The 116265-nt window shown below is 44.2% G+C and overlaps 1 protein-coding gene and 2 non-coding genes across 3 annotated transcripts; 1 reads left to right on the forward strand and 2 right to left on the reverse strand.

The window, feature by feature from the left end:
• Positions 1-5206: 5206 nt before the first annotated feature.
• On the forward strand, positions 5207-115868 carry GARNL3 (GTPase activating Rap/RanGAP domain like 3). The gene is given in 30 exon segments (XM_036854452.1): positions 5207-5432; positions 31536-31610; positions 43762-43861; positions 45506-45624; positions 57072-57136; positions 59531-59594; positions 61416-61442; positions 67492-67567; positions 68244-68342; positions 69400-69503; positions 76029-76137; positions 78229-78261; positions 79291-79410; positions 80491-80501; positions 80503-80523; positions 80525-80608; positions 82485-82589; positions 84202-84276; positions 87401-87512; positions 92000-92098; positions 92463-92579; positions 93136-93311; positions 96113-96271; positions 102522-102588; positions 107347-107454; positions 108841-108959; positions 111244-111382; positions 112136-112351; positions 113599-113725; positions 115404-115868. Coding segments are annotated over 30 exon segments (3048 nt in total). The 5' UTR covers positions 5207-5288; the 3' UTR covers positions 115582-115868.
• On the reverse strand, positions 10823-10895 carry TRNAG-UCC. The gene has a single exon. It is a non-coding gene; the product is annotated as a tRNA-Gly (tRNA).
• Positions 25407-25513, reverse strand: LOC118897633. Its single transcript, XR_005020519.1, has one exon. It is a non-coding gene; the product is annotated as a U6 spliceosomal RNA (small nuclear RNA).
• Positions 115869-116265: the final 397 nt, after the last annotated feature.

Below are 116265 nucleotides of genomic sequence, written 5' to 3' on the forward strand. Positions count from 1 at the left end.
TTCTCTCTGCTGATCCAGGAAGTGTCCCGTTCTTCCATTGGCTTTAACTCTTCCAGCAGGGCCGGAGTTGACTGAGGCCTGGAATAGTGGGGTCTGGCCAGTTGTTAGGGTCAGTCACTAATCTCTGGGCCACTTGAGTAAGGACCTGTATCTCTGAGTTTCAGCTTCCTTTTTTTCCCCTTTTTCAGTTTCCATAACTTCGACTCTTTGGAGGGGGTTGTCCTGCTTTCCGGGCCCCTGACTTACATAATGGTAATTTTTCTAGCCTCTGTGTGGAGCTGGAAATCTTTGCTCTCATCCCAGGCCTTCTTTAGAGATTTAACATGATGGTCCTCAGCTCTGTTCATACTCGCAAAGCATGATCCAGCATCCTCTCACATTAATTTACTAAAACAGAAAGAGTTTCTATTTAGAGCCTAGACCCCAGTACCTGTGAGGAACTTGAACCCTCTGATTCTTTTCTGCACCTGCCTTGTTCTGGTGGCATGCTCTTGGGTCCCAAGTATTTTCTAGGTGAGGTCGCACTGCCAACACTTTTAGGGAGGGGATGTCGTGCTGAGCTGTGATGCTGCCCTTAGCCCCAGGTCTCCCTTTCCACCACAGGGGGAAAAAAGGCATCTTACATTTGGTAGTATATATAAGTCCATGCCACTCTCTCACTTTGTCCCAGCTTACCCTTCCCCCTCCCCATGTCCTCAAGTCCATTCTCTATGTCTGCATCTTTATTCCTGTCCTGCCCCTAGGTTCTTCATAACCATTTTTTTTTGGATAGGGAGGGTGGGAGGAAGATGCAAGAGGGAGGAGATATGGGGATATATGTATATGTATAGCTGATTCACTTTGTTATAAAGCAGAAACTAACACACCATTGTAAAGCAATTATACTCCAATAAGGATGTTAAAAAAAAAAAAGGCATCTTATTTAAAATTCTTTAAAAAGTTGGTAATCATGTATGCTGCACGCCCCTTCCCAGGGCTCTCTCTAACAACCGGAGAAGAATTCATACTAATAAAAAGAGGGATAATAATAGCTAACATTTATTGAGTAGTTTTCATGTAATAGACATTATGCTTAGAATAAATTTTTATCTGCTCTTTTTAGTTTATTCTTTATAACCCTATTAAGTAGGTGATACTATCAACCACATTTTATACATGTGGGAACTAATGCCCAGGGAGGTTAAGAACCCACGTCTGTGACTGAAGCACTTGCCCTTAGGGACTGTATGACACCTCCTCCCATTCATGGAAAACTTGATCAAGGCCTTGTCCTTCCTTATAAAAGTGCCGCAGAATGGCTAACAGGTTTCCCAGGGATTCCAGAGTCATCTGGAAGAGCAGTATTTTTTAAAACATTGTCTGTGAACCCCCTGCATCAGACTTCCCACCACTGCTTATTAAAATCGCAGTCAGGCTGAATCACAACCTCTGGGAATAGGGCCAGGGAATCTGCATTTTTAGAAAGCTTCCCACTGCCCCCCCACCGCCGGGGATTCTGATGGACTCTAATAAACACTGCTATTTTCATTGGCATACTAATCACAGCTTATGGGTAGGCCTGAAACCAGCAAAAGGGATTGGTGAGGCTGTAGGGCAGGGGTTGGACAATCTTTCTATAAAGGGCCAGAGAGTAGATAGTTTGGGCTTTGCAGGCCCTACAGGTCTCTGTTGCAACTCCTCGACTCTGCCATTGAAACACAAAAGCAGCCACAGACAGCCTATCACCAAAGGGCGTGGCTGTATCCCAATAAAACTTAGTATTCAAAAACAGGCAGCGAGAGGCCACAGCTTGCTGACCCCGATAGTCATCCTGGCCCACCAGCCCTCTGACAACCCCTTTTTTGTGGGGCTTATTCTTACACTACTTTCTGTTACCTACGGAGAGCTGTACCCATGAAATTAAAATCACCTGTTGTAACAGGTAAACCTTGAATCTTAGTGGCTTCAAGCAATAAAAGTTCTTTCTCATCTCACAGTCCAGTGAGGGTGTGCCTACTTAGGATATTCTGTGTGGCCATTTAGGGACCAGGACTCCTTCGTGGTGCGGCTTCACCCCTCTTGGTCCTCACAGCCATCCTCACAGCCAGCGGATGAGGAAAGAGAGCAAGGATTATTCATGGGAAATTTGTATGGGCGTCGTCTGGAAGAGGTACCCATCATTTCTACCCACATTTCACTGGCCAGAATTCTTATTGTTTGGGGTCCAGAAACAGTGATTTCTCAAGCCTGTGAGGCCCTTGGTCTCGAGACTCTCTCTAGTCCCTTCTGTCTTTGCTTGAAATCCATCCAGTTCTAGCCCGGGCTCATCTCTTCCTTGAAAAAACCTTGCTAAGGTCAGCCAGTAGGAGCCAGCCCACGGGCTCACTCTGACCTGTCCAGCCACGTTCCTTAGAGCTGCAGGCTCAGAAGGCACAGGTCCACCTCCTCAGTTACTGTAGGTGCAAGTTTTATCACCAGTTTGCTACTCTACAACCTAGATCTCTGTCTCTCCAGCCTCTGAGATGCATTTCCTCCCTGGCTGCTGCCTGCCTGTGAAGCCTGTGCCACATATTTTAGGTTGTTGCCATGGTAGTAGCACCCCACTGCAAGATACCGACTTCTGCGCTAGTTCAGGTAGCACAGCGGCTTTCACAGGTAAACCCAAACTCTACGTGATTAACACAACTAAATGTTTATTTCTTGCTCACAGCATATTCTAATACAGATGTTCTTAAAGGTATGACCTTCCACTTGTTTTTTTCCTTCTTGAAGCTCTGCCTTCCTCTGGGTCCTTATGGCCCTCTCCACCCTGCTGGCCGCAGGGAAGGAGGGCAGGCGCTTCCCATGGGATCCCACAGGCACATCACCTTGGTCTGTATTCTCTTGGCCAGAAATCAGTCATATGTTCACAGTCACTGCAAGAAGGGCTAGGAAATGTAGTGTAGGGACAAGCCCCAGAGGAACAGGAAATAGGTTTTGGTGTGCACGTAGGCATATCTGCCTCTTGGGCCAGGGCTGTCTGGACTGATGGAGTACCGTCCGGGAGCTTATCAGGAAGAAGGTCAACAGGTGGCCTGCCTTGGTGCTCACGGGAGACGTTATCAGGCAGCAGCTAGTGAGATCTGAAAGATGTGCAAATATCTTCACAAACGCAACAAACATTTACTGCATGTCCAGCCTGTGGCCAGCAGTGGTCCAGACTCTGGGGACCTGGAGGAGAACAAAACTCCCCTTGGAGCTCGGGGTGATCCCCCTAAACACAACCCTTGTGCTGCTGGGTGCCAAGGGGCCAGAGAGCCTGGGGACAGAGGAGGGGAGTGGGGCAGGTTTTTTAACATGGCTGGTTTGAGTGCCTCCTGCTGCCCTAGAAATGCATCCTGTGTAGTTCAGCCTGCCAGCCACCATTAGCAAGCGCTGTCTCTGCAGTGTATCGGATGAAATGTAATTAGAGGGGAAAAGGGCAACCGATAGCTGATGTTCTGTTTCTCTCTCTCTTGGTTGTTTTCCTAGGACATTGTTTTCCCTCTTGAGGCTTCTAAGGAGGTGGTTGCTCCAGGATGGAGGGTCGTCACCTTTTTTGTGTGTTTGTTTCTGGCTGTTGGCAAAGTTAGGGAGCTGGCACTGTGTCTTGGACCCCCCTCTGTGGTGCTGAGGGTGGCACAGGGAGGGACCCAGAGCCCGGCCTCCTTGCTCTTTTCATGTTGTTGGCCATTTGGGTTAGAAGCCGCTGCTGCTGCGGTTGTGACTGCGTCATGGGCCTGGCTTAACTGATGAGGTGGGCTGAGGTCTGGGCAGACAGCGCTCAGTCAACAGCCCTTGAGCTTCAGCTCTGTGCCCGACCTCTGTCCAAGCCCGTGGACACTTCCCTCCCCAGAGCCCACTCCCTCTCGGTAACTCAGGGCGCCGGGGAAGGATCTTGAAACTGTTATGTAAGGCAATGGCAGTATTCTCCAGGAGCGTTTTCAGAAAGGGCTAAGAAAATGGGCATAGAGGACATAGCTAACACTGGAGCAGGCCACAGAGGGAAGTTTTTACATCTCTTTCAGAGATTTTTCGGTAGAAAATCATGTCACTAGAAGCAGGAAGGTAGACTGGGTAAATATCTAGGACATCCTTCCAGGCTGCATTCGTTAATTTGTCACATGGTTTCAGCTAAGGCAGTGAGGACAACAAAAGGTTAAATCTCTCCTATATGATGAACTCAGCCATCCCTGTGAAATGGAGGAAGCGGAATACCATTAGACTCTCTAATCTCATTTCTCTCTTGCTGTCCTTCTTGGAGCCTATTGAATAGTGACCTGGCAGAGAGTCAGTTCTGTGGACGCGAAACATCAGAGTCAGTCTCTTTCTGAACGTGCCAACAGGGCTGTAATTTAGAAAATGTAGCCTACCTTTTAAGGAAGGATGAAAAGGTACTAAATGCACATTTCTTTGCATGTTAGATCCCAAATATTTGGGATATATTAAACACGTAATTCCTGGGGAATTTTATTTTCTGTTTTATTAGAGTATTTGCATGACATATTAGGGCCAACTTATTAAAACTGTTTGTATTTGTGGATCTCCGGTGGTTTCATGAGTACTGCTTGAGGTCCTATATATGCCAACTATTCAATAAGATGTGTCTTTTGAGTGTGTAACTATGCATTCAAGATGCAAATGCAGTAACAATTTTGCCCTTGTTTTAATTACTCTTCCTCAACAACGCATGTGATTTTTCTTATCTGATGTAAGCCTTTTTTGAGAGGAGGGGGTAGGAAAGTATTAGCTACTGTCATGTAAAAAAAACTAAATATACTTGGAAGTTGGAATTTTACATTTTTCTGTTAGTCCTAGTCTTTTTCCATATTGTCATGTTGTCATAAATTAAAGGGGAGGGCGTGGGGCCTACCAGGATTTTGAAGTTTTTTTTTCCTCCTATTTAAAGTTTATGTCTCCTGTATAGCATCCCATAATGCTGGTTATTTTTATGCTGAATATTTGGGACAAAGAGCCTCTCTTAAACGAAAGATAATTGCAAGCTTTGTCCCTTGCCTCAAGTTTACTGCAGGGTTTCTCTCCTCGTTGGTTATACAAAATGAAATTATAAACCACCAGTAGCCTGGGAGATGTCAATCGATTCCAAATGACTAAATATTTAATTCAATCATTGCCTATACTTCCAGGGATGACTCGGGTGTTTTTCTTCTTACTGAGGGCTCCATGAATGCCCGGCTCTGCAATGGCTGCTGAGGACTGTGTCTGTTGCAAGGAGGCTCCCCTGCAGTGAGGAGCTGGGCAAGCCTGTTCCATAGCAGCCCTTTTTGCAAATGGTAGTGGATTTTTGCAGAAGGTTTGTGGCCAGATCGCTATGTATAATACTGATGAAGCATTTTTGTTCCAGCTCTGTCTCGGAAGACCTAGGCTGTAGACGTGGGGATTTCAGTAGGAAACATTATGGATCTGTGGAGCTGGTAAGTTTACACTGTCTGTTCAGTGGTAGAACATTGATTTTGATTTAGAGAGGATCGCCAAGCTCTTCAGATCTTTTGTTGTATATTTACTGTTAGACCATGTGAGTACAGTATAAGGACTGGATGGGAATGAATGACTGTTGAAGGGCTATAATAATTTGATCATCTTTATCTGTCTGTTTTTACTGTTACGTACTTTTAATCTGTGTCTTTCAGTGTGTTAAAACGTGGCTTGGTATTTTTCTCTGTTAATGGTGTTATATAATTAAATAAAATCATTTATGAATTAAGAAAGGTAGCATTTGTTTTTATGTTATCTTGTTCCTAAAAGTTTCTAAATCTAGTTTTTGAGGTTTAAATATTATTGTAATACATATTCTGATTTTTCTGTACCTTTGCTCTCTGGGTATGTGATAGGAGTTAGAATATTTATGAGCTCTTTTTTTTTTCCTGTTAAAAGTATATGTGTTGGGCTAGATAAATGACTGTGATAGGTAATAGATATCTGGAATGAAAATATCCATATTTTCCTTAATGAGAGAGATTGGGGATTGTGTTATGATTTTTTTTTTAATTGTATGCTTTCATTTTAAAAGAGGCATAATGAAGGCATATCATAGCCTCAGTTTTTTAAAAGACAGAATTGTGAGTTCTTTTCCCACAAGAAAAGAACAAATTGCATGGAAATTTGAACAAATATTCAGGAAAGTGTGCTCATAAGATTCTCTTGGTTATTGAAACATTAAATTTATTATTTCTATCTATTTACAAAAACTGAGTTGATGGGATCCATTTGTATAGTACCCAGTTATCCCCGATTAATGTAAGCTGCATTCTTGCAGGGTTTAAAAAGTAAAAAAAAAATTATGCCAGAATCATGTACCAGTAACATTCTACTTGAACTCAAGCATACATTACAGGTTTGACTGTGTACCTGCCCCAGGTATATTCCTGAAAATATGTGTTAAGTAAAAGATTTGGTCCTTGTTCTTAAAGCGCTTACTGTCCTCCAGCTGAGCAGATAAGATATACATAATATATCTAAAGAATGAATTGGTCACATAAAAGATGCACTGGTTGATTCAATCAATGCCTGTTCTGTGTGAGTCACTGGTGACACCATGCCAACTCAGACCACCGCCTCTCCTGAAAGAGCGTGTGCATAACTATAATTCAGAGTGGGAATTGGTAAATATTGTGAGAAGCACACAGACAGGGCCTGGTGGGGGTTGGGAGAAGGAGGGAGCAACCCATTCTAGCCAGGCATCTCGGGGAAGCAGCCTGGAAGGCCTTATGGGGGCTGTGGGATGTGGGTTGGTGGCAAGGAAGACAGACAGTAGGTATTTGCACACAGCAAGATTCTTGGCAGTGATGATTCGAAGGGCAGCAAGCAAATGGTCCTGCCCAGCAGAGAGTGTAGGGCAGCAGAGCATTGTGGTTACACAACAGCTAGGCTTTGGACTCAGACAGGCCTGCGTTCACATACCAGTTCCATCACTTATTATCTTTGTAAACATCTCTGAACCCCAGGGGTGCCTAAGAGCTTGTGCTCTGAAGTCATTCTTGTTTCATCATTTACTAGTTGTATGATCTGGAACTTCTTTGAGCCTCAGTTTTCTCATCTATGAAATGGGGTTTATTAATATTATCTACCTTATAGGGTTGTCAGGAGGATTAAATGAGATGATGCACGTAAGCATAGTCCCTGTTAACTAGCTATAGCAGCAAAGATGAAATTTGGTAGCAAAAGTAGGACCTTGACTCTTAGGTAAAGACTTTGAACGTGATCTAATGAGTATGGAGCTCTGTAAACAATGAGAGTGGTGTCTGGGGGAGACAACGTAGGTGTGTAAGATGGACCCTTTATAGACTTGTGGAAATCACAGAATATCAGACTGGGAACGTACTTCAGAGCAGCAGTTTCAAGCTTGAACAGGCATCAGAATCACCTGGAGAGTTTATTAAAACAAATTGCTGGATCCCACCCCCAGAGTTTCAAGTTCAGGGTTAACCCAGATTTTGTACTTCTAACAAGCTCCCAGATGATGTTGATGCCGCTGGTGCCAGGACCACCCTTGAAGAAACCCTGCCTCACTGAATCCTAGACTAGGCATCAGTTATCCCCAGCCTGATGAGGCAGCTCATTGAGCAAAAGTTCTTCAATCCATCTGTTCAGGTTTTACTCTAGAGCCATGATTGTGTGTGTGTGTGTGTGTGTGTGTGTGTATGTGTGTGTTTATAACTTTTTAAATATTATAAAGTAACTTTTAAATACATTTTAAAATTCCATGTGTAATTTCACCACCTTGCAGCAAGTATTTTCATCTCCTTTGGTACCTTCCAATTTTTATAGCTCCAAAGCCATTTCTACATGGCTGTAATCAAATTATACATTTACTTTCGCATTCCTCTTTTTTCATTTAACTGTATTTTGTAACTATCTTCTTGTTATGTAGTCTTTGAAGTTACCGTTTTAATCGGTGTATGATAGCCCAACAAGGTGATAAACAATTATCTGTGGAACAGTTTCCCTCCTTTTGTAAAATCAGGTTGTTTCTAGTTTTCCCACGTTAGAAATGACATGCGCTAGAGGCTGCAATGGTTGGGAAAGATGCAATGAGCAAGTTCCAGTTTTGCCATCTGAGGATCTCTTGAAATTCTGACTCCAGTGTTTTAAGGGAGGAGACATTTTCTCTCACCTATGAATGGCACAGTATTATTAAATTAAAAACCATTTTATGTGTCCTAAGTTCATGAGAAAGCGAGTTTAATTTTTCTTACACCTGGTTTGATGAATATTGTTGGGAACCCAATCGATCTTGGGCATCCTGGAACTCAAACTTTGTAGAGAGGTCCTTAGGATTCTGTAAAATTGAAATTTTAGCATAAACTTCTTCTGACTTTCAGCAAATTAGGTAGAAGTCCTTGTGAAGAAGGATATCGGCCATTCAAATCAGCAATGAAGGCAGATATAGGGGCTTGGTTCCTAGGTTTCAATTGGGTATACATGTGGTGAGAGACTGTGGAGCTCAGATCTCTACAGACTCACAGGAGAGTTTCTCAGCCCTGATTCAACAGCTGTGTGTTGAAGTCTCCCGCCATGGGGCAGGCACAGTGCCGGGCACTGAGGGAGAAGGAGAAAAACAGTTGTTCTGCTTTCCTGGAGCTGGAGATAGTCTAGCTTTAGAAACCAACGGCCTCAAACTTTGAGTCTCCAGGCCGTGTGTGTCTTAGCTGCCCCCAGCTGTGTTCCCTGCCTTAATCAGGGATGGTTTCCTCGCAAAGAACGGAGGTCTACTGGGTCCAGCTCAAGTATAAAGTAATGCATGGAAAGGGTGTGGGTGAATCTCCCCAGAATGCAGTGCAGGAAGCACAGCTGGGCCCCATGTGACTGGGAAGCCATCAAGCAGCTATTCTCGTTTCTCTCCAGTCCCTGTGATTTCTCAGCTTCACTCTTCTCTGCGTGTCGATACCAATCTCCTCTCTGCACGCCAGCTTCCCCGAAAGCACAGTTGCCTCTCTGCAGTCCATTTTTTCCCAGCAGCGGTGGGTTTTTTTTAATACTTCTTTTTATCATGGTGAAATATACACAACATAAAATTTACCATTTTTAAGTGTACAATTCAGGGCCATTATGTACATCCACAGGGTTATGCAACCATCACCACTATCCACTTTCAGAACATTTTTCATCATCCCAGATAGACACCGTACCCATTAAACAATGACTCCCCATTCCCCCCTCTCCCCAGCCCCTCGCAACCTCTGTTCTATCTTCTGTGTCTGTGAATTTGCCTATTCTACGTATACATATAAGTGGAATTATACAATTTTTGTCCTTTTGTGTATGATTTATTTCACTTGGCATAATATTTTCAAGGTTCATCCATGTTGTAGCATGTATCAGAATTTCATTCCTTTTTATGGCTGAATAATATTTCATCATGTGTATATACCGCATTTTGTTATTCACCTATTGATGGATGCTTGGGTTGTTTCTACTTTTTAGCTATTGTGGATAATGTTACTATGAACATTGTTATACAGGTATGTGCTTGAGTCCCTGATTTTAATTCTTTTGGGTATATTAACTAGGAGTGGAATTGCTGGATCTTATGGTAATTCTATTTTTAACTTTTTGAGGCACTCTCAAACTAGTCTCAAAGTGGCTGCACCATTTTACATCATTCCCACAGCAGTGCTCCAGGGCTTCAGTTCCTCCACGTTCTCACCAACACTTGTTATTTTCCTTTTTTTTTTTTTTAATAACCATCCTAACAGGTATGAAGTAGTATCTCATTGTTGTTTTGATTTGCCTTTCACTAATGATTAATAATGTTGAGCATCTTTTCATGTGCTTATTGGCCATTTGTATATCTTCTTTGGAGAAATGGTATTCAAGTCCTTTGCCCATTTTTAAATTGGGTTGTTTGTTTTGTTGTTGTTGAGCTTTAGGAGTTCTTAATATAGTCTGGATATTAATCCTTTATCAGATATATATGATTTGCAAATATTTTCACGTATTATGTGGGTTGTACTTTTATTCTGTTGACAATGCCCTTTGATGCACAAAAGTTTTTAAATTTTCATGAAGTCCAGTTTATCTATTTTTTTCTCTTGTGGCCTGTGCTTTTGGTGTTTGTATCCAAGAAATCATTGCCAAACCCAGTGTCATGAAGATTTCCCCCTATGTTTTCTTCTAAGAGTTTTATAGTTGCAGCTTTTACATTTATGTCTTTGATCCACTTTGAGTTAATTTTTGTATATGGTATAAGGTAAGGGTCCAACTTCATTCTTTTGCCTGTGGATGTTCAGTTTTCCTGGCATTATTTGTTGAAAGGACTGTCCTTTTCCCATTGAATGGTCTTGGCATCCTTGTCGAAAATCAACTGATCATGTATACAAGGGTTAATTTCTAGGATTTCTCTTCTGTTTCATTGGTTTATATGTCTGTCCTTATGCCAGAGTGATGTTTTAAAATGTTGACAACACAATGTCTTTTCTTTCTTAAATCCCTTCTGTGGCCCATTGCACTGCAAGCCCAGACCTTTTACGAAGCCCTACAAGATCCTGTGTGATCCCTGTTCTGCCTTCCTCTCCCACCTTCTCTCATGCTACTCACCCTCACCGTGCTTCAGTGGCCTGATTTTGGTCTCTAGAACAATTTGAGTTCCTCCCTGTCCTTTGCACTTACTATTCTCTCTTCGAGCTGTTCTCTAACTCAGCATCCTCTTTATTTTCTTAATGGTGTTTATCACAATTGATTTTTTTTTATTATTTATTTGGCTGTACCGGGTCTCAGTTGCACCACGCGGGATCTTCGTTGCGACATGTGGGATTTTTTTTAGTTGCGGCATGCAGGATCTTTAGTTGCTGCATGCGAGATCTAGTTCCCTGACCAGGGATCGAACCTGGGCCCCCTGCATTGGAAGAGCGGAGTCTTAACCACTGGACCACCAGGGAATTCCCACAATTTATATTTATTTGTTTACTAACTACTCTCTCATCCACTAGAGGTGAGGGTGGGAACCACGTCTACCTTGTTCATTGTTGGATTTCTAGGCCCTGGCAAGGCCCTGGCACATACAAAGTTCTCATTCACTGTTTTTTATTACTAAATTGATTTCTAGTCCCCCAATACCCTGGTCTTGCAGCTCCTTCGCCCCTCATAGTCATAGGGCGAAGGGTTCATTCTTGGACCCTAATTTCTTGGATTCAGGTATCTATCCCTGATTCAAACAGTTGAGTTCAGGGTACTGGGATCATGTGGTATAAATGTGGCCTCCTAGACCCACATCCTCAGCAAAGTTTGTGGATAGGGCAGATTCTCTCTGAAAAGGATATAGAGAAAAGTCAGTTTCAAAGAGCCTGAGCTGGGAAGGAGGCCTCACATGTGTCTGCAATATTTCCTCTTATAGTAGATGATTTAAAAGCTCAAACTAAAAGCACCTGGCTAAAATGTCATCCTCTGCCAGTGGACTCTTATCCCTGACACTTTTTTTAATCCCATAAACAATGGTATGGATTATAAACTCTCTAAAAATAGGAATCATGGCTCTTTATTTACCACTGTATCCCTCATACTAACCACAATGCTTAGCATTAGTAACTTAGTAAATATTAATTGAATGAATGAATGGTTCAATTTGGTTGGAATTAGAGAGTAGCCTAACCCATCAAAAATAAAGAAGGAAAAACGAGCTTCTTTGATTCCCCCCTCCCCAGTATAGACTCATCAACTTGCAGTGCATTCCATCTGAAACATGCCGTTTTTCTTCTTGATGAATTGAAAGTCTGGTCTGTCGTGGCAGCATTCTAAGCAAGGCACAGCTATTACCCCATCGACCATTCTTCATCACTTTATATCGAAATCTGTCAGGATAAGATTGTTTGTAGTTTTTACTGATCTTTCCTTGGCCTTTGACTCAATGGGTAAGAAACTGATGTGTTACAAATGATAAATGGTGTGGGCGCCATATGGACCTCTCCCCTGCCCAGCCCAGCTGCTAATCCTCATATAATCCCACATCTGGATACTTCTGGGGAAGCCACAATCTGCAGGTAATCTCAAGTCTGGATAAAACAGGGTGGTATATTGTCCATTCCTTTGAAAACTTGTACCCTAATGACTCAAGCCTGCATTTGGATCAGCTGCATGTTCCCCTGGTATATCAGAGAGACACATATAAATGCGACTCTGTGAGGATAGCATGGGTTTGTTGTTATGAACTCAGGGTGGCCCCAAAGGACGTCTGGCTGTACTGAGCACAACCAAAAGAGAGGTTTATCATGAACTTGGTTGGCATCTGCAGATTTTAACATTTGAGGTTTTGACTATGTGAAGATTTTTGAAGTCTGATATGTAGTAATTTGTATTTTTGCTCAGGCACAAACTTGAATCACGCCTGTGGGACTATTGTGCAGAAACACGACTCTTGGCTAATGAGTGATTTAGCTAGCTGCCTGCCCAGCATCCCTAATACTCTACAGGGTTGAGTAGGCTTTTTGTTTTCAGAGGCATTTTATGGGAGAATTGCATTCTATGTAGTATCACTAAATTGAGAGATGAGTGAAGGTACCAGCATATTTCCCTTAGGAACATCAAAACATCAAGACTTCTACATTCTACAGCTAGAATCATAATTTTGGCAGATGTTCTCTGATATTTAACTGGCTTATATTTAAGGCTTTGATAGCTGGTTGACTCATGTAGGTACTGCAAGGTATGACATTCATCTGGAGTTATCAGTGAGTTAACGTGGTTAAAAACTCTGATGCTCTTTTTAATATTTTTGATGGCTTTGTGGATGATCAGTAATGCCGACATGGAACATTTTCCAAGCTAAAATTATTGCAACCATTTTCAATAATGTAGAACTTTAAGACCTTACTCAGATAATTATTTATGCATGAGAATGGAACCAGAAATCTTTTATTATGATTATTATTTTATTATTATTATTAGTTTTGCTGTTTACTGAATGCTTACTATGTACCAGTGACTGAGCTAAATACTTTAGACGCATTTACCTATTTAATCCTCCCAAACGACTATAGGCAGTAGATGTTATTTGATTCCACCACACACTGTGGATGCTCAGAAGACATTTGTGGACATTGAATGGATTCCCGTTTATCAGATGATCTCAGAGAGATCCCACGGCTAGTGAGTGTAGAGGTGACACTTAAGCCCAGGTCTGTCTGACTCCAAGAGCCCCTGTGCTTAATCTCTCAGTCTACGAGCCTGTGCTCTCATAGCCCTGCCACTTATAGGCTGTTTCCTAAGGCAATTGGATTGATTGTTAGAGCAAACATCTCTGCCCTTAATCAACAGCATAGAGTAGCTCTGCTTGAGGTTTTAGCTCAAATATATAATTTCGAACTCTCTTAGGTCCAAATCTTAACAAAAGCTTGATTTTAAGAAGAATGTTCATAAAGAATTACCTAAGAGATGTCCATGCCATAAATGGTTTAAATTTAATTTCTGGATTAGGCCCAACCATAAGGTAGCTGCAAACACTTGGCCTGCCTTTCTTGGCCCCTCTTAGTCTTGCTTTTCTTGGTCTGTGCCTTGGTGTTACGCCTTTAACTTGCACTGATGGACAGCGCAGGAAAGAGCCATATGGATCTGGATGGTGCGTCTCTTGCAGGAAGGTCTTGAGGATTTTTCTCAGTCTGTCACACAGTGTCTCCTTTAAGAGGGCTTATGAGAAAAGTTTCACCGGGACCAAAAAGCAGCTTTGTTGTTAACCTTATAGGCAGTAGGAATCCTCTAAATGGCTGACTGGGTTTTTTCCTCTTTGCATTGGCCTCTAGGAAGCTCAGGACCCTATTTATGGCTTGCTTCTAACAGCCTTAAAGGACTTTATAAGATGCAGCCTAAACTTATTCTCTTGTTTTCAGGTTATTTACCCACACCTAATTTTCCCTTGTTCTGAATTTGTTCTGTGGCTAATTTTCTCCTTTGAGTGAGATACATTTCAGTAAGCTGCTTTAAATCTCTTCTGAAAAATAAGGTAGAGCATAAATTAAAAAAAAAAAAAAATCTGTATTCAGTTTCTAGCCCTTAACAACATATCCTCTGTCCCCCATTGATGGTAGCTTAGTTTATAGAATGGTTTTGACCCTTGTCTCCTCCCTACCCTACTTTTTGATTAGTGCTTTCATGAACTATTTTCCTAGGATCAACAACACCTGGGGAGAATTAGCATCACCTGCCCAGCCGTTTGGTGACCACCTTGAGCACTGAGCCCTGTGTTAATGGTCTGGATAATTGGGGTCCAAAAGTCTTCCAAATCAACTAGCTAAACACACACTGTAATCAGAATACCAGGCAAGTCCTCCAACTTTTCCAGGCAAAATCAACCCTGGAAACAGCCATTTCAATGATATTTGGCACCAGCATGCTCTCTAGTTTCAAAACTAGGACTGCAGACGCTCCACTCCCTCCTGGGTAGCGGCGGGCCTGGGCAGCTCACATTGGGTTCCTCGTGGCCGCACAAGTCTCCCGTTCCTGTGCGGCCCCACGTCCTCCTCCGGGTGACTCTCTCTGCTACCGCAGCGCCCTCAGCTCAGCTCATAACCTCTGGCTCCTACACCTGCTGCTGGAACCCTGGGGTCTTTGTTCTGTGACTCCAGTGGTCTTCAGCTGGTGGGATATAGTACTCTGATGGACTATAAAAATACTTTCAAATTTTGATCAGTGTACAACAGTTTATATTTTGTGACCCAGAGCTACAAACAGTTAACATATTGTTTATTGGTTAATTCTTCACAACAAACCTAGTTTTCTACCTTGATTGTGGTCTCTTGTATACTCTGGAGGTAAAATTCTCAAGTGTGTCTCAAACACCCAGTCTTTCTTAGTGTCTGCTTGATAATATCCGTTGCATCTCACAACTTACTTGTGCCAAAGTGACCTCTGCCCTACACCAGGTCCTCTCACGTGCCCAGCTCAACTTTTAGTAAGACAGACCAGGCTCAGCGGTATGTATCGTCAGTTGTAGCAAAAATAAATTTTAAGCTTGATCAAAAATATATAACGTTGGGACTTCCCTAGTGGTGCAGTGGTTAAGAATCCGCCTGCCAATGCAGGGTACATGGGTTCGAGCCCTCGTCCGGGAAGATCCCTCGTGCCGTGGAGCAACTAAGCCTGTGCGCCACAACTACTGAGCCTGCATGCCACAACTACCAAAGCCCGCGTGTCTAGAGCCCATGCTCTGCAACAAGAGAAGCCACCACAATGACAAGCCCGCACACCGTGACGAAGAGTAGCCCCTGCTCGCCACAACTAGAGAAAACCTGCGTACAGCAACAAAGACCCAATGCAGCCATAAATAAATAAATAAATTTATTTTAAAAATATATGTAGGGCTTCCCTGGTGGCGCAGTGGTTGAGAATCTGCCTGCTAATGCGGGGGACACGGGTTCGAGCCCTGGTGTGGGAAGATCCCACATGCCACAGAGCAACTAGGCCCGTGAGCCACAGCAATTGAGCCTGCGCGTCTAGAGCCTGTGCTCCGCAACAAGAGAGGCCGCGATAGTGAGAGGCCTGCGTACCGCGATGAAGAGTGGCCCCCGCTTGCCACAACTAGAGAAAGCCCTTGCACAGAAACGAAGACCCAACACAGCCAAAACTGAATAAATAAATTAAAAAAAAAAAAAAAAGGAGTCACGGGCTGGTGATCCTGCACTCCAGCAATATTTACCATAGACAAAAAAAAAAAATATATATATATATATATGTATAATGTTGTATACCTTTATATACTGCTCTTATGAATACAAAATATTTTCAGTTTTCTGAAAGGTATTTTTAAGGACCTGTGTTTACTTCTGAATTCAGGCAGGCCTACCATCAAAAATGTAGTACTTGACAGCCATGAACACAGACCCAAGAATTTGAAAAACACCCTTTTACTTCTTTTAGTGCTGTTACCTTGAAAAGGAATCTTATTTTTTTGCCAACCTTTCACCATGTGGGCTCTGAACAGTCATAGCTCTTTGTTAGACCCTCAGAACCAAGTCTAATGCTTTTAACTTATTAGCTGCCCCCTGGTAGGCAACTTGGGACAGATTTCCCCGGGGGTGTGGGACCCAGAGCATTTGAGGCTTCTTTCGGGTCTCTCTCAGCACCCGCAAGCTGAGACCCTTGTCTTCGGCTTTCTCCTGTCTCGGGGCAAGTCCCTATTTTGTTGGGGTATACATCCATTCCGTGGGTTGGAGCAGCTTCACCCTCTTTGTAGGAGAGGAGAATATCTGTGGTTTTAAAATTTGCTCGCCTTTTTTCCCCCACTGGGTGAAATTTAGGGAAAGTCATGCCCAAATCCAGTGTAGCCTGCCGTGACTGACTTACCAAAAAGGGCTCCCAGTTTCATGCCACAACGAATATTCTTATTTTTATATTGAACTATTTTGCATATTTAATTAAAGCAGTTACTTTGGGCTCCTTTATGTGTAAGAAAAGGATTGTATGCTTTTTGGCCTCAGCTTTTTAATTGGTCTTTTGCGGTTTTCACTGTGTTGCAGTCTTTTCAAATATAATCTCAGGCTGTGTTTGCTTAATAGATGTGAAGACTTTTTAATTACTTTGGGAGTACATTTCAGCCACTCTGAATTCTCCTTTTGATCCCCGCGATAGTTCCACAAATTCCCTTGAGAATTCGCCTTTGGATGCTTCCCCTTCTTGTTCCCACTGAGCCTGCGATTGCCAAAGTCACCAGAGACCTTTCTGCTACCAAATCCAGGTGACGCGTTTAGCCTTTAGCTCACGGGCCCACTCTGCACATGCACCCTGTTAAAACTTTCCCCTCCCTTGGCGTATACGCCTCTGCTCTCTCGTACTTCTCTTTCTACCTCCCTGCTGCACCTTCTCAGCTTCTTTTAGGGAGCTCTTCTCTTCTGCCTGGCCCTTGAATTTGGGTGCTCAGGGTTCTCTTCTCACTCTGTCTGCTCTCCCTCGTCATCTTTCCTATCCCCATGGCTTCAGGTACTGTCTTTAGGCTGGTGACTCACAGATCCATATATTCTTCCCAGGTGTCTGTCCACAGCATATAGGACCACCTGCCCAAATGTCCACTGGACATTGCCATGGGCAATTGAACCTTAAAACGCCCACCACTGAACTCACCCTCGTTGCTCTTTGCCCACCCACACCACTGGGTAAATGGCTCTACCTCTCCTTCCGTTGCTAATTTCAGAAACCAGGAGCTCATCCATAGCCCACATCCAATCTCTTACCAAATCCTGTTGGTTATATGTTCTCAACAGATTTCATGGGTAAGTTGCTCTTATTCACATGGATGTGCACTCCCAATGCCAGACAGTCTTATATATGTATGCATGGAAATATGTATTATGTATATGTACTAATATAAATTTCACAACTACCTGATGGGGTATAGATACTTTTGTTACCCTCATTTTATAAATGAGGTAACTGAAGTTCAAAGAGATTAACTTGTCCAAAGTCACACAACTAGTAAGTTGCAGAGCTTGTCCCCCTGTCTTATGCACAGTAGGTTGTATTTATTTAAAAGTTCTGTGATCTCCCCATTGTTACAGGCTGTGCTGCAATGCCCCTCATACCTTACTGCACATACAAATCACCTGAGGAATTTGTTTAAGATTCAGGCTCTGATTTGTCACGTCTGGAGTAAACCAAATAGTGTGCATTTTTTTACAAGCTTCCATTGTGAAAATGACTTTTAGTTCCTTATATGTTTCTCATTTGATCTCTTAAGGAGATAGGAATAGGAAAAGGACAGGTGTGTTTGCTTCTATGAACTCCCTTTTTGGAGTGACATTTGGGTCATTTCCTCCTTCTCTGAGCTTCCGGCAGTTTTTCTTGGTCTCCCTGACTTCTCAAAGATTCCATTCAACAAGTTTTGATAAGAACATCCAGTTTGTCAGAATCCTCAGCTGTAGTTAACCTGATTCTGGGGGATGATTTCCTTAATGCTACAGAGAGTACTTTCCCAAATGTCCCACTCTGTCAGCATCATACTTATGCTTTCAAACAAATAACAACAACAACAAAACAACAACAAAAAGCCTTCACATCTCTCCTTTGCTTATGGAATAGAGCTTTTAGCTTTCCACAAATGGCTCCAACCAATCTTTGGAGGCTTCACGCCTCTGGCCCATGATCCAGCCAAATAGGCCTTTACTCACCGTCACCCAGGCCTCTGGGGCTTTTTTATGCCTCTCCGTCCTTCTAAAATGCCTTCTTGAAATACGCCTCTACCAGGGCTATTTTCCATGCAGCCTTACCTGATTCCCCTATGGGAAAATCATCTTTCACTCTTTAGAACCCTGCAATTCTTTGCATTTCTCTATGGCACCTGTCATATTTTACACTGAAATTATTTGTGTGCATTTCTTATACCTTTTCAGTGGGCAGAACTCATGGTTCTTTCTTGTTGTATCCCCAGTGGCATCTAGCTCACTGCCAAATGTCTATGTATTAGCTAAAAGATCAATTTTGCTAAAAATCTGGTGTCTGATCAATTTTTTTCTTTTCTTAAATTTTTATATTACTTTCCAGTCTCTCTGTGTGTATGTGCACATGCATGCCGATATACTTTTAAACATACTTTTCTGATTATAAAAGGAATACATGCTCATTATAGAAAATTTGAAATATAGTGAAAAAGCTGGAAAATTAAATTAGTCTGTAATCCTACCACCTATGGATAATCACTATTAAGATTTAGTGTGTGGGGGCTTCCCTCGTGGCGCAGTGGTTAAGAATCTGCCTGCCAATGCAGGGGACACGGGTTCGAGCCCTGGTCTGGGAAGATCCCACATGCCGCGGAGCAGCTAAGCCCGCGAGCCACAACTACTGAGCCTGCGCGTCTGGAGCCTGTGCTCCGCAACAAGAGAGGCCGCGACAGTGAGAGGCCTGCGCACCGCGATGAAGAGTGGCCCCCACTCGCCGCAACTGGAGAAAGCCCTCGCACAGAAACAAAGACCCAACACAGCCATAAATAAATAAATAAATAAATTAAAAAAAAAAAAGATTTAGTGTGTCCCTTTAGTAATTAAATTTATATACAAAATGGTTTTATATATTTTTTTGTGCTTCTTTACTTAAAAACAAAGTAGTCTCTTTTTGAAGACATAGATACTCTTCCGCAAACAACTTTGTCTTCTTCCATCCAAATCTCTTATTTCTTCTGTATGTCTGATTGGCTACGCACTGGCTAGGACTCCAGAACCATAGTAAATATCATGGTTGCAGGCATCCTTATCCTGCAATTCCAAGTAAGTTTTTTAGGCAGTATGTGAGGGTTATCTTTTCTCAGTCATTGTGTGTCTGAGAACGTCTTGAGCTATGCCTTCCATAAGAACAGCTTGGTTGGTTTTAAAATTTCTGAGTCATCACCTTTCTCTCTTAAAAATGTTGGGGACTTCCCTGGTGGCACAGTGGTTACGAATTCGCCTGCCAATGCAGGGGACACAGGTTTGATCCCTGGTCCGGGAAGATCCCACATGCCGTGGAGCAACTAAGCCCATGCACCACAGTTACTGAGCCTGTGCTGTAGAGCCTGAAAGCCACAACTACTGAGCCCGCGTGCCACAACTACTGAAGCCCATGGGCCTAGAGTCCGTGCCCTGCAACAAGAGAAGCCACCACAATGAGAAGCCCGCTCATGGCAACAAAGAGTAGCCCCCACTCGCCGCAACTGGAGCAAGCCCGTGCGCAGCAACAAAGACCCAACGCAGCTGAAAATAAATATATAAATAAATTTATTTTTCAAAAAAATTCACAAAATTTGATCTGTTACTGTATTGTTTTCCTAGGCCTGCCGTAACAAATTACCACAAACTGAATGGCTTAAAACAACAGAAATTTATTCTCTCGTAGTTCTGGAGGCTAGAAGTCTGAAGTCAAGATGTTGGCAGGGCCACACTCCCTCTGAAGGTTCGAGGGAGAAATCCTCCCTTGCCTCTTCCAGCTTCCATGGTTGCCAGCAATCCCTGACATCATTTGGCTTGTAGCTGCATCACTCCAATCTCTGCTTCACGTGGCCTCCTGACCTGCATTTCTGTATCTGCGTCTCCCTCTTTTCTCTTATAAAGACACCAGCCATTGGACTTAGGTCCCACCCTAATTCAGTGACCTCATCTTAACTTATTTAATTACATCTACAAAGGCCCTCTTTGCAAATAAGAGCACATTCTGAGGTTCCAGGTGGATGTAAAGTGGCGGCAGGGGGCGGGGAACACCATTCAAGCCAGTACAGTTACTTTCTGCCCTATAGTGTTCAGAAAGAAGCCTGAGACAGTTCAGTTTATTTTCTTTCTTGGAAACCTTTCCTGCCTGGATCTTTCTCAAACCTTCTTCTTTATTCTTTTATTTTAAAAATGTTTCCCATAGTTTCTCTGTGTCTTTCTCTTCTCATCAATTTTTCCTAAAATATTGCATCTTTGCAAATCTTGGACCCAGGTCTTACGTCACGGATGAATATTTTCTTCAGATATATCTTTGATTATTGCTCATTTTTTCCCCTTGAAACAATAAGGAAGATCTTTTTGCTGTCCTCTGTAGCTGTCTTTTCTTTCTCATTATTTTCATTTTGTTTTGTTCCTTTTCATTTTGGAAAGGCATCTCAAATGATAAACATACTACTGTCTCTGTTTTCTACAATAAACGTTTTGCTTTCCTCCTCCAATGAGGATTTTAATCCTACATTTGCATATTTTGTCCTCTTTTATCTTGCCCGCTTCCACAAGCTTTATACACTTGTTGCAAAAGTTGTCTTCTGTCTTATTGAGGACAACAACTGCTTTTCTAAACTTTTATTTTGGTTTCATAGTAAAAAGTGATGAGCTTCCTTTTTTAGTTTTCATGATCATATGGAGCATTTTTTTTTCTCATAACTCCCATGTTGGTGATTTTTTTTTTTTCCTTTTTACAAAATCTTCAAACAAAAACAAAGAGCTATTCAGACCTTGTATTTTCAACAGACAGAATGTACAATGGCCTGAGCCCTCATTGTCCTTTTGGGTACTGCAGCTTCTCTGAACCAAACGTCTGGATGGCCAGTGGTTGTGCAAAGCTCCCTGATCAATATCCAGAATCTAGCTGGCATTTATCTTGTAAAGCTCTGCTGGAATGAGATAGGTTTGCTGCTCTGAACGAGTAGCTCTAGAATTTATACATATAGCCAGGACTTAGGGGGCTCCAGGTAGCAGTCTGGTTGGAAGAGGAGTATTAAAGTAATGTTTGCTTAGCTCTTTACATAAGCTTGAGAAAATACCATCTGTGTAGATTAAAGAACGGGATGGAGATTAAGAAAGTTATATCTCCCCCCATCCCAGCCACAATTTGGTGCCCCCAGCAGCTTGGCATATTGACAAAACCATGTTCCCCAGGGTGCTCTGCTACCAGGACCCTTCCTGTCTGTCTCCTTACCTATGGCACGTTGCTTATGAAGCCTGCATTTTCTAACATGGACTTTGTCTCCCTTCCTCCCCACATCTTGCCCAATGTGTTCTTGGAGAGAAAAAGAGGTGCTGGAATGGCTGGGGCTACCTTAAAATGCAGTACCTGTGCAGTAAAAGGATGACTCCCAATGTTTTATTGTTACTCTTCATATAGACCCAGTGTTTCTTAGCCCAAAGGAGGTGGTGAAGAGAAAAATTAATTGCCATCCAGCTTTCTGTAATGACCACAAATTTGCTCTGTTTTGGGCAACAAAGTCAGTGACCAAATATGTTTCCCAGTTCTTCTCCATTGGCCATACAGTAAGTAGAAAATGTCCTGATATTTTGGCCATAGGGTGGACAGTCAGTCTTCAGACTCATGAATTGTCATCTTTTGTGCTGAATCTTCACAAATATTTTACTGGGAATTTGAGTATCAGGGACTGCTAGTCAGATATTATTTTAATGAAGAAACCAAGATGGATAACGTTTGAGATGAAGGGTTAGATGACAGTACTCATCCTGACTTGCCTCAGATTTCTCAATAGAATAGGTGGAGAGGTCATTGCTTAGAAGAAGAGGTGTTTCTGGAGTGGCGATTTGGTGATTGACAAGTCAGGGCCAAGATGGGAGATGTAATGGGAAGTGAAAAAGGAATGGATAAAAGAACTGGGGAGTGGTAGTGAAGATCTAGCCATGGTCAAGAAGCACGAGCTTGTCGTAGGCCTAGTCATATGGAAACATGTTTCTTTGAACACAGAAGGGAAGTATGAGAGTTTACTTGGTAGGAGGTGATTGAAAACTGGGACTTGACTTGGTGGGCTTAAGTAGAACTCAGCAGTACAAAGGTCTATGTGTTAGTAAATTCAGTGTTGATGTGATTAACCACAGATCCCCAGCTAGAATGTGTACCAGAAAGAGCCAGCATGGGTTATAAGTCAGGTACTGTGATGACAAGTCTATACCAGTGTGGGTGAGAGCAGGTTTGGGGTCTTAGTAGTGGATGGCAAAGCCATGAAGTTAAGTGAGGTCATTGGATTTGAGACAGCTGAAGGACGTGAGCTCAAGACATCAGATAAATCATTGTGATGGACGTTGAGTTTGCTGAGGATGGTGGCCAGAGATGTGGATGATAAGTCTGAGCCCAGATCCGAGGCCTTGGTTGTTCTTTAGCCAACAATTATCTTCCTAGCTGGGGAATCTTCTAACCAGTTCAGGTTCTCTGACATGTGCCCTGGTGCTCAGCTCTCCAGCTGGCCAACCTCCCAAATCTTTTCTCCACCCCATGGCACAGGCAGAATAGGATGGAGGTGAAGAGTGGGAGGAAGAAAACATTTCCTCTGGTCCCCATCTCCACTCCCTTGCCTCTCGCTGCAGACAGCGGAAGTGAACCAGACTGACCAGGAGAAGTGAACCAGGGGCCCAGGAGCAGCACTTGCCAGTCAGGGGATGGCTTATTCCACCCATGTTCAGGCCTTATCTCCCCACCTTTTTTTGATGGAAACATTTGAACTTTCTTTCTTCCCTTCTGAGCCATACTTTCTAAATCAGGGGTATGGATGTGTGTCAGTGTGTCTACATGTCTGATTTGCATATGCAAATGGTCTCCTTGACCAGTATTTGTAGTTTTTAAAATCTACTTATGTTGGAAATCATTTCTCAAAGGTCCTGTACATCTTCCAGAATAAATTGCATTATAGTGACAAAACCTGCAGGTCCCCAAGGCAGAGCTATCCCTCCAGCCTCTGACCGCCCCCAGTGCCCCATCCTTACTTCTGTGCTGTGGCATTTAACCAGGTTATGTGTGATTTATCTGTTTACATGTGTGTGTCTCTCTCTCCCAGTAGGCTCTGTGCTCCTCCAGGGTAGGGATCATGTTGCATTTGTCTTTATAATTCCAGCAGTTAGTACAGGCCCTGAGAAATTAGTTCTCAATAATATCGGAAGAGTGACAAATGTTTAAACAGACCTTCCAAGAGTGTAAATGCAGCACTGAAATGGTTTAATCATACTAACAATAATCAGGGCATTTTATATTAATCATTATCCTATTATTATTAAAATGCATATTGTTATAACATGATTGAGCACTTCCTATGTGCAGAAACGATTCTAGGCTCATTCCATGTTTTATATTATTGAATCCTCTCCACAAGCCTAAAAGCGGCTGCAATCATTGTCCTCATTTTAGAGATAAGGAAAATGGAATTTAGAGAGGAAAAATTAAGTGATTTGCCCAAGGTCACACAGCTAGTAAGTGTGGAACTGAGATTTGAACCTGATCAGTTGGGTGCCAAAACCCACACATGTAACCACTCATTTTAAAGAGAGGAGATAGGGGCGGGGGATGGAAATCTGAAATATTATTTTTAAACATATAATTTACACAAATTTTAAAAGATTTTTTCCCTAGGTTAAAATACTGTTTCTGTGACTTATATATACCTGAATGCCAAGTACCCAGTGCATGATAAGCAGAGACCACAGGGATCCTAGCGCTGCTTAAAGTATGGAAACAGACACCAGCCCAAAGAAACAAAGCAATTCAGTAGAGAGGAAAGAGCCTTTTGTTTTTGAAAATTTATGTATTTGTATTAATTTAGGAAATATTCTCATCTAATTGCCTCTAATATTAAACTAATAATACTTTTATTTACAGTAGTTAATGAATAACACTTTATTCTTCCTTTTTTAATTTTTTCTTTTACATTAATTTGTTAAATCATACAGATGGATATTATTGCTTGGATATTACTTTTTTCCAGAAATAAAACATCTAAGACATTGAACACTGTTTAGTGTTAAATGAATCAGTTACACTTTGGCTGAAATTAGAAAGCCTCTACTCCAGATATTAAATTACATGAATTTCCACCGTTTTTAGTGTATTTAACTAACTGAAGGTGTTTCAGCCTGAGAAACTGAATTGATCTTGGTCACCCAGAGTTGCATCAAGGTCCAGCATGTCACAGTCCTGTCCAGGGGAACTTTCCGTGACTGTGGAAATTTGTCATTTGCTCTGTCCAGGGTAGCCATCACCTGTGGCTACTGAACACTTAAAATACGGACAGCGCAACAGAGGAACTGAGTGTTTTTTATTTTATCTCAATTAATTTAAAATTAGATTTAACTGGGGCTAGTGGCTCCAGTATTGACCAATGCAGGAACTCTAAAGGAATCCCTCACAGGACCAGGCAGATCCTAACCAAGTGATGATTTGATTTGCTTTTTCCCTTTCCTCTCTTGGGCGCAGTCCTCCTCAGTACCGATCCTTTGGTGTATGACCAGGTTAGAAACGTTAGACAAAATAAAATAACGTAAAAATCATGTCTTTTTTTCTTAGCATTACTCATGTTAAATATATGTTAATTCCCTTTCCCTGAACTTCTGCACCAAAACAAACTCAAAAGAATGCTGCTATTTGTATCTTCTGTAGGGAAACTCTCCCCTGCGTTCCGGTGAGTGAGGGTGTGGCTGGCAGGTGGAAATGGGGCCCTTCCCCTCCTTGAAGACCCTCTGAGCCAGGACTGCCTCTGTGGGGTGGTGTTCTGACAACCTCTCCAGTTCTACAGTTATTGGTGTATTCAGGTTTCTTCCCCTCCTTAAAAGAATCTTCATTATGTATATTTTCCTAGAAAATTTCCATTTCACTGAAGTTTTTGGTAATAGTCGCATAGTCTCACATGGTATTCTCTCACACTTTAAAAAATCTCTTTTCTTCTTAGCAATTATATTTTCTTTATTATCACTCTGTGTATTTGTGTTTGCCTTTGATTTTTATTTATTTCTTTATTTTATTGAAATATAGTTGATTTACATTATTGTGTTAGTTTCAGGTGTACAGCAAAGTGATTCAGTTATATATATGTGTATATATACACATTTATGTATATACAGGTATATATATATTTTTTCAGATTCTTTTTCATTTTAGGTTATTACAAGATATTGAATATAGTTCCCTGTGCTATACAGTAAGTCCTTGTTGTTTATTTATTTTATACATAGTAGTGTGTATCTGTTAATCCCAAACTCCTAATTTATAAAAATACGGAATGCTTCACAAATTTGCATGTCATCCTTGCTCAGGGACCATGCTAATCTTCTCTGAATCGTTCTAATTTTAGTATACATGCTGCCGAAGTGAGCACTCTTTGCTTTTTAGAATCAGACTTGCTGGCCATCTCTTGGATGTGTTTATCAGTTCTACTGCCTTTCTAAATCTGTAATTTCTGCTCTGATCTTTTATTGATTCCTCCCCCCTGCTTTCCTTGGGTGTATTTCATTGTTCTTTTTGTACCTTCTAGCAGTTAATGCTTTAGTTCATTGTTTTTATTCTTTCTTATTTAATGATGAAATGATTTAAGTATCTGAATTTTCCTGTAAATACAGCATCTACTGCATTATCTGTTTTGATAGGTACTGTTCTCGTTGATGTCTGGATAGTGTCCAATTTTAGTTTTCCTACTTGACCCAAGAGTTTTTTCAGATGTATATTTTTAAATTTCCCACTTTTTTATCCTTTTGACGCTAACTTCTCATTCAGTTGCACTATACTAAAAAAATCATCTGTATAGTTTCTGTTTTGCAGAATTTATTCATGCTTGCTTTTATCCAATATTTGATCAGCTTTTAAAACTTTAATAGATTTTCTTTAAAGGTATGTATTCTCTGTTTGTACCTTGATAAATTCAGTATATGTCTATTAAATCATGCTTATTAATTTTATTATTTGATTTCTCTGTAATTCCTTACTATTTCTTGCCTTGACCTATCAGAGAGAAATATACTAAAATCCCCCATTTTAATTATAATTTTAGAAACTCCATCTATTTATAAGAGTTTTGTTTAATAATGAGTGTCTATAATTATTATATTTGGGGAGTGAGTAGCTCTATCTATCCATGTACCATAACTTTTTTTTTTAACTTATTTATTTTATTTATGGCTGTGTTGGGTCTTCATTTCTGTGCGAGGGTTTTCTCTAGTTGTGGCAAGCGGGGGCCACTCTTCATCGTGGGACGTGGGCCTCTCACTATCACGGCCTCTCTTGTTGCGGAGCACAGGCTCCAGACGCGCAGGCTCAGTAATTGTGGCTCACGGGCCCAGTTGCTCTGTGGCATGTGAGATCCTCCCAGACCAGGGCTCGAACCCGTGTCCCCTGCACTGGCAGGCAGACTCTCAACCACTGCGCCACCAGGGAAGCCCCATAACTTTTTTAATGATATTTTTTTCCTAAGTTCTGCCATCTGATTTTATTATTCCCTCACCATTTTCTCCCCAACTTACCATGAATATTTTTTATGTTGCCTTTCTTTTTCAGGATTATCTTATTGTATTTACTGTATTGTTTTATTTTATTATCTCTTGCAGCTAGTTGGATTTCATTTGTATTTCCAATCCTTGAGTCTTTCTTCCTTTAATAGAGGAGTGTAGCCCATTGATATTTATTGTAATGTCTGTGCTGTTTTCTCCAATGACCTCTAGGAGGTGTTCCAGACTCCCCGTTATCCACTTCCTCATTTTACCCCTCTCCCTCACTCCATCCTTTAGGAGTGCAGATCTGGACTGATCAGATTAAAAAATATCTTATTGGTCACTGAACTCCTGGGTAGACAGACCACTTGCAAAGGTCAGAGCACATGTGGGAATGTCCTTTTTGGACATTTCTCCTGAAGAATAACAAAGGGCCAGGTATACTCCTGTGTGAGGAGACTGCCTGACTCCCTCCTCTCTGCTGGCTTTAGAGGGGTGAGATCTCAGATTGCCTTGCTCTCTACTTTGTTTCTAAACCTTTCGGGCTGGTCTGCAGTAAATAAAGGCATTCTCTAGTTGTGGTCTAGCTCATTAGTAGGGGACCTTACCAGAGGGTAGTTGGTCTACAGAATGATTTGGTTGGCCTTGGGTTCTCTGCCCAAAGACCATCTTAATAACACCCCAGTCCATTATTCCTTGTATTTTTCTCTCAGGTATGTTCTCTGTGTTTTTGATAATCATTTTCCTCTATTTATCTCAAACTGATATTCTAATCTACTCTTTTGGGGTATTTTCTTCTCAGTATCTAATTTTGAATTCACTATGGTCACTGTGAAATGTGGTCTACATTTCAAAATTCAGAAACCATGCTTTTACATCAGAAAGCTGATCACAGATTGTTCCATATTCATAGATCAAGTATCCTCCCAAATTATTACAATTAGTGATGGCCTAAAATTTCCTTGTGCTTTTTGTAGTAAATTATATTTCCTAGAACATTTGCTCATATACCTCAAGTCAGTTTCCACATTTTAAATTATGGACTTGTCATAGGTTTCATGATTTTTTTCTTTGTTCTTCCTTGTAGGGTATGTTATAGGGTATATAGTTGGCTTAGAATATCAAAATGCAGTTAAAAACAAGTGTATTTCTCTATCACATCCAGCCAAGCATTTTAAGTTGTTGGGTGGCTGTGCCCCACACATTCAGGCTTGGGATGAACCCACTGTCTTCAATATGGACTTCGAGGTCTCTCTGGTCATTGAGGTTTAACCAGTGGAGGGAAAGAGCACGTGTGGGGGCACCTCCCCTCTCTAAGAGGCTGGGATCCCTGAATGCCACTGGGACTTTGACCCACCTGCAAGTGGGGAGATGAAGTCAAATGGCCACCTTGAGGGAACTGTGGTCTAGCCATGTGTCCGGCTACAATTCCATTACTGTGGAAGATGGTGAGAACGGATTTTGGTGGCAACCAGAACTTGTACCACGTGGAAAGAGTCAGAGGAGAGGGCTTCTTGGTTGTGCAGTACTGGACATTTAGATGAGTTCTAGTAGACATTGTGTCATTCCTGAGTCAAATCTCCTTCCAACAAAGGGAAGAGTTTATAGATTTTTAATAGTTTTAATTGGCCAGATCAAAGGCTTATGAGGAATAATAGAAAGAAAACTACTGATAGAAACAGCTTCTCTGCTGTGTTAAAAGGATATTTTTTTCCTGGAATGTTATTTTTTTCAACCCCTCGTTCACTGGAGCACTGTCCCCTTTCACGTCAGGTGGTGTACCAGTCCTCATCAGCACCAGCCTCCACGACACCCTCTGGTTTACTTAACCAGCTGCCCGAGCCAGCTGGGGGTTGGGGGTGCGGGGCAGGGGAGCTCTGGGGCTGCCATTCCACTTGCCAGCGAGAGTCACTTCCCCAGTGTGACTGGTAGGTCGCCTTCCCACCTACTGCCCGAACACCCACCCTCACCTCAGACAGGCCCTGCCAGCATGAGCTCAGCAGTGTTAGTTTGACCTTAGCTGGACTAAGTTACTACTCAGGCTGCCTTTCCCTTGCAAATGGTGATTCAAGTGATTTCGTCTGTCCTTCACCTTGGTCTTTCTTTCATCATAGACCTGGTAGAATCCCTTTGAAATTTCTTGGGTGAGTAATGAACCTTCTTGGTTTCTGGGGCTAGAGTAGATCTTACCCCCAGTCTTATATCCCTTTGGTCATTTCCACAGGGATTTGGCATCCATCTGTTCATGGATTTCTTGTGTAATAAATATTTAGTGAGTATCAATACTGTGTCAGGCAATGAGCATAGCTCTGGGGATGCAGTGGTGAGAAAACCATAGTCTTCCTGGAGCTTCTCAGTGGGAGTGGAGGGGGTGCATGAGGAGAGACAGGCATGAATCAGGTGATGGCACAAAGGAATGGCAATCAGAACCCTGAGGCCCTCTCTGAGACTTGCAATGGGAGCCTTTCCCAGGCAGTGAGGTCAAGGAAGGTGTCTGAGCAACGGGGGCTGTGGTGAAATTGAATGATAAGGAGTTCATGAGGGGAAGCGGGGAGAGGAAGCCCTTCCAGGTGAGGGGGTCCCGTGCGTGCACATCCTCTGGTGGGAAGGGGGGGGGATGCCAGGATAGAGATGGGATCGTGGGACAATCAGATTCGCAGTTGCCAAAATCCGCTGCGCTTTGATGTGAGGAGTGGTTTGGAGAGAAGCGATGGTGGGTGGATGCACAGGCCAGTTAGGAGATGGTTGCAGTCACCCAGGGGAGAGATGACAGTGACCTGATGGAGATGGTGGTGGTGGCGATGGTGACGGTGATAGAGTTAAACATGTTAGACTAAGGCAGGAGTTCAGGGTCTTCACGGATTTTGTGATTATAGTTCAGAGGGAGCTAAATTCTTTCTAACCATCAACTCATTAAACATGTCCTTCCTTTCTTCTTCTTAAACCTTTCAATCAAGATAAGCGATAAGCTTCTTGTTCTAATCTCAGCAAAGGAAAAGGGCATCATAGCCTGTGCCCAGCAGTGTCTGGAATATAGTCCACCACTATTTATACCTGTTATGTGAATGAATGACTGAATCAGTGAATGACGGTCAGGTCTTCTCCCAAGCCTTTGAGTCCTGGATGAGACTTGCTATAGTGAGGACTATATCTACCAACCTCTAATACAGGGATGTGTGTGTCACCCTCTCTCTTTATACGCCTATGGCAGACATTAGTAATTGATTGCGGCTCCTGTCAACAATGTGTGACAGTACACATGGAGTATTACCAACCAGGGAAACCCTTCTCAGTCTTGGTGTCCAGAGGTAGATCTGATACCATGTGACCCAAAGCGCCCACCGTACTCTGCCATGTGGCTCAAAGTCCCCAAGCAAACAGACACTCATGCAGGACATTCCCAGGGCTTAGAGATCACCTTGCAGGAGCTGAGAGCAAAGGTCAGACCTCTCTTTGGGCAAATTAAATTCTTTTCTACATAGCCTCTATTGCCCATCTTCAGTCTATCAACAGTGTAATGATCTGATGATATAAAAGCTAAACATATACATAAAAATCTTCTTCATAATTGTTTTTAGAAATTATTTTGCAGGATATAGGTTAGGTATACATATAAGTTAGGACCTTATCATGGACATTCCATGGAGGAGGGTTAAGTAGGGTAGTGGTCAGATGAGGGTAACAGGCTTCTGGAATCTGACTGCCTGTGTTCACATCCCAGGCCTACCACTGACTTAGATGTAACCTTGCCTAGTTATTTTAACCTTTCTCTGCCTCAGTTTCCTCATTCATAAATGAGAATAATGATAATACCTACTTTGTGTTGTTTTTATCAGAATTAAATGAGATAATACATGTTAAGGCCAGAGGAGTACATGGCACGTAGAAGCTCTCAATAAATATTAGATACTATTATTTTTGTATTTATCACGGGAAAAGTTTATCGATCTTTTTCAAACAATTTTCCTTGGGAAAAGTTGTAGAGTTTTTCCCTGAAATTTTTCCATTTATTTTCACACTTTCATATCTCTGAAAGACGAGTAAAAATATGAGATAATCATTCTTAAGAAATTGTGTATCATTTTACTGGGTAAGACTTGAGAAGTGCCCCTCTGGGCAAGTGTGTTCTAATGGGATTTCTGGGATATGGAAATCGTTGGCAGATCTCTGCTGCAAATTTGTGGGCAGATTTAAAAGGTTAAAAAAAGACATGTCATTTTCCTAAGTTGTTCCTAAGTTGCTACTGAGAAATCTAGAAGATTTAGGAGAAAGTAAGTTAAATCTTGAGTCAGTGATTTTAGGACTGATGCACCAAGCACTGATTTCTTTTTAACTCATCTCTTTTTAGCACCGAGCTCCTTGAATGGAGACTGCCTATTTGCAAGCGTCGCATTGCTGGAGCTAAAATACAGTCTGCCAGCCTTGGAAGGGACTAATTGGCCTTTTGGAAACTGTTTGAAACTGAATGAAGCTCAAGAGCTTTCTGTGATGTTAGTAGAGCCTTGAGTTTCTGCCAGCCATTAATTGTTTTTTAGGCTTTCCTGTGAAGGCAGCTGAACTTGAGACTTGGCTTTCGGTTTTGCCGTCTGTGAGCTACGCTTGTCCGCGTGTGACGTGTGTTAAGGTTGTAGGGAGCATCACCTCGAAGCTTCAGTATTGGAATATGTTCAGATTTAGATTTGATGCTCTTGTTTTCCACTCTTTTGGGTTAGGTGTTCCTCACTCTTCAGCTTCCTAAAGACTGGGGCCCACCTGTATGAGGGCGTGGCTGATAGAGCTTCCAAGAGGCTGTTAGCTCTAGGCTGGGCCCTCCAGCTCTCTCTGGATTTGACTTACTCATAGGAAGAAAAGGACAGATGGAAGGGGCATTGCAAATGGTGACCCAGCTTCCTAACTGAGTGCTCTTTTGTCCCCCAGCTTATTTCTAGTGATGCCGATGGAGCCATCCAAAGGGCCGGAAGGTTCAGAGTGGAAAACGGCTCTTCAGATGAGGTAAGGAAGTCTGTATCATCAACAGCAGACAATCATGGTGCCTGTGATACAGCCGTGAGCAGCTTGTGATCCTCTTTTCCACAGAAGACCTGCCTAAATGGAGCCCAGGAAGGGGTCAGTAGGGCTCTTCAGAGTTTTGCTTGAAGCAAACAGGAAGGGAAAGTGCCATCATTCTTTGTATGGAAGGTGCTATTAATAGAGTGACACGTACCCTTTGAAAGATCTGTAATAAAGCCAGGTAGACACATGAAGGTGGTCTGCCAACAATGGGGCCAAAGACAAATTCACAGCCACAGCACCCTTTGTGAATGGCCCCTGGAACCCTAGCTCTTACCCTCTGCCAGGCTTGTAGGCTTGGAACTGCCGTGTGAGCAATGTCAGGGTCCAGGAGAGAGATGCAAAAAATTACTGTGATTATAAAATGTCGTCTTTATTCAGAGAAGACACCAAGAAAGGAGGCCATTCCTGTCTGCCACTGCTTGGGCCCAAGCCCTCTTTCTGGGCTCTGCTGGTCATCCTCACCATAGGCCACAGGGACTCGCCTTGCTGGCCTTTCTTTGTTAAAACTTCCACTGCCCGCTCCATCCCTTGGAGTCTACCCCCAGAACTGCTGAGTGCTATCTAAGCCCCCCAGTTTTTTCTTCTTTGCTGCTTCTCTGAGAGGCAGACCATTGCAGTGCTTCAGCACCCCCAGCTTTGGCATCAGGCAAGCCTGGGTTCAAGTTCCAGCTCCCCCACCTCCTAGTTGTGTGACCCTAGGCAAGTAATCAGCCTTTCTGAAGCCCGGATTCTTCATCTGTAAGGAGGAAACGGTCTTGGGATTATTGAGAGGATTCAGTGAGCTAAGCTTATAAAGCTATTAGCTCTCTGCCCAGTGTATAGTGAGAGTTCAGTGAGTGAGAGCTGTAATAGTAATAATGGTTGTTGTTGTTCCCATAAGTGGTGCTGTATGGCCAGCCTTGCCCTCCTGACCACTTCCTTAATCACGTCTTGGTGATGGGCTATGGATTTAACTTGAAAGCCACAGCATTCAGGAAGTTGTTGCTCATCTTCACCTTTGCCTTAACTTAGCAAAGCCCTTCACCCAGACGTGGTACCCTCACCATTGCTGTGAGGCAAAGGGGGCAGTCCCACCTTGGGCTGGACCCCTAAATAGGTGCCCACATACTTCTTATCCAGAATGATGTCAACTGACCTGCATAGAAGAAAGAACTCCCAGGGAAATTTGCTTCTGAAGCTTGGTAACAGCCCTCCCCAAATGGTCCTGCTCCTGAGACAAGACAGTTTTATCCTCACAGACTCAAGCAGCCAAGGGTGTCCCAGGAGCTAAGCCAGGAACAGAAGCATTGAGTCCTCATTCTCCAGTGTTCAGAAAGCTAGCAGCCGCCAGGCCGAGTATCTACTTTGAGCACCTAAGTACCGGAGATACCAGAGGTTGCTGTACCTCAACACATCTTTCTGCTACCAAAATTTTACAGAACTTCAGCCCAGCCCGAAATGAACAAACTGTACTGGCTTTCCGCGCCCCACATAAGCACAACTCTGGCCTCTGCCTAGACCAGCGTCTAGAGGAAATCCACAACTCCCCAGAAAAACGTAAATGGAGCCTTCATGCAGTCCTAGGATCACTGCACACTTTGGTTATCAAACACTCCTGCCTGGCCCTGTCACCTGGCCATGCCACATGCCAGAGGACAAGGTCAGGGACTGGAAATCACCTATGGTGGGTCATGGGCCACAGTGGCTCCAGAGTCAGGCTGCTGGGGTTCAAATCATGGCCCCACAACTCACCAACAGTGTGGCCATGGGCAGTTCACTTAACACCTTTGGAACCGTTTGGTGGAGTTACTGATTTAACAAACCCTTGTGGTCTGGTACATTCAAAACACAGTCCTGTCTCAGATTGCTTCTGTGGGCTCAAATACTGTTTTAAATTTTGGTCCACCAAAGCCACCGAGCATGAGTGCTCCATTGGAGCACCTTGGCTGGGTTTTATATCCATGGTCTTCAGTTAAAAGCTCTGGCCAGTGCTAGCGCCCAGCCTGGTGAAAGACCGTGGAGGAACGTGAGACTCAGAGGGAAAAAAACCTGGCTTGCTCTGAGTTTGTTAAAGCAGTTAGTGCATTAGAAGGCTCAACACGCTGCTTGAAGTTTTTCAAACCCATGAACAAATTGCAAAGCAATTTCATTACTGAGTTATTTTTCCTTTTATCGTTGCATCGATACAGTATGGATACTAGACCCTTATCAGATATATGATTTGCCAAAATTTTCTCCCACTCCTTAGGCTGTGTTCTCACTTTCTTGATTGTGTCCCTTGAAGCATAAAAGTTTCTTAATTTGCTAATATCTAGTTCATCTATTTTGTCTTCTGTTGCTTGTGCTTCTCCTATCGTACCTAAGAAACCATTGCCTAATCCAGGGTTGCTTGGTCACTTTTTAGAGTTTACTCTTCCCTTTGGATAATGTCAAATTTGTCTTTTATTTCTTTAAACATAGTCAGTATAATGGTTTTATTATCTGTGACTGATAATTCCAATATGTGAGGGTTTTTGTGGCCCTCTGTCTGTTAGATTTTTCTCCTGGCATATTCTCATGGTGTACTGTGCTCCTCTGTGTGTGGAGCTGCCTGATTGTGGCTGTTTGGCTGCCTGATTGTGTGCTGTTTGTTGTTCTTGAAGATGATTTTTTAGGAATAATATAAGGCTTAGGATGCATTGCCTTTTGGTACAGAGTGTGATCCTGTGATTTATTATAAGAAATATATATTTGGTCTTCGTACCTCTTCCTGGCACAGAGCTCCTAAAACCCTTGGAATTTTCTAAGTAATGAGAGTGATCGTGGTATCTTTTGTTATGTTAATAAGTGACTTCTGGAAAGCCCCTAAGTTTCCTAAAGATGGGGGCTGGTCACCAGAGGAACCAATCACGTGATTAGAGGGTTAGCACTTCAGTCCAACCCCAGCCTCCTGGGAGGGGAGAGGGGCTGGAGAGTGAGTTCAATTCCCAACGGCCAATGATTTAATCAGTCCTGCCTATGGGATGCAGCCTCCATAAGAACTTGAGAGGGCAGCATTTAGAGAGCTTCCAGGTGGGTGAACACCTGGAGATTCCAGAAGAGTGGCCGGCTCGGAGAGCATGGGCACTCCACACCCCCTCCCACGTCCACATACCTTGCCCCATGCATCTCTTCCATCTGGCTGTTCCTGAGTTATATCCTTTTATAATAAACTAGTAATCTAAGTAGTCAAGCGTTTCTCTGAGGTCTGTGCTCTAGCAAATTAATCACACCCAAGGAGAGGGTCATGGGAACCTTCAGTCTATAGCCAGTTGATCAGAAGCACAGGTGACCACCAGGACTTGCAGTTTGCATCGGAAGTTGCAGACGTCAGAAGCAGTCTTGTAGGACTGAGCCCTTAACCTGTGGGATCCGACACTGTCTCCAGGTAGACAGTGTCAGAATTGAGTTGGATTACAGGACACCCAGCTGGTGTCGGAGAATTGCTTGGTGGTGTGGGGGGAAACCACGTATTGGAATTGGTGTCAGAATCAGAGGGAGGGTTTGCATTTGCTTTTGCCAGACACCTTTAAACTAAAGTCCCAGCTTGAAACTTTTTAAACCCTTTAAGCCAAGATACAGGATGGAGCTGCAAATTTACATAAAGGCTGGCTTGTGGTCATAGCACCTCAGAGACACTCCTCCACTCAGCACTGTGGCAGGCTTCCTTGGAGTCTTTGGGGTAGAGGTGGTCTCTTCCGATTCACTCTTTTCTTGAATGTGTAACCCTTTGGGGTCCCAGCTTAGTGTGGGGTGGGTCTCCTATAGACTTACCTACTTCAGTGGATCCTGGGGGTTTGATTCTTTGCCCTCTTGCCTCTTGAGGTCACCAAAACCCAAGAGTAATTTTACCAGGATCGATAGATATCTTCAAGCTAAAGAGAATTTCCATGCTCCGCTTACCTCTCCGGGTTCCCACTTGCCTTTGTTTTGACTGGTAATTCCTTACTATCTTGTAAGCTCCCCAGTGCTTTTAAGGAGATGACTTTAATATTTGTCTAATGCTTTTAGTTTCTTCAGTGGGAGGTTTGGTCGAATAACCTAGCTCACCATTACCAAAAACATAAGTTATATCAGGAGCGCTATTCATATAATACATCAAGTCATTCATTCAACCCACACGCAGCATCACTTCTCAGTGCCAGACAGGCTGAGCGCTGGTGATGCGGGAATGAATAAGACTGCTGACTGCTAAGGTCCCTGCCCCCGTGGGCTCACAGACAGGCAGGAGAGCGGTCAGTAAATAACACAGATACATAGGATGATTGCAAATTTTGGTAACTCCTGTGGAGAAAACACACAGGGGGCGTGTCATAAGGACGTCACGGTGAGGCCCAGGCTCCGAGCAGTGCTTCTCAGACTGTGTGTGGTGAAGGGCCTGCTTTTTTATTTCCACTCTGTTGCAGGACTCTCTGTGGTCCTACTACGTATGACCGGTTTGCAGCACCCCCTCATACAACTCACCACCAAATTCAGTAACACCCAGATTGGTCTGGGTTCTGTTTAAGGAAGCTAATCCCCTAAGACTTGCTCTCCACTGCTGTCTACTTCATCACAGACTGTTGGCGGATCAGCACCCATCTGTGGACCACACCTTCCTGCCGTAGAGTTCATCTAGGCCCGTCCTCCACCCAAGGCATGAACCCCTGCAACAACTTTGCCAACAGTTAGCTCATCTGTCCCTGCCTGAATATATCTCCAGTGATGGGAAACTTGCTCCCCCCTTGATAGGTTTTTTCCTCTGGACACCAAGCAGTTCCATCACCAACTAGGTCTCCCACAATTCAGTTCAATTCTGACCATAACTACCTGGAGCTAGCGTCAGGCTCCACTGGTTTCAGGCTCAGTTCCACACACTGCCCTCACTTCAGATACTGGTGGCAAGTATCAGGTCCCCAGGGTACCCACACATCCGTCTAACTTGGCTACAAAGTCAGGGGTTCCCATAACCCCCCCTGCTCGGGTTCTGTAATTCACTGAAATGACTCACAGAACTCAGGAAAGCACTTTACTTACCATACCCATTTATTACAAAGGATACAACTTGGGAACAGCCAAATGGAAGAGATGCAGAGGGCAAGGGATGGGGAATGGGGGCACAGAGCTCCCCTGCCCTCTTTGGGTGCACCACCCTCCCAGCACCTTGATATAGTCACCAACCCAGAAGCTCACATGGGTATGGTTGATTAATTCCTTCAATCTCCAGCCCCTCTCCCCTCCCGAAAGGTTGCAAGGTGGGGCTGAAAGTGCCAAGCTTCTAATCAAGTTTGGTCTTTCTAGCTACCGGCCCCATCCTGAAGCTAGCTAGGGGCCCACCAAGAGTTGCCTCATTGGAGCAAAAGATGCTCCTGTCACCCTTATGTCTCAGGAAATGCCAAGGGTTCTAGGAGTTCTGTGCCAGGAGCCAGAGACAAAGGCCAAAATATAAATTTCCCATTATACCACAACCCTAAAGTTACTTCCATTTTTCGGCATCTCTCATTGCTAGAAAGTTCTTTTTATTGAACAGCATTCATCTGTCTATATTTTCCACTCAGAGTTTCTATTTATGGTTTCTGGAGCCCAGAGTGTAAGGCTGAGCCTTCTTCAGCGTGATAGGCCTTCAAGCATTCCAAGACATCTGCTGTTTTTCTCCTAAGACATGGACTCAGTTCCACTTGTCATCACACTCCCTGCTGCTCCTTGGACACATGAGGTGGTTACTGGACCTTTTAGGTGGAAGTGCTCGGAAATGAGCACCTGGCTCCAGGTGCGCCTCACGGCCACAGAGTGAGGCCGGCTCATCCCCTTCCTTGCTGTGCACACGTTCCTCTTTTCACGAAGCCCGAGGACTCATTACGAACCTACAATATGCCACCCCCAGCTCCAGTCTTTTTCACGTGTGCTGTTATTTAGCTGTGAGGCAACATCATGGTATAGTGGAGACAATTTTGGAGACAAGCAAACCTGGGTTCAGACCTCAGCTCTACCACTTACCAGTTTATGACTCAATGTCAGGGAGCCTCAATCTCCTACTGGGTAAAAAAGAGAGAGAATTCCTACTTTGTAGCACCTGGCCTTCTCCACCCTTTACTTGTACAATTTTTATTTGTACAAATACAAATTTGTACATTTAGATGTAGGATTTTGCATTGTCCACACTGAATTTAATCTCATTAGTGTGTCCTGTAATTGCTAATTGTCAAGAGTTTTTTTTGACATCTTGATTCTGTCACCTGTCCTATTAGCTAACCCAGTGAGAATCTTTATATTACCTTCAGATGTGCTTATCCTGCCATCTGTGTGCTCATTCAGATTATTAATTAAAATGACTGTGACCCTCGGGTAGATCCCTGGAAACCTCCCTTACAGCTCACTTGTATGTATCAATTAGTATATGGTGGAGCAGAGGGGACAATCTTTCAGCTTTTTATAGATCTCTTCCTTAGCATGGGGAGGATTCTCTTACACTCTGTTGGGGGACATGTAAATGAGTACAGTCTTTGGGGAAGGCAATTAGCAATCATTAAAAATGTGTATACCATTTGGCCAGCAGTTCTACTACTGGGATGTGTATTGTAGCATTATTTTAAAATAAAAAAAATAAAAAATAAAAACACTTGGAAATAACATCAGTTTCCATCAGTAGAGGAATGATTTTGAAAATTATGATTTAGACACTGGAATGCTTAGTAGCTGTTAGAAAGAATGAGGTACAGGTAAATGTAATAATACCATAGAAAAACATTTACCATACAGTTCTAGACATAAAAGCAAGTTCCAGAATGATTCGTATGATATCATCCCATTTCCTTAAAAACAACAAAAAAGATAAACTTGCTTGTCAATATTCAAGAAAATTTCCAAAAGGATACCTAAGAATTTAATAGTAATTGCTTCTGGAGTGGAAATGGGAGGTCAGGAAAGAAGTTAGAGGACCTTAACTTTCTACCCTTTTATGTTTACATATTTTACACATCTATACTCAACTGAAGTGTTTAATTTTTTAAAAAAACTATGTAGTTGTTAAAAGGAACAAGGTAGATCTGTATGTACTAACAGAAATATTTCTAAGCTTTCTTTTTTTAGTGAAAAAATAAGTTTCAGTGTAATACCTATAATACTATCCCATTTATGAAAACAGATTATGTGTGTATATATACATATGTATGTAAATATATGTATATGTATGTGAATGTGTATACGTATGTGTAGACACATTTTTGTAAATGCATAAAAAGACCTGGGACTATCCAAACCAATCTGGTAACATGATTATTATATGGCAAGGAAGTAGATTAGGACATGGGGGTTGGGGGGAAAAAAAGCATTTTAATTTTTGTATGATTTAACTTTTTTCAACCAGCTTATATTTATATTTGCAATTCAAAATTTTTTAGTTTATTTTTTTTTAAATCCATCTTCTTTATTGTCAGTGTTCTTTCAGCAATTTAACCTAGAAAGTGAAGGAAAGTCAGTTTAAAAGCATTCATTCATTAATTAAACTCACTCTGGAAGAGACTCTGAAAAATCACAGGCATTATATAAAACTATGGATCTCATTTGTAGCCTGAGTGCTTGTGTTGTGTGGACTCCCTGCTTAAAGTCAAATATTAGAGAACATTCAGATAAAATGGGGGTGTTATACATGGATTTTGATTAAATTCTCTTCACAATATCCTGGCCATATACAGTCTTCATCCTTCACATCCCGCAAGTATAAATGTGGTTAAACAAAACAAAACAAGGAAAGCAACAAGGAGCTTCTGTGGGCTTTGGAATTTGATGCAGAAATGATTCAGGATTTCTCAGTCTCAAGATTCATTCAACCCTGTGGGCATGTTCAAGCACATCTGCAGCATAGAAGAATTTGAGTTCATTACTGCATAATACCTTTTAGCAAATGATTATCTAAAAGGGATAAAATTAGTATGGGTGTTTGCAGTGTTAAACTTTGTCTGGAAAATGTGATCTTCAGAATATTTCCTCCTAACATTCTTGTTGATGTCAAGTAAATACTGTGTTCCTGTGTAACTGTCACCTTAAAATGCTATAGGAAGTTTCTGTATCTTTGAAATCCTCTATAAAATAGGCCATACTTAAAATAGTTAGGATCTATTGCAAAATTAAAAACACAATTGGATACTATTACACCCACTCCAGAAATGCTAAAATTAAAAGGACTGAAACGCTAAGAGTTGGTCAGAGGATGTGGAGCAACCAGAACTCTTCCATGAATTGCTAATCGTGTAAAATTGGTGCATTCCCTTTGGGAGACTGTTGGCAGTATTTACTAAAACTGAACGTCTGCATCCTCTGGGTCCCAGGATGTACACCCAACAGAAATGGGTACTTATGTCCACCAAAAAACAGACACAAAAGTGTTCATTGTGGCTTTATTCCTAATAACCAAAAACTGGAAACAATTCATATGTCCATCAACTGAAGAGTGAATACATAAATTTTGGAGTGCATACATGGACCGCTACATGGCAGTGGGACAGAGTGGACTACTGCTTCACCAATAACGGGGATGAATGTCACAGACAGAACGTCAAAGAACAAAGAGCCTGACTCAAACGAATACACATGATGTGATTTGATTTCTATGAAGTTCAAGAGTAGGTAAAACTAATCCATGGTGATAGAAGTCAGGATAGTGGTTACCTGTGTGATTGAGTGTTGACTGGGAAAATGCATGAACGAGCCTTCGGGGGTACTGAAAAGCTTTTCTGTCTTGATCAGGTGGTTACAAGGGTGTATACATATTTTTAAATCATTTCAGTGTACACTTAAGACTTGTGCCCTTTACTGTCTACTGCTACTACATATCATCAGGAATTGGAACTCATTTTCAGAGTCTTTCTTCTGGGGTCCTGAACAGAGGGATTTTATTTTTTCTCTTAGTCTCCATTTCTTTTGTCGGTTCCTGCGTGTATTCTTGTCTTTACACCTCATCATATGTGCTTTTAACAAAGGACAGGAAGTATCTTGCTCTGTGAGACTCACAACTTTTCTGGTGTTGGGTTTTTTCCCCATTAAGTATTCAGTGAAGATGAAAGTTAAATAGGTATCTTTTTGATCATTAAAAAAAGGACTCATAATTGACAGTTTGTACTCAATAGAGGTTTGGGACATGACACTGGCCAGAGTCCCTTCTCTCACTCCAAGACGCGGTGCTGCATCTTGCCCCTCCCTCTATTATTCATTCTGCTGGTCCAACATTCCGAGGGGAGCCGGCAGACTCAAGGGCTTCAGAAGGTCAGGAGTATGGGGGTCATTTTCTATGCCTTTGAACACCCTTCTCAGAATAATGTTTTTTTTAATGCTTTAAACAAAATACATAGAATTACAAAGGAAAACAGATGTATTGAAATAGTTATCAAAATGATTTTAAAAGCTAATCTATGATACTGTAATATACATGCTTTTTAATTAATACATTAAATAACAAATCTAGCAGCAGATCTCATAACTGTTGTAATTTTGAGCAGGGAAGGGTATAAACAGTATTTTGAGATATCTGCAATCACTATAATGGGTTCTGAAAGTATGTGTCCTGGTGACTTAAGAGTTTCCTCTCCAGGCTCTGCTGATGCTTTCCAGGATCCAGGGCCTTGGGACCATGACACCATCCACTGTGGGTCTGACTTTGTAAGGCTAGCTGCCTAGGCTGGACCCCACTGAGGTCTGGTCAGATGATGCCTGAGGCTGGCTGCTGGACCCCAGGTAATGTCATAGCTGAGTGCTACACGGTGGCACAGTGGAAAGAACTGTGGACCAGGAGTACTGCCTGAGGTTTATGGTTATAAAATGAATAGCTGTTGACCATGAATCAGCCAGAAATTCTACAAGGAACAAAATCCAATTATACGCTCTTCTTGAATCACACCAGAAGGTCAAAACTAAGAGGCAACATTTTGAACAGGTGATCAACATTAATATCACCAATGAGGAACAGATGGACATCTTGAAATATGATCCGCTGAGAAGGACATGCTCACTTATGTCATATTCCGACCAAGCACGCATAACCTGAATCTAATCATGCAGAAACATCAGACAAACCCCAAATGAGGAGTGCTTTATTTAAAAAAAAAGGGGGGGGGGCATGCTGCATTCTTCAGAAATGTCAGTGTCATAAAAGACAAAGAAAACCTGTGGCATGTTCCAGATTAAAGGAGTCTAAAGAGACATGACAACTAAATGATCCTGTACTGAAGGGGGAAAATGTTTCAAGCAACATTGTTGAGTCAATTGACAAAATTGGAATACAGGTGGTAGATTAAATTATTGTATCAAAGCTAAATTTACAAAAGTTGATAAAGCTGTATTGTGGTTATATAAGAAGATACTCCTATTCTTGGGAAATACACATTGAAGTATTTAGGAATAAAGGGCTATTATTTATGCAATTTAGTCTTAAATGATTTGGGAAAAAGTGTGTGTGTGTGTGTGTAGAGGGATAGAGAGTAGTGAACAAGTGAATAATGGGATAAAATGTTAGCAGTAGGTGAATCTGGTAAAGGGCATACAGATGCTTTTTGCACTCTTCTTATTCTTGGAACTTTTATGTAATTTTAAAATCACTGCCAAATAAAAATTTATATATATGGGTGTGGGTATGGGGGGATATATATATATATATATATCACTGATTTTTTTAAAGTCAAGAAAATTCAATAAAGGCACAATAATACTAAGAATTTTAACCTACTTTTTACCCCTTGATAGATTAAAAAGGCATAACATTAAATAAAAGACTCAGAAGATGATGTAATGGTTAAGATTTAAAAGAAGAAAAAAAACACTCTGACATTAGAACTGATTTGTTTTAGCTCCACTGCTTATTATTTCTGAAACCTTAGGCAACATACTTAAATTATCTAAGCATCAATTTCCTCATCTGAAAGTAAGGGGATAAAATCGACTCTATCTCATGAGTTGGTGGAGATACTATGGAGATAATTCATGTAAAGTGTGTGGCCTAATACTTGGCATTTAGAGCTCTTTCCGTGAACGTCATTATTTCCAGAGCAATGAGAAAGACAGAAAACATCCTAATTCACTTTATAAAGTAATATAACCCTGAAAGCATGACAGAAATATATACTGAAAAGAAACCTATAGATTCATCTCACCAACAAATATGATGCATAAGTCATTTTTTTAAATCCAGCAATACAGTATATCAACAGAATACCTATGAGGGTGTCTTCCAGAAATCTAAGAATCATTCAGTATAAGAAGAGCCAATGGTATAATTTATTACATGACTATGATTTTCCCCATTTAACCTATTCACTAAATAGTTGCCAAAAAAAAAAAAAGCTTTCAGTAAAATTCAATATTCATTTCTGAGAAAACCGCTTTATAAACTTGGAATTGAAGGGAACTTCTTCAACATGATAAAGAAACTGACCACAGTCATCCAGTAAATCACTAGAGCCATGTCAGAATGAGAAAAGAATGTTCCAGCAGTCTGTCCTACACACAGGGCACAATGTAGATGTCAATGGAGTTTCAAACTGTATATTCAGTATGATTCCATTTTGGTAAGAAAAGTACATATGTACATGTAGGGGAAAATTTTGAGGAAACCATATCAAATCATTAATAATGATTATATCTTTGGATAGAGGATTCAGATTATTCGTTATGTTTATCCATATTTTCCACATTAATTGAGTTACAGTAAATTTTTAAAATTCTACAAAGAATATGAACTCAGGATGCTGCCGAGATGTGTTCCAGGTGAAATGTGCCTGTTAACAGGGTAACAAACAGAAGGGCATGCCTCTGCGGGCACCAACTCCCAAATGTTGTGGAAGCTTCGGCCCAGAAAGGAGAAAAACTTTAAACTCGAGTACACTCAAGTTAGAAATCGCTTAACTCACTGGTTCACCTGGTGGTTTTTCCTACCCCCCCCAAGGACCTTCAGAACGTTTCTATGATGTGGATTTAGACCAGTGTCTTTTCTAATGAGAACATGTGGTTACAGCCCTGTTTGTACACTTTTAACAGTGACTTTTCTGGTTCTTTGGCATCTGGTTCATTACTACCTTGTTTACTTTCTAAATAAGCCTCTTAATGGCATAACTTTGTTCCATTACAGAATGCAACTGCTCTGCCAGGCACTTGGCGAAGGACAGACGTGCACTTAGAGAACCCAGAATACCACACCAGATGGTATTTCAAGTATTTTTTAGGACAAGGTAATTATGTCATTACAGTGGTTGGGAAGAAAGGATATTCAGAATGAAAATTAGTGTCGGTATAATTTCTGGTACCCTATATGTGTGAAAGTTATCAGTTTAGGGACACTGAGGTCAGGGCATTTCATTTCAAGGTCAGTTGTAAGCTTTGTAGATTTGTAAGCTTTGAAGATTCAGCCCTAGCAGGTTTTCCTCGGTTTTAAATTTGTTATTTATATTTTATTTTTTATCTTATATTTTTATCTTTAAATTTTTTATTTAGTTAGTTTTTGCCAGTTGTTTTTGTCCCTGGGGAGTTAAAGAGGATTAGATAGTATGAATGAGTGATTTGCGAGATGAGAAGAATTTGCAGGGCACAAAACAATTTTAGACTTAACAAGGCACGTACCCAGTCTATAGTGGGCCTTGAACAGTTAGTTCAAGGCAGTGAGGGGGAGAAACGATTCCCTGAGCTCCAGGGCCAATGCAGAGCAGAGAGGCATTACGCTGTAGGCTCTGGTGACCAGGATTTGTTTATCACTTACCAAGTGCCAGGCAATGTGCTTTTGCAAAGGCAGCTGTGATCCCTGCCCTCGTGGAGACTGTAGACTGTTTGAATCCTGGTTCTGCCGTTATCAACATAGGACCTTAACACTAGTTACTCCCACTTCTCTGAGTCTTAATTCCTTATCTGTAAGGTGGGGGTATTACTAGTACATACCTAGGAGGTTTGAACAGAAGTGTCAGTGAGGCACACTAAGTCTGGTGCCTGGCACATACCAAGAGCTCTGTCATGAATAGTGATGTACACTTGAAGCGAAGGGCTCATGTGAACATATATGGAAAGGTGGGAAACAGGAGCGTGGTTAGCAACAGAAGGCAATGGGAATGGAAGAATAATCACTATGGCAGGATTAGAAATGGGTTAGATAAATTGCTTATCAGGCTAATGCATTTATTTATTTGTAGAAGATGTGATACTTGAGCTATAAAATGAGAGTGAGCAGACCCAAATGATGTCTTTTTAAAAATCGGATACTGTATTATTCCAAGAAGTTCACTTATTTGGCAAGACATATCTCTTTATAAAGAAAGAAATTGGGGGAAAGTTGCTATCTTCCCAAATGCTTGAAAGCATAGTGCCTGGAGTAGTGATGACTTCAGAGAAAAGTGGTGCCGTCAGTTTGGATGCCTTCAGCTGCCTCAACGGTCTTAAACAATAAGGGAGACAAGAGACCCAGAGGTAGGGCAGGCTCCGGGGTTGGTGGAGTCAGAGGCTCGGTGATGTCATCCATGCTGGCCTTCCTCAGGGTCACAAGATGGTTGCAGCAATTCCAGGCATCATTTCTAGACACCACTGCGTCCAGGGGAAAAGAAGGCCATCTTCAGGAGTGAGGAAGCCCTTCCAGAAACCCCTTGACACACTTTTCCTCCTGTCTCATTGGCCAGAATTGGGTCACGTGTTCATTCCTGAGCCCATCCCTGGCAAGGGGAACAGGAGAGCATGATTAGGATAGAGTCACCAGGTTCTGTCCCGAGCTGGGCTGGAGATTACTGTTCCCTGATCCTGTGGGAAGGGCTGGCTGCCACCTGCTGTGCCCACTGCTCCCAGTGCCTGGAGGAGCCGGCTGCATCTTCACTGTTCTGAACCTGCCTCTTTTCCAGTCCATCAGAACTACATCGGAAATGACGCGGAGAAGAGCCCCTTCTTCCTGTCGGTGACCCTCTCTGACCAAAACAATCAGCGTGTCCCTCAATACCGTGCAATCCTTTGGAGGAAAACAGTGAGTATCAGACCTGCACCTGGAGTTTCAGCACCACTCCAGAGTTTAATCAGTGTCATTGCCAGCCTTTTTCTACTAGGGTTTTTGAGTTTGGCTACTGAGGATTATCCTGTTCACAGGGGAGACCTTCACACTCTGAGTTTAACAACAACTTTTCCTACATAAGCCACTAAGTAGACGTGTTCATTCCCCTCAATCTCTGCCCTCTCGGAATACACGACTATATTATTATCGCTATTACTGATACTGAAAGTGATGAGCTGGCACATCTTCAACTAAAAGAAACAAGATTTAGTGGACGAATATCATACTGTTACGTGGGCACAGCCCCTGGGGGGCTCCTGTTTCCATAAGTCAGTTGGTCAACTGCTGAAGCAGCTGTGCTTCTAGGATTTCTTTGAGGCTTACCTCCTTTCATCAATTTCATGGTGTAGAAAAGCAACCCTAGATCTAACAAGTACCTCCTGCCCATGGTGGGCTCTGGCCACTGAGCTGGGGACAGCGGGCTGAAAGCAAGCCCTTTCAACTCGAGGACATGGGTCTTTCTTTAGCTCAGAAAAGTTTTTTTATGTTCATTGGTGTTGCTTCTTTTCCTGTTCTGAATTTTTTCTAGTAATTCTTACATTTGACCTCTGTCTTTCATCTTTTACCTTTTCTCATTATCTTCTTCTCTTGTTTTTTTTTTCTTTGCTTCTCAGAGAATTTTTTAGAGACCATATCAACACTAGAAAGAGCAAAGGGTTTGGAGTTCAGAAAACTAGGGTCAAATCACCTCAATAACAAGCTCATTTTGTGTGAATTTGAGAAAATTGCTCATGCCCTCTGAGCCTCCATTTTCTTCTTTGTAAAATGGGGAAAGTTCTGGGCTATGGCTCACAGCGTGATGAGCACTAACAAGACTACCTGAAGTGAGATCTTGCTTGAAAATTTACCCAGTGTCCCAAATTGTCAAATCTTAAAACTGATTAGGTGCCTAAAGGATAAAACATCTTATTCTTGAATTGGTGAGTACGGTGTATAATTTAAAAAGCAATAAAATAAACCACACTTAGAAAATGTTATTTCTATTATTTGGTGGTCCCACTTGATGGGTACATTTGTTGAAATCCAGTATTTAAATAATTGCATGCTGATTTTTTTTTTATATACAGTAGGTTCTTATTAGTCATCAATTTTATACACATCAGTGTATACATATCAATCCCAATCGCCCAATTCATCACATCACCACCACCACCACCCCGCCACTTTCCCCCCTTGGTGTCCATACATTTGTTCTCTACATCTGTGTCTCAATTTCTGCCCTGCAAACCGGTTCATCTGTACCATTTTTCTAGGTTCCACATATATGCGTTAACATACGATATTTGTTTTTCTCTTTCTGACTTACTTCACTCTGTATGACAGCCTCTAGATCCATCCACGTCTCAACAAATGACCCAATTTTGTTCCTTTTTATGGCTGAGTAATATTCCATTGTATATATGTACCACATCTTCTTTATCCATTCATCTGTCGATGGGCATTTAGGTTGCTTCCGTGACCTGGCTATTGTAAATAGTGCTGCAATGAACATTGTGGTACATGACTCTTTTTGAATTATGGTTTTCTCAGGGTATATGCCCAGTAGTGGGATTGCTGGGTCATATGGTAATTCTATTTTTAGTTTTTTAAGGAACCTCCATACTGTTCTCCATAGTGGCTATATCAATTTACATTCCCACCAACAGTGCAAGACGGTTCTCTTTTCTCCACACCCTCTCCAGCATTTGTTGTTTGTAGATTTTCTGATGATGCCCATTCTAACTGGTGTGAGGTGATACCTCATTGTAGTTTTGATTTGCATTTCTCTAATAATTAGTGATGTTGAACAGCTTTTCATGTGCTTCTTGGCCATCTGTATGTCTTCTTTGGAGAAATGTCTGTTTAGGTCTTCTGCCCATTTTTGGACTGGGTTGTTTGTTTTTTTAATATTGAGCTGCATGAGCTGTTTATATATTTTGGAGATTAATCCTTTGTCCATTGATTCGTTTGCAAATATTTTCTCCCATTCTGAGGGTTGTCTTTTCCTCTTGTTTATGGTTTCCTTTGCTGTGCAAAAGCTTTGAAGTTTCATTAGGTCCCATTTGTTTATTTTTGTTTTTATTTCCATTACTCTAGGAGGTGGATCAAAAAAGATCTTGCTGTGATTTATGTCAAAGAGTGTTCTTCCTATGTTTTCCTCTAAGAGTTTTATAGTGTCTGGTCTTACATTTAGGTCTCTAATCCATTTTGAGTTTATTTTTGTGTATGGTGTTAGGGAGTGTTCTAATTTCGTTCTTTTACATGTAGCTGTCCAGTTTTCCCAGCACCACTTATTGAAGAGACTGTCTTTTCTCCATTGTATATCCTTGCCTCCTTTGTCATAGATTAGTTGATAATAGGTGCGTGAGTTAATCTCTGGGCTTTCTATCTTGTTCCATTGATCTATATTTCTCTTTTTATGCCAGTACCATATTGTCTTGATTACTGTAGCTCTGTAGTATAGTCTGAAGTCAGGGAGTCTGATTCCTCCAGCTCTGTTTTTTTCCCTCAAGACTGCTTTGGCTATTCGGGGTCTTTTGTGTCTCCATACAAATTTTAAGATTTTCTGTTCTAGTTCCAGAAAAAATGCCATTGGTAATTTGATAGGGATTGCACTGAATCTGTAGATTGCTTTGGGTAATATAGTCATTTTCACAATATTGATTCTTCCAATCCAAGAACATGGTATATCTCTCCATCTGTTGGTATCATCTTTAATTTCTTTCCTCAGTGTCTTATAGTTTTCTGCATACAGGTCTGTTGTCTCCCTAGGTAGGTTTATTCCTAGGTATTTTATTCTTTTTGTTGCAATGGTAAATGGGAGTGTTTCCTTAATTTCTCTTTCAGATTTTTCATCATTAGTGTATAGGAATGCAAGAGATTTCTGTGCATTAATTTTGTATCCTGCAACTTTACCAAATTCCTTGATTAGCTCTAGTAGTTTTCTGGTGGCATCTTTAGTATTCTCTATGTATAGAATCATGTCATCTGCAAACAGTGACAGTTTTACTTCTTCTATTCCAATTTGTATTCCTTTTATTTCTTTTTCTTCTCTGATGGCCGTGGCTAGGACTTCCAAAACTATGTTGAATAATAGTGGTGAGAGTGGACACCCTTGTCTTGTTCCTGATCTTAGAGGAAATGCTGTCAGCTTTTCACCATTGAGAATGATGTTTGCTGTGGGTTTGTCATATATGGCCTTTATTATGATGAGGTAGGTTCCCTCTGTGCCCACTTCCTGGAGAGTTTTTATCATAAATGGGTGTTGAATTTTGTCAAAAGCTTTCTCTGCATCTATTGAGATGATCATATGGTTTTTATTCTTCAATTTGTTAATATGGTGTATCACATTGATTGATTTGCGTATATTGAAGAATCCTTGCGTCCCTGGGATAAATCCCACTTGATCATGGTGTATGATCCTTTTAATGTGTTGTTGGATTCTCTTTGCTAGTATTTTGTTGAGGATTTTTGCATCCATATTCATCAGTGATATTGGTCTGTAATTTTCTTTTTTTGTAGTGTCTTTGTCTGACTTTGGTACCAGGGTGATGGTGGCCTCATAGAATGAGTTTGGGAGTGTTCCTTCCTCTGCAATTTTTTGGAAGAGTTTGAGAAGGATGGGTGTTAGCCCTTCTCTAAATGTTTGATAGAATTCACCTGTGAAGCCACCTGGCCCTGGACTTTTGTTTGTTGGAAGATTTTTAATCACAGTTTCAATTTCATTACTTGTGATTGGTCTGTTCATATTTTCTGTTTCTTCCTGGTTCAGTCTTGGAAGGTTATACCTTTCTAAGAATTTGTCCATTTCTTCCAGTTTGTCCATTTTATTGGCATAGAGCTGCTTATAGTAGTCTCTTAGGATGCTTTGTATTTCTGCAGTGTCTATTGTAACTTCTCCTTTTTCATTTCTTATTTTATTGATCTGAGTGAGTCCTCTCCCTCTTTTTCTTGATGAGTCTGGCTAATGGTTTATCAGTTTTATTTATCTTCTCAAAGAACCAGCTTTTAGTTTTATTGATCTTTGCTATTGTTTTCTTTGTTTCTATTTCATTTATTTCTGCTCTGACCTTTTTGATTTCTTTCCTTCTGCTAACTTTGGGTTTTGTTTGTTATTCTTTCTCTAGTTCCTTTAGGTGTAAGTTTAGATTGTTTATTTGAGATTTTTCTTGTTTCTTGAAGTAGGCTTGTATAGCTATAAACTTCCCTCTTAGAACTGCTTTTGCTGCATCCCATAGGTTTTGGATCGTCGTGTTTTCATTGTCATTTGTCTCCAGGTATTTTTTGATTTCCTCTTTGATTTCTTCAGTGATCTCTTGGTTATTTAGTAACGTATTGTTTAGCCTCCATGTGTTTGTGTTTTTTACGGGTTTTTTTCCCTGTAATTCATTTCTAATCTCATAGCGTTGTGGTCAGAAAAGATGCTTGATATGATTTCAATTTTCTTAAATTTACTGAGGCTTGATTTGTGACCCAGGATGTGATCTATCCTGGAGAATGTTCCGTGAGCACTTGAGAAGAAAGTGTAATCTGCTGTTTTTGGATGGAATGCCCTATAAATATCAATTAAATCTATCTGGTCTATTGTGTCATTTAAAGCTTCTGTTTCCTTATTTATTTTCATTTTGGATGATCTGTCCATTGGTGTAAGTGAGGTGTTAAAGTCCCCCACTATTATTGTGTTACTGTCAATTTCCTCTTTTATAACTGTTAGCAGTTGCCTTATGTATTGAGGTGCTCCTATGTTGGGTTCATATATATTTATAATTGTTATATCTTCTTCTTGGATTGATCCCTTGATCATTATGTAGTGTCCTTCCTTGTCTCTTGTAACATTCTTTATTTTAAAGTCTATTTTATCTGATATGATTATTGCTACTCCAGCTTTCTTTTGATTTCCATTTGCATGGAATATCTTTTTCCATCCCCTCACTTACAGTCCTTTCAGTCACATATGTGTCCCTGGGTCTGAAGTGGGTCTCTTGTAGACAGCATATATATGGGTCTTGCTTTTGTATCCATTCAGCAAGCCTGTGTCTTTTGGTTGGAGCATTTAATCCATTCACGTTTAAGGTAATTATCGATATGTATGTTCCTGTGACCATTTTCTTAATTGTTTTGGGTTTGTTTTTGTACGTCCTTTTCTTCTCTTGTGTTTCCCACTTAGAGAAGTTCCTTTAGCATTTGTTGTAAAGCTGGTTTGGTGGTGCTGAATTCTCTTAGCTTTTGCTTGTCTGTAAAGCTTTTGATTTCTCCATTGAATCTGAATGAGATCCTTGCCGGGTAGAGTAATCTTGGTTGTAGGTTCTTCCCTTTCATCACTTTAAGTATATCATGCCACTCCCTTCTGGCTTGTAGAGTTTCTGCTGAGAAATCAGCTGTTAACCTTATGGGAGTTCCCTTGTATGTTATTTGTCATTTTTCCCTTGCTGCTTTCAATAATTTTTCTTTGTCTTTAATTTTTGTCAATTTAATTACTTTGTGTCTCGGCGTGTTTCTCCTTGGGTTTATCCTGTATGGGACTCTCTCCGCTTCCTGGACTTGGGTGGCTATTTCCTTTTCCATGTTAGGGAAGTTTTCGACTATAATCTCTTCAAATATTTTCTCAGGTCCTTTCTCTCTCTATTCTCCTTCTGGGACCCCTATACTGCGAATGTTGTTGCGTTTAATGTTGTCCCAGAGGTCTTTTAGGCTGTCTTCATTTCTTTGCATTCTTTTTTCTTTATTCTGTTCCACAGCAGTGAATTCCACCATTCTGTCTTCCAGGTCACTTATCCGTTCTTCTGCCTCAGTTATTGTGCTATTGATTCCTTCTAGTGTAGTTTTCATTTCAGTTATTGTATTGTTCATCTCTGTTTGTTTGCTCTTTACTTCTTCTAGGTCTTTGTTAAACATTTCTTGCATCTTCTCGATCTTTGCCTCCATTCTTTTTCCGAGGTCCTGGATCATCTTCACTATCATTATCCTGAATTCTTTTTCTGGAAGGTTGCCTATCTCCACTTCATTTAGTTGTTTTTCTGGGGTTTTATCTTGTTCCTTCATCTGGTACATAGCCCTCTGCCTTTTCATCTTGTCTATCTTTCTGTGAATGTGGTTTTTGTTCCACAGGCTGCAGGATTGTAGTTCTTCTTGCTTCTGCTGTCTGCCCTCTCTGCATGCTGATTTTTATCTCAGCTACATAGTGTATCAAAATTGCTATGTAGCTCTTTTTGGAAAAGAAATTAGCATAAACGTAAAAGAACAATAATTTTAAAAAAATTTTTTTAAATTTTTTAAATTTTAAACATCTTTATTGGAGTATAATTACTTTACAATGTTAGTTTCTGCTATATAACAAAGTGAATCAGCTATACATATACATATATCCCCGTAAGGAACAGTAATTTTTTATACACACATACATACACACACATTTGCATGCATGCATACCTATATAGCAATAAAGTAGCAACTTCAAAAAGCCCAGAAAGAATTTCCAGGAACCACTACAGAATAAACTGTGGCTAGGAACTTTTTGTGATGATTAAAACTAGTACTAGTAATAACAATAAAATCTAACATTTATTGAGCACTTACTGTATGCCAGGTACGTCCTCCAAATGCATAGGTGTTATTATAGTTTAGGGAACTTAAATGACATGACTGAGGGAGGTGGCAGACCAGGCAGAACCCAGGACTGCATGCTGAGCTGTCACCACTGTACATAACTAATTCTATATGTAATTCTTTGACTCATGCTGTCACTCTCCCTATCCTGTGAGCTCTGTGAAAAGAGGGGACATAACTGCTTTGTCCTCAGTATCCCCACCAGCAAGCCCAGTGCCTGGCACATAGAAGGAGCTCAATAAATATCTGTTGAATGAATTCATGAAATGATTAATAATTAATGAATTGAAGTCCAACTTAACCAGTGTGCTCTGCTGCCTCTATTTATATAAACTTCTATGTTATGTTTCAGAAATTTTTCTTTCTTTAAACAGGTTTAAGGTAAAAATCTGATCTGAAATAGTTAGGTCTTACTCATGAATTATTTCCTGCAGACAAGTTTTGGCCTTACCCCTCTCCCCATGCCACTGCAATTGGGGTCAGTCTTGCCGTTAGCATGGCTGTCCTTGAAGCAAGTTTAAGCGTCAGTTTTAGAAGATAACACTGGAGAACAGGTGCCAGTTTTCCCCAAGTGCATGATCATCTCTTCTCCTTAGTCACCTACTGAGAAGGGCTGGTGCCTTCGTCCAAAGCCTCTTATCTTCTGCACCAGGAAGGCTGTTTTCTGGCCCCCTCCATTTTTTTTTACTTATTTTTTTTATGTTTGCCTATTACAGTATTCCAGTCTCTTCTGGCTGAAATATTCTCTTCAGATGACTCTGTCTCTTTTGGACAAATAATCAGCCTTTCCGATTTCAGTCCCCTAGCCCTGTTTCTCCTGAAGTAAATGTTTGGGTATGTGAAGAGAGGACCTCTGAGACCTCATGGTGGTGGGAGAGGAGGGCCTGGGATCACCACGGGGCCCTCTGGGTTCTTTCTGGTTTCTGCTGTGGAGGAACAACCACTGAGGTGTAACTGGTCTCCTCCGGCTTTTGGGGGGGTCATTGGAGAACACCTGTCCCTGAAGTCCGTGGTCCCGGCCGTTTGCTCCTTGTAGTGAAGTCACTGCACATGTGAACGCTCTGACCTGATCCCAGGTCTCTGCTGGTTGCCGAGCCTCTCGGAAGTGCTGCACTCTCTCAGCCCCGGGTCACACGGGAGGAATAGGGAGCGTCGCCTTAGGCTCGGGTCTCTAATCTTGCTGGCCATCCATGCTGGAAGCTACCGAGTTACTGCCCCTCACTGTGTTCAGACAGGTTCTGCCTGGACTTCAGGACTCCTCTGGAAGGCCATGCCTGGGAAGTGAGCCTCTAGTCCGGGTGCTTCCAGGTCTTACCTTGATGTGCTTACAGCTTCCCCACCCCTGCCCCTATCCAGGCCTGCCCTCGGGACGGAGGCATCAAGGGCCCCAACACCTAACCCCTCAGCTTCCCTGTTTTCCTTCTTCCCTCCTTCCACTGAGGCCAGGGTCCGTGTCGCACTTCTGCTACCTCCTTCCAGAAGAGATTTTCTCAGTCCTACCTTCTTCCTTCAGAAAACAGTCACTTCACTTCCTCACCTGGGACGGTTGCCAGGTACTGGGGCAGGAAGAGTGGGGCAAAGGCAAGGGGAAGTTTTGCTTGTTTTAATTTCCAAAGATATTGTCTGTATTACATTATAAATTGTGATGAGCACTCTGAAGGAAACGAAGACAGAGAACGAACAATACGGAGGCCTGCCAAAGTGAGATAGTCAGGGAAGCTTCCTGAGGAGGTGACATTTAAAGAGACCCACAGGATGAAAGGGAACCAGCCACATAGAGAGTAGGGGGAGGGGTGGGGGTTGTTCCAGACAGAAGGAACAGGAAATACAAGAGAAACAGGAGCCTTCTGGGGATGACTCTTGGGTGGTGAGAGAAGTCAGGGAGGTGGGATTGAGACCCAGGACCACCGTGGAGGCAGCATGGGGTGGGCAGAAGGAGCATTAATCCCCTTCTTCTGAGAAGTGCCAATGCCCAAATCCAGAGCCTCTTCTCTCAACCCTAAATTATGTGCAGGGCTGGGTAGGTGTTTGCTGCCCACTGAAGGGCAGTGAGGAGATGAACACATCAAAGCAGAACATCGGCGTCAGGGTCAGTTATTGAGCCCCTGTTGGCCCAAAGCCAGCGCTGGAGGCTATGGGGAATCCAACAATGCAGGTGACTCAGCGCTCCCTCCCTCCGCCCCCCCCCCCCCCCCCCCCCCCGTGAGCTCACATTCTCTCATTAAACAGAAACACAGCTAAACGTATAAACCCTGCTAGAAACTGTCTTGCACATCTCTGGCTGTGTTCCTTCTAAACCCAAAGAGAAAAAATGACTCACACTTGTAAAAAATCCATCCAGACAATACAGCAAGTGAAAAAGAAGAGGATCAAAATCCAACTACTCAGTGATAATCACTGCAGCGTCCTTCTCGACATCTGTCCGTAAACACACACACACACACACACACACACACACCCGCTAAATGGGGTAATGTGGACATGCACTTCTGTGTCCTGCTCTGCTCACTTAGTGTTGCCTGATATGCACTTGTACTTGACTCTCCCTGTGCATTTTTTGGTTCCACTGAAAACAGAGAACTGGAAGGTGTTTTTTCTAGAACAGCAACCCTGGAAAGCCACACAAAAAAAATGACGGGGAGGAAGAGCTTTACCCCTTTATAGTGAAGAAAAGTACAGATCCACAATCCCAAGAGCCCTGGGTTTCACATCCATTTCAGCAGCTTGTGACGATGTTACCAGCACCCAGGCAGGGCTGGATCCTCCCTCTCTTATTCCATACATTCCCCCCAAAGCTGCCCCGGTCTTCTCTTAAAAGCTGCCTTTGGTGTGTTTGGTGAGAAGAAAAGGTAGACAAGCAAGAAGGTCAGATTCAAGACCCTGTTCTAGACCGGTTGGCATCCCACACAGGTGACCACAGTATGAGGTAAGCTGGGGCCAGTGAAAAAGCAAGGCTGCAGGACTAACTCAGGTTTCAGTGGGTGGGTCATGTGGAATTTGAAAATGCATATTCCTATCATAATATTTATATGTAGAAATTTTTTTAAATCTGCGGAATGCAAACTACAAAAAAAAAAAAGAAAACTCAACTTAATTTCCTTGGCTAGTAGAGAATCCAAAAGAAGGGCTCTACCTGGTGCAACTTCTGACACTTAACTGGGAAGGCATACTCATCCCCAGCCTGGAGTAGGGGTGAGAATACCCAGTTCTCCAGGGCCCTGGGTGTGAAAGTTTAGTTTGCCAAAAGAGATCAAGGGCTTGAAAAGGTTGGGGAACTCCACTCCGTGCCATTGCTCAGGGCTCGGACACATGAGTTTGCAGATGTGTCCCGAAAACATGAACAAACTTGCCTGATTCCTACAAGGAATGTCCTTTCCCTTCTCTAGCTGTTTGTGCTGCCAATTTTATTATTAGTCATAGTTAGAAAGGGAATTTTATACGTGGACTGCGTCATAATCTCTTTTGCTAAATAAGCGTGTAGTATAAATCCTTTGCGAATTATAAATCTGTATCGTCTCTTGGAGATTATAAAAGAGACTAGCCCTCATCTCTCCTGGGTGCTTAGATGTGGGACTGAGCCATCAGGCAATCCTTCCTTCATTCCCTTTCGTTCAACCAGTATTGATTGAGTACTTCCTATGAGTTGGTCACAATGGGTACTCATTCAGAGAGGAAGAAACAGACTTTAAATAAGTAAACACAGACAAATATAAAAGTACACATTATGAAAACTTCTCTGAAAGAATCGGGTGATTTCTAGTTTAAAAACTCTTTGACCGGGCTTCCCTGGTGGCGCAGTGGTTGAGAATCTGCCCGCCAATGCAGGACACACGGGTTCAAGCCCTGGTCTGGGAAGATCCCACATGCCGCGGAGCAACTAGGCCCGTGAGCCACAATTACTGAGCCTGCGCGTCTGGAGCCTGTGCTCCGCAACAAGAGAGGCCGCGACAGTGAAGGGCCCACGCACCGCGATGAATAGTGGCCCCCGCTTGCCACAACTAGAGAAAGCCCTCGCACAGAAACGAAGACCCAACACAGCCAAAAATAAATAAATAAATAAACAAAGAAAAAACAAACAAAAAAAAAACTCTTTGACCTGGAGGAATCACATTTGGGTCCCGTTGAATGTGTGGAGACAGTTTTCTTCTTCTGATCTTTGAGGCTGATCCAATTCTTGGCTCAGAGACCAAACCCCCTTCTCCTCTGGTTCAGACGGCTCATCTGCTTATCGCAGCACCTGAGACAGCGCGGACCCAGCAGTCCAGACGCTGCAGCGTAATTCTTAAAGCGTAAATGCCGGGACTTCCCTGGTGGCACAGTGGTTAAGAGTCTGCCTGCCAATGCAGGGGACAAGGGTTCGATCCCTGGTCCAGGAAGATCCCACATGCCAAGGAGCAACTAAGCCCATGCGCCACAACTACTGAAGTCTGCGCACCTAGAACCTGTGCTCCATAACAAGAGAAGCCACCACAATGAGAAGTCTGCACACAGCAACGAAGAGTAGCCCCCGCTCACCGCAACTAGCGAAAAGCCCATGCACAGCAACGAAGACCCAAGGCAAAAAAAAAAAGAAAAGAAAAGCGTAAATGCCAGGTAGGGGGGAATGGTGGAAGATGCTGTCGAACCTCAGTAAGAGTTTTTCTAACATAGAATGTATTTATATATATGAAGAAAAATGAGAAAGACTGGACATGGGTTTCTTTTAAATGACCAGGTAAGACTCTCTCAGAGATGGAAATTGCCAGACTTCTCACTGGTTTGCTGTTTTGATTTTCCAGGGTACCCAGAAAATATGCCTTCCCTACAGCCCCACAAAAACGCTCTCTGTGAAGTCCATCTTAAGGTGAGTACAAATGAGCAGAAACCCAACACCAGGCACCCATAAATGGGTTTTTTCCTGTGATCATTCTGATGTCAGCTTGCTATTTCCTTGGGCCTTGGAGTTATACTCAACATTTTGCTAAGCCCTCGACATGCATTACCTCACTGAATCTTCACTGCAGCCCTATAGGACAGATAGTGTTATTATCCCCATTTTATGGATAAGGAAATAGAGGCCCAGAAGGACAAAGCCAAGATCACACAGCTTGTGTGTAGTAGGACTGAGGCACAAGTCCAGGTCTGGCTGGTTCCGAGCTTTGCTCTCAAGCATCTGTGTTCTGCATGCCTCGCCTGCTTCTTTTTTCCGGCACGCATGCAAATATTTTGGTTTTGTAAAGAAAATCAAGAAATTTTTTTCCTTTCATTTTTCTGGTTTGAAATAGAAACTCAGATGTCAGCAAATGCTTCTCTGAGAAGAACGTGCTTATTCTTCACCAACAGAAAGTTAAATGAATGGAAGGAACCACTCGCTGCTCGGTGCTCAGCTGCCTCTCGTGCCCCCGTCTTTCCACCTCCCTCTCATCTCTCCCCCATGTCGGGTGGCAGCCTCCCCTCGGGAATGCCACCACGCAGGTTGGCCTGTTGCTCTGTCACCAGCTAAGATGTTACATCGTAGTAACAGTAGCTTCTGTTTGTCAGGCGCTGTGCTAAATGCTTAACAAGCATTCTCTTGGGGAATCTTTAAATCAGCTCTGTAAAGTAGATCTATTACTACCACCACTCCACATAGGAGGAATCGGAGCCTCAGAGAGGTGAAGAGATTTGACAAAGATCTCACAGCTGGTAAACCACAGAGCTGGGAATTAAACCTGGGTTCGTGTGATGCCAGGGCTTGAGCTGTCAATCACCAATGCCATCCTGTGTGAGTCTGAGACCTTATCCTGGTGGCCTGGTGATTTAGTCTTTATTCATCTGCAACTAGGTGGTGGCAGGAGGTGGTGTTTTTGATGTTCCCACCCACGACTCATACTTGCCAGAATGTCTGTTAGAGTGACAAACTTGACTGTCAGTTAGGGATTGCAATTGGCTGATGAAAGGGTCCTGAGATTAAGAAGGAAAACATTTCATATCTCACGTTCAAGCTTGACTTTGTCTTCAGATTGCAGACCTTCTCCCCTCTGCTCTAGGCCCCCTGATCTTTCTCCTGGCCAGTCTGAAGCCCGAGCTAAGAGGGCATCAGTGCAGAGGTTAACCTTTTTCTTGAGCACAGAAGTATCTTGCTGCTTCTAAATCTTAACTTGCTTTGAGAGCAATAGTTTGAATTATATTGGCTTAAATTTCTGTGAATCCTTTTTCTTCTTCTTCTTCTAAAATGAAGTTTCTCCAGCTCCTTTCTTCTGTATATTTAAAGACCAGGGATTTCACTGAGTTTTAATTTCATTTAATTGTCTGAGTAGGCCTTCACTTTTCAGTCCTCCACTCATAGCCAGAGCAAGCTGCAGCAAGAGAGTATTTTTAAAGATGCGAAGATTAAAACTTCTGCAGTTGCTGCCAATAGAAGAAAATATTTTATCTGTTTGTTACAATTATGAACTTGGAAACTTAAAAGGAAATTAAAATATAAATACTATGGAGTCAGATAAGCCTGAGTTCACATCATGGCTCCACTACTTCACAGCATTGTTATCCTGGACTATTTCTTTAACTTCTGAGCCTCAATTTACTCATCCTTAAAATGGGGATAAAATAGTACTTGCCTCATAGAGATTAAATGAGATAATCCATGTAAAGCATTTAGCAGGGTGCCTGGCATATAGTAAATACTCTGTAAATATTAGCTATTATTTTTACCTTTCATTTACAAATATGAGGATTCTTGCTGAAAGGGGCCTTAGACATCGTCTAGTCCAATTTCCTTGTTTTACCTCTAGAGGAACTTAGCTCAAGGAAATTCACGTTGCTTGTCCAAAGCAAAACATAAAAGAACAATCCTGCTAAGGACAGCCTTTTGCCCTAAGTGGGAGAGGAATTGCCAAAGGAAGAAAGACACGTCAGGTCATCTTAATTACATTTCATTTTATCATTAATTGCTATGTAAATGTCAGTGAATCACTTTTTTAGTAAATAAAAGTAAGAATCATGGAGATTAGTCAAGGTTGCCTGAAACAGATGCTGTCAATTCCCCCCTCCCTCTCTTACTCTGTGAGTGTGCTCAGGGTACAGCCACTGCGGTTGGTTACTCACGTATGTTCCTTCATTGATGACTCCTTGTTGGTTTGTACCTCCTGTGGCCCTTCAGGGAATCCAGCTATGATTTTCTAGGAGATAATACTTAGCTTTCCTGAAGACCTGAGACTGGCTCCACATTGTTTAAGTTTCCACCACACTGCGGCTCACTCTGTCCATTCTATTTCAGTGCCATGAATCTGGACAAATTCGAGAAAGGCCCCAGGGAAATTTTTCATCCTGAGATACAAAAGGTAACAGAGAATTTTGTGCTTCATAATTGTATAAATTTGATCACAGTGTTAGAACTGACGAATCATCGGTGATTCTTAGCCTAGGATCCCAACCAGAATCACCAGTGGTTCTCATCATGGAGAACCTCCCACCTGACATTCTGATGCAATCAGTCTAAGATAGAGGCTGGGAGTCTGTCATTTTCAGAAATTCAGAGGATAGAAGATGTCCAGAAAGCTGTCCTGTTTTCTTAGGACTTACTGTTAAGGGAAAGCAGTCCGCCTTGGGAGAAAAAAAATTTAGAGTCATAAACTAGGTAACAGTCCATCAGAAAAATGTCAGCCAAACTTTTGTCTTGCAGTTGCAATCAGTTTCACTTTGAAATCATCCCCTTGAAACGTATAAACACAGCCATCACTAATGGTGTGACAGTTGTGTGTTAGAGCTGAGCTTCGAGGAGTTGGCATGCCAGGTGGGGTGACACAGGAAGAGGCTGGAGAGGCAGGTTGGACTCTATCCAGGAGACAGCAGGGAGCCAGTAGAATCTTTAAGCAAAGGAGCATCATGCTTAAATCTGCTTTTTAGGGAAATAATTCAGGCAGTATGAGAAGGATGGATGGAAGCATGAGCGATCTTTGTGTGCATACCTTCACGATACAGTTAGCTTTTATAATAAGTTACTGGCTCTCAACTTAGCTTACCAGAAATGTATAGAATTGTGAATTCCCATGTCTTCTGTTCTAATTTAATTTTTAAAATAGTATTTGTACCCTGACTCAACCCCAGAAGGAACTGAGGCAAAAATGGTTGTGTTAGGTTAAACTTTAAGCAACTTTAAGCCATACTGTGTTTAATAGTAGTTCCTTATAGCCACCTTAAAAACAAATTAGAATTATAAGTTCAGTACCAGTGGGTCCTTATTACTTCATTTGTACCAGTTATCATACTCAATCCTTTCCTTCTTGGAGCCTGGACCCCCAGACACTGGGGCCAAAACCCACGAGCCTTTTGGATGCTTCCTTCTGCATCTTGCTGCTGAGCAGATCCCCTCTGCCCAGAGAGGTCACCCCTGCCTGGCCATCCTTATCTGCTTTCTCTCTCCCACAAAATGAGACAGGACAAGAAAACGAGATACAGCAACCTTCTGCCTATTTATATCATAACTCTATGCCTGTTTTTCACCAAACAAAAGACACTTTCACACTCTCCCTTCCATTCATGAGCTTTCCCTCCATCCTCTGTGGGTGTGAGCATCCAAGCGTGTGTGTGTGTGTGTGTGTGTGCAACTTACCAGCAGTAGTTCCCCTGCTGTCATCAGGTGTCTGTAGATTTCCCTTAGGAAGGCTTGAGCAACAGGCTTCCGGTGTAGGGAAAAGAGTTCTTACAAATCACTGGATCCAAAAGGTAAACAGAAAATAAACCAACTGCACTCTAAAGAAGGCATCTTTCCACCAAAAGTGGGAAGGTGGCTGATGCTGTTTTAAAATGTTATTTGTCTGTTTCTGCTGCCCTTCTATGTAACATTTTTCTCAGGCGAAATCTTCCCAGAAGCAGCATATGATAAGCTAGCTTTAAGTGGTTAGAGAAACCTAGGTATCTGTGTGTTTCTTCCCACTGCTATGCATCATCTTTGTTTCCTGATAGTTGTGGTATAATATGCCTTTCCTAAATGACCAGGTATTGTATAAAAATCTGTAGAGCTAAATTTGAATATTTTAAGCACTTCGAAGGGGAGAAAAGTGGTGTCAATGTCAGTAGACTGAAGCTTGGCTTTCACAGAAAGTCAACATAAAATGACCACCATTCAGCATGGACATAACTTTTCGAACTTCATTTGACAGGACTTGCTGGTTCTTGAAGAACAAGAGGTAAGTAGTCTCGCGAGACGCCTGGTCCTGCCGCTCTGCCTCCATATTTGTAAACGAGCTCCCCCTTCACCAGGAACACAGCCCTTTCTCCCAGGCACACCTCTCTGTGGATTTGCACAGCGAGAATCTCTTATCACTGAAAGCCTCCACTGACATGTTTTCTCGGGTGTATTTCAGAATTTTCTATGCAGCTAGCCGTAAAGATAGAAAAACAATCAAGCTGCTTAAATCTGCTTGGAAATATTCGAATGTTAACCTCATGATCAGGGTAAGGAATTAGGTTTTTGTTTTCCTTCAGTTAAAGCTAGTGTACTTTATTAGCACACTCGACTTACAGAATGCCATATTATTTGCATGTTTCCATATTCTGTTGTCCCACTTAAAAAAAAAAATATGTTGGAACCTGTGCTCCGCAACAAGAGAGGCCACGATAGTGAGAGGCCCGCGCACCGTGGTGAAGAGTGGCCCCCGCTTGCCGCAACTAGAGAAAGCCCTAGCACAGAAACGAAGACCCAGCATAGCAATCAATCAATCAATCAATCAATCAATCTTTAAAAAAAAAATATGTTGGGTTTTCCAAGTCCATAACTAACATAGAGAAATATCCGAAATATTATCAATAGACAGTTGAGTAAATCAGTGGAGTGTGTGTACACTGTGCCTCTCGGTAAATGGCAGTATCATCCGTCCAGTTGCTCAGGCCAAACTTGGAAACATCCTTGACACCTCTCCTTCTGTCACACCCCCCATCTAATCCATCAGCACATTCCATGGACACGTCTCAATGCCTCCACCACCACCACTCGAACCCCGCGACACCAGCCCCACCGTCTCCTGCCTGGACTCTGCAGCTCTCCAGCTCTTCTCCCTGCTTCCTTTCTTGCCCTCTCTTCTAGTTTTCATAGAGTATCCAAACATGCCAGGCCAGGCCCTCCCTACGAGGGCCTGCGTGCTGTGGCCGGTGCCACCTCTCCATCCTCTTCTCTGCACTAACCACACTGACTTCCTTCTTCTTCCACCTCCTCAGGAAGCCTGCTCTTCCCACCGCAGGGATGCTCCTCCCAGGTGTCTCACAGGTCACACCCTCACTTAATTAGCATCTCTGCTCAGCAAGGCCTTCCCTGGTCGCCTATTTAAAATAGCACACCCTGCCTCTCACCCACTGCCCTTCTCACTGCTTTGTTTATCTTCTTAACACAGGGATTTCATTTATTCAGTTTTTATCTGTTGCCCCCATTAGAATGAGAGCAGGGACTTATTCAATTTTGTTCACTGCTGTATCTTCAGAGCCTAGAACTGTGCAGATAGAGGACACAGAGTAAATATTTGTTGGTTGAATAAGTGAATTATGTATTGATTGGATGAATTATGAAATACTATGATGCCATTAAAAAGAATGAGGTAGACCTCTATTTACTGGCATGGAAACATTTCCACGACATAGTATTTACTGAGAAAAAAGCAATTCACAGGGCAATACTTACAGTATAATCCCAGTTGTTTTTATAAACACAGATTTCTATGTGTATTCATTCACTCCTCTCCTCCATTCATTGATTCAACAAATGTTTACTGAACTCTGACTGTGGGTGAACCGTGTACTACTCAAGGCATTGGGGATACATTGCTAAACAAGACAAGGTCCCTTCTTCATGGAGTTTACAATCTGGTGGGCTAAGACCAACTAAGCAAGTAAATAAGCAAACATAAACACGGTACTATTGACAGCCCCAATAGCTGTGGGGAAAGTAAACAAGGTAGGTGATGTGGGGTCAGGGGTAGGTTTTATACGTTAACCAAACAGGGAGGGTTTCTCTGAGGCAACGGCATCTCAGCTGATTCCTGAACATGGCGATGTAAACGCAAGGAAGGAGGCTGAGAGGTTTCACTGCCGGCTGTTGGCAGGAGTTGCTTTGGGCAGGTTCATGGAAGTGTAATGTGGGATGAGGCAGAGAGCAGGCAGAAGGAGACATCTACATTTTAATCTACATATTATCTATGCATGAATCATGCTTTTTGCTAAAGAATCCATGAACTCCACGTGTAGTTTGTAAAAGGCAAAAAATAAAAGTCATACACATTTCTGACAAACATTTGAAAAATACAGAAATGCACAAAAGGCATAAAGAAAATATCACCTACAATCACGAGAAAACTAGTATTGGTATAGTATCACATTTTGATATATGTTTGTTATATTTTATATAAAATTAGGATTATACTATATATAGTTTTTATGTCTCAAAATTACTCTACTCACTAAGTCACAAATATTTATTGAGCACCCAAGAGTGCATGCCCCTGCCCGTTGTGACAAACAATACAGAAATTTATCAATGGAAAACATGAAAGCTCCCCCACTTCGCCACTTCCACCCTCCCTTGAAGAACCACTGTTTGCTGTTTGGTGTATATCCTCTCACACTTTTCTTTGGATCTCCCAAATTTTGAAAAAGGAGTAGCTGATCTCTTTATTTCTCAATTTTATTTCCTTACTAAGGGAATATTTGCTAGAAGTAACAAGAGCACTCATGACATTGTACTTGAAGAGGTGTGAGCAGTGGTCAGCATCCTTCAGAGCTTCTCTGAGAGCTGTGTGGCCAATGCACTCTTCTTTAATCCTGCCAGCTTCTTGACTTTATCTCAATTCCACCCAATTATAGTGATAATCAACTGCAAAGATGGGCAGGGAAAAAAATAGTAAACAATACTAGTGATGTTTCTGAAAGGTTAGCTATTTGGTAAAGTGTTGTTTGGTGTCCTGAAACCCAAGTTTTATTTGTCCACTGTGTAGAGAGCACCCCCTGCCCCCGCCAGGAGAGAACATGGCATCCCAAGTAAACACCCGTGGAGAGGGTGACAGATGTGTAGGAACATGTGAATCACAGAAATATGGAGACATTGCCTAAATAAGAGTAACAAGCAACCGGGGGCATCCAGTTTTGAATCAGGACATCATTTCTTGATTCCAAAAGATTCTTCTGGAATCAATGGGACGTTAGTCTCCCCCTTATACTTCACTTTCTTCAGAAGAAATATAATTCCTAGCATACTATTAATTCCCAAGAATGTGACTATACGTTGGTTATAATCATGTTGAGTTTTGTCTCATGAAATTTAGAACTTAAAAATGTAAAGTCCCATACAAGTAGGCATTACAGATATGACCTTATCTCTATGGTGAGTGTCTGAGCAGAACTGAAGTGCCGAGAAAACCAGTTCCCACGGATTCCCTCCACCAGTCACCTCCCTCCAGGAGCCCAGGTATGGTCTTGGGACTTTGAGCACTCCCTCCCATCCCCCAAGTAGCAGCCAGCCTCATGAAGCACTGATGACGTTAGGTTCAACACTTCGTTAAAATATGACCCGTGGTGGTCAGGTAGCCCCAAATCAAATGATGCCCTCCTCAAATAGCCCCTCCTAAAAACTATCTCCTCAAAAAATACAATGCATCTGTTCAGCGATGCCTTGATTTCTGGAGATAGGAGAAAACTCTGTCATTCATTGACATCATTTGGGAAGCCCGGGAAACAAAATTACCCAAATGAGACCCCGTAAGGAATTTCAAGTACTTATCAAGGCCTTGCAACACCAGTCTTCCTGGAGCCTCCCCCTGAAGTGGGTGAGTACCCTCAGCAAGGGTACTGATGCCAGTCACAGAGCTGCCCCAACAAAGCTTTTTAAAGCTTCAGCCAGTGATCAGGCAGCAGTGGGTCCTATTTCTGCTTGTAACTCTTAGCTTCGCTCAACTCAAAACCATCCTGGGAAGACTCTGCCACTGTGTTGGAAAGAGCACTGGATCGAAAGTCAGGAGACCCGACTTCCAGCCCCAGTCCTGCCATCCACTTAGTACCAGCCTTGGGCAAGTCTCATCTTCCCTGGGCTTCAGTTGTCCTGCCTGTAAAATGAAAGCTATGGATTCAGTGGACCGTAGGGTCCCTACTGGTTCTAACAGGCTGTTAGTTCATGGCTCATGGCTCATCGCTCCGGTCACTGACCCAGTCTTTCTGCCCTTGGCTTGCTAGCTGTCAGCTCAGCTGGACCTGATCCTGGGCCTCCTGACCATCTGCTGGTTGGTTCCTCTAGCCCTGTGGTTCTCAAAGTGGGATCCCTGGGCTGGCAGCATCAACGTCACCTGCGGACTTATCAGAAATACAAATTCTTGGACCCTATCCCAGACCTGTGGAATTGGAGACCCTGGGAATGGGGCCAGCAATCTTTATTTTAACAAGCCTTCCAGGTCATGTTGATGCCTGGTCAAGTTTGAGAACCACTGCTTTTGTCCCTGCACTGTTATTCTAAGAGGGTCATCTGTCAGACCCCAAACTACTGTAGGTGCTTGTTAAGGGGCCACTGAGAATGGAAGCGGTGCCAGAGTCTTAGAGATATGTGATTGCTGTCACATTCCCAAAGGAGAGAAAGAAGAGCTACAAAAAAGCATAGAACCCTGAAGTGGACAGAAATCCTTGACAAATTCCTAAGAAATTTACCAAAAACGGGTTTGTGATGAAGAGGTGATCATTTGGAAGCAGTTTGTGAAAAATAAGTTGTATCTGACCGCTTGTGTTTCTTTTCTCATTTATTACGCACACAATTATGCCATGAATATTTATTAACCCTCTCCAATATACCCAGCACAGTGGTGGGTCCTGGAGATTCCACGGAAAGTAAGATGTATACCTTCCCTCCTTCACAGGACTTAAGTTCTAGTGGTAGAAACGGACAAATATGCAAGCTCAATAAAAAGAATTACAGAGTGTGAATAGTGCTATTAAGAAAATAAATAAGCTGCCGTGACGGAGAATAACAATGCGGGGAGTGTGTTGGGAGATCAGGGAAGGCCTCTCCGGAAATTGATGTTTGAGCTGAGACCCGCATGGTGGGCAAGAGCTTCTGTAGAAGGAGCTGTGGAGGAGCCCCGGGTGGAGGGACCAGCCTGGGAGCCGCCTCCCTCTTCCTCACTCTGTAGAGGAAACCACCAGATAGAAAATTACTACTACTGATGGGTATGCATCTGTCCCTCAGGTGTATCGGGGACAGAAAAATGTTTAGAAGTACAGCCGTAGATCTTTGGATTTTCAGTCTTAATTCTCCCAGATCCAGCTGTCCTGAATTCATCAGGCACTCTGCCTTGATCCCCCGCTCTGACCCACTGGCAATGTTTTAATCACCTTTGTTCTTTGCCCCTTAACTGACCCCCGAGAATTCCCTCATCAAACAGCCTTGCAAAGGTTGATTCTTTTCCAACCTCAGATTTTTTAAAATTATAAAATACTTCAGGCACACAAAAATGTATAGACAACAATATAATGAGGACCTATAACCCTATTACCCAATTTAAGAAAAATATATATATTAAAAATACAGTTGAGCTCCCTGATCCCATTCCTCTCTCTTCCCTGTGGAAGCTGTTATCTTGCATTTGGTATTTATCATTCCCACAGAGTCTGATTTTAACCCAGCATTTAAAGTTGAGGATAGTAGACTGAACATTTGTACTAACTACTTCTTGATTGCCTTTTTCTCCCCACATCTGTTTTATGACTTCTTGAGATTAAATAGCTTTAGGAATTGGGGCAACTGAGCTTTTAGAATACGTTGCCTACAGTTTCCATTTCTATTTCTAAAAGAGTCCACGAGATATCAGCCTCAGATTGTTGTGTTAAATTTTGAATTACACTGAGCTCCCCAGGTTCCAGACTACTGCTGCTGGGCTGATCAGCGGATGGTGCCAGTCCTGTGAGTTCCTGTGGGCTATTTATTTTGAGCACTGTTTTGCTGCAGAATGGACCTGGCATCCTGCAGACATTATTAGTAATGAAATTTCAAATGAACTCACAGAAGAGCACAGAGTTTCCTCTGTAAGCTATGAAAATCAAGGAATGATTGTTGTTAATATTGGTCAAAATTGAGATGGAGGGGAGGAAGTAATCCACCAAGTAGTCATTCAGGTCACTGTAGTGTTCCTGAATAACGACTAGCACATCTCATAACTGTGTATGCTTTGATGAGAAAATTAAATTCAGCACCTTTTGTTGTCTCATTGTAAGGGCTCTGTGAATTTCAAGTTTGGGGTTCTTTTTGCCAAAGATGGGCAGCTCACAGATGATGACATGTTCAGCAATGGTGAGTGTCTCCTTTCTTCTAACAGACACCCCGCCCCACTTCATTGCAATTTAGATGATCCCAGCTGAACTTGCCTGTTGCGTTGGAGTTTTTAATGCAAAGAAACAGCCAGTAGTTTTATGAAGTTGAAGGGTAAATTTTCAGGGTAAACTTTATAGGAAAGAAGTTGCCCAGTTTCCTTCATCTGGCAAATATTTATTGGTCACCAAATTACCGGCACCAGGGATACAGTCTAACTGGAAAATTACATGGGGATTTGAGGAATTTCATTCTACATAATCTCAGGAGCAAAGAGGCGACTTTTCTCTGGGATTTTTATGCTTGAGAGAATTATAAAATGGTCCTATTTCCTGTTATTTCACACTTTTCATATTAAAGACCCGTTTCTTATCAATGGGAGCAGTAATGATGTTTTCATTTTTCAATACTAGAGCCTTGTGACCCCAGTCTGGCAGCGCTCAGGTTGGTTAGTCTAATTCCGTAGTTTTCCTCTCCTCGGATTCTGGGAACTGTGACCCTCCCGTACGGTCTCCGAGAAGAGGGAAGCACGATTTCTCATTCTGTTCGCCTGCTGCACATGTCGGCGGAGCCTAGTTAATTTGCAAGTGATTTCACTGCATAGTTAGAAAACGGGGACTTGTGGACACTACTCTTCACATTTGACCTCTTCTTACAGAAATCGGAAGTGACGCTTTTCAAAAATTTTTAAATCTCCTGGGTGACACAATCACTCTCAAGGGCTGGACAGGCTACCGTGGAGGTCTGGACACCAAAAGTAAGGTTGCCTCCTGATCCATTCTGCTGTGATTTGTATAACTTTTGTTAGTCAGCCTCATCTGAATTTGAATTTATACCCAAGGTGGGGTACGCTGTCTTATAACTGTACAGCATTTCTAGTCTTTTTCCTGTACTTTTACTTCTGTCATTTTATTTGCTCTTCACGGACAATCCTTGATGTAAGCCAGGCAGGTGATGTGAGGCTCATTTGGCCTAAATTTGATAGGCTTCAAATCAGGTACCCTGACCCTCTGGGGGTCCCATCTCGCCCACGTTGGAGTCATGTCACAGATTCTGAATACGGAAAGGTTAGGTGATTTGTGAGAGCTGCCCTGTGAGTAACTTAACTGGCAGATGCAGGGATGAAGTATTTGGTCCCAGTTGTCAGGCCTCAGCTCCCCCCTGCCCCTGCCCCCCTGACAAGCTCTGTGTGCCTGTGGTGACTCCTGGAGTACCTGCAGGTCCATCATCCTCACTGCCCTTTCCCAGTGTAATCTGATAGACATCCCTAGGAGTTAGACACTGTTTTCATCCCCATTTTCAAATTAAGAAACTGAGGCTCAGAGAAGGTAAGGTAACGTGTCAAAAGGAACATAGCTAATGAGAACTTGAATCCAAGTCTAACTCCAAAGCGCATGCTTTGAATCACTATACAATGCTGCCAGGGATATAGTTCCTTTTGTTTTACGGACATGATAGCTGTTTGTATGTCGTCTTGTGTTCATTTTGTCCTGAACACCAGCAGTACTAGAAGGCAAGGGATTGTAACATACTCTCCTTTTGAGCCCAGACTTCTCATGGTCTCCTCTGCTCCAAGGCAAGGCATGAATCAGACAGCAAGCGAGCTTAGAGGGGGGTGAAGAGGTCCCCCCGTGTGGGCAGGAGCCTTGCATCAGTTGGAGGGGGATCCATACTGTTGCTTCCACTCAGGTGGATAATCATAGGATCTTTGGGATGTACTAACTGTGCTGTATTCCTCTAGTCTGCAAATAAAGACTATTTCCTTATGGCCTCAGAATTCTCTGTGCTCACTAAATGTATATTGTATTTTACAGATGACACCACAGGGATTCATTCTGTTTATACCATCTACCAAGGGCATGAGATCATGTTTCATGTTTCCACCATGTTGCCATATTCCAAAGAGAACAAACAGCAGGTACGTGTGAACACGCAAACCATTCGATAGTCAGTGACCTCAGTGTGGAGAAAACATAGCTATGACTTCACAGAATTAGAGACTATGGATGTTAATACATGAGCTGAACTTCAGGCACCAATTTTGGGGATGTTGTTACAGTCTGTTTATTTGAACTTTCAACAAGCCGTAGGAAGAACTACCCTCATTGATCAGGAAATAAAGGATCAGAGGCAGTGGTGCATGTATACGTCTGTGTGGACGTGTGTGTGTGTGTGTGTGCCTTTGTGTGAGTGTGGTTTTCTACACTCCTGAGGGACTATCATGCATATACGTGGCCTTTTCTCTGTGACTTCTGTCCATGTGCCTTGTGTCTTGTCAGAATGAGATTTTTCCAAGACGTAACACTATGTTTCCTGAGGAATGGTTGCAAGTGTTTTTTCAGGTTAATGCAGGAGGTTAACACTGAGTATCTACATGGCCTGTGCCCTGTCGGGGAAAAAACTACCTGAGAACACTTCTCACCCACCCCAGAGATTAGCCATCTCCAGGAAAAAACTTGCCAGTTTGATGAAATCTAGATATAACAATGATACATGCTGCTGGTTTTTGAAGGATTTGGGGGGTTCCATTTACCTTTTTATTAGATTCTTGTCCCTTTTTTTACACACTGAAGGCATCTGTATAAGTAAATATCACAAACATGAATGAACAGTTGTTCAGCAAAGATTTGTGAAAAATACAAACCTAGAGAGGGTATGTGATGGGCTAAAAGGGCTTTTTTCTGAACACTTATAATCCATATTTCAATAAGACTTCAGTGAGGGGGAAAGACACAATGCAGATCATTGGGCTAAAACATGGCGGTGTTGTCATGAGACATAGCGGTGCTTTGGGGACATGGTGGGGGTGAGGGGGGTCAGGAAGAGCTCGTTCTGTCTGGTGGTTAGGGGCCTGGAATAAGGCGCTGGTGAATTGTCTTATAGGCACTGGAGACCCATTGGAGGTTTTAAGCTTGTTCTGATTTTAGAAGGCTAACTGGTAAAGGACAGGTGGAAGCGGAAAGTGCCTCGGCCCAGGAAACCTGCTTAAGCGTCTAAGAGTTACTTTCTGCCAGGCATCTTCCCTCGTGTGGTTGAGATGACCTATGTTAGTGCTACCAGGCTGTCTCTACCTCTTAGGAGCTGAAGCTCTTAGGATCTTGGGATCACGTGGAGAAGAGAGACCAAGCTGGCCTTCCCAATTGTCATGAATTGTGTTGACCTCTTACATCTCAACAATAATAGCGAAAAACTTCCACTGAAGTATTTTACAATCCTCCTCCTCCCCCAACTCCGTCCGACATTTTCAGCCCTGTACATTCACCAACATTGCCCATGTCCTGTGACAGATAAGGGCATTAGCCAGAGACAGGAGGAAGCAATGTGACAGTTCAACCTTCACCCGACCCAAGTCTTTAATCTTTTTTTTTTTTTTTAATTTATTTTTGCCTGCGTTGGGTCTTTGTTGCTGTGCGCAGGCTTTCTCTAGTTGCGACGAGCGGGGGCTACTCTTCATTGTGGTGCGCGGGCTTCTCATTGCGGTGGCTTCTCTTGTTGCGGAGCACGGGCTCTAGGCGCGCGGGCTTCAGTAGTTGTGGCATGCTGGCTCAGTAGTTGTGGCTCGCAAGCTCTAGAGCGCAGGCTCAGTAGTTGTGGCGGGTGGGCTTTGTTGCCCCGCAGCATGTGGGATCTTCCCGGACCAGGGCTCGAACCCGTGTCCCCTGCACTGGCAGGCAGATTCTTAAGCATTGCACCACCAGAGAAGTCCTAAGTCGTTAATCTTATCTTTTTGAGGGGGCTGTTAGCATATTAAGACATAACGCGCTTACCAGGAGAACTGAAATATTCCCAGATGGACCCTGGTGTGCCCAACATCTTGGCCGGCTCCATGGGTAGTGCTAGGGTCCTCCACTTGCCCAGCATCAGTAGATATGAAGAAAATCACAAGTAGAAAACTTGTCTCTATTACCAGGAAGATAAAGCAAGTGGGAAGAGTCAAAGAAATGCACAGGGACAGTGAACCTTATTGGTGCCTGATTGTGGGAGAGCAGAGAAGGACCACTAACTGCAAGCCTCCTTCTGAACCTGTCATGGTTTCTTGGGGGCCTAGGGTAATGGTCAAAAGTCAGAGGCCAACGTGGCTCATAAAATCTTGGTGGCTTTTTGACCTCCTAGCATCTAGAATGCTAGTGGAACAGTCCGAGCCACATCCCAAATCTGATGTAAAGAAACAAACTTTCACAAAGATTTTGTAGGTTCTGGTATTACAATTAACTCCTTCATCTCTCTCCTCCATCACCAGACCAAACCACAATGGGGGCAGGGGAGGGGGTGTAGTTACTTGGCTCTCTGAGACTCATCTTCTCCCTAATGTCCCGTGATGTCTGCACCCCTAACATCCAGTCTCCCAGCATTCCAGACCCCGACAGCAGCACCTAGGACCAGATGAAAGCACAGGCTCTGTGATCAGCCGGATCTGGGCCAAGCCCTAGCTCTGCCACGAGCTAGCTCTGGACACCCCATGTGCGCTGCCAGCCCCAGGGCTCGGTTCTCGGCTCCGCTCTCTTTCTACACTCATTCGTCCCTTTATGATCTCGTCCAGTCTTATGGTTCTGAATAGCTTTTATATGCCTCTGACACTCAAACTTAAAGCTCCAGCCAGCCCTCACGGGAACTCCAGACCAGATATGCAGCCTTCTCGACACCTCCCCTGGGCTTGACGTCCCAGACCTAGTCTTTCCAGAGCTGAACTCCGACTCTCCTCCAGACCTGTTCCTCCTGCAGTCTGTCTTATCTCTGTTGATGGCTATTCTGTTCTTCCAGTTTCTGGGGCAAAATGACTCTGGAGTCATTCTTGACCCCTCTCTGTCTCATCCCATTTTCAATTTGTCAGGAAATCCTGTTGGCTCGACCTTCAGATGACACCTAAACTCTCCTCACACTTCTGTTACTACACAGCTCTGAGCCCCATCACCTCTTGTTGGATTATTGCAGTAGCTTCCTCTCTGGCCTCCCTGCTTTTACCCTGGTGCCCTGATAGACTGTTTCTCAATCCTCCAGCCAGAGTGATCCTTTAAAATGCACGTCAGTCTCTTCCCAAACAGTGGCTCCTGCTTCACTCAGAGTCAAAGCCAGATCCCTAGAGTGGCCTGCAAGGCCCTGTGTGACCTCTGTTCCTTCTCTGGTCCCATCGCCCACTGCTCTTCTTATTTCCTCCCTCCCAGTCATATTGGCTTCCTTTCCTGTTCCCCAGAGTCACCAGATACTGTCCCATGTCATGGTCTTTGCGTTGCCCTTCTTTCTGCCTAGAACTCTCCTAGAACTGTCTCCTACCAGGTATCCTCTGGCTGACTCACTCACTGCCCTCAGATCTACCCAAATGTCAGCTGTTAAACTGAACCCCTGGCTGAATTTAAAGCTGCAACCCACCCTCCCCCAGCGCCCCCAGGCCCCTGCACGGCTCTCTTTCCTCCACTGCACGTATTACCGCCTAACGTTATGTGTATTATTTAGTACACTTGTTTGTTATATTTGCTATGTAATTTCTGTGCCCCCTGCTAGAGTGTACGCCCCATGAGGGCAGGGAGATTTGTCTGCTTTGTTCCTGGCATATAATAGGAGCTCAATGATTACTTTTAAAAAATATATAAAAGCCATGGAAGCAACCTAAATGCCCATCGACAGACTAATGGATAAAAAAGATGTGGTATATATTCAATGGAATATTACTGAGCCATAAAAAGGAATGAAATTGGATCATTTGTAGAGATGTGGATGGACCTAGAGACTGTCATACAGAGTGAAGTAAGTCAGAAAGAGAAAAACAAATATTGTATATTAATGCATATATGTGGAATCTAGAAAAATGGTACAGATGAACCAGTTTGCAAGGCAGAAATAGAGACACAGATGTAGAAAACAAATGTACGGACACCAAGGGGAGAAAGCAGGGAAGGGGGGGGCGGTGGTGGGATGAATTGCGAGATTGGGATTGACATATATACACTAATATGTATAAAATAGATAACTAATGAGAACCTGCTGTATAAAAATAAATAAATTAATCTAAAAATAATAAACAAAATATATATATAAAAGCTTTATTGAGATATTATTCATATACCATACAATTTACCCACTTCAGTGTGTTAACAAGGTTATTCAACTATCACCAAGATCAATTCTAGAATATTTTATTACCCCAAAGAGAAGCCCCTCTCCTCTTAGCCATTACTCCCCACTCCACCACTGCCCAGTCTCTGGTAACTACCAATCTGCTTTCTCTCTTGATTTGCTTATTCTGGACACTTCATATAAATGAAATCACATAATATGTGGTCTTTCGTAACTAGCTTCTTGCAATTAGCATGTTTTCAAGTTTCGTCCATGCTGTAGCCTGTATCTGTATCTCATCTCTTTTTATTGCTGAATAATTTCCCAGTTTTTAGATACCTACCACATTTTGTTTATCCACTCATCAGTTGATACATCAAAAATTACTTATTTTTATTTTAACATAAAATTTACAATTTTAACCACTTTTAAGCGTACAGTTTAGTGGCATTAATTACATTAAGTACAGTGTTGTGCAGTCATCACCACCGTCCATCTCCAGAACTTTATCACCTTCCCAAACTGAAACTCTGTACCCATTAATCAATAAATCTGCATTTTTCCCTCCTCCAGCCCCTGGCAACCACCATTCTCCTCTCTGTGTTTATGAATTTGACCAGTCTAGGAATCTCATATAAGTGGAATCAAACAACATTTCCCTTTGTGTCTGGCTTATTTCACTGAACACAATGTCCTCAAGGCTCATCCATGTTGTACCATGTGTCAGAATTTCCTTCCTTTTTAAGGTTGAATAATATTCCATTGTATGTTTATACCACATTTTCTTTATCCATTCATCCACTGGTGGATGTTTGGGTTATTTCCACCTTTTGGCTATTATGAATACTGCCACTAAGAACATTGGTGTACAAATATTTGTTTGAGTCCCTGCTTTCAATTTTTGGGGTATGTACCCAGAAGTGGAATTGCTGGATCATATGGTAATTCTATGTTTAATTTTTTGAGGAACCACCATAACATTTTCCACAGCAGTGGCTATATTTTACTTTCCCACCAGCGATGCATAAGTTCCAGTTTTTCCACATTTGTAACAACACTTGTTATTGGGTTATTTTCTTTTTTTTTTTAATAACTATCCTAATGGGTGTGAAGTGGTATCTAATTGTGCTTTGATTTGCACTTCCCTAATAATTAGTATATTGAGCATCTTTTTGTATGTTTATTATCCATCTGTATATCTTCTTTAAAGAATTGTGTATTCAAGTACTGTGCCTATTTCTTAATCACATTATTTGTTTTTTTGTTGTTGAGTTGTAGGAGCTCTTTATATATGTTATTGGATATATGATTTGCAAATATTTCTCCCATTCTTTGGGCTGCCTTTTCACTTTGTTGATAGCATCCTTTAATGTACAAAAGTTTTAAATTTTGATGTAGTCGAATTTGTGTATTTTTTTCTTTCATTGGGTGTGCTTTTTGTGTCATATCCAAGAAACAATTGCCAAAAATCTTTTTGAACTGAATTGAAATTATTAGAACATCTCTAAACCTTAGTTTCCTTATTTGCAAAATGAGAATAATATCTAATATGAATCAGATAGGGATCCTGTTCTCGGGAGCTGACTGTATAGAATAGGGGACACACAAGGGATCCATGGAGTACAGTGAATCATTCTGTTTGGCCAATTAGGCAAAGGTCTTGGACAGGGGTTGGCAAACTATGGCCCTTGGGCCAGATCCAGCGTACTGCTTGTTTTGTTAAGTAAAGTGTTACTGGAACACAGCCATGCCCACTGATTTATGTATTGTCTATAGCTGCTTTTGTGTCACGACAGCAGAGCTGCATGGTTGTAAAGAGACAGTACGATCTGCAAACCCAAAAATATTTACTGTCTGGGCCTGTACAGAAAAGATTCACTGACCACAGGTCTAGGAGATCATTTTGGAAAGGTCAGCTGGGGTCAGATTACGTAGGGCCATTGTTCTCGCCAAGTATATGCTTCAGAACTAGCGAAAGCATTTATTTATATTTTTAAATATACATGTTTGAGCCCCATCCCCAGGGAATTCTGATGCAATGCCTCTGGTCTGGGGGCCTTGAATGCCAGACTAAGGAGATGAAGCAGGAGTGAAGGTGAACCCAATCAGAGCAGTAAAGTGGGAGAGAACAGAGGCAAGGAGGCTGTTAAGGAGGCTCCTGAGGGAGGGTAGTCAAGAGGAAATGCAGGCCTGAATTGGGAGAGGAGGGGAGGAGATGGCTAGGGAAGCAGGGAGATGGGCTGGTGAAATTTGGGAGGCAAGGAGTCAAAGATACTGAAGCTCCAGGCTCTGTGAGCGTTGGGGTTTGTCGTGCCGAGTTAGTGCTTTAACTCTGTGAATGTACCGTGTGTGAGCAAACTTCTCAAGGGATGTGTTGTATGTTTGCATCCAGGTAGAAAGGAAGCGCCACATTGGAAATGACATCGTCACCATCGTGTTCCAGGAAGGGGAGGAGCCTTCTCCTGCCTTCAAGCCTTCCATGATCCGCTCCCACTTTACACGTATCCTGAGCCTGTGTGAACCCTCCCATTAGCAAGCTGTTGGTCAGCCTCACTGGCCTTAAAATGACCCTCAAACCAAATGTTACGGTTGACTGGCATGCTGTGGTTGTTTTGTGTTGCTAGATTCTTAGACCCACTGTGTTGTATTTTTCCCTTTCTCTCTCCATCCATTGCAGTAATGGATGGACACATTCTCAGAGAATTCTTGACTTTGGAACTATCTTCCCTTTCCTCAGGTAGTCTATGAAATGAGGGAAACTTCCTACCACCCATTGATAATAAAGGAATTAGAAGAATTATAGTTAGTGAATCCTCTGAGAAATTTGCTTTAGGTATAAAAACTTGCAAGTTAAGATAAAAAGCCAAAATAATGTGTCTTTGTTGATCCTAAGCCCTAGGAATGGCTGCTATATTACCATCTCTTGACATTTGAGATATGATAGAATTAATCCTATTTTTATTTGCTTTCCCTCTGCTTCCTCTCATCCCTCTTTAGCTCATATTGCTGCCAAAGCCCTGCTGAAGTTCTCGGTAATGTCCAGTCTCAGCTCAGTCACACAGGCCTGGCACATGAGCATGGTCAGCCCAACACATCCCCAGCCTTGGCTCCGTTGTCCTGGGCCCCTGGCCGTGACAGTGAGACCCAGCGGTAGTGCCTACAGGTTGTACATAATAAGTAAAAGGCGTTTTTCAGAATAAATTCTGGTCTAGTTGTTCATGTTCCTTGGAAATTCCAGTGAAAATGTTGGGAGATAGAACCGTGGTGACTCATTGCATCTGCAAGTAGATTGCTCTGCATCCTTTGACTTGTTCACTGTAGCCTCACAAAATTGCCATGAGGGCAGGGAAGAAAACAGATATGCACGTACACATTAATAACAAGTGATATCTTGCTCTGTTCACTGATACAGGACTCATATTTCCTTCTTCCTTCAGCGGTTCTCTTCTTGTAGAACAGAAAGAAAACTTCCCCAGGAGGGGGAGGGAAGTGATCAGAGTGACGGAGAGATCATCATTATTTTTAGAATTTCCTTTTGTTATGAGTTTTAGATTTGAGGCTTGGCATATTTGTTTCTGGAAAGGGACAAGCCGATAATTAATGCAAATTCTTTCCACTAAGTCTAGGAGTAGAAAGACTTTGAGGGACTGAGGATGGTTTTTTTTTTGTTTTTGTTTTTGTTTTTAATAAATTTATTTATTTATTTATTTTTGGCTGTGTTGGGTCTTCGTTTCTGCGCGCGGGCCCTCTCCAGCTGTGGCGAGCGGGGGCCACTCCCCATCGCGGGGCGCGGGCCTCCCACCGCCGCGGCCTCCCCTGCTGCGGAGCACAGGCTCCAGACACGCAGGCTCAGCAGTTGTGCCTCACGGGCCCAGTTGCTCCGCGGCATGCGGGATCCTCCCAGACCAGGGCTCGAACCCATGTCCCCTGCACCGGCAGGCAGACTCTCAACCACTGCGCCACCAGGGAAGCCCCTGAGGATGGTTTTTAAGCCCTAGCTAACGAAAGCTGGGGCTGGGAGATAGTGGGGGAGGAGGAGGAATGGGAGAAGGAAAGAAAAGCTGGTGGAGGTGGTACTATTTCAGACTCAACTCGCCCAACACAAGCAAAGTAGATTCTACTGAGAGGCTGCCGCCAGCTACACTGGTTTGTTTTGGTTTGTTTTGTCTACCAAAGCCAGAAGGAGAGAGAAGGAAGGTGTACAGTGGAAACATTTAAATTTCTTTTCTCTCAAAATGTGTGAGATGAAATATATGACTAATTTCATTTTGGGATCTTGTGTATACTTTCAGGCAAGGGAACTGATCTTTTTGCTTTGTTGTAGTTGCTTAATAACGTTATTTATATTGCTTTTCTGACGGATTTGGAGAAGTAGCCCTTTCCCGAAAGGATGAGCACGCAGAGGTTGAACCTGTGTCTTCCTGGGCTGTCTCTTTAACAGAAGTCAAGGTTCCATCTCAGCCTATGGGTGACAGGTGCCCTGACCCCAGGAGTGCAGGTCCAGGATGATTCTGCACACAGGGTTTGCAAAGCACAAGCCGTTGACTGTGTGAGTTGGGGTCGTTGATTAATTTCCTTAACCATTACCACAGATATTTTTGCCTTAGTGAGGTATGATCAGCAAAGGACAATACAGGTTGGTAACAACTTTACCTCGATTGCTTGTTCTAATTCTCATGTTTACATGTTAATTTGGCATTCATTTTAAGACTTTTTTTTTTTTTTTGGTCGCACCAGGTTTTAGTTGCAGCAAGCGGGCTCCTTAGTTGTGGCTCGCCGGCTCCTTAGTCATGGCATGTGAACTCTCAGTTGCAGCATGCATGTGGGATCTACTTCCCTGATCAGGGATCGAACCTGGGCCCCCCTGCACTGGGAGCTCGGAGTCTTAACCACTGTGCCACCAGGGAAGTCCCGAGACTCTTGATATACATATTTTTTGATTGATTTGAAAGCCACCGTGTCTTCAGGAAAAACTTGTTTCATATAGTGTTGCTCCATGAAGTAGACCAAAGGATCAGGGTCAGGAATGTTTTTGTGCTCCACAGAGGGCACAAGTGTGATACGTTTGATCTTGACCAGAGTCCCCTCCTTCCTAGGCTACATTCTTGCCCATTTATCCTTCTCAAAAACTAATCCTGTTCTCAAAAATTAATCTGTTAAAAGGTATCATGATGTTGTGAAAAGAGCATGAAATTTGAGCCAAATAGATCTGGGTTAGAATCCCAGCTCTATCACTTATTAACTTCGAGGCTTTGAAAAAAAAGTGTTTATCTTCTTGGAGCCTCAAGCCTCATCTGTGGAGTGAAGGTAATGATTCTACCTGGACAGTTTGGTGAGAATCAGCTGATGCTATGTCTTAAAATACCAAGTATGCTGCCTGGTGTGCAGTGGGTGCTCAGTGGTGGTCTTTGCTATTGTTCCTGGGGTGCCTGACCTTGCCTGCGGCTTGGTGGGTTGGACCACGAAGGATCCAGTAAGACTTGGTCTTTGCCCTAAAGCACACAGGATTGCTGCATGGTGGCAAAGGCTCTGGCAGCCCAGAGAAGGCCCTCCTCCTGTGGAAGGAGTATTCCTAACATATCACATAGGCAACTGAACAAATTTAAGATGCAAATATCGGTGATCTTTGAAGAAAAACCAAGTAATTCTGCAATGTTCTCTACACAGGCTGAAAATATTTTCAGAGGAAAGCGTACCACTCTTTGGCCCACCCTTGCCCTCCCCACCGGTGTTTACAGACCACCAGGAATTCAGGGACTTTTTGCTAGTGAAATGTAAGTTTCTATTTTGAAATGTTTTTGCAACTTGTTCTACAGCAGAATACATTTCTTCCAATTCTCCCAGGATGCTGTGAAGAAGACATTGTTTAAGCATTGATTGCATTCCATGTTCTGTTACTTCTTCACGAGAAGCGTATTTAGTTTTCTGACAGTGTTGTGAAGGTCTCTCCTGGGTTCTCATCTATACCTACCATCCTACCCACCAAATAGCTAATATTTATTCAGTTTGATATGCCTAGCTCTGTGCTCTTTAATACGTATTATATGACTTACATTCTTACAACAACCCTATAAGGAAATATGGTTATATCCATTTTACAAGCTAGAAAATTGAGGCCCCAAGAATCTAAATAATTTGCTTTAAAATGCACAGATAACAGCACAGCTGGGATTCAAACCCATAACTGTCTTGACCTCAAGCTCCAAACTGTACTGCACACTTTCTATTCTGTGCTCTAATGTGTAACTGGACATTCCACTTTATTGACTCTCAGTGTCTGTTGTCCACTAAACCACCGCTTTTTCTTCCAGAAGAAACTTTCATTGAGCTAAGAATCCCAGTACTCTGCTTAGGCAATTGTTATTTTTTCTAACAAAATGCAGCAAATATATATTTAAATTATAATCCCATTGAATGGCATCCTGGTGGTTAGGCCCCATGTGTTGGATGAGTGGGTGGGATGGGTGGGTAGGTGGATGGATGGATGAGTGGGAGGGATGGTTGATGGATGGGTGGGTGGGATAGACGGATTGGATGGATGGATGGTTGGGCTGGGTGGGGTGGAATTGTGGATGAGGGCCGTTGGGTGTGTGCTAGGTCTTCAAGTAATTAGATATACCCTCTGCTCAGGAAGCTTGTAATCCAACAAGAAGGGTCAGATAGACATACCTATGGAATATGGGTTTGTACAGGAGAAATTTAGAGAGTTTTTAAAGCATTCTTCCATGGAAAGAAGGGTTATACCAGTCATTAGGGAAAGTGGGTGGCATTTACTGTGAGAGTTTCCTTGAGAAGAGCATTCTTCAATAGCCTGTTAATATTTGTAACTCCCTTTATAACTTGATTTATTTTAGTAATTAATGGTGGAAAAAGCCACTCTGGAAACCCCCAACATTCGCCCAGAAACGTCGACGAACTCTGGATATGTTGATTCGATCTTTATACCAGGATTTGATGCCAGATTTGCATAAGGTAACCCTGGGTCCGTGGTGTTCTTTCCTTCTCACGGGGTCTGAGTTGAGAACACAAGTCCTAGCGATGAGTCCTGGTTAGAAAAGCGTAGAGTCGCCTGATCCTGCTGTCAACACTGGACTGTGGCCTCCAGGGACTCATGTTCTCTCATGGTTGTCACGGGAAGAAGGGATGTTGAATGTCCATATACAAGAGTGTGATTTTCATAAAGCCAAGGCCTGTGGAAGTCGAGATGCAGGCTGAGGGCATGAATGTCAGTCAGCAATCCCTGGAGCATTTGAGAGTACTTTTGGGGTACCTGTCTTTGGGGGTACTGCTCAGCATTACTCGTGCCATGGAGCTGATGGACAGGCAAAGTGGGGATTTGGGGGAGAGATTGGGGGCTCTATAAGGTTTTCTGGAGATTTACTGGTGAGCCCCATATTCAGGCACTGAAATAAGTATGTACATTTACTGAAAATCCACTTTGTGCCAGATACTTCCTAGACTGAAGGTGTATCCACACTGATGGGACCCAGTACCTCCCTGAGGAGCCCAGCGCCTCGAGGGGCACCCATGCTTTTTGGAGGCCTCTAGACTCAGTGCGAGATCGCCACATGTCAGAGTGGCTAACGAGTGTTAATGCAAAATGGAATCATCGTTGTTTAGAAGCATTTCCCAAATTTATCAAGGAAGCACGGAACAAGGGGGAAGACATCCCTAGAATCGGTGCAGCCACAAACTCCAGGAAAAGGAGTTGCTACTGACGTGTGAACGTAAATGCAGTGTCCAGTCTCAGGTGGCCGCCCGGAGAGATGAAGAACATCAAAACGAGCTGGTGCTCGTGCAGTCCTTTCCCTTCAACACAGTGACCACCACCATCTTATAGGTGCCCTTGACTTCTGGCTGGTCGATACACCCTAACTACTCACAGGGATTGGTCCAGACCACCCCAGGGTGCCTTAAAGAGCCAGCCATAATTGGCAATCTGTCCATTCCCTTTTTTCCTTAAGTCAGGAAATGGTGAAGAGAGGGTACCAAGAGGAATATGTGATGTCCTTCAGGTCTCAGCTGAAACATCACTGCGCCTTAGCAGCCTTCCCCAGCCCCCAGCTGAAGCCACGTGCCCCTGTTAATGCCTCCACATGCTTTACGGGACCGCCCCTTCATAGAAATTATCCCATGTGCCAGTCATGTAATCAATTACTTAATCTGTCTCCCCCGTAGACTCTGCTCCACCAGGACACAGACCATGTGCATCACATCCCCCAAATCCAGCAGAGCAGTAGATGCTCAGCCAATACATGCTAATTGCATGCGTGCACCCAGTTCTCTGCAGTTTGGAAGAAAACTAACATTTACTGAGTATGTGCCCAAGCACCTTTCATGCATTTCCTCACTTAGTCCTCATAACACACCTCAGAGACAGGTATTAGCCACACAAAGACACTGAGACTCAGAAATTAACTCCCTTGCCCGAAGTTACCCAGAAGGCCACAGAGCTGCACAACTCCAGGGAGTACCGTTCACCTAGAATTTTGTATGTCGTGTTCCAGGGGTGCCCCTCTCTGAGCATGGCGTCCTTGGAGCTGTGCAGCATGGTGGCCGACCACGCTGTTAGGCCGTTAGTAAGAGGAGGGATGCTGGTTTGCTTGATTTCAGAGCCCGTGCTCTCAGCCTCTACGGGGCGGGCTCTCCCCCGTTGGCTCCTTAATCCCTCACGCCTAGCACAGACCTGGTCGGCACTTAAGTGGTGCCTCATAGATGCTTACTGAGAGAATGAATAGAGAAGGCAGAAGTAGGACCATTTGGACAAATAGGTTTGTCCACTAAGAGAAGCCAAAGGATGAGATTTGACAACCATCTTTGGAATTCATAACTTGTCTTTCTTTTTCAGAACATGCTTAATAGACGATCTTTCAGTGATGTCTTACCAGAGTCGCCCAAGTCAGCACGGAAGAAAGAGGAGGCCCGCCAGGCAGAGTTCGTTAGAATAGGGCAGGTGGGTTTTATTCTGACACCTGTTTTATTCTGACATCCAAACCAGATGGCCCGCCTGCAAAGAATGTTATGTTTGATACTCCTGGAAGAGCTCTGTCACTTCTCTTAGGATTACTGTGGAACCACGAGTGAGATTTTTTTTTAATTTTATTGAAGTATAACTGATTTACAATGTGTTCATTTCTGCTGTACAGCAATGTGATTCAGTTATACATATATATTCTTTTTCATATTCTTTTTTATTATGGTTTAAAACAGGATATTGAATGTAGTTCCCTGTGCTATACAGTAGGACCTTGTTGTTTACACAAAGATTTTTTTTTGGCTGTGTTGGGTCTTCGTTGCTGCGCACAGGCTTTCTCTAGTTGTGGCGAGCGGGGGCTACTCTTTGTTGCGGAGCATGGACTCTAGGTGCACAGGCTCAGTAGTTGTGGCGCATGGGCTTAGCTGCTCCACGGCATGTGGGATCTTCCCAGACCAGGGCTCGAATCCATGTCCCCTGCATTGGCAGGCAGATTCTTAACCACCAGGGAAGTCCCTAGACAAAGGAGATTTTTGATAACCATGTAGGCGTAGCTCTCTGCAGGCGTGAGTGAGAGGAAAGCCCTCTGCTAAAGCGGGGGTGACACTGGCTGGGAGCAAGAGGCCACAGGGCCCAGGCTGGGCTCCCTCTTGATAAAGGAGCATGTATCATTTGCCTGCCTCCCGGGAATTTTCTGAAGTGTGGGGAGCCAATTTAGGGAAAGCACCTTGAACTCCTCCCTGGCAGGAGTCAGCACATAGGGGGTGTCCTCGCAGGAGACCTGGATTCCCCCTACCGCTTGGAAGTAGTCGTCACAGTGAGGCGGCTCCCAGGCATCACCTTGTTCCAGATTTTGGAGGAAACCATTCCCCCTTTGCCTTGCTCCTACGTGACATTAGTATTACTTAGTTCTGGAGGTGACACAGCTTTCTGCCTTGGTCCCATGTCACAAGAGGGAGGAGGAGAGCTGCCAGCTGCAGACAAGGTTCTGACCCGAAAGTCAAAGCCAATAGCAAAGCTTAGGAAAGCTTTAACGGCAAAGATAACCTTTTCCCAAAGCAGGTGCACCGTTACTGGGGCCCTCCAACTTTGGTCCATGTTTAAAGATACCCCAACTCGGGACTTCCCTGGTGGTCCAGTGGTTAAGACTCCATGCTCCCGATGCAGGGGGCTCGGGTTCGATCCCTTGTCAGGGAACTAGATCCCACATGCCACAACTAAGACCCGGCACAGCCAAATAAATAAATATTTAAAAAACAAAAAAAAAAAGATACCCTGACTCTACTTTCAGAGATTCTGATTCATCAAGTTTGAGGAGGGACCTGGGGATTTTTTCCAATACTGATGGTTTAGAAATCACTGTACTGATATACTGATTAGTTGAAATGACAGAAAGCGTTTGGAGTCATGAGGGCTTCACCAGGTCCAGCTGACTCCATTCCTTATCTTCGATGATAGGGCAGCATGGGAACCTGAGACTTTAGCCTGAAATTTCTCCTGTTTCATTAAAAAAATTTTTTTCAAATCATACTTGTTGATCCTGCTGTTCTTTTACTGCCTGATAAACTAAAAGAGATCTCTGTTCCGTCAGGCGCTAAAACTGAAATCCATCGTGAGAGGGGATGCTCCATCAAGCCTGGTGGCCGCGGGGATCTGTAAAAAAGAGGTGAGTCGGTGATGCTTTCAAGCTCAACTGTGAATGTCCTTTGTCCTCAGTGAAGTTATTGAGATTCTTAGAAAGAGTTTTGTGGAGCAGGAGGAGGAACAGCTTGTCTACAGCAGAGTCCACAGGGGAAGCCCCAGATAAAGTTGGGTGGCATCTAGTGAGAGCCCCCCTGTTTCCATAGTGTGCTGTGCCTTTGCTTAAAGGAGCAGCGCTGCTAGACTGGGCCTGGAAAAGCAGACTGGGCTCAGCAGTGCTCCTCAAGCCTTGTGTGCCTACAGACCACCTGGACATCCTGACCCAGTGCACGTTCTCATCAACAGCTCTGCGTGGCAGGGCCGAGATGCTACATTTCTAACAGGATCTCAAGTGGTGCCTGTGCTGCCGACACGGACACACTAAACGGCAAGGCTCTAGGGCAGTATTTCTCAGGCTTTAGTGTGTGTTAGAATCACCCCCAGAGTTTCTGACTCCGTAGGTCTGAGTGGGCCCTGAGAATTTGCATTTCTAACAAGTTGATGCTGATGGTGTTGGTCAGAGGACCACAGCTGAGCAACCACTGCTTCATCTACAGTTCATTCAGCCAAACCAGTCATTCTGTGGCCTGAGTATCTACTTCTCATTTCCACTTCCTGTGGAAAAAGAACTAGGTGGTCATCAAGCATAGAAGAGAAAACAATGAAAACAAGTCGCAGTACAAACTTACTGTTTGCATGATTTTGTATTGTAAAGCCCATACCCTACATACTGAAATATGTCTATGTTCAGAATATGTAAACGGTAGTTAAATGGAACAAATCCACAGACAGTGCATCACTGGAGAAATGGCCATTGTAAAAGCAAAAGAATTACGAATACATCTACTTTCGCAATAAAGGTATGGATGATCTGTATCTGAATTGCAGAACCTACAAACTTTAAAGTCTGGTTTCAAGAAAATGATGAGCTCAAAATACAACTGATGCTGAAAAACCACAGCCAATTTCAGGCAAGACGGATGGCAAAGCATCTTTTCCAAAGGTTCCAAAGGTTGCAAAAATTCCCACTATCTGCTTGTTCCTATGAATAGTAGAATTTGCAGTGTTGTCAAGCCCTTTATAGAGAACAAATTCCAGTAAGATTTAGTAACCTTCTTAATAAGAAGTTCTTAGGTGTACATAAAAATGAAAGTAACTTGTTCATCGGTAAACGACAAAGAAAGAGCTTCCATTTTTTGGATCAGTGCATGACCTACCAGTGGGCCACGGGCCATCCTTGAAGAAACACTACTCTACAGGCCCTCATGGGCTGTTGCGAAGTTGGCTCCGCAGAGGCCAGAGTCCCACATGCTGCTCCCGAGGGTGCTCTACTTCCAGAGCATGGGCACTGTCAGTCTCCTAGGCATCCATCATTCCATGAGCTGTGTTAATGTCCTTAGCGGGGAGCCAGTAAAGAGTTCTGGGCTTGGGCAGGAAGGCCCGAAGACCACATCGTTGCCCTCAGAATCTGCACCAAGCCCGTCATGTGGCAGCGGGGAGTCCAGTGCAATGATAAATGCCATCAGGCCTCAGACCAGAGCGTCTGTGGGTCTGGGGCTGAGTTCTCATCGCTGACACCTCCGACGTGCTGGCCTCAGACTCTTGCAGTCCCCAGCCACTTTGAGGGCCCATGAAGCCAGTGGACCCCCATGCCCCCAACACACACTCCAGCCCATTAAAATTACGAATGGCACCTATACAGCACGTTGAATACAGTTTCAGGGCTTCACGGACCTCCCTAAGTGCCCCCCCCCCCGGATCCTTCAGGGCCCCTCGATCTTCTGGGTTAAAAACCCCAGTTCTGCATAAGCGTTCTGATCTTGTGTCCTGCACTCAGAGAACATTCTGTTACTCGGAATTGGCTTTCCACCTCGGTGTCTAATGCTCTAGCATCTGTGTCTGTCACCCAGTTGGCATTTACATTGGCTTTGCTTTTCCATATCCTCCTGCTCTAAGTCACAAACTCAGAATTTCCAGAAATCTTAGGGAACTGCCATTCCAAGTAATGACATGCACTTGTGCGACCCTCTTTCAGTTTATAAAATATCTTCACATTCTTTGTGTGATCTTTTCACAACAGCCTGAGCCTCATCTTAGCAATTAGAATATTCATTTTGAGGCTGTTGGGTTTTATAAAGGGAAAGCATACTCTTCTAAGACAGCAATAATGCACACAGTGTTTACCCTCATCCCAAATGACACCCTTGCAGGTGACCTCAGAGCCATCGCTTCTACTTTGAGTGTGCGAGCGTGTGCTCACCCGGCCCATGCAAACACACCTACGCATGCACACGGGCTCTTGTACAGCCCCAGGTAAAAGTGAAGACATGGGACTTCAACTCGTCCCTGAGAATCTCCACAGACTTCCTTGTCCCTTGAGGGCAAGCCACATGCTTTGGAGGGAAATTAATGGTTCAGGTGAGAATGTCCCTGATTCTGGTGTGGCTCAGAAGCCACGAACTACACCTGCAGACTCCAGGCATCGGCCGCAGCTCCGAGGCAGCAGTGAGGTGGGGCTGACTCTTCCTGCCCGACATGGAATGAAACTAAGGATGCGAGTTCCATGACGTGAATGTGTCACGTGGGAGAACACGAGTGGGTTTCATCAGCAGCCCTTGCCATATTCCTACAAACAGGTGTTTGTTTTTTTTTTCTTGAAGATTTGTAGCCTTAAATGGGTCAGTAAGCATTTTCATGTTAAGACGATATCAACTTCTTGCATTGTGTACGGTTTAATAATTTTGCCGAATCAGCAACACAGGAATCTGACTTTGTTTAGAGAGTTGGGTGGGACTTCCTTTTATAATAAAGAGAAACGTTTGCTTAGAAAACGTTACCAATGCTTCGATTGCCCCTGTGGGGCGTCATTACGATATAGACTCTGGTCACGGTGCCAGAAACATGTGACTCCAGCCTTTTCCTATTGCGTGCGTTTCTGGAAGGAGACTTTTCTTCTTAAGAAAGGTAACTGAGTCAGAGCCCTTCTAGCTCCCAGGGTTTGAGGGCATCTGTGTTGCTGTTTTGGGCGGTGGTGTGCTGTGCGTTTCCACCTGATGGGCCGGTGTGTTCTTTCTGGTGCACTTACCTTCTGATGCTTGGTTGCCTCGCAGCCTTGGGAGCCCCAGTGTTTCTGCAGTAATTTCCCTCACGAAGCCGTGTGTGCAGATCCCTGGGGCCAGGCCTTGCTGGTTTCCACTGATGCTGGAGTCTTGCTAGTGGATGGTTAGTGAGTAGCTGCTCCTTCAAATGTCTCTCTTTGTATAACTTGTAGTACTTCTAAGATGGGTGACCACCGGTCAGCTCCCTTTAGATAAATGGGTCCTCAGCAGTGTCCTTAGCAGAGCTTTATTTCCTTAAAAATTACTCCCTTGTTTTCAACAGGCAAGCCTGGGCCGTGGGGGGCGGGGGGTGGGAGCGGGCCTGCATGACAGTTTCATCCCTTCCAATTAGTCTGTGGATATCAAATAACCTGCAAGGAAAATCTCCTTTGCGGCCAATACTTATCATGATTCCAAAATTTTACTTTAAATTGACAAGGGCAGGTTGTTACTTAGAGCTGCTGTCTCAGGGATATGCTCTCTCTTGAAGCGCTTTTTTTTTTCTTTTAAGATTTCTAATTCGAAAAGTACTCAGTATCCAAAACAAACAATAAGAATCTTAGATAACCTATATTTGAAGGATAGAGAAACAAAGATTTTGACAGGAAGACAGATCTCATCTCAATATAAAACCAAACTTTTCACAGCCGGGTGGGTCAGCCTGCCCCCAGGGAGGCGGTCAGCTCCCGCCTTGGCAAGGATGCCGTAGAGGGCATTCAACTTCGAGTGGGGATTTAATTTAGCCTCAAGGACTGTGTGGTCCTTTCCAGCAGGAGGCCCCTTGGATTCTTCCAGACTCCTAATGAATGATAAAGGAGCTAAACACTAGTAGCAAGTCATGTCCTGGGGCTTCAGAGGGAGCCATAGGTGTAGAGACAGCATCTTCCAAGGGCACATCCTCCGTGCACAGGAGCAGGCTGCCCGGTCTCTGGTTACCATAGTGATGCTTTATGAGCATCCTGAAGGCCACCTCCTGTGAGAGTAACATAACAGCCTAAAACTGCAGCATCTTCCCATCCTTGGCCTCGACCTTTACTCCCTCCTCAGTCCCTGACTCAGCACATTTATAAGTACGTGCTGTGTTCCGGGCCCCGTGCTAGGTGCCTCCGGTAGGACGATGAGAGGTGGACAAGACTTTATAATGGACTTATTTCTGACCTTATCTGTTATTTTTGCTATATCTTTAAATGTTGTATCCATAACATAATTTTTTAAATTCACATATATACACATATATAATTGTGTATATAACTAATTTACTGAAAGCCAGATAACTTAAAATTCATAAATTCAGAATTTAAATTAAATATTTAATTTTAGAAACTTTTATAAAACAGTTAGAAAATCTTTGTGATCTTGAAGAAAACCTCTCTGAGCTTCAGGTTTCTCTAAAGTGGGGGTAATTTTTTAAGTAGCTAAAAAATAGTTTATAATAATGAGAAATGATGAACTAAACAAAATAAGGATGATGATCCTAACCGCAAGGGAGGAGATGCGGAGATTAAACGAAGTTACTTACTTACCTGTAAGCGCTTAAAGCAGCGTCTGGCAGGTAGCAGTACCTTACCAAACAGTCGCTATCATCATTACTCTATCCCTATGAACTTGCCAGAAGGTAACAAAATCTATAGATTTTGCTCAAAGTGCAACCAAATAAAAGAATTTATTTAAAAAAACAAACCTTAGGGGTTTAGTCTAGTCTCTTAGTTTTACAGATGAAGAAACGGAGGCCTAAAGAAATGATGTGACTTGCCCAAGACCATACAGCTGGTTAGTGGCACATCTGGAACCAGAACCCAGAGGTGATTCCTTGTCCAGTGCTCTCTCCACTAAACCAACTACATTTTATTAAAATTAAATTAAACTCTACCAATGTGATTGTCTTTACCTTGATGCAGATTTCCAAGACTATACTCCTGGGCAAATAATTATGAAAATTTTTGTGATGAAAAGAATGTCAAATTCTACCTGTTTGCCTTTTTAGGAAAGAGAAAGTATGTTTCATAGTGACTATTTGTAAGGCTTGCCTAAAAACAGAAAAAAAAATTCTGTTTGAGTTGCTTCTATGTAAATGTAAAATCCAAACCAAGATTACCAAGTCCCTTTCTGAAATTTTCATCTTTACGTATCCAAAATGTAATGGAAGTGTCAGATGTAAGGATTATTGTGACTGCCAGGAAATTCTTTTCTTTCAAACTTGAGGGATGTTGTCTTAACACAGGTGGTAGCCATATACACCCACCACCAGCTTAGATGTATTACTCAGATTATTACTTTCATGTCCTAGTTATGCAGTAATGCATCCCTGTTTGCCTTTGCTAAAAAGAGAATAACCCTTAAGGCTTTCTTTGTATTCCTTGTTGTGCTTTTAAGCCATAATTCTCTTGTTATTTCTTTGTTTACCTTTTTCTTGTCTACACTTAATTGTATTACGAATTATCTCTGTGAGTGAATCTCTCCATTTTGTTTCACGCCAAGTTCCACTCTGTCCCATTAGCCTCTGCTTAATTTCATTAGACTTACCCCCTTGAGAGTCTGCTCCTTTTCAAGGTCATTATTAACATCAAGAGTCTTTGCATTCTAAGTGTAGCAAAACCTACTCTGAAGGGAGACTAAATACTGATTAAATATGCTATCACCATTTGTTTTGGTTTTGCAGTAATAGGAAAGCCAGGTCTAAAAGATTGTTTCTTCCTAAAGAGATTACAAGAAGGAAACCATGTTATGAAATAGTCATTGAATCCACGTCACTTTCTCATATCCTTTCCTTCCCTTCCTTCCTGTGCTGTATATAAACCTGTTTTAGAGCACCTGAGAAAGACTAGATGGAGAATAAATGCTCATTTACTCTGTACATAGGCAGCCACACGGTATCCCTCTGTTTTTAACTGCAAAATGAAGTGCTTCTGTCACATTAATTCCTTACGGCACAATTTTCCCGTGCTCCCCCATCAATCCACAGGGATGCAGTGCTGTTTTTAGGCTAAACACTGGCTAAGAGCCCAGACTTGTCCTTGCACGGACTTGGGTTCCGCAAGCTCAAGACGTGAGCTTAGACAATTTTCTATCACCTCTGAGCCTCAGGTTCCTCATTTGTTAAATGGGAGTATTAGAAGTTCCTACCTAGTAGGGTCATTGGGAAATCTACATTAAATGACACATAAAACACTTAGCATTAAGGCCTGGCATGTAGGAAGCCCTCAGTGTATGTGAACTGTCATTCACAAAATGAAACAAGCATAGTCACTTAGTCAAACATAGAGACGGGTACTGGAGTGATCATCTCATGGTTTGAAAAATTGAGTCTTCCCCCGCAGAAGCACAAAGAGCCTGAGAATCAATCCTCTTGGGAAGGCCTGGGCTAGAGGAGCAGGAAAGTGTTTGATGGGCTGTCACAGAATTTATATTAGCCCCGATCATGAAGGGCAACTAGAGCCAAGCCCTCTGTCTAATAAGAGCCTAGCAGGCTCTGTGCTCTGAAAAATACAGCGCTCTCACAGGCCTGCAGGAGCGGGATGATAAAAGCTCTACTCCCTCCTGGGCACCATCCAGGGAAGGATGAACTCCCAGACAGGTTTCTGGAAGAGCCAAGATCCTCAGGGCCTCTCACACCTAAATTACAATTAAGGAAACACCCACACCCACAGCTGAACACTTGAAGACCTAAGTGTCTTCGAAGTGCAGATAAAGAATAAGCTAGACACTTCTGCCTAAAATGTCTACACCATCCTGGGACATCCTTGCCTTACCCTGAGTCTATGTCAAGCTCAGAACAGACCCTTTGCTTATGGAACAGCCTTAATTCTTTTAGCCCTCTTTGTCCAAGGGACCCCCAAGAGCAAAGTAATTGCTGGCAATTTAAGATCCCAGTAAGTAAGCTTAAAAACAAATCCTATGTATAATTGCAGTGTCTTTAATCATCTGTTTACCTGACGTCTTCCCTAATGTTTCCACTAAAATTAGTTTTCTCCTGTTATTTGGGAAACGTAATTGATATTTCTCTCTTCTTTTATTTCTGTCTAAAAAGGAGATTTCGTATTCCTATATGGAGAAATACTGAAAATTTATAGGTAAATTACTATTGACGCGGACATAGGGCATGTTGCAATAGGAAGTTTGTTTTTATTTTATATACAAAAGGAAATTCTAATTTTGCTTTCTTGAGAAATATGCAAAACAACCTAAGATGTGATGTGATTTCAAACATGACAAAAACTCAGAAAATGCTCAAGAGAAATGGCTAAACTTATTAACATTATTTAAAACTTGGTGTTCAGTTCTTTGGAATAATCCCAGCAAAAATTGGAATTGGGAGATGCTGCCTTTTCTTTGATGAACACTGAGGAGAAGAATACAGCTTAGGGGCCCTGCCGTTATGCTCCCTGTATGGAGTTGTGAATGCCTTTGGGAAAGAAATGCCAGTCCTTCTCCCTGAGCTAAGAGGAGACTAGTGCTTGAACTTTCTGTGTAGCCCTTATGAAAGCTCTAGAAGCTGTCCTCCTTCCTCGCCTAGGGAGAACCGGGGTCCAAAACTACCCACAGGCACGTTTTGTAGGTTCTAGAAAGTGTGGTCTGGGTTGCAGCATCAGGTAACCAGGTTTCCTCTTCCAGATGACCTTCCATCAGTGCCAGTGTTTGACAAAACTCTGCCCGTGAAGCAGATGCATGTGCTGGAGGCGCTGGACCTTCTGATTTTCAGAGCAGACAAAGGTGGTACTCCTCTCCAGGTGACGTTTTCTGGGAGGAAGGGAAGAGTGTAGCCTGTGGCCGACACAAGGGTCGTGGGGCTCTGGCTGCATCGGTGGTGCCAGCTGTTTCTTCTCCTGGTGCCCAGGGCTCAGGGGCCTTGGTGGCCCATATGTCCTCTGAGGAGGGGATGGTGAGGGAGAGAAGGGCGGGGGGGGCATCCTTGATTGCATCATTACATAAAGGCGATGCGGGGTTTCTCCTGGATTCTGGAACACCTCAAATTCTGATTCCTCGAGCAGTGGTTTTCCTATACAATCCACCCTTTCAGTTCTTCCAGGTCGTCTTACTTTTCCATCCATCTCCTCCGTCTGCTTTATCCCACCAGGGAAAGACGCCCGCCTCTTTGTCTTCAGGCTCAGCGCTGTGCAGAGGGGCATGGAGGGCAAGCAGGCCGTGAAGGGCAAATATGACTGCAGAGAAAACAAGCTGGAGAAAACCAAAGGTGACTCGATTCTTCATATTTTGGTGGTTTCTGTCCAATTAATCTTTTTCTCAGACTGCCCAGATTTTACTGAAAAGAAAAATGAGTGGGAATTTGATTTTATTTGTTTTCACTTGGAAACATCACAAAGGTAGCATCACTGCTTCCCTAAGAGAGCTTCAGTGATAGAAAAGCAGGTTGAGGACTCAAGGAAATTCCAGGTCTTGTTTGACAAGTTTGGAATGAGTTAAGCTGTGTGAGCAAACCTGTGAAAAGAGACTTTTAGACTTTGGTTCCTGGAACTCTGATCACCCTTCACTTTAGTTCATATCATGTAATGGGTGTGAAGCTAAGTCCACAAACTCTAGTAGAGAGGGAATATGACTTCCTTAATTGTCCTGTAATTCAACCTAATTTTTATTTCAAGTCCCCACTTTGCCTGGTGGAGGGAACGTTTCTTAGTCATTTCACTGGGTTATGCTTAATTTCCAGGATTCTCAGGTATCACCAAATTGTCAAAGCTTGGGGGCTTCCCGCCTCTCGTCGTGTGTTCAGCATCACTGATTTCTCTTCCCAGGCTGCCACTTGTACGCCATTAACACTCACCATAGCAGAGAGCTGAGGATTGTGGTTGCCATTCGGAATAAACTGCTTCTGGTCACGAGGAAACATAGCAAGACAAGTGGGGTGACCGGCATGTCACTGTTATCTCCCCTGTCCGAGTCACCTGTTGAAGAATTCCAGTACATCAGGGTAGGTTTTCTCTTCAGATCGTTTGGCTCCTGGCCAAGGTGTCACGAGGCAGACTCCTTCCTTCCACCCAGAGTCTGTCATCCATTGGCGTTCAGGAACCGACTGGGGAAGGCCTCGCCTGTTGCCCTGGTTTCCCCGGAAGACTAAGGTGAACAGGGCTTTTCCGACTCCATCCAGCTCATTCATACCAGTGAGCACCCAAAGATGCTGCCCTAGTGGAGATCATTTTGAAATGTATAGAAATTTAGAATCATTATGTTGGGCACCAGAAACTAACACAGTTTTAAAGTCAATGATAAAAAAAAAAATAATAATAATAATAAAGTCAATGATACTTCAAAAACAAACTCATGGAAAAAGAGACCAGATTCACGGTTACCAGAGGCAGGGGGTGGGGGGAGGGGGAAATGGAGGAAGGTGGTCAGAAGGTAAAAACTTCCCATTGTAAGACAAGTAAGTACAAGGGGTGTAATGTACAACACGAGAAATATAATAATGCTGCTGTATGTTATATATGGAAGTTAAGAGTTCTCATCACAAGGAAAAAAATTCTGTTTTCTTTTTCTTTTATTTTGTATTTATATGAGGTGATGAATATTCACTAAACTACTGTGGTGATCATTTTATGATGTATGTAAAGTCAAATCATTATTGAACACCTTAAATTTATACAATGCTGTATGTCAATTATATCTCAATAAAACTGGAAGGAGGAAAAAAAGGATGCTGTTCTAGGTCCTGGGGATACAGCAGTGAACAAGAAAAAAGTGTCTTTTCTTGTGGAGATTGCTTTCTAGTTGCAGGACAACAGAAATAGGCCAATAAGTCTATGAGTCCTGAGGATAACAGTAAAGTAGGGTAGGGAAACAGAGGATCATGGATCGGGGAGGTAGGGGATCTCTTTTAGAAAGGGTATCTCAGAAGCCCTCTCAGAAAAGATTACCTTTGAGGGGAGATCCAGATGAAAGATGGGACCGCGTGATGAGGGTCTCTGGGGAAAGGGTCTCCGGGCAGAAGGGGAACGGCCAGCAAGGGCCCAGTGGCCCGGCTCAAGGCACAGCCAAGAGGCCGGGCGGCTACAGCCGAGGGGACAGACAGGGGTCAGTGTATGGGGACCAGGTTCTCTTGGGCCCTGAAGGTCATTGCAAGGACGTTGGCTTTGACACCGAGCAAAAGGGGGAGCCACTGGAAGGTCTGAAGCAGAGAAGTGGCAGGTTTTAAAAAGGCCACGCTGGCTACTGGACAGAGGAGAGAGTAGGGAGCCAAGAGTGGAATAAGGAGTCCAGCTAAGAGGCTGATGCAGGGTCCTGGCAGGAGACGAGGTCAACTTTGGTCCTGGGCAGGTGGAAAGGTGTGGTGGACAAAGCTGCCCCTTTGCCTGAGTCAGTAGGATTTGCTGCTGGGCTGAGCGTGGAGCCTGTGAGAGAAGCCTCCTGGAGCATCAAGGCCCTTCCCAATCTTACCATTCTAGCTTTTTTTTTTTTTTTTTTTTTCATTTTATTAATTAATTAATTTATTTATGGCTGTGTTGGGTCCACGTTTTTGTGCGAGGGCCTTCTCCAGTCGCGGCAAGTGGAGGCCACTCCTCATCGCGGTGCGTGGGCCCCTCACCATCGCGGGCTCTCCTGTTGCGGAGCACAGGCTCCAGACGCGCAGGCTCAGTAATTGTGGCTCACGGGCCCAGTTGCTCCGCGGCATGTGGGATCCTCCCAGACCAGGGCTCGAACCCGCGTCCCCTGCATTGGCAGGCAGACTCTCAACCACTGCGCCACCAGGGAAGCCCCATTCTAGCTTTTTTAAAAGCTATGGTACAGGGACTTCCCTGGTGGTCCAGTGGTTAAGACTCCGTGCTCCCAACGGAGGGGGCCCGGGTTCGATTCCCAGTCAGGGAACTAGATCCCGCATGCCACAACTAAAGATCCCGCATGCCGCAACGAAGATCCCGCGTGCCACAACTAAGACCCGGAGCAGGCAAATAAGTAAAACATATTAAAAAATAATAATAAAAACTATGGTACATTAAGGTGTCAAATATGTCAACCATTGGCCACTAAGGCAGAGTAGGCCCATAAGTGAGCTGAGAAGTTATTTTTGCCTAGAGTTAAAGCTGCCTGAATTATGCATTTCAGTTTCTGCTAATATGCAATTCCAGGGGACAGAACAGCAAAACAGTTAAAGCAAGTTACAATCTTGCTTTAGATAGGTGTTAGTCTTCTCATACAGTACTTAGCCATCTTAATGAGTATTTATGCAGAGCATGTGCATTTATATGGAGTATAAGCTCTGAAGTCAGGTTTCTTGAGTTCAAATCTTGGCTCTGCCACATATAAACTATGTGACCGTAGGCAAGTCATGTGACCTTTGAGCCTCAGTTTCCTCACCTGTAAAACAGAGTAACAGCCTTACCTACTTCATTAGGTTGTTATGAGGATTCAGTGAGAACAGTGCCTGGATCTGTTAACATTAGCTGTTATTATCATTATTATTATTAAATGACAGGACGGGACCAGACAGTCTGAGGGCTGACACAGGCCACACTGTTGAATTGCTTTTGTAGAATTGTTTCCTGGCCTCTCCCCTCTGCAGTGGACATAGGGCTGAGCCTCGAGGACAGGCTGTAGGAGAAGAAGTCTGGCGCCATCCCTCCCATCCTTTCCCACCCCTGCCTCCCCTGCAAGCACAGGGCTCTGCAGGGGCCTGGCAGGGAGACTCTTCTGCACGGGGGCGGGCAGTGGGGGGTTGATACAAAGGTGGCTGCTCTGTCCTCACCCCTTTCTCCTCCATCATTGTCCACCACACAGGAGATCTGTCTGTCCGACTCTCCCTCGGTGATGACCTTGGTAGATGGGCCATCGGAAGAGAGTGACAACCTCATCTGCGTGGCTTACCGGCACCAATTCGATGTGGTGAACGAGAGCACGGGGGAGGCCTTCAGGCTGCACCATGTGGAGGCCAACAGGGTCAGTTGACAGATATGGGGGCAAGTGGGAAACTAGAAGGCTAGGAGTTGTGTCTTCTAACTTTGTCATGCCGTGATGAGGATTTCTTTAAAATTGTGTATTATTTATTGTATCAGTATCATGCGATGTACTGTTTAGGCTGCACCACCTGAAGCTGCCATCTTTGTAGGTCCAAAGGGTTCAATATAATATAACTGCCCATTGCCCTGTTCAGCTTTTCCAGGCCTCCCCCTGCCCTTCCATCCTTCCCAATAAAAGAGGAATGAAGAGTCAAAAAGCTAAATGTAAATAGCTGAGTAAATGAGAACATTTGTTTGGTAATTCATGCTGGAAGGGCCTTTGGAGAGTAAGGTTGCTCTCAGAGGCCCTGCAGACCCACAGTGTGGGGCCTGGGTGGCAGGGGAGGGTACAGCCCATGTCTCCATCCCCTTAGAGGCCGTTAGGAAAAGAAGAAGGGATGAAACACCATTAGGAGAGAGAGAAAAAGCAGATCAGCACTGGGGGTCTATACCTCCTGGCCTGAGCTGCACAGAGAACAGCCATGTCCTGGATTTGGACAAAATCTAGGGCCCACCCGAAACTCCACCGAAGCACGAAAGAGGACCTCGTGGGTTCCGAGCATCAGCACCCCCGAGTGCCTGTCACTGAGCTGCTCCACACAAACAAGCAGGTCACAGAGCTCTTCAGCCCACTTATCGCCGTGAAGCAGGTCAAGGCCTGATAACACTTGAGCCACTTGAGGTCTGCATGGTGCAGGGCCAGCACTCCGGCTTAGGTTCGAGGACACGGCAGAACAAGGACGTTGTCTCCAGGGAGAATGTTTTTCCTGATGAGAGTTTCCAAACCCACAGACTTCCCCCAGTCCTGTTCAGATGTGTCAAAGAGACTGAGGAATTTAATTATGCTTTATAAGAAATTTAAAAATACAGTTTATATTTGGACAAGCCCTACATAAATAGGCACTAAAATTGCTAATTACTGTATGAAGAAGACTTAACACCTAATGAAAGCAAGATTTTAAAAAATAGAAAAGTCAGAAAAAGAAGCATCTAGATATAATTAGGAGGTCTCCTTATCTTCAGCTGCTGTCAATCACAGCTCAGTCTGTCCTTTCACGTATATATACTGGTGGCACCCAAACTCGTCTGCAATTGGAGTCATCAAGGAGCTTCAAATGCTACTGATGCCCGTGTCCCACCCACAGAGATTTCATTGGCCTTGGGTGTGGCGTGGGCTTTAGAATTTTCAGATGATCCCCAGGTGATGTGGGAAAGTTTGGGAACCACTGGTACACACTGTTGCTCAACTCTGGCTATAATTGCCTAGAAAGCTTTAAACAGATCAGTGCTCTGATACACCCAGATCAGTTAAACGAGAATTCCCGGGTGTATGCTATGGGAATCAATTGGTGTTGAGTCTCCCCCAGGTGATGCTAATATAGACCTAGGAGAAGGAATCTATCCTGAAACTCTCCCTAACTTAAAGCCAGGACTCCCGTCCATCCCAGCAGCCGGGAACCTATAATTACTTCCAGCCGCTGACTTCTGAGGAGGAAGGGTCCAATCTGGCCTTTGAAAGTTCTTGCCTCTTCTTGCTTTTCAAAACTGTACAGCCAGCCAAAAGAGACAGAAAAAGGCTGGCCTAGCAGGTCTTTGTTGAATCAATCCTTCCCTGGCAACTAGTCTCTTAAGATTCATGAAGGCCCAGGAAAAAATGAGTTAAAGTTTTCTTTGATGACTTCTGTGTTTGTTTTTCTGAAAACTGTGAGAAACAGTCCTAAATTTTTCTGTCCTTTCTTCGATATGCTTTTTAAAGCAAAGATACAAAATTTTCTCTAAGAGAAAATGTTTAAAACCGTGTCCCCTGGATCTGAGTGGGTCAGTGTGCATAGTCCCTCCTAGTACAGTGGTCCCAACCTTTTTGGCACCAGGGACCAGTTTCCTGGAAGACAGTTTTTCCACGGACGGGGGCGGGGGGGAGGGATGGTTCAGGCGGTAATGCAAGCGATGGGCAGCGGCAGATGAAGCTTCTCATGCTCACCCTCCGCTCACCTCCTGCTGTGCGGCCCGGTTCCTAACAGGCCTCGGACAGGGGGTTGGGGACCCCTGTCCTAGTAAATCAGCAGCTGCTGTGTTTGCTGAGCAGGCAGAGGTACTGAGACAGTGGCTTGTCTTTGCGAGGAATTTACTGTCCAGCTGGGAAGACAAGCCCTAGAGAAATGAGGAGAGAAATGAGCATGCTTTCTAATAGCTGGTCAGAAGCGGCCTGCGGGAACAGGGTTACTTCCCACCGGGATGCTCCTGCAGGACAAGCCCCGAGTGCAGTGGGGCAGGAGAGAGAGGCTGACCCTCCTTGAGTCCTGGAGATTTAGTGCCTCAAGTTGCCCACACTGCCTGCCTGCTCCGTGTGCGGCCAGCCAGGCCGGCCTGGTTTCCTGCCCCCGTTCCTCCTCTCTTCTCATCCAAGACCCCTTGATTCCCACTGTAGGCTTCAAACCGACCTTAGCGTCTAAGACAATCCTAGCTCGAGAGAGGAGCTGTTTAAGAAGCACCAGAGCAGCCTCCTGAAAGTCAATGTCAAGTTCGTTTTACCAACAGGCCGACTGTGACCTACTGCCCCAGCTCCAACAGCCAGCACTGGCCTCCTTCCCAAAACAGAGGACTCCTCTGGAGGGAACTGCAGACCTGGTAACAGGATCTGGGTCTCTGGCTTATTTGCTGGGCCCAACCTGACTGTCTGCCCAGACCCGAGCCGGGCTCCATTGAGAGCTCACCCCGGAATCACGTGGGAAGGCTGGACACTGACCTCACAGTGGTGACCTCTTTCACTTGTTACAAGTCTGTGTTCTGAAGTTTCACAACCACCACATATGACTTTTATTATTTTTAAATGCCAATAAAATGAACTATTTTTAATCAAGGAAAAAATAAAAAGCCAGTGCCTATGTCCTACCCTAGACCTACTATATCCAGATGTCTAGGAGTGAGAACCCAGAATACGTATCTTTTAAAAGCTCCCTAGTTAATTCTCAGGTCCTCGCCTGGTCAAGAAACTGCTGCAGGAATGATTCCTGCCAGCACCCACCCCCCGCCCCCCTGTCCTGGGAGCCGACATCTGTATCAACACCTGTATGTATATGGAACATGCACACATGAACCCGGCCCCACCGTGCTAAGTGTTAATAAAGTCTGACGAAATGCAATGGGGGACCTGAGGGAGGAGTGGTTGAGGCCATGCTGTGGTCTCCGTCCCTGAATTTCGGCCCTGTAGCCTTGACAGGAATGTGCTGTTCACTTCCCCGTTTCTGCAGAAAAGGAAACTGAGGCTCAGAAAGGAGGAGCCACATTAACCCCAAACCACACAGCTAGTAAGTACAGGGGCAGGACTTGAACCCGGGCTGCCTGCTCCCAAGGCCATGCCCTTAAACCCAGCCTGTGGCATCCACAGCCTCGTCACAGAGAGTGATGGGGAGAGCAGGTCCAGGCTACAAAGCTGGCAGCACTTGGCCACTCCCCTCAGGAAGTGCACAGCCTGGCAGAGCAGACAGCCACACCCTCTAGGGCTCGAAGCCTCTAGCTGAGATAAGTGTCATCTAACTGACAAGTACGGGGACACCTGAGGAGGAAGTGACTCTTAAGTCAAAGTGCCGGGGCTGGGAGGGTTCCCTCCAGGGCCGAGGGGGCTCAAGGGCTGTTCCCTCCCGTGATATACCCCACTGGTGCTGGTTCCATAGCTAAATAATGCCACCAGCTGACATTATAGAGCATTTACCAAGTACCAGGCCCTGCATGACCTCACGGAATCCTCAGCCCCTACAGGAGTAGATGTTCTAGTATCTCCCATTTTACAGTTGAAGACACTGAGGTTCCGAGAGGTTAAACCACTGACCTAGGTACCCACTCCTCTCAAGTGGCAGAGTTGGGATTTCATTGACCCAGTCGTGCGTTCGGGAAGTACGTACTCTGCGCCTGCCACTCGACAGGCCCTGATCCAGGTGCTGAGGATGTCACGTGAGCGGGTCGGCAAGGCCTCTGCTTCGTGGAGCTGAGATCCAGTGGGCAGGAGAGTGCCAGCAAACAAACAAACAAGCAAGCGAACATCGGGCAGCAGTGCACATCACACAGATAATTAAAAACTAGGGCTGTGACCTACAGCAGCAGAGGAAGTATTTGGGATTTGACGCCCAGGTCTTTCTGATCCCAGAATCAGCACCCTTGACCTCTGAGCCTCGCTGTTTCCCACCCCCACAAAGCCCCACAACTCTTGGTTCTGGCATTGGCCCCATTATACCATGTTTTACGTGCCTGTATGCTTTTCTGACTTTTTCTTAAGGGGTGAGACCCTGCCCTTTCATTTCTGCGTGCTTGATGGCACCTAGTACAATGCCAGGTAATACTGGGTGGGAGATGGGCCGGGGTTCCATTGCAGGGACTTGCCAGACACAGGGCACAGGCCCTGGCTGAGGGTGGCCAGCGGGGCTTCAGCACGGTCGTGAGACCGTCTAGAGGAGAAGGCTGCATTTGGGAGAGAGCAGTGAGGAGGAGGGCCTGGGGTGCGGCAGGGCCCCAGTGCAGTGCTGGGCAGCTCAGAGACTGGAAGGGGCTGGAGAGAGCTGGGCCAGAGGGAGACAAGGACACGTGCCCCTGCTGGAGAGGTCAGGCCTAGCCTGGGGCGCAGCAGGGGGTGAGACACAGAAGGGGAGGCTGCTGGACTTGGGTGAGAAGGGGAGCCCCCAAGACTTTGGGGATAGCTCTGCTAACAGCACGGAGGAGGCTTAGAAGGCAGCTAGTCATGTGCGACATAAAGATAGTAGCCTCCATGGAGGGCTGATTATGTGTCAGGCCCTGTGCGACATAAAGATAGTAGCCTCCATGGAGGGCTGATTATGTGTCAGGCCCTGTGCGACATAAAGATAGTAGCCACCATGGAGGGCTGATTATGTGTCAGGCCCTGTGCAAAAACGTGTGCCTTGTTTCATGGAATTCTCATGACGATCCAGCAGAGTCAGGATTACCGTTATACCGGTTCACAGGTGAAGACCTGGGGCCAGAAGTTAAGCCATTTGCGACAAGCCACAGAGGCAGCGAGTGGTACAGGCAGGATCGCAGCTCGGGGCTGTCTGACCAGCGTCGTGCTCCCATCTGTTCCCCTACGCTGCCTCCTGCGTTCCTGGGTATGGAACCTGTTGCGTTTGAGAGAAAAGACTTAGGAATATGGGCTGGAGCTCTGAGGAGAATGTGTGCCTGAGGTTGTATCTAGAGATTTTGAGCAGAGTAAAATCTGAAGCTATAAAGGTGGGGATTTTTCTAAATGAGAGAAGAGCCAAGAAATGGAAGAATAATCTGAAGTGGGAGAGAGGACGGGAGGGAGGAGACGTCCCATGTCAGAGGCTGCGGAGCTCTGGATGGAGAGATGAGCCATGGCCAAAGGCCTCCAGGCTGGGGAGAAGGAAATCTTCATGGTGCTCAGAGAGGGCAGTGTCCCTGGTGATACAGGAGGACAGACTACAAGGGCTGAGAAGACAAGTGAGGCAATGAAAGAAGCAGGAGATTTTTACAGGGTCAGAGTTTTGAAGCTCAAGAGGGGCCAAGGACACTATCAGGTTGAGAACCGTCTTCTCAAAAGCAGAAACGGAGGCCGGAGAGGAAGAGCTCGCCCAGGCCACAGAGCTAGGGCTTCCGACACTCTCTGCATCATGTCATGCCGCCTCCCTGGAAGTGAAGGAGAGAGAAGAGAAGTGCAGACACGGTGATACTGAGATTCAGAGACTGTTTGAAGCAGGAGGAAGTGTGGCTGAAGTGCAGGGGTGTTAAGCTTGGAAAAGAACCGGGGATCCGGTTCAGATCTTGGCTGGAGCACCTTCTACCTGAGGCACTAGAGCGACTGCACCTCTCTGAGCCTCACTTGCCTCATCTGTAAAATGGGAGCAATGCCACGTACTTTAGGGGTTGATGTGAGAGTGAAACAAATAACCCATGTGAAAAGCTTTGTGGACTGAGCCCACTGTATAAATAAGAGGCCTGTCAATAGAGAGTGGAGATGTCCGCCTACAGAGCTTCTCAAAGCGTGGGAAAAGAGGGTGAGAAAGTCCCTATGGACTGCAGTCATGGCCACCCATGTGGCACCGTGGGTGCTGGTGAGGTGGGAATGCCCCCCAGTGCCTGAGTTTACAGAAAGCCGTAACTTGAGAAAGTCTTTTCATAGTGTCAGTGTCCAGCCTGCCCACTACCATTGCCCGTTCTCATTGCAGGTTAATTTCGTTGCAGCTATTGATGTGTACGAAGACGGGGAAGCCGGTCTGCTCCTGTGTTACAACTGTAAGTAAAGGATGTGTTTTGATCTCTATTTGCTAAAATCAACTGGTTATTTTTTTTTCTGGACAATTTAAAGGGACTTAGCTTTAGATTTACCTGAGGTATTGTTCCTGGGTCCTTAATTCCACTCCAGGGCGCATCTAAAAATTGCCTTCCTGCCTGGATCTCCCAATACGCCAGACCTCCTGGTAAGACGGTGCAGGGGCCGCCTGGGGGTGTCTCCAGGACGTGGGGGTGATAGCAGTGGCTTCCATCTAGGGAGCCCTTACTGTGTGCCACGCGCTGTGCTTCACCCACCTCAGTCACCGTTCCATTGACTTTTTCTGTTACTATCTGTCATCTGGAGGGAGATAAGGCTCCTGAGACCTGGAGCGGTGGACGGACTTTCTCAAGATTGTGCAGCTACAAATGGCAGAGCCCAGGTTCACATTTGGGGCCTCTTGACTCCAGTGCCCCAAATTTTAACCACAGTTACTCTTCCCCTTTTTGTTATTTCTCAGGTGTTAATGAAATCAGCCTCAACCTGGCGTACCCGGCCTCAGCTGGGTTAGTTTGGGTCAGGTGGCAGGTGGGTTTCAGGCAGACCACAGATATCAAATAGGGTCTCTAAGGATTTTCAGCATTTCAAAAGCTAATGTGATACTACAATAAAAAGGATCTTTTTAAGGCAAAGGTAGTAAGGTATTTTCCTGGATAAGCCTGCCCAGTTTAGCTAAAACAATAAAATATTTTTTTTTCAGCCTAGAATTGTATCGATTTAGAGTGGTGATGCTGGTTATATCACATGAGGCAGATATTTTGATTAATTAACCTTTGATTAGTAAGTATTTTCAGTAGAGAAATTTGTTTGATAAACATCCTCTCGAAATTCGAGATTTATGGGGAATCAGGAGAAGGTAGTCACAAGGAAAGAACTTCACCAATAAATCGCTCTTTTAGGGTATTTTATTCACAGATCTGTCTAAACCCTTCTCAAATTTGAAGCTGATTTTTATCATATGTCTGCTCCTTTCTAAAATATAACTTCCAGAAACCCAGAGTTTTCTATAGAGAAATTTTTATCTCAGATAAGTGAAAAACTTTTCTACATGCAGAAAGGGACTTTTCTTCAGAGAAATTTGTTTTAAAATTAGAACCTATACACTGTTCCCCACCAGCTGGATGGGGAATGTCAAAGGAGGGAAGTCATAGATTCTGAGCTGCTTCCCAGGCAGTGACTTTCTTAGAATCCTGCCCCCGCGCCAGCCCCCGTTCAGGCGGCTCTTTTTAACCATAAGGGACGGCCCTCTCTGTGCCAGGCCCGTGTCGGGCTCTGGAGACACAACAGTGAAAGGCCCTGCCAGGGACACAGTGAGCTCACGCTTCATGGAACAGCAGGCATGGGCGCCAGTTCATGGGTGTGAACAGGCTGCATGGCTCTGGGGTTCGAGAAACAGCTTCGCTTCCTTTTCTGAATCAGTTCAGTCTAATTTGGAGGCCCCTCGCCTCAGGTGCAGAGACCGCCAGCACTGGTTATTGGAAGGGAGCGCCCTCTGCTTCCCTGGGGCTTATCCATTGGAAAGCGCGGGGGGCCGGCAGGGGGCGCCTATGGACTGCAGTCCTGTCGCCTCCTCCGGGCCCGCGTGACCCCCTCTGAGGCAGGCGGGGCTGGGTCTGGCCTCCCAGGCACAACACAGCCACCCCGACCCATCCAGGAAGCTCTGTGCTCAGGGGCCAGGGTCTCCTCCAGCCCAGCCCCTCAAACCCCCCAGCAGGTTGCTCGCCCCTAGTGGGAGTTGAGATGGGACAGGGGAGAGGAGAGGGGATGTGTGTAAGGGACCTGGGCCTTTAGAAACACAAGGCTGCTGTGTCCTTCCTGAGTCGTTCATTCATTCAGTAAATCTTTACCCAGCACTTCCGATATTTAGGGGTTTCAGCAGTGAATATAAGCACAAATCCAGCCATCAGGTGGAGTTTACATTTTAAAGAGAGCAGTTAGACAATTAACAAGATAAATAAGAAACACGTGCAGTTTGTTAAATGGTGCTGAGTGCTGAGGGGAAATGAAGGGGGAAGAGGGGCCGGAAGAGGGGCCGGACTGGGCAGGAGTGGGGTGTGCGGGTCACCGGTCACCAGTTACAGGGGGTGAGGAAGGCAGGCCTCGCTGGGAGAGGAGCGAGGACCGAAGACCCAAAGGGAGTCCAGGTATCAGGACTGAGTGTTGAACATGAAGGTATCAGGCTGAGTGTTTCAGGCAGGGACGAGAGCAGGTGTAAAGACCTTGAGGAGGAACATTCCAGTATGGTCGAGGTGACCCCAAGATGACCCGTGATCACAACAGAGTGAGCGAGGGTGCGAGTGGATACAAATCGGCAAAGAGGACCAGACTCCAGCAGGGCCTGGTAGGTGAAAGTTCTTTGCGTTGCACCCTGGTGAGCAACTGGAGGCTTTTGAGCAGAGGCGCGACAGGGTCTGTAAGAGGAGACCGCCTCCACCCCCCGCCGCCATGGTGTGGAAGCGGGAAGGGCGGGGACTGCGCTCATCTGACGAGCACGCCAGGGGCTTGGACCAGGACCGCCGCAGGGGAGGCGCTGAGCGGTGGTCAGGTCCTAGACGTGCTTTACACGTGAGAACCAAGATAACGTGCCGGTGAATAAAGTGCGGCTGTGAGGGGAAGAGAAAAGGAGGACTGCAGTCTGGGGACGTGAGCAGCTGGGAGAACAGAGAATGCCACTTACTGAGATGAGGGAGGCTTTCAGAAGAGCTAGTTTGGGGGGAAAGATCAAGAGTTCAGTTATGACCCATCAGCACCTCTGAGATATCCCAGTGCAGACAGTGAGCGATCACCTGGTTCAAGTGCGGGCTCCGGAGGGGGCTCCCTGGGGGTCATTAGCAGGCAAGTGACCTTTAGGGTCCCGAGACTAAAGAGATCACCCACCGGGAAGTGGGGGAGACAGGAGGAACCAGCAAAGTAGACTGAGGAGTGGCTGGAAAGACAGGAGAAAGTGGGGTGAGGCCCTGAGAGGCAGTGTTGAAGGGAGTAGTGACCCGCTGTGCTGTTTGCCTCTGACAGATCGGGTCTGAGATGGCGCTTGGGTTTACAAGGCCACTAGGAAACTTGACAAGAGCAGGTGTCTCTGGGGAAGCAGTGGGGAGCAAAAGCCTGATTGCACAGGTCAGGAGAGATTGGGAAAGAGGAAGTAGAGCCGGGGAGTCCAGACAAGTCTTTCAAAGAATTTTGCTTTAAGGGAAAAAGAATAAGGAAGGGTGTAACAGCTAGAGGAGGAAGAGAGGCCAAGGATTTTGTTTTCTAAAAGGTGGAATAAACAGCATGTGTAAGGCTGTCGGGAAAGATCCGATGGAGAAGGGGAAACTGCAGTGCAGGACAGAGGGGGGATGTCCCTGAGGGGGCGAAAGCCACGGGCCAGAGTGGAGGGGGGGTGAGCTGCACCCCACGGCATCCAGAGTCGTGGGCAGGAGGCCGAGGGCGGACACAGCAGCTGGGGGAGCCGCTGCAGGGAGATCCGGGTGTCCTTCCTGAGCGCTCATTTTCTCAGGCTGAGAATGAGGATGCTTTTTCTCCCCTAGTGAGTCCACTGTAGCAAAAACAGAACTGACTCTGGTGAGTTTTTCTGTCCCAACAACTCACTCTGTTAGAAGAACAATGATGAGACAGTATAAATTAACTGCTTGACAAGGCACAGTGGTCACATCAAAGGAGACCCTAAGCTTCAGGTGGGCCGGCGGTGGTCATCCCCAGCCTAGCCCCACATCACAGGGGGCAGCAGCAGCTCTGGCTCCATGACCTCTGCCCTCTCACAGAGGGGCCACAGCTGTCGATTCTCACACTAGGAATGGCAAGAGACTGCTTCATGGGCGTGATGTTTCTTATTAGGGTGATGAAAATGTTGTAAAATCAGATTGTGATGTTGTACAACTCTATAAACATACTACAGTTCATTGACTTGAATGCTTAAAATGGATGAATTTTATGGTATATAAATTACATCTCAGTAAGGCTGTTTTAAAAAATAATTTAAAAATAAGATTGTATGGCTAAAACATGATGGGCTTCTGGAATAAAAGGGGCCTTTGTTTCTATGTGACCTTTCTCACTCGAAGAGGGTCTGAACCACCTGGACTTGTGTTTAGAGCTCGGAGCAAGCCAGGAACTGGGTAACTGAATTAACCTGGCCTTAATCTAACGCTGGCTCAGATTCACCAAGGTGATACAGGCACATGGCTTCAAGTTTTCATAATAAAATGTTGGGGGAGTGGTGTACAGCTCCCATCACACATGTCCTGCTGAGTGAGGCTCAGCGCGTGATCCCCTTGTAGGAGGTCTTCCTCCGTCCAGGGGCTGCCTTCAAGTGCCCCTTCTTCTCTGCAATCAAGCCAACCTGGTTCTCTCCCAAGTAGAACTTGTGAGGCTGTGGACAAGCTACTTCACTGCTCTTTGCCTCAATTTTCTCATCTGTAAAATGAGTGTAATAATAGCATCTACTTCATAAGTTTGTACAGATTAAACGGAAGAATGTTTTAAAGCTCGGTGCCTGGCTCATAGTAAATTCTCCAAAAATGGCTGCTATGATGACTTGTAGCAGAAATATTACTCTGGCTCAGACTGCCTCCTGCGCCTGAGGATCTGGCATCATGGCAATATTCGTCCCGGCTTTCATAAAGAACGAGCAGATAGGATGCTATTCTTGTTTCTCATTTATCTAATTATGGTTACCTGAGTGTTGTCTCTAACAAAAATGCGTCGCTGTTGTTTCGTTGCAGACAGTTGCATCTATAAAAAGGTTTGCCCGTTTAATGGTGGCTCTTTTTTGGTTCAACCCTCTGCGTCAGATTTCCAGTTCTGTTGGAACCAGGCTCCCTGTGCGATTGGTAAGGAAACCCTTTATCATCATGTTCTTTCCCCCTCAATAGACATATCTGAACTGTTCCATCCTATGTAAGCAAACTCACTGGCTTACCACTAAATTGCTATGAATTATGTGAGTATAATGAGTACTCAAAGCCTTCTTCTTCTTTAATTGTTTTTCATTTTGTTCCTCTTTGGGGACTATTGTCTTCCACTGTTCCTCCCAAGTCTTCTCAGTGCCTGAGCATGTGAGCATTTGAGAGCAATTAAATATCAGTTTCAGTAGAGCTTGAACAAGATCTCCAGCCTTGAAACTCTGACTGACTCCGGGGAGGAGCACAGTGCATTTGGCGTCCTTTTTATACATTTTGAAGCTTGAAAGTCTAGAATTACAGAAACTCAGGTACTTTGCCTGCCACTCAAAACTCAGGACGTGAGTGGTGGTGCTTTGTTTCTGTGATTCAAGATCCACAGCTGGGCATCTGCCTGGGGAGAGTCAGATCAGAGCCAAGAATCTTAGCACTGTTTTCCTCAAAGTAGAAGGCTTTGTTGATAGGTAAACATGATAGAGTTTTGAGAGGAGAGCAGAGGAATGGATCCAGACACTCGGAGGATGGGGTTGGCTCTGATGCATATTAGTTATGGTAAAAAAAAGGGAGAGAAGGGTTGGAAACGGCTCTCAGGTCTGAGCCACGGCCCACTTGAGAGATCAAGGCTAGAGGCGTGGGTGTGGTAGGAAGAGTCAAGGTGAAGCCAAGAGAACGGATGAGTCGCCAAGGAGAGAGGGCAGAGGGAGTGGGCCAGCGTGAAGGAGAGAGTGCGAAGTGGCCAGTAAAAAAGACAAAGGTGGGCTCACAGGGCCACTGGGGCAGCTCTGGCACCTGGAAGTCATCAAAAAGATCTCAAGAAGAGGGGCCAACGTTTAACAAATAATTCAGCAAACCCACTGAACCCGAGGGACACTGTGAGGGGCAGTCCCTGCCCAGACACACAGACAGGAGGAGCATAGGGGAGGGTGACCCGGAGACAGGGAATGAAGAAGGAGTAAAGGCTAGGTTCCCGGGTGGAAGGCATGTGCGAAGACCGTGTCAAGCTGCAGTCTGGACCGTAGGGGGAAGGTCTCCAGGACCTGGGTGGGCGGTGCGCCCCCGGAAGATCGGGTACAGGACTGCAGCGGGAGAAGGGCACAGGGAGAAGCTGGGACAGTGCACACATCACTGGGCAGAAGCTTGGCGGCTAAGGCAGGCTTTCCTAGAATTGGGGGACATGCACCCGTGAAGGAAGAAGAGAAGCAGCCAGAGGAAGGGGAGAGATGGGAGTTGCCGGAGAAGCGAGGGGGATGTGAGAGGGTCCTGGCAGCTCCACAGCCGCAGGCACAGGCTGGGAGCTGACGCCCTGTTGCCTTGCAGTCTGCGCATTCCCCTACCTGCTGGCCTTCACCACCGACTCCATGGAGATCCGCCTGGTGGTGAACGGGAACCTGGTCCACACGGCCGTCGTGCCTCAGCTGCAGCTCGTGGCCTCCAGAGTGAGTAGAGCTGGGGTTTTATTTCTGTCTGAGGGGCTTTGGGCACCCACAGCACCATGAGGTTTCAGGCGGGCGCAGACATGTTCACGGTGAGGCTGACAATGCCAACACCTCGTGAGCGTTGAGATGAGAAAGCTGAAAACAGGCTCACGGGTTGGGTTTTCCTGTGCGAGTCCCCTTGGGCTTCAAAACGCCCCTCCTTAGTGTTAAGAGAGTCGTCGGTGCTGGTGGCAGTTGGAGAGCGCTCAGCTGAAAAGAGAAATCCCCCATCAGAGCCTGGGTCACTATTGCCCTGAAGAAGAGGCCAAGTCTAGAAAAGTAAGAGCTTGCAATGTTCCTTTCTTCCTTTGCCGCTGTCTGTCCTCAATTTGAATTTGTGTCCCACAAACTATGGCTGACAGACTAATTCACGTCTGGTAACAGAATGTGAGCAAAACCGAAGGATGCAGGAACGACGATCTTCCAAGCTGTCTTCTACTCCTGGCGCATAATCCAGCAGGTTTCGTTCTAGTCCCCTCCCCCAAGTCAGCCCCACACCCTTTCCCTGGCTCTGCCAGGCCAGGCTGTGCCCTGCTGCACGCCTGGGGCACTTTTCCATGCTGACCTGCATCACATTTGGTGGTGGGTGACTGCGTACTTTCCCCACTGCACTGACAGTTCTGTGAGAGCAGACACTGAGCATCTTATTCACTAACGTAGTGCCAGTGGGGTGCTGGTAAGTGTGTAACCACCACCAGTCCTCTGGAAAATGGGTGTGTGTATGTATACACACATACATGGACATCAGTTGATTACAAATTTTACTGATTATAAAATGTAAATAGCTTACAATTTACAAATAATAAAATATACAATGCTTTTATCTTAAAGTCCATTTAGCCAACTGGCTCTCACAAAATGCTTTTGTTAATTTTTGCTGAATTCCTTTCTCCATAGCCAAACTAATGCTGCAGTTCAACCACGATTTTATGGTTGGAATTATATCTCCATCCGTTCTTCTTTTTCCAAGTTTGTTGTCACTAAATCTGATATGTGGGGCTTCCCTGGTGGCGCAGTGGTTAAGAATCTGCCTGCCAATGTAGGGGACACAGGTTCCAGCCCTGGCCCAGGAAGATCCCACATGCCACAGAGCAACTAAGCCTGTGCGCCACAACTACTGAGCCTGCGCTCTAGAGCCCGCAAGCCACAACTACTGAGCCCACGTGCCACAACTACTGAAGCCCGTGCACCTAGAGCCCATGCTCTGCAACAAGAGAAGCCACCGCAATGAGAAGCCTGCGCACCGCAACGAAGAGTAGCCCCCGCTCACCGCAACTAGAGAAAAGCCCGCGCACAGCAATGAAGACCCAACACAGCCAAAAATAAATAAATAAATTTATTTTTTAAAAAAATCTGATATGTGATCTATTAAACTATTTTTCACCCTCGTACAAATCATTAAACCAAAACTTCTCTCAATTTTAGCATTAGATTCAACACACTTTTAATTTTAATCTTCATTATTAACATTTTCTTCATCACTGTAAGTCTAGACAATCAACAGAACAACAAATCAAGCTCTGATTTGTAGCATTTGCCGATTTCCATGGTGTAAACAGTCCCACCGTGACTGATCTCAAGCTTCCCGTGTGACACGATGGAACACAGCGTTAGGAGCCGCTATTACACAGTATCCCCCCACCCGCCCAAGACAGCGTTCATGTAAATTACCTCAAGAGCTCGGAGAATACTCAAGGTAGTAAAATAATTAGGAATGGTTGAATTTTGATATTTAGTTCCTTTGTTTTTTAATATAATTTAAGTTTAATAATGGCTGTATTTAGCAGCCAGCTTGCAAAATTCCTGAAACTCAGCGTCCCTGAGTCCACATACCACTGCCGTTACCCCAAAGCCAGCGCATCAGGGGTGTGCTTGAGTATTTGCTGAATCATGAGAACCCATTTCCCCACCTGTGACATGGATCTAACTGAATCCCAAACCCTCTCCACTTCTAACCTCCAGGTGCCTGAGATCCGTGTCGGGGAAGTGTGTTGTGTCTGTGTTTGCAGCTGGTGTGTGGGAAATTGACTCTTTTCTATTGTGTATCAACAAACAGACAAGCGGGTGAGGTGAACGCTCAGGAAACGTCTGAGCACAGAGCTGGAAGCCGCCTCCCCGGCTCGTTCCTGCACCACAGGCCCCCGGGGGGGGGGCAGTTGGGGGCCCTGCAGTGATGACAGAAGGGCTGGTGGGTGCAGGGCCTGTAACAGCAGGTGGCTCAGTAACGCCTTCTCTTTCTCTCTAGTCGGATATATACTTCACAGCAACCACATCTGTGAACGAGGTCTCATCCGGAGGCAGCTCCAAGGGGGCCAGTGCCCACAATTCTCCTCAGACACCCCCGGGCAGAGATACTCCAGTGTTTCCTTCTTCCCTGGGGGAAGGTGAAGTCCAATTTTTACTGTCTTATGATAGATAGTTTTGATCCGTTCTGATTTCTCTAGTTCATTGTCAAATACTGACATGTGACTACTGCCGAAGGAACTCACTATTTGAAGCCATAAAAAAAACTTGCAGTGTGGTTGCATTCTTAAGAAATCTTGTGATAATGCCCCCCCAAAAAAATCCCATTATGAAAACAGTTGTTGCAATGGGGAGAAGGGAGCTGAGGGCTAGAGAGATTCCAACTTGCAAGTTATCTTTCCTTCAGGGATGTTAACAATATAGTAGGTTTTTATAGCTAAAAGGACATAGTCATAAAACCCACACATTACTCAGCACCCAGGTTTCACTCTGTCTGGCTTCGCCCTTGAACCCTGCCCGCAGGCCTTTGTTGTGGTTACTGCCTCGTGGTTTTCCTAACTTCTCACCACATAAGTCGTCACTATGGCTCGTTGTCACGAGAGCTTGGAGCTCCTGAGCAGGACAGCTGTGCTTTTCTTGTCGACTCCTTCCTCCTGTGCACACGTAATCAGGAGAGGGTGCGTTTTTCCCCATTTACCCATGAACACGATGCCCTTAGAAAACAGAGCCGTCGGGCGCCCTCACTTTGTTGCCCCTAATGAGACTTGGGAGGTCAGCCTGCAACATAAACTCTTCCTTCATGCTAACTATGTTGAGGAACCAGGAATTATCCTCTTGTGAATAACATGAACTCTTCTTAAAGTTCTGATGTTCTTCTCGAACTCTTATTTCAGGTGAGATTCAGTCCAAAAATCTGTACAAGATTCCACTCAGAAACCTGGTGGGCAGAAGCATCGAGCGGCCTCTGAAATCGCCCTTAGTCTCCAAGGTCATCACCCCGCCCACCTCCATCGGCATCGGCATCGCGGCCATTCCTGTCACTCACTCCTTGTCCCTGTCGCGCATGGAGATCAAAGAGATAGCGAGCAGGACCCGCAGGGAGCTGCTGGGTAATGGCTCTCGATTCTTGTGTTCGCACTGTTTGTAACGATACCCGCTGGTTTTATCTGTGGATATTAACTGTCCTCAAAAACAATGAGCCCTTTCATAAGGGATTTATAAAGAAATTATAGTGCACCTACACCGAGGAATACTATACATCATTTACCCAATGACAATGATGTGTCAATCTGTATTTATTGATGTGGAAAGTGCCCAAACCATGTTCAGGGGGGAAAGGGCAGTTTGTAAAACAGTAGGTCTAGTCTGATATGACTTTTTTAAACATAAGTATCTATATATGTCTAATTTCCTAGGAAAGTGTCCAGAGGGTTTATATCCTGCAGTCCTCAGATAACATTTTACATTCGTATATCTAAAATTTTAATTTACTTGGGGTTTTTTTTTTTTCATATGTTTTGTTTTCTTGCATGTTTGTGGTACCGTTCAGTTATCCTTCCCAAAGCCCCTGGACCGTGGGGCAGTTCTATGGGGATGGTAGAGATGTAAGATCTTTGCTGTGCCCTCCTCTCTCAATTTACAGGTGGGAGACCAGACCAGAGAAGCATAAAGCACCATGATGATTGTGAAAACGCTAGACTGTTAATAAAGATTTTTGTTCAGAATTGTGAAAACAAAATGAGGAAAAATGGAAATGTTATGTCAAACCAGTAAGAACTGGTTTGAAAACTTGAATTGGCATCTGCACGGCATAAAACTGCAAGGACAGCTGGCCTTGGCACATGCCTGTCCTGCAGTAATGTTTCCTGACCAACTGGAGACGGGGATTCGGACCACCTGACAGGGCAGGCCTTGACATTGGCAAAGTCGGTTGGTTTTAGAAGTTGGTGCCTTCCACTGCACTTTTAAAACATATACATTGCTATTTTTAAACCACTATACCCTTAGAAAGCTTGATCTGCCAACTACTATTGTATAAACCACTGTGCTTTTCAGAACTTGAATCTCTGAGTTGGAGAATTACAGTTTCCAGTGGTAGCGCTGTAGATTTTCTCTCCTTCATTAAACTCCTCTGACTCTTTTTTTCCCAATACATATATTCGTTCTAATCAGAAGAAAAAAGACCTTCTACCAACAAGACAACCAATTATTTAAAAATATAGACTTTATCATCATTCTTCTTGCCTCGATCCCAATAATGCACCAATACCCAACCAAGAGGAAAAGGGCATTTTCTGTCTCTGTGGCAGCCCTGTGGTAATGACCCGCTGACCTGTGATTCTCCCCTGCAATCCAGGCCTCTCCGATGAAGGTGGACCCAGGGCAGAAGGAGCACCAAAGCCCAAGTCAAAAGCCCGGAAGCGGTTGGAAGAAAACCAAGGAGGCCCTAAACCAGGGACAGTGAGGTCAACTAGCAGCGAAAGGTAAAGAGGGACGCAGCCCCCAGCAGCCCCTTCTCAGGGTGGCGGCCCCTGAAGTCACAGCACAGCCACAGGGCCCTTCCTGCCGATGATGCCATGTGCCGGCCCCTTCGGCAGCCACAGCAGAGGGTTGGCAGCCAGCTCCTCCCTGAGGATCCCCAGAGAACACTGCCTGCCAGGGAGGGGCCCAGACAAATGGGTGACCTCACTAGCAATCCAACAAATGCACATTAAAGTACCTTGAGACTCTTTTTGCTCACTAGATTGACAGGGATTTTTTAAAACAAGAATGCTCAGTAAAAGTGACAGGCGCTCTCCAGTACTTGTGGTGGGCGTAGAAACAGGTACAGCTTTTCTGGATGGCCGTTCAGTATCACACGTCCATGAGAATTTGTTGAATCCCACTGATTTGTCCCCTGAGGTTCTCTGTGTCCCTCAATAACATCTTCCTGCTCCTGTGTGGAGGGCAAGGGGGCATGTGTCCAGGCTCCATTAAGTCATTCAACACACATTCTTGGAGCACCTGGCACTGAGCTGGGGATATGGAGCTGAACTTCAGCAGTTCACAGGCTGGTGGGAAAGGCCAACAGGGACATTCTAGGAATTACAGCATTCCAGGGTGGCAGGTGTTGCAGAAGAATGAGGGGTGCCATCACACCACACTTGGGGCAGGGGGGTCCCAAACATCAGGAAAGACTGAGCCCAGTCTCATAAATCAAGCAAGCATTAGCCTGGCCCAGAGAGGGGCAGTACTCACTCACGCTTTAATCCAATGCACTTTCATTGAGCCCCTACTGTGTGACCAGGCCCCTGCCCTCAGGGACTTTACATTCTAGTGTGGAGAAACAGATAATAAACCTGTGAACAAATAAGCAAATGCTATCAATTCCATTAGTGACAAGCACTGCAAGGAAATCTATAAGGTAGTGATGGGGGTGGGGCAGATAGAAGGTCTACTTGAGGTGGGGGCTGGGAGTCAAGGAAGGCTTCTTGGAGGAAGTGGCACTGAGCTGAGCTTTGAATGAGAAGGAGCTGGGGGAACAGCCCCTCCGACAGCAGGAATAGCAGGGGTAAAGGCCCTGAAGAGAGAGAGAGAGAGAGAGAGAGAGGCTGGGGGGGGAAGAGAGTGGGTCAGCTTGAGCACAGACAAGGATGCAAGGTCAAGAGCGACCAGAGGCTGGGCTGGGGCTTTTACAGGCTCCATGAGTACTTGTTGAATGAATGAACTCCCTGAATTTGGTCAAATTGGTTTTGCAGGTATCAAGAGAGTGAGCGTCCTGAATGCAGGAGAAAATAGAGAGGGCGGGGGTGGGCTGGGAGGAGGCTGGAGGGGTCAGCAGGGCCGGGGCCTGTGGCCCAGCGTTTTAGCCTTGTCCTCAGGCCGTGGGGAGCCAGGAGAGGGTTTTAGGCAGAGTGACATTATCCCAAGTTTCCTCACAAACACCTGTGTGTCACCGCTGGCCTTTAAAACCCATAACCACCCATGAGATCGGGCTGTCTGCCTGCAGAACACCAGCTCTGCTGGGGCGGGGTGGGGGGGGGTCACTCCTGCACTTCCCCACCTCTCCCCCATAATGGCAGGCGGAGGGGGAGAAGGGCTCCCGAGTTTAGGGCAACAGGAAACAGAGCAGCCAGCTCAGTGGTGCCCCAGGATCCGTTCACAGTGACTTTTCTCCTCTAGGATCACGTTGAGCTCCTTGGAAAGTCCTTCCACTTCCGAAGCCAATCCCGAGGGGCGGTATCAGTCGACAAGCTCCGACCCGGACGCTGTGGCTGAGCGAGAAGGCAGCCCTGTCTGGGGCAGCAGCCCCTTTCAGCTCACAGCTTCCTCGGACGAAGACATTATTGACTTGAAGTAAAGAGTCCCAGTCGAGTTTGCCATCTTTAATTTTCTCATGGAGGTTTACACTCTTTAACCAGTTCCGACATCAGTTCTCAACAAAATGTGGCTTTTAGCCTGTCCGTGGTCTATTGGACCAAAGCTTCTGCACCCTTGGCCAGTTTGGGTCACTCTCCAATGTCCGGTGCCATCTTAACCTTTGTTTCTTTCTGTTCAGGAACCATCAGTACCCTTGTAATTAAAGGTGGTAGATTTCATTGAGGTTTTAGATTGAAACTTTGAATAAATCAAAAATGTTCATTCTTATTTACTGCAACCTTCTCTTACATTTTATATACTTAGATGGAAAAGTTATTTTTTCATTACAGTTTTGTTTTGTCACATACTGTGTTTCTTTTATAAAGAAAAGCCATTGCTTTGAAAATTTATTATAAATAAGTTTTCTTTCTGCACCTTTGGCCCCTGTTGCTATTTCAGTTCACTGTGATTGGAACCAGCTGCGTTTCTGCCTACAGACTTGAGAAAAGCTGAATTTTTAGATCTTTGAAACTCCTGCTTCTTTCTCTTTGTGTCTCACAAAAAATAATAAGGTATAGGAGCCTGTTAAGTCTTAAGATTTTTTTGGGGGGGTTATTGTTATTGTGAAATCATATAACCAAAAAACAGTTACTCTCCATCATCAGAATTATCATTCTCAAATTCC

This window comes from Balaenoptera musculus, chromosome 6, assembly GCF_009873245.2.
Source record: "Balaenoptera musculus isolate JJ_BM4_2016_0621 chromosome 6, mBalMus1.pri.v3, whole genome shotgun sequence".
Taxonomy (NCBI): Eukaryota; Metazoa; Chordata; class Mammalia; order Artiodactyla; family Balaenopteridae; genus Balaenoptera; species Balaenoptera musculus.